This window comes from Cyprinodon tularosa, unplaced genomic scaffold, assembly GCF_016077235.1.
Source record: "Cyprinodon tularosa strain WSP-4 unplaced genomic scaffold, ASM1607723v1 ctg37, whole genome shotgun sequence".
In the NCBI taxonomy this organism is placed as follows: Eukaryota; Metazoa; Chordata; class Actinopteri; order Cyprinodontiformes; family Cyprinodontidae; genus Cyprinodon; species Cyprinodon tularosa.
The window spans coordinates 2,515,849-2,656,041 of record NW_024039085.1 but is presented as its reverse complement, the minus strand read 5'-3'; the positions used below and the strand labels follow the sequence as shown (position 1 = coordinate 2,656,041).

Below are 140,193 nucleotides of genomic sequence, written 5' to 3'. Positions count from 1 at the left end.
GATCCATTAAACGGGATTATTGATAGCTGTAAGTCCATCTTCATCCATGTCTACTGTGAAAACTAAGGACAAGATTTACAAATTAAACTGACATAACTGCATTAATAGCATTTGCGAAGTTTAAAATAACTGAAAAATTAAATAAATTTCTGGCGTCATGATCAAAAACGAACAATTGCTGTAAATAATAAAGGTTTTACAGCCAGTTATTTCAACACCAGCTTGTCGAAAATACCCCACCAAATCAAGACCAAAAACTGCTCTTATCACTTGTGATGTGGGAGGGCAGTTTGCAAAACCCAGTCCTTCAACAAAATACAATCCCTTTAAAACCTTTTGCATAAAAACGAATTAATTATATTAATTTCAAATAAATACAATTAATAAATGAAAACCATGCCTAAAAATATTTTCTGCAGCTAGATTCATATTCATTATTAATTATAAACCCCTTCAAAACATGGTATTAGCGTTTTATATACAAAGTGGCACATGATATCAAAGTGGAGGTAAAGTTATAAAAGGTTTCAGATTCTTTTTTATGAAGTTAAAAGAGATATAGCAAAGCAATGTGTTTCAATACAGCTGGAAATCTTTTAAGAGATGTGTCTACCAGCTGTGGACATTCAGAGACTCTATGTGCAGATCATTTGCTCCAGCTTAGACAGCAAAAAGAAAATCTGTGAAAATCTATTTTTTTTGGCCTTGCTGTAAATTCTGATTTCAAGTTAGACATGGCATGACTAAAACCTCTTTGATCTAAAGCATTCCACTAAAGCTATGGTTGTATGTTTTAGTTCATCCTGCAGGAACATTAGACCCCTGACCTAGGATTTTGAAGCTTATAATTTGTTTTATTTCAAGAAAATGTCCTGAAATTGGCACGCCTGCAGCCTTTTTCATGTGTCTGAGCACATATACAATCCACCTGAGGACCACTGCGAGCACCATCAAATATTTAGTTTAGCCACAAAACTTGTTATTAGCCTGGGAACATAGCAAGTTACTAGGCTTGTTAAAAGAATAACAGATTACAGCAGTTTACTTTTAATTTAGGTGATTTTGCCACCATATGATAAAAAAAATAAAAAAATAAAAATCTTTTTGTTCATGAGTTATGTTATATGCTGTATGTAAGAGTCCTGCTTGGCCATAGTGAGTGTTCTGCCCTGGAAGAAATGAGTTACAACTTTCAGACATAACTTTATGTTCACATTGGGGCGACAGTGGCGTTGGATGTAGGAGTTTGCCCTGAAATCGAAGGGTTGACGGTTCAAACCCCGACTCCGACTTTCATTGTCGTTGTGTCCTTGGGCAAGACACTGCACCTGCATTGTCTACTGATGGTGGTCAGAGGGCCCGGTGGCGCCAGTGTACGGCAGCCTCGCTTCTGTCAGTGGGCCCCAGGGCAGCTGTGGCTACAATGTAGCTTGCCACCATCAGTGTGTGCGTGAATGGGTGAATGAATGTAGTGTAAAGCGCTTTGGTCAAGTCTCTTAACTTGAATAAAGGCGCTATATAAGTACATGCCATTTACATTAAAAGACTTATATTTTGCACAATGAAATGTATGATGAAGCTTGTCATACAGTATAAATTCATAGAACTTTGTATTTCATGTTTTTTTTTTTATTTCTACCAGCCTAAATTTTACAATTGTTAAAGCATTTCATGATTAATATCCATATAAGAGATCTTAAGTAATGTCACTAAATTTAAACAAATCTGATTTAAATTATATCTTTTTTTCACGTCTGTCCTTCTCTAATGGTTCTCTATTTTTGTTTGATGCGCTGAATAAGTTCATTTGCTGAACTTATTTTAACGAACACTCCCGTTTTACTGAACATGTTCACCCAAAAACAACACTTAAATGTTGAATTTTATTTTATGCGTTATGTAGACTTCCTTAATGCGCTGAGAATGCGTGAGCAGTGCGCAATAGCTCAGCGCTCAATTCCGATTTTTTTGTGAAATCCAATTATTTTGCGGGGTCGTTCACATTTACAAATATATGCTACTTGTATGTGAATTGCATTCGAAGAACTTAAGTGTCCTGCATGTGCAGTTTAGGACGCAATGACATCACAAGCTAGCATGCTCTGTGCTTACGGAAGTAAACATGATTGGTAGTGCTGGAGCACATCTCGCATCTATCAATTTTTTCCCAGCTTCAGTTAGTGAATCAAAAAAACTATGTTTTCAAGAGGGTTGAAAATAAAACTACTTTCTGCATTATCATCCACCATGGCTGTTATATTTCTTCCCGCTTTTGAGTAGCAAGAAGCTGAATATGGACCTTTGTTGAGTATTAATGACGGTCAGGTCGGATGAATGTGACTTGGCCATTCAGACACAGGTCACATTCGAAAAGATATAGGTATTGGATTCAAGGCCACATTGGAAAAAATTGGATCTGTGTTTTTCAGACTGTCATGAAAAGATTAGACACTGGTTGGATTTGGGGCACCTCAGGCTACTGTGTGAACATAGCCTTAGAGGAAAGAGTGCTTGTCGGGAATTTCAGAAGAATCTGAATCAAAAATGCTTTGTTTCTCATCCAGCCTAAAGTAGCACTCCAGCAGGGTAAGGTTGAGTTTTATCGCAGTCCATCCAAGAAAAGATAAAGCACAGACATGAGACATGGGGGGACGGGATGTTTGAGGCCTTGCTGCTTTTAAAGTTCCTGCCCTTAGACAAGTTAAGAAAAAAAGAGAGAGGGATGAAAATGGGTAAGAGGATGAAAAACAAATCATATTTTAGACTTAATGCTTAATAGGATACAGATTGAGATTGTAAAAAAATGTAAGCAAAAAGAAGCAACACAGATGCAAAACAACATCTTGCAGGGAGGAACTGGGAAGGCGCTGTGTGGGGTATGTATGTTTACAGTATATCTATGAGCATGTGTGTGAATGTGAGTGTGTGTAAAGTAAGTCCACAAAGCACTGTCCCAGTGGTCATTATCTGAGGAGATTTTTGAAGGTATGCATATACTGTAGGTTTCAAAACAAGACAAAACAGAGCTGAAGCAGGGTGTGCAGGGGAGGTTCAAGGAGACTCAGAAACAGAGTCCTTCCTCCACCCAGCGCAAGTCAGAAAAGGAAAAGCAGATCAGAGATGAAAAACAGGAAAATATGCAGGAATCAAGGAGGAAAAAAGCATGTCTGAAGCACGATGCTACCTCCATCATTTTTTTAGCACATGGATATTTCAGAGTGATGTGAAGTTTTATGCTACGTTCAGACCGCACTCTGCAGAAGCAGCAGGTTTATGTGCAAAGTGAATGGCTGACACGCTTCAAGGTGCATCAAAAGGTCCTGCAGCGTGTCTAAAGCAGCAGGAGCAGCGCGTCCTGATCTTCTCGCATCTGAGCAGCTGAAGCAGTGAGCTTCTAAGCATCTGAGGCACACTGCACAAGCAGCAGATGCTGGAGTTGGAAAAATTGAACTCTTCCTGCTCGATGCACCACATCAACCAATCAGAGAAGCTGATCGGGGAGCTGGCAGGGAGACAAACACAGCACTGCTGATGCAGATCGCTATGATCACTCCTCTGAAACAATTTATTAACACCTAAATGAACTTAAAAAAGTTCAAAACCTGCAGGCAAAATATGTTCACTTTTATTATTCTGGTGCCTTCAATTTGGATAACATACATGAAAAACGCCTTCCAGCCACCAATTACAGTAGCGGAAAACCTCTAAGTGCTTAGTTGGCCAGAGGCTGCCATTGAAGGGGATTTACAGTGACAGAGCACTGCCGGTGAACTGAGGTTCCGTGCTCGTCCAGCAGCGAAATCATATTTGAAGGCAGGATCATAATCTTGATGAGCTGACTGCACAAATTATTTTTTCAGGTTGACTTTCTCACTTAAAAACATGTTAAAACTACTTTTTACCCATTTATAACAGCAAACATAGCAAAGCCGCTCTCTGCCATTGAACACAGGTGCAGCAGAAGCATCGGAGGCACCTGGACACAGTTTACTGGACGCGCCTCAGAAGTGTCAAAGATCACACTCAACAGTGCTACATTAATAGATAACATATTTACTAATATCTTGGATAATAATACCACAAGTGGATTAATAATTCAGCATATTAGTGATCATCTCCCAGTCTTTGTTGTCAGCGACACTTTCTATGTAAAAAAATAACGATAAAAGTAATCCACAGTTTAGAAGAGTAAGAACTGAGGAATCACTCACAGCTTTTAAAGAGGACTTATTGAAACATAACTGGGAGTCGGTTTTGTATGAAGATAATGTCGATATGGCTTATGGAAAATTTCTGAATAGTTTTAAAGTAATATATGATAAGAGCTGTCCGTTAAAACCGTTTACTCCTAAAAACAAATACTTTGGAGCTCCATGGATCACTAAGGGACTGCAAAATGCCTGCAAAAAAAAGAACAAACTTTATAGAGATTTCATAAGGTATAGATCCTTGGAGGTAGAGAATAAATATAAGAAATACAAGAATAAATTAACTGCTATTCTACGAATAGCTAAACAGGATTATTACTGTAAATTATTAGATAGAAATAAGAAAAACATTAAAGGGATTTGGAATGTATTAAATAATATTATCAAGAAAAACTCAGGAAAAATTAGTTTTCCGCAGTTTTTTATAAATAATGATGACAATTTTGAGGACAGTAATGACATTGCTCATAATTTTAATAAATTTTTTGTGAGTGTGGGTCCATCACTTGCAGAACAAATCCCAGATCCTTCAACAACTGGAGCTCTGAGTGAAAGACTAATCAGCAGAAATCCCCACTCAATTTTTCTTACTGCAGTGGGAGAAAAGGAAATCATAGATATAGTCAATAAATGTAAAAGCAAAAGGTCAACTGACTGTGATGGCATTGATATGTCAATAATTAAGAAGGTAATTGAGGAAATCATTCAGCCTCTGACTTACATCTGTAATTTGTCATTTAAATCGGGTAAATTTCCAGAAAAGATGAAAATGGCTAAAGTTATTCCACTCTATAAATCTGGGGACAGACACCATTTCACAAATTATAGGCCTGTTTCTTTACTTCCACAGTTCTCCAAAATTTTGGAGAAATTATTCGTGGGTAGATTAGATACTTTCATTAATAAACATAAACTGCTTTCCGAAAGTCAATATGGATTTAGGTCACAAAGATCTACAGCAATGGCTGTCATCGAATTGATAGAAGAAGTCACCTGTGCTTCAGATAACAAGAAATCTGCAGTAGGTGTATTCATTGATCTCAAAAAAGCTTTTGATACAATAAATCATGAAATATTACTTAAGAAATTGGATCGTTATGGCATCCGGGGAGTAGTCCTCCAGTGGATGAAAAGTTATTTAAGTAATAGGCAACAATTTGTGCAAATGGGTGACTGCCAATCATCATGCTTGGACATTGTTTGTGGTGTCCCCCAGGGGTCAGTACTGGGGCCAAAATTGTTTATTCTTTATATTAACGACATCTGTAAAGTTTCTACAATACTAAAATTTGTTTTGTTTGCAGATGATACTAATATTTTTTGTACAGGTGATAATTTGGATCAACTTGTAGCTGATATCAATTTAGAGTTATGTCAACTTAAGACATGGTTTCATATTAATAAATTATCATTAAATTTGGATAAAACCAAGTTTATGTTGTTTGGAAACTGCAAAACTAATGTACATATCCTAATAGACAACGTAACAGTTGAGAGAGTTAATGAAATTAAGTTTTTGGGAATAATGATAGACAATAAAATTTGCTGGAAACCTCACATAAAATACATTCAAACAAAATTATCCAGAAGTATTGCTGTTCTCAGCAAAACCAAACATTTTCTAAATTATGCTGCTCTTCATATTCTGTATTGCTCACTGATCTTACCTTACTTGAATTACTGTGTGGAAATATGGGGCAACACCTACAAAACCTTGCTGCGTCTGTTATGTACATTACAAAAAAGGGCCATCAGAATGGTCCATAAGGCAGGATTCCATGACCATACTAATGTACTATTTATAGAGTCCCGCCTCCTCAAACTCCCTGATCTGGTAGAATTCCAAACAGCTCAGCTTATGTATAAAGCTAGAAATAAAAAACTACCAGAGAACATTCAAAATCTGTTCACTAATAGAGTTGGGGGCTATGATTATCGGGAATACCTTAACTTCAGAACCCAGAGGGTTCGAACCACCATGAAGAGAATGTGCATTTCAGTCAGTGGTGTGAGGGTATGGAATAAACTCCAGAAAGAACTTAAGCAATGTCCAAGCATGCGTCTGTTTAAAAAAAGGCTCAAACTGTTGTTCCTCAACATGTACTGTGATGAGGAGGTGAGGTGAATGGTATCACTGCTGAGCACTGTGTGTGGGTGTGTATGCTGTGTGTATGCATGGGGGTGCTGGGCCCTCTCCTCTGCTCCTGGTCCTCTGCTCCGGCAGCCTGACGCTGCAGTTGTTGAAGAGGATGGATCTCAGTACTCAGAGTGCTGTGGAACGTGGGTGTGAATGTGGATTTAGGCCAGATGTGTGTGTAGGTAGGCATGTGTGTGTGCATATGTGTGCAGATGTAAATATTGGTATGTAAATGGGTATGTATATGTATGTATGTGGGTGTGAAAAAAAAAAAGATAAAAATAAAAAAAAAAGATAATAAAAAATTTTAAAATAACAACAAAACATAGATGTTAAACAGGAAGGTACTTTTAGGTTGCTTTCAGTGCAACTAGAGGGAGAAGGGGTATGATAGATAAGTTCTACTTCTTCATACCCCTTTTCAGACAATTTACAGTAAGTTCAAATTATTAAATCGAATCGGAACAAGAAATTTAAATTAATATTTACCATCATTTTTTTTATGTGATACACATTTGTTAGTATTTCTGAAATTGATTTAATTATTGTTATTATTTGATCATTTCTGAAATTGGAATTGTTCTATTTATTATTATTTGTTCTTTTGATTCATTTATATTATTTGTTAATTTGATTTATTTATTTTATTTTATTTTTTGTTACTAATATTATTGTCTGAAATAAATAAATATTCATTCATTCATTCATTCATTCATTCATTCATTCATTCAAAGATGCTCTTGAAGGCGCGTCTGACCTTGTATACAAGCATAAAAAATGAAGCAGCAGAAGCTTTTTTGCTGCTTCTAGCTCTTGTGGTCTGAAAGTAGCATCAGAGTTCTGCCACATACATACTATTTTTGAGCTTTTAACATCTTTGCTGTGTTTCTGATACAATTTGTGCATGATTTCTTGATATAAAGACAACAATAAGGGAGTGCAAGGCTAACCGCAAACCTTAAATGAAAAGGGATGTTTAATGGCATCAGAGTAAAGGCATGCACAGAAAATACTTTACACACTCAGGGGCAGAGCTAGATGGGAGGCCAGGGGTGGCCATGGCCACCCCTAACATTTTTTTCTCTCAAGTAGAATATTAAAAACATTTTAATTTTATATATATCAGCAATTACTTAACAAAAAAAGTGTGGTTAATTATGCACATCAATATACCAACATTACTCTTTCAGAACTATATTTTCTGATATATGCCTTAAAGAGAAGATGATGTGTCTCTGCAAGTTATCAAAGAGTCTTCAGTGAAATTATAGATACTGAAAATAACTATTTTATTAAAAACCTATTAAATTATCAATTTATGTAGATATTAGTACTCATAAATATCAATTTAATTTAGAATGATATTGATAAAAGTAGGTAAGTGATGACGATGGAAAAGATGTTCGCTCCAGAGCCCAAACCTCAAAGAATTTTATCCAATATAGCTTTTATCTAGACGGATGTTTAAATATATGCATCTATTTGTTAGAGAAGGATGTAGGAAACTATAGTTTCTCTTTATTTTGAAATAGGGACGTTGTGCTTGTTCCTGTTGGAGCAGTGTAGATTGACCCTGAAGTTTTGGTGCCTATCCACTTTTGGCCACCCTTCAATGTACATTACTTATTGCCTGCCCACCTTTATAAAAAAATTACTGGCTACGCTTCTGTACAGACTTAAAGCCATAAAATAAATAAAAAGTCTATATTTTTTCTCATACACAGTTTTGCATGACATTTTGCCAATCTAGTAATTAAAATCCCTTTAAAATATTAGAAAAATGTAAGCAGATATACACTATATTGCCAAAAGTATTTGCTCACCCATCCAAATTATTGGAATCAGGTGTTCCAATCACTTCCATGGCCACAGGTGTATAAATTCAAGCACCTAGGCATGCAGACTGTTTTTACAAACATTTGTGAAAGAATAGGTCGCTCTCAGGAGCTCAGTGAATTCCAGCGTGGAACTGTGATAGGATGCCACCTGTGCAACAAATCCAGTCGTGAAATTTCCTCGCTCCTAAATATTCCACAGTCAACTGTCAGCTGTATTATAAGAAAATGGAAGTGTTTGGGAACGACAGCAACTCAGCCACGAAGTGGTAGGCCACGTAAACTGACGGAGCGGGGTCAGCGGATGCTGACGCGCATAGTGCGAAGAGGTCGCCAACTTTCTGCAGAGTCAATCACTACAGACCTCCAAACTTCATGTGGCCTTCAGATTAGCTCAAGAACAGTGCGCAGAGAGCTTCACGGAATGGGTTTCCATGGTCGAGCAGCTGCATCCAAGCCATACATCACCAAGTGCAATGCAAAGCGTCGGATGCGGTGGTGTAAAGCACGCCGCCACTGGACTCTAGAGCAGTGGAGACGCGTTCTCTGGAGTGACGAATCGCGCTTCTCCATCTGGCAATCTGATGGACGGGTCTGGGTTTGGCGGTTGCCAGGAGAACGGTACTTGTCTGACTGCATTGTGCCAAGTGTAAAGTTTGGTGGAGGGGGGATTATGGTGTGAGGTTGTTTTTCAGGAGCTGGGCTTGGCCCCTTAGTTCCAGTGAAAGGAACTCTGAATGCTTCAGCATACCAAGACATTTTGGACAATTCCATGCTCCCAACTTTGTGGGAACAGTTTGGAGCTGGCCCCTTCCTCTTCCAACATGACTGTGCACCAGTGCACAAAGCAAGGTCCATAAAGACATGGATGACAGAGTCTGGTGTGGATGAACTTGACTGGCCTGCACAGAGTCCTGACCTCAACCCGATAGAACACCTTTGGGATGAATTAGAGCGGAGACTGAGAGCCAGGCCTTCTCGTCCAACATCAGTGTGCGACCTCACAAATGCGCTTCTGGAAGAATGGTCAAAAATTCCCATAAACACACTCCTAAACCTTGTGGACAGCCTTCCCAGAAGAGTTGAAGCTGTTCTAGCTGCAAAGGGTGGACCGACGTCATATTGAACCCTATGGATTAGGAACGGGATGTCACTTAAGCTCATATGTGAGTCAAGGCAGGTGAGCAAATACTTTTGGCAATATAGTGTATGTACGCAGCAAGTCACTGAAACTGCAGAACAATTGTAGTATTTAAATTGTCCACTAGATGGTAGTATAGTGTAAAATCTAAACTAAGAAATGGGACTATGATAAAAAAAAAAACATTAATTTTAAAGTTTTATCTTTGTTTTTACTTATTCTACTATGCTTATTATGCAAATTTCTCACCATTATTTCCTCAGTTAGGCCAAATTATAGGATAAATTTCTGCATCTTTTCCTCAGAAAAGATATTTTATATACAAGTATATTTTTATATATGTAATATATGTACAGTTCGAATGTTATGACCCTGTCCTTGTTTTACACGACAAGAAAAGAACGGCTCATTTTTTATTACTACCTCACTTTTTTATCACTTCACGTTCAAAGGTTACTTACAGTAGGATCAAAAGCAGTGAATGCAGCTGGCGCGCTCACCTATAAACACGCTGACTGCAATAAGTTGAGGTGATTAAAAGGTCTGTCATTACTCTTTCACTCGTTAAGACTGGGCTCTCGGATTTCAAGTGTCTCCTTTTACACTGCGAAGCCGCCACATTCATCACGGGACCCGGGCTGAAGTTTTACTGCAGCCGCTAGAGGAGGATGCGAAAACAAGAGCCAAGTGTGGGATGGACCCAAAGGGCAACTATAACCCCAGTTAGTCCATGAAATATATAGAACTTTGCATGTTATATACGAGCTGGGGTATGAGTTGATTTTTTTCCCTCTCTCCATATTTTTGTCACAGTTGACCACATTTCATCCACTTGTAAACGTATAATCCCCCCGACATCCTGGGCGTACCTTTCAGAGGAGTAAGGTGAGGGACGGGGTCACCGCTTCATAAATACTCTGGATAGACCTCGCATAAAAGGGCCTACTTTCAGAGAAAGTTCTCACACCCGACAGGAGATTTCCTGCAGACTAGAACCAAAATATGCTCCACAGTGAAACTTGTGGCTGCTCTTTTTTTATAGGTCTATGAATCTATATTTCATAGACTTTTGGATTTTTTCCCTTTTTTCTTTCTTAGATATTGCAATGTTATCCTCACATCCCTGAGAGAGATTTTCTGCCAGGATGACAGCGCTTTACACTCTGAACCGCGCACTTTTCGCACTTGCTTGGAGCAGTCTGAGTTTTCTCTCCTGCGCTCTCAGTAACAATCATGTGCACTCCAGCTTTATTTACAGGAGGTTGCGCAATCACGAGCGCAGGGAGATCCAGAGAGAGATCCTTTCCATCCTGGGTTTGCCTCACCGTCCGAGGCCCTTTTCTCCTGGAAAACAGGCATCTTCCGCGCCGCTTTTCATGCTCGACCTCTACAACGCCATGGCCGTAGGGGAGGAGGAGGAGGAGGGTGTTGCGGTGTTGAACCGAAGCGCAGGAAGGAGCTACAGTGCCAAGGCTCAAGGGCACTCCAAGAAAAGTTACTATAACCCGCAGCAAGCCAGCTACTCCCGTGTGCCGCAGCCCTACAGAGCGGCCCCTCTGCTGGGCCAGAGTCCTGCACTAACCACGGCGCGTGACGCACATTTCCTGAATGATGCTGACATGGTTATGAGCTTTGTCAATTTAGGTGAGTGTTTCACTACATGAGGATAATAAATGAATTAAAAACAAACATGCATTTTTCAATAAACCTAAACTTAAGTCTTTAGATTTAATATATAGGTTAAAACTAATGAAGTATTCTAATTTTTATTATTATTACTAGTAAATTATATGGTATACTGTCATTTAAAGAACTCTTAAACAAAGTGAAACCATAACAAAATCATTTCATGTACCTCTACTGTTTCAAATAGTTACCAACCATAGTGGTGAATTAATTAAAATCCTGTCTGCCAAGGCAAACTATTGTATAAACTACTTTAATTTAAAAATATGTCTCATAAATCATATAAAATATTCCTTTTTATATGTATGAACATCCATCATATAATATGAAACCATACTTCTTTAAGTTTCATAAGTTTTTCTGCATTAATGGTGCATGCCTTGAAGACAATCCAGTGTAACATTTGTGCTGTAGACCTTTTTCTTTGTGCACATCAGTGAATATAACGCTTGATTGTGTTTGTTCGGTAGCTGCTACCCCTAACCCAGCAGTTCACAGCAGCTTATCAGATGACTGTCTGACCTTGAGAAAATTGGTTTAAATTATTTCCTGTTGTTAAAAGAGAGAGAGGGGGATGATATTGATGGACGCCTCTATGTAAGGTTCTGTCATTGCAGTCTTCTACAACCATTTGTTAGATTTATTTGTTGCTGCATAAGAAGAATTGAAGCAAAATGAATTATTTAAAAGCAGCAGGTCAGAACATATAAAGAAAGAATAAAATAAATCCCTGAAAACAAAAGGAACAGCTCACTGCTTAACATACATCTTGCATCTTATAGGATAGGGCATTGTATTTTTCAAAAAGAAAGCAAAATATGAAAAATAAGAAAAAAGTAAATGTATTCAGCATTTCCTGAAATAATAATTCCTCACCTTGGTCTGTGGCCATCTGTTTCCACTTACCACTCTACCCGGGCATGTACGCTGTCAGCCTTGAAATTTCGGCTCTCATTCTGGGGGACTTTCAGTCCATTTCTCAAAGAGGCTCTTGTCTTTATTACAGTAACACAGTTGAGGTGAGTCGCTGTGTTCAGCGGCTCACCTCAACTGTTTTAAAAACATCTGGGTGCTATTTTCATGCAGTTTAATACAATGCCGCAAAACAAGACATGGGATGCTATGCACTCCTTACAAGTTATTCGTATTTACAAGAAAATAAAAAAATTATGCAAAAATAATCAACATGATTTTATTTGAAACTGAAAAAAACATTATTTCTACTTTTGCTGAAATAGTTATATTGATTGTAATGACTTAAGAAATCACATCTGTAATACAGTTTATTATTTTATTCCAATGAATAGACTTTAGCAAAACATACAGGCACATTAAATTAAAAGTAACTTTAAAATGTCGTTTTTTTCTTGCCAATCTGCGCTTAATAGTATAACAGTAAGTCTATAGAGCCACGTTTATTGGTGCCTAGCCTGCATTCAGCATCTTTACAGACATGCTGCTCGAACAACTATATATATGCAATATATATATATATATATATAAAGCAGGGTGATACATGGCACTATTTTCAACCGGTAACTGTTCCTGTGTTTTTGATGATAGACTACTCCACACAACCAAATCTGTCTTTATATTGAGTGAGAGAGAAATATTGCCTTCCTTTAGCAAGATGACCAGCATTGCACAGCAACACAGGGGATGGCAAACTAGTGCTCTCCTCAATACTAATAAGTAGCACATGCCAAACTGTAACTAAATTGATTTGATAATTACTGAGCAACCTTCACAAAGAGGGTTAAATACTGTATATGCTAGGGTGACCAAACGTCCGTATTTCCCGGGACATATCCGTATTTCACGTCCTGTCCCGGGCGTCCCGGGTTTTTTTTAGAAAGTGAGGAAATGTCCTGATTTCACTGCGCACGACGCTCCGTGTGACGTAATCCCTGAGCCGCGTCAGTGCGGGCAGCCCTGTTCTCAATCAGAGGCTCTGTTCGAAAACCTGGGCTGCATCCTCCAAGGACGCGGTCTACCTAGACTGGATCCTTCCAAGTCCTTGGAAATAAGGAGACCAGAAGAGTTTAGGCAGTAAATTCGAACAGGTCTACCCTTCAGCGGGTTTATGCTCTGTTGCTTAGCAACCGTGAAAGCTGACACACAAAGCAGGAAAAGAATGAATACAGAGGTTTTCAAAACTGTTTGTTTATTTATTTATTTTTAAAAAAGTTAAAGTGAACAAAGACTACACTCACAAGAATCCAGAGTGGAATAAAGGTTCCAACAGCCGGGAGCAGGAACAAATCAAATCAAATGTAATGATAGAAACCTTAGTCAGTTAAATAACCTGCTGCTGTCATTCTGCACATCTCTGATGTTGCTGCTATTTTCAAATATCCATTACTGTAAAAATGTCCATAGCTGCATATTGGTTATTAATTCTCCAGTTTTATATTGTTAAAACACTTTACAGAATTTTATTGTTTATATTTTAACTCTTTCCTATTATGTTATTCTTATACATTTCTCTAAGGTCCTCATTTGTGTGACCATTTTCAATAATCTTTCTGCTGCTGTAAATCAGCCCATTGTGGGACAATAAAGGGATTTTCTATTCTATAAAAGGGGTAGAAATATATAATATATAAATATATCTGCAAAATCTCTAATATTCAACAACAAAAAATACTTAGTTGAGCATATTGTGCAAAACCACAATAAAAAAATAAAACTCCTATCAGATTTATAGTCCCCACTCTGTAGATTTATTAGAATCTGTCCTTAAATTACAGCCAAACTCATTTACACAGTAACAAAATAAATCAAACATTACCGCCACATATCTGACTCTATAACCATTTAAACAACTAGTAACAAGTAACATTTCCTCTCATCACGGAGCAAATCCCGATGATGAGACATTTGTTCTGTCAATCAAACCCCCCCCCCCCCACCCCCCCCCCCCCCCCCACCCGCTCCAAGGTGTCCTGGTTTTCCCCAATGAAAATATGGTCACCCTAGTATATGCTCAAATAAGATATACTATTTTTTGTTTTGTTTTGTTTATTTTTATTAACAGGGATCAATTTGTATGCCGTTTAGACTTTGCATGGAGGGATTTATTGAAGCTTCAGACACTAAAAGTTTAAAGCTCTTTCCTACCAGTGGCAGTTCTGCTTCAGATTACAGCCTGTGGCTAATTTAGAAGAAGCCACTCAGTGGTTTAAAGTCCGACCTGACCTCTGACTTGGTTTTGCTAAGTAACCACATGCGCTCTCTCTTGATAAAATATCAAGCAAACACCCTTTGTGATATCACCACCAGTTTCAGGACGCACGCTGACCTCAACCGTGTTCCTCCTTTTTGTGTTAGGTAGGAATGTGTGAGATAGCTGAAGTCATTTTCTCACTCCAGTGTATATGTTTAATGCTGTTGCTTTGGTTTTATTCTTAAATTCGCTTTCAACAAGACTGCTTCTTTGTATTTTAAAATCATGAATGACTCCTCTGGGAATTCCAAGTAGAGGTGAACTGCAGGTCAGAAATGAGGTCAGAGCAGACACTCACATGGGCTATGAAGAATCCTGTCCTTTTCTTTCTGCTCTGCAGCAGCAGAAAGTGTTTTTAATTGAAATCAGCCTGTTTTTCTTAACTGACAGCTCATTCATCATGGTCGGAGAATGCAGTAAGGCACACAGTAGAGGGTCTGTCTGGGAACTGCTACCTGTATTCAGTTGACGGATTTAATGAATTGGAAAGTGCTTTTGTTGGTACTCAAAATGTTTAGGTAGGACCTTGAATGTAAGAGAAGATGTGATAAATATTCTTTTTTTTCTCTCCTACAATTCATGCTGGCTTTTCTCTGTCATGCAACACAAGAAGCAGTTCAGCAGTTCAGGAGGTGAACTCATATTTTCTGTTGAGATTTATTTGGCAGTAATACAGAAGTTCATCATAAAATATTTTCTTTTCCCAGTGGAGAAAGATAAAGATTTTTCTCACCAAAGAAGACACTATAAGGAGTTTCGTTTCGACCTGACTCAGATCCCAGATGGAGAGGCGGTGACCGCTGCAGAATTTAGGATCTACAAGGACCGCAGTCATGCTCGCTTCAACAATATCACCCTCAAGGTTTCCATATATCAAGTCACCAAAGAATATCAGAACAAGTAAGTATATATGAGCAGAAACACTTAAAATAAAGCCACTGTTTAACTAAAACTTTGTCTATTTACACACATGGTTTTTAAATTGACCAAAATTAATTTCTTTTTCTGCCACTACATTGATTTATTGTCGACTATTTCCAATTCAGTTGTGTCTTTCTAAGATATATTTCATTAAAATTATTTTTAAGTACAATTAAGAGGCTTAATTTACTTTATTGAAACTTATGTAGTGAATTACTGTAGTAAACACTTTGCAACATACAGCATTTTATTTTATTTGGATATTGCATTAAACACATAATACAGGGGTCTTTACATCCATTCTTTGAGGTCTGGTGTCCTGCACAAACAAATAGATGTGTTAGTAAATGAGGTGGAGACCCAGAAAAAAGTTTGGTAAGCACGGCAGTGCAGGGATGAATAGAACAAAATAAGTATTATTAGTGACACCTTCAGAGTCTGATAGACTAATATAAACAACATGCAGCACTGTGCATATAGCCTGCTGTGATATCACAGATTTACGGGTAATATAATAGATATAGATTGTTATATTCTTAAAAGTGGCTTAGCAAGATGTTTTTTCTTGATTAAACATCCTTAAGGGGAATCTGCAAGTTTGCGCTGATAATAGCTGTTTCTAAGGAACATCAAAGTTGGTAACAGATGTAACAAAAATAACTGGAAATCTGGGATATCCGCACACATATCTCTATGATTGAAAATGGACCAAAATTGTTGTGTTTAGGTACATCATCCTATATCTATATGTATCTTAATATTTAATGGATTATTTGGGGTTATTGGAATTTTGGTAGCATCAAACCTGCCTCTTCAACACTGGATCCAATTCAGCACATGCAGTAGCTCAAGGAGCCATGCTCAGCTTAATGGGCCAGAAAATCTTAGTGATGCCTTAAAACCCATTCTATCCCCATTCTACCATTTACAAGAGTCCAGCATAATTAAAGTATCCATTTCAGACCATTAAAACGGGTGTTTGAACTTTGTAAAATATTTAGAGCAATCTCTGAGAATTCCTCACACTTTGTTACATTATTACATCGGTCTGTGGTAGGACTCACCACGTTGGTTATCAAGGAGATGAAAGTGAGGTTTTTGAGTTTAAACTTAAGTTTCTTGTGAAAATCTTGTTTTTTCCAATTTGTGTGACAGGTCGTCTCAGCAGTGCCAGCATATATCACACTTCGGTTTCAAATCTGATAGAGTCGATCAAGTTTCATATTAAATAAAATTAAATGTCTGTGATGAATAATGGTGCAATTTGGCATCAGTCACCATCTGTGTTGCCAATTTCCCCTGTCTCCAATATCTGCATACCCAGTATGGTTAAGTTAACTGCTTGAGAGACCGCAGATTTTAACCTGAAGTTTTCTTTTTTATACATCACATTTGCATGGAAGTCTGTATTAAAGCGTTTCCAGCCCTGTTTGTGCACAACCTTAATACATGAGACCCCAGATCATTAGCAGTACTCTGGAGAATTTCAATACTCACCAAGGAGGTAATTTAATTATTTGATTGAGGTGTGTCGAAGCAGAAACACATCTAAAAGGTGCAGGACACTGGATGATGGACGGCGCTGCTGATGTAGCGAAATAGAAATCATTTTAAATCCATAATGTATTATATGGGACTCAGATTAGGGCATTTTGATGCAAACCCTAAAACCCTGACTCTGTTGTTCTTGAACCACTTTGTAAGTCGTTTGATACATGATATGTAACTCCGATGTTTTCAGTCTAATATCTTTTATCATGGAACTGTCTGTTTTATGAAGTGTAAAAAAAAACCACACATAACATGGTGACACACTTCATCCTTTAAATGTTTTTAAAGCAATATTATCATCAGGCTCAGTTTCATCCAACCGCAGGATATTTTATCTCTACCGCAATTTGCAAACTGAGATCCGTATATGAAGTTATGGCTTCTTCCTTTTTGCAAGCTTTTAATGGGACTTGTTACACCCGTTACATTTGCTGTAGATAATAACACAGCATAAAGTACTTCCTTTTCCTAATATAAAATCAAATATATGGATGAAAACATAACTTATAAAATACTGTTGAAACAAATGTCAAGAAAAATTGGTTAAACTCTCCCTTAAAAAGCACTTCAGGCTGCTATTTTTACATTTTGTTGCCCTCTTTTAAGATGAGGGAACTTGGACAAAACAGACAGCAGTGAAGAATCAGATATTTCCACTTATATATTTAAGTCACTATTAGAGAATAACAAAGAAGAACTAGGAGAAGAAAGTCGGATGTCATAAAATAGCATGGCTCAATTTTTGGGAACATATGTATCCTTATATATTAGAGACACTAGCAGAGCTGACAGCCCTCAACAGCAGTAAAAAATACACTCACACAGGTGAAGCAGAGCAGCAGGATCAAGTAGCAGCAGATACTATCTAGAAAACACTGCGATTTGTAATTGGTTAGAATATGTAATGACGCATTTACTTTTACATGTGTTTTAATAAAAACACATATAAAAGTAAGGCTGTTCAAAGAAAAAAATCAAAGCTGTGTTAATTTACAGTTTCCCTGCTTTACTATATTAACATCATTTTTGCATAAGCTCTTGTTTACCTGAAATGTTTATAATTTATTTCTTTAAAATGAATTATTCCATATATTTTCAAATTTTACAAAAAAAAAAAATGCCCATTTTGGGTCAAAGATATCTTCTTCGGTCACAACGGAATGTAAAAATAATTCCCAAATTTTCAATACCTATATGCTTTTTTCCCCCATTTTCTCATGACAGAAAAGAAGTCTGCTTCTTTAACTTCCATTTGAGGTATAAATATGCGCTTCTCTCACCTATACAGGTCACTTCCTTTGTTAAAACCCATCTTCTTCTTAAATATTCATAGTGTTTATTCCTTCACATTATTTTTTAACTGAGAAATGTTAAACTTTCTCTTAAAGTTCTATCTGACAGGGATTCAGACTTTTAGAGGTCTTCCTTTTCCTGATTCTGTATCCCTCTGTGATGGATATCTATTTATTGACAATTAGCAAGTGCAAATAATTTATTTGTAACCAACGTATAAAAATTTCATATGAGCTTTTATATTGTTCATGGAAGTACCCTGTCTTATCTGTATAGTTTTGCTTGGAAAAACTTGATTACCGGGACTGAAAATTACATTTATGCATTTTATAAAATAAAAGAGATATATGTGTCTTTAGGTCCTTACTAGATTTTTCTTCTGTATATGATTTTGGTTAAGTTAAAAGCACTTTTGTCAGACTTACATTAGCAATTACATCGTTCTGGTAAGAGTTTATATCTGCTCTTATCCAAAAGTTATATATCATCAGTGTTTCACTGTTAAGGAAACAATTAACGTCTTAAGCTGTTGTTCTAGCTGCTTCCAACAATCATCCTTCAACCAAAACTGTTCTTCTTCAATGGCACCGTGTCTGCCTTTATAAATATAGTTCTTGGATAAAGAGAACTCCATTAGCAAGTCAAACACTTGTATAACTTAGGTCCATCACTTATCACTCGTATTGTGTTGCCTACCGAGCTGGCTGTTTCCCAACTCGAGGCATTAGCGACCACATTAGGAGGGCGAGGGTCACTCCCTTGGGTGATGCCATTATCACTGTTTTGCCCACCACCTGCCTGTCTTAAGAATATTCCGGAAGTTTAAAGCATTACATAGCTCAATACACAAGGGTCTGCTTAAAAGTGGACCCATATTTGCTTGCCAAAAAATGTGTGAATGATTGAAGGAAAGATATGGCACTCTTGGGAGTTGAAGAGGTCCAAGTCAATGGATTCTACCGTCTTAAAGGTGAAGAGGGCTCAGTTCATGTTTATACACATGTTTTCAACAGGAATTGCTCATTCTGATTAGTGTTCACATGCATCAAGAAGACTTTAGCTATGATGAGAGCTCACAAATTTATATAAATGTAGTCCCATTTGTTTATAGATCCATATGTTTGTATCTGTATATATATGCTTCTAAGCTGATAAAGTAATTAAAACATATTTAAGAAATGTGTGCCCATTCCCTATGATTCATTTAGTTTCAATGCTAGAGATGACTGAAGCTTATATCATCTCCCATATGCAAAGGGAAAAGAACGGCATAATTTTTATTTAAATTTTGAGCTTGTTTGGCACAAAAGTGAAAAAAGTACAAATTTTTTAATATCTAATTAACCGAACTGTTACCACAATACATTGATTATAACACTCTTCTGTTGATGCTGTTGCTAGGTAAAGGACGCTTAAACCTAGATGTTTTAGATAAAGAGTAAAAAAGAGTAAAAGAAATAAATAGTAATAGAAGAAATCCCTAATTTTCTTTTGTCAAAAGTATACTGTTTATTAATTATTTGCAATATTTTGGAAATATTACTGGCATGAATTTTTTGTTTTACTTTCTTCTCTTTTAAAGACATAGTGTAACATTGCTTATACTTCAGAAAATACATAATCATTGGTCACTTAATTGTGGCAAGAAGGTAAGAAGTGATATTTCATATGTATCCTTAATTATATTTACATATAGCAGTGGTTTTAGAAAATGTGAATCATTTAAAATCAGCACTCTATGGTAGAATTAAGAGTCTGTTCAATCATAGAAGTCGACACCTTCAATCTTCCATACATTTTTCTAAACTTTGCTTATTATCACAATTGCTTGTGTAGAGAAGTTAAGTTCAGAACATGGGAAATGTTTAACTTCATTGCCATTCAAACATATTTTACTTATTCAATCTGTGTTTTTAACAACCTAGTAAGGAATGAGAAATATGGTGTCTCATAATATGGTAATTGTATCGCTAAATGTTTATCATGAGAGTTCAAATAACGGCCCAATAAAAATTATTTTTGCTGAGGAAGTTCCAAACCAAGTTCCCCAAAAAATAAGCTTAACTTTATTTTTAAATCAAAACAATTAAGACGACATGGAAAACCCAAAATGATTCCAAGCTACTCTGTAAATCCACAAAAAACTAACCGCTGCTGACTTATCCGATCTGCCACTTGAAAGGAGTTGAAGGAAAACTAGAGGTTTTCTCTAATCATAATTTTTCCAAGTATGGGCTGATTGTTGCCTTGTGTGAAGCTCATGGTAAAGCTGCACAAAAGCTTTACATGATTGATAGCCCTTCAAATTTTGTTCTTCAAATGGACTAAGTGTTGGCACATATTTAACCACATGACTGCCTTTGTTTCGGTATACAGCTTTTCAACAATAGCTGCATGTGCTTTTTGCTGGCAGGCTTTTGAAAACTAATACTTGCAGATCAAAATTCAGTTTTTTCCTAGAAGTGTTAACAGTTTTTGGTTTCATTTACAGAGATTTTTTGTTTTGCTGTTTTGTGTTTCCAGAGATGCAGAGACATTCTTGCTTGATTTCAAAAAGGTGCAGGCATCCAATGGGGGCTGGCTTGTGTTTGATATAACAGCAACCAGTAACCACTGGGTAATGAACCCGCAGCAAAATTTTGGCCTTCAGCTAGGTGTGGAAACCTTGGATGGTAAGAGAACTTTATTTATTTTCTTTAAAATATATCATACTACAGTTTAGGCTAGAAAAAAGGTTGAATTCAATCTTCTGAGAATTTTTTACTTACTTCTATTTGTTATTATAAAAAGATGTTATAATTAGGGCTGCAAATAACAATTTTGTTGTCAGTTGCCTTGTTTAATTTTCACAAAATTAAATTAGGTGAAACCAAAACTTTTCTGGATTAGGCATATTGACAGACAAACAAATCTTTTGATCTTAAATGCTAAATTTTTATATACTTTTTTTTACAGTTTTGATATGCGTACTGCTCTGACTGGATTGTACGGTTAGCTAAAAGCATGTTTTAAAGTCTCTATACTTGTTTCAGCCCTAGTTATAATAATGAAATAGTATAAAATCTCAAAGACAAAGACATAGATTCCAAATTTCAGCACCAACACCTTAAATTTAGACTGATATTTATTGAGGCCATAAAAGTAGTAATAAAATAAGCCATACATTTTAAAAGTCATGTTTTTTTGTTTTTTTTTTTATATACAGGGCGAAGTATTAACATAAAATCTGCTGGAATCATCGGGAGAAACGGGCCGCAGTCCAAACAGCCATTCGTCGTTGCCTTCTTTAAGGCCAGTGGGGTACTGCTCCGCTCAGTAAGAGCTGCTGGTGGGAAGAAAAAGAACCACAATCGCAATAAATCGACCAATCAACAGCAGTCATCAAGGATACCTAAACCTGGAGGTGTGCACTCAGCATGCACTCATTATATTTATTGCTTTTATGACTTCTGTCTTATACATATCAATTAATAACTATAAGTAAAGACATTTAAGTAGATTTAAAATAAAACAATTTTAAGTGGAATAGCATAAACTCCAACTTATAATTTTTATATTCTAAAGCTGACTGTATAAGCTTTCCACATTTAAGAGCATTTTTTCAGTAAATGAAAAAAAATCCACTTAAAGCTAATAATTAATGGAATTTACTGAAAGAAATTTAATATATTATACATAAGTAGGTTAAACTAACATGAACTAAACTGAAACTCTTTATTTTAATGTTTGTGTTCCCTTAGAAATTGCTATTTATAATTACAGACAAGTTGGTCTCATTTATGGAGGCAGACATCCTTGTTAGCACAGTGCAAAAAAACGAGTGACTGTAGAGATCATCGTTGCACTCAAATGGAGCTTGCATATGTTAGGCCTTATACTTCATCATCACTTGACAAGATAGATTACGTCGATATTGAAGAAGCAATTTTGTACCATGAAAGCTTCCGTATTTTTGAAGGGGGAGAAGCAGTGGGGGGAGAAGTTAATTTCACTGAAGTCTGACCATTAGATGTCACAAAAAGTTTAGTAAATCATACCTAAAATCATACTTTAAGTGTATCAGGGTGTCTTGGAATTTTTAATCAGTGATATATTATTTGTAGTTTCAACATTTAATAGGATGTTGAAAATTCAAGACAATCAGGTTTTAATGCAGATGTATTTATCTCCAAATGTCTGGATAGGAGTGCAAGAATACAACTACTTACTGAAAGGTGCTTATACTAAAATCTAGAACTGTTTAAAACCTCCAGTGAAAATCAAGGCTAGAACTGGACCCAGGTTTATCTTGCTAAGACAGAAAAAAAAATGGAAGAAATAAAAATCTAAAAATGTTAATGGTGCATAATTGAGGGGATATTTTTTTTAAAAGAATATGCTGCTTAAATAAAACAAACTTCTAGGCTTTTTTTTTTACAAATTTTTGTGCATTGTGCTAAAAATCTAGAGTCATCCGACTACTCAAATCAAGGCTCATAAAAAAAAAAAAATTCCAGGGAGAGGGCATTTTATTGCATTCAATTTGTGTTTTTTTTTCCAAAGAAAAGGTTTTAGTCTATGACTTTTTGTTATTTATTTATTTAATTGAAGTACTTCTTACTTTGATGCTGTGTGATACTGTTTGTGTTTGTTGAGACTGGGAGTTTTATTTTCCTTTGATGTTCTGATAGGAGGTTCTAGGGAGGATACACTAGAAATTAGATTTGGACTAGATCATTTTATTTAATTAACTCTTGTTGATCTGAACTGTGGCAAGTTAAAAATTTACCACCTGGTATTGCAGAGTGGTTGGGCCTTATGATGTTTGTGTGTAGTTCTGTGAAACTACCAAATTTTTGTCTGCTCCCGGTGCTGGAAATCTATTTAGGGTCAAAAAGGACTATATGAACAGTATAAGGATGGCTGCTTGGTGTATAAGCTTATTTTATCATAATCAAATGTTTTTTGTTTTTCCTTGTGTAGGCATATAACATGACAATGTCATTTTAACATATAAGTTCTAAAAGCATATATTTCATTTTTTCTTCACTAAGAAAAACATTAGAATGTATATTTTTTATATATACTGATAACTATTACTGTTAAGGTCGCAAAATTATAGTAGCTGATTTGTGTATGTGATGCGCTACTTTTATATAACTCATAGTGCAGCAAAAAGAGCCTTATTGCAGTAGTGCATATAGTTTTAGTTTATTGCAATTTTTTTCCGTTAAGTTCAACTCAAGGGTCTTAAATAATTTAAACTAATATTAAACTAAAAATATTATGCTTCACACAATTTGTATTTCAGTTTTTTTCCCATACTGCATTGCTTTCAGCACTTTATAGTCCATCTCATTAAAATCCTAACAATGATGGACACATAAATTTGTTTCTGGCTACACATACTTGATTTCCCTGTTGTGCAGATATATGAGTTTCATCAGTTTTACAGTTAAAACATGAAAATTAATATCTATCTATCTGTCTCCTCCTGTCAATTTGTCCTTTTACACCAAATCTGATAAGCTTTTGAAAAATAGTCATTCATAGCGTATGGAAACAAGGTATATTTTATGAAGTATGAAATCTTGTCATTTTCTATTTAGTGTCATTGCTTTTGATTATTCCCCATTTTAGGTGGAGTATTCATATTGAGATGAAGTTTGCAGAATTCTGTGTTTTCACTGCATAAGACATGGGTACATAACATTTTTAGTGATTCTCTTAGAGTGTCACTGAGTCACAAAAGTTATTACCTTAATTAATGGAAATGTAGGTCAGGGTGCCTTTAATTGGCACTAGCTTTGGTATCCTAAGGTGAGTAAATCTTCCTAAGTGCGGACAGGGCATCTGGAAATACTCCCTGTCTGCTATATTCCAGACAAAATACTCTCAATACTGTACAGCTGTCTTTGCTACAGAGTTAAATATCATTCCAAATTAAAAGCAAAATTCCTTGTAAAGACATTATTTAAAGCATGTGTCATTATAAATAGAAAAACAAACTGGAGCTAAATGGAATTTGTTTTTTTTTTTGTCTTATCTTTTCTTCCTTAGACTATAACACCAGTGAACAGAAACAAGCCTGCAAAAAGCATGAGCTTTATGTCAGCTTCCGAGATTTGGGCTGGCAGGTGAGACCAACATTTCAACTCTTGTAAAAAGAAAATATTAACCCAATCACTGCATGATCGTAACATTCATTCATATCATAGTAATAAGGACAGGCAATTCCAGGCAATAAACTAGATGAGCTAACTGTTGGATTTTTCATTTATTTTCATTTTTTTTTTTTTGCTAAGGATTGGATCATTGCACCGGAGGGCTATGCTGCTTTTTATTGTGATGGCGAATGCTCTTTTCCGCTTAATGCTCAAATGAATGCAACTAATCATGCTATAGTGCAAACCCTGGTAAGTGTTATTTAATGTGCATTCTTCATGTGTTTAGCCTCATAATACTCTTATCATTAAAAATTCTTATACTTTTCCTTTATAGGTTCATTTAATGTTTCCTGACAATGTGCCAAAACCATGCTGTGCCCCAACCAAGCTCAACGCAATATCAGTCCTTTACTTTGATGACAGCTCAAACGTTATTTTGAAAAAATATAGAAATATGGTCGTCAGATCTTGCGGTTGCCATTAATCTTGAGGCAGTTTAAATAATGGAGTCTGAAACGAGAATTGCTTAATAAACACATCTTTTGCCGGTGTGATTTGATGTAAAGTATTATGTATATAAAGTTTTATTGGTTAATTTATTTCCCTTTAAAATGATTACACTGAATGCTGTAATATTTAACCAATTAGTACGAAATGTTGATTTGACTTTACATGATTTATCATTTTACTTGTGTGTCCGCTGGCATATAATTTTATTTATATATCTTCTATGAGCAAACACTTCACTGGAGTCATTATGACAACTTTGTCTGGTTCTTTTCATTTGTGAAATTTTGCTGTAAATATTTACTTAGAAAATGTGGTTTTGCTATACGTTCTGTGCCAGATGGTTGCGGTTTGGGATGATCAATGCATGCATTAAACACACAGAACGGTGTTGCTGACATAAATCTGTTTGATAAAGGTCACAGGTCAGTATGATCCATTTTAGATAAATATCATTAACTGAACACTTTAAATGTTACTGGTTAAACGTTTTCATAGGAACTGTTCAAACCCATTGTCAAACTGTCCTGCTTGTTAGAAATCAAACTTTCTAAGTCAGATTTATCTCAACAAATTTGGCTTGTAAAAAGATTTTTTTTCTTTTATTATGATAGTATGTATATAGTTATATTCTCAATGATGTACGAGCTCATTATTTTAAACTGTTTCTGTAAACATTGTGAGTTTTCTTTTACCCTCATTGCTACAACCATCATATCTTTACATTAATTCTTGCTTGTTTTAAAGAAGGATAACTTAATGATTTAATCTTTTTTTTTTTCAAATAAATGTTCCCATAGAAACCGTTCTTCTTGTTTTTATTGATCTCAAATCTTTTCTTGCCTTAATTTATCAACCCAAAAATGAATAAAGGAAAAGCCCTCTCCACTCATTACTTCTAGACCAGATCTAACTTCTTCAAACCATTTCAATCTTACCTTGTAACTCTTTATATTCTTATTGAAGCTCTCATAGCACTCCATTGCTTACAGTAGCTATCCTCCCAGATTTATTAATGTTTCACAAGCATGATATGAAATGCTTGCATGTTATTGCAAAGTAGTCACCCTTATTGTTAAAATATATCTATTGATATCTATAGTACCTTCAAGAAATATTTATATCCTTTAAACTCTTCATTTGGCCTGACTGCAGCCTTTCAGTGTCTTTCATCATTTCATTTTTTGTTACAGACTAACACAAAGCAGTGAGAAAATGTGAACTATAAGGAAAATGACACTTGCAATGCCATTAGAAAAAAAAAATTATACAAGATTTTCAACATTTTGAATAAATATAAGTGCGATGTGCATAAAGTCACTTTGCAAAACAATCTTTTATTGCATTTTAAGCTGCAAGTGTTCGGGAATACTGTATATCTTTACCAGCTTTCGACATTTAGATTCAGTCAGATTTATTGGAGTCTATGAAGAAATATTTGGAAGTCCTTTATTGAGTATACGTTGTTTTACCAAACATATGATGTGTTCTTTTCTAATCAATTTATATCCACCATATGTTATGATTCTCCCTTTTTTGGACTTTGAGTTTTCATGTATCTATGTCATTCTGTTTTGTTGCTCTTTGGTTCATTTTGCATTTTGTGTTATATTTAAGCTGTGTTGCTTCCCTGTGCCTCCTGTGTCTCCTTTCCCCTAGCTCTCTTTTGGTCACTTCTATCCACACCTGTTCATTATCATCTCAATTGCCCATTCTTTGTTCTGTTCCCCATATATACACCTCCTCTGCAGTTCCTCATTGCTGATTTCTTGTTGTTACTTGGCACCCCATGTGTGTTTTCCCCTGACGTCTCCTGGTTTTTTCATTAACTCACCCCTCGCTCCTCTTCTCTGCATTTGGGTCCTCAACTAACTTTCCTCAAACCTGACACCCCCAGTCTCATAATAGACCTTCTTCCAAGATTTTTCTGTATTTAGCTGTATCCATTTCGCTATGATCCCTAACCAGCTGTTTTACCCTTGTGCTAGAGACCCTTTCTAATAACATAACACTGTTACCACCACGTTTAATCCTTTGGATGATATGTTCAGGATAATGAGCAATGTTAGTTTTCTAAAAGTGTGGCATTTTAAATTTTGAATAAGAAGTAAAATTTGTCCTCATCTGACCTGGACCTCTTATTTCATACAACTCTTCTTTCCTACTGTTAATAAATTATGGCAGATGACTTTAAACGGCTTCTTTATTACAAATTTTTATACTACCAAACTACGAGTGGTTCTATCAACTGATTTTCCCACATCAGCTGTGGATCTCTGCAGCTCATCTGGGGTTACCATGGACCTCCTGTTTATTTATGGTCACCCTGCAAGGCAAAACAAGTAAGAAATGTAGTTGATATTAGATAATTAATATTTCTGCTACAAAAAGTATCAATGTAATATAAAATATGCATCTCTCTGCCTGAATGTATGTATCTAAAAAATGTGTCTTTTGTATTTTTAAGTCTCTTTAAAGCTTAGACTAACCTCTCATCAAAAGTGAGGAGTGAGGGTTATTGCATTTTTCCTTTCGTTTGGGATAAGCATAAGCATAACTTCCAGAAAAATAAGCCAAGGGCTTTTTGTTTCTTCCAGCGAAGTATTCTGGTTACAGAGGGATTTCCAGTTATCCTGGAAATGCAGGGATTAGCTGAAGGTTTAATATTTATTTACACAACTGTGCTGACCTTCCCTGAGCACAGAATATGTACTGTCAATTTCTCTTTCCTTTCCACTGACATGGCAGAACATTGAGTAACTATATTTCACTTAATTAAACGCAGTAGCTGACCTGCCCAGATGTTATGTAGACTCCATCTAAAAAGAAGTGTTGACATTTGGTGAATAGAAGAGGCCACCTGCTGGCTCAAACCTTTGGCTTGAGGCATGACTTGCATTCCTGTGGCCTGTTGCCTGGCATGATTACTGCAACCACTTAACAATTCCATCTACTGTTTTAATTCATGGATTTCTTTTAATTCAGATAAATTTCTTCTGTGTCTGAAATATATGAGCTACTGTGAACGAATACCCGTTAAAGTTTACTATAACAGCAAATTATCTTTATCATTTTGACCTCCTGCTAACATTAGAAGAAAGGTTCAGTAATGCAAATACATAGAGTAAATTGATATTGTAACCCTGCTGCTCAATAACAAGCAGCAATGAAAACAGTAGTGCCTTTGCATTCATGCAGACTGTGTGTAACTCTGAACAGGCTGGAAAAGGTTATAAGGCAGCTTTTTTAAAGTGTAGAACATTTCCATTTTTATTTAACAATTTGTTTGGTTTGTAAGTTACCTTGTTAAAGTATTAATGCCCATTAAATTTATTTTGTCATCGTACAGCCATAAACTTCATATAATTATGTACATGAGATAATTTTAATCGTTTGATAATAGCTGTGATGTAATAACTTAATCAGGACTTTTTAATAGGATTATTTACTTTTTATTTGGTTATTTACTATTAGGACTATTAGGACTCTGTATAGTTTTCTAGTAGGTAATTTTTTGGTTTGTTTGAAGGCCATGGGTCATTAAACACAGCTTCTTTGTGCTCGACCTACAGTACCTCATTTAAATAAAGCTGGCAACTTTAAACATAGAAAATCCAAAACCACCATGTACATATTTCTAAGGTTCTTCCATATACTGGTGTTTTTAAACTACGCTGGCAAAATTCAGGTGTGTAAGCGTGCAGTAGCTATAGGACCTATTAAAAAGGTCATTTTATAACCTTCAATATATTTAATCTATAAATCTATATACACACTTTTAAAAAGACACACAACTGTTTCTTATCATTTCTACTTCAGATAAAAAAAATGTTTTTTCTTTTTATTGATCAATTACAATAACCAAAATTAGCCGTTGTTGCAAAATTCCAGAACAATGAGAGGGTTAGGATTACTGTGACAGTGAGACACCAGTAAGAGTGTGAAGGCAGGAAGTGAACAGCGTTGAAATAGGATAAAAGCTGCTGTACTGGAATCAGGTTTTCTCTCTGAATGTAGCGAGCCCTGACCAATAAATAGGCTGATAGGCCATTAGGTAAACTATAAGTCTGGTAAGAGACAGATGCCTGCAAACATTGGAGATCTCAGGCAAAAAACTATATTTTGATAAACTATGAAGATATTTACAAGAAACAAAAACAAATGATAAGAGTTTATTTTGTATCACAGCAATTATATTGCAAAGTCAGAAAAGTGCCACATTTAATCTATAAATCTACAAATCAATGCAGGAACTTTTAGCCAAGGTCATGGCTAAAAGTTCCTGCATACTGAAAGGAGATTCAGAACATCATCTAAATCTGTGGTTAGACAGGGAAGCAATACCAACAAGTTCAGGGGATGTAAATAATTCTATATTGCACTGCATAATGCTTCCAAAGGCCTTTGAAATTGATTTGCTATCACAAACATATCTGTTCTTCTTGAATGATTAAGAAAACAGACACATCATATCAGCAGCTTCTCATAAGATTAGTTTTTATTCAGTCTAAGTGCTCCGATTCCTCCTAGATGTGGTTCTCTGTCAAAAGCCACAACTGCTGGAAGATTCAGTTCGTTTTCAATATAATTTATCCCATATCCAGAAGCAGTTGATTGACAATATTCGGTTAATTCAATTCAAAAATGATGACATAACGGCACCTAATCTCGTCAGACCACCAACATAGACGGCATTTGTGCCTGAGGCAACTCAGAGATGTCCTTGCACGATATGAGAACCAAACATAACAAGCCAGAATGATTTTCTTCTCTTTTAAACACTATAGTAGAATAATGCATTAGTGAGTCATGCTAAAGCAAAATCCTTTAAAAGCGCACGATAATGTAAAAAGTATGGTCGGGACAGCTATGTGCTATTTTTGTTATGCATATGCCATGTATTTCTTTTTTTTACTTTAAATAGTTTTGGAAACATAATACAAACTGAGAACATTTCAATTATTTGAAGATTGTCCTGTGGTAAAAGAAGTTAACATTCAGAAATGTAACAGTTATTGTAGTAATTAATTGAGTCTTTTCAGGCACAGTTGGACTGTGTATAGATAAATATGGAATAAAAATCACATTGTTAAAGTTAATTCTTAATCTTATGATTCATTAATTTACTCATCTACTAACAGCCCGTTTCTGCAACATAAATAAATGAGATAAAGCAACATTAGACCACATTTTAGACAGAAAACTAGTTGTTTGTAATTATATTTAGTAAATACAGTGTTTAATTTGCTTTTTCTGTTAACCGAGGATCACTTTCTTCCTGTGGCTCTACGTTTATTTTCAAAGTGTCACCTTCCAGTCGATCCACATAGCAAGTGAAATTGTATCTAATAAAAATGTTGTGCAGTTTACCTAATTCATCTCACCACATATGGTTCTCCTTACTCTCCTTCTGTGGGTGGGCTATGACTTCCACACAGCTCAATCAGTGCTTGTCCAAAGGGATACCATATGGGTCACATTTTTACATGCTGTTTGGTATGACAAGGCTGCAGCAGGACAGCGAGGAATGTGTCCTCACAGGGCAGTGCAGAAACACAGAAATAATTGCTTGTTATTCATATGTGCAAGGCCAGCAGGGGTGGCGGGGTTGATGGCTCTCTATGCTGCAACAGAGTTTTTTATGAACTAAGCTGTTGGTTCCCTTTGGCCAATTCAATAAAACACAGGAATCTTATTTCAAGTCCTAAATAATATATATTCAGTTTTTGTGGTCTTACTGACCCTAATGGTTTATCTTATGGCTCCTGATATTCAATATCTATGCTCCCCCTAACTCAGATCTGCATGAACATCAAACATAATTACCATAACTATGTAGATGACACACACCTGTAGAGTATGGCACCAGATGACTATGAACCCATTCAAACACTGGATAAATCCATAGATGAAATCGATGCATTTATTTCGCAAAATATTTTAAAGATGAATCAGGACGAAAGTGAAGTGATATTCTGGACCATAAGAAGAGTGGTTAAAATCAGTAATCAGGTTCTGAGTTTGGGTGCAGTGATGAGCTCAGACCTGAACTTTGTGAGGCACATAAAGGCAAAAGCAAAGTAAGCTTTTTATCATTGAAGCTAATGTTTCAGCTGGATCTTGGAAAAATAAATGAATGCATTAATTTTGTTGTGAAATTGATTCCTGCAAGTGGAGCCTAGGCAGAAGTTCAACTGAAGAAACTCATGACTTACCTTCATCCACCTGCTACACAGCCAATCAGCTTTGAACCACACCTCCATGAAAGCCAATCGGCATCCAAAGTTCATCTTAAAAGGCCTCCGATACGCACCTTTCTGCTCCTGTGCGCAGGCGGTGGATGCGCTGTGTGACTTCATTCAGATGACACCGTTTCATTCCACCTCCAGCCCCTCCTCCACTTTTGTAGCCAAAGCTTTATCAATAGTATCATTCCTGCCGGACTCTTACTGCATTTCCTGTCTCATCTTAACTGGTCCGGCAGAAGACCACCAATGTTGAGCCTGGTTCTGCCAGAGGTTTCTTCCCATTAGGGAGTTTTTCCTCTACACTGTCGCTCCATGCTTGCTAATCATGGGCAGGTTCTCCCAACCTGTGTTATCCAACCAGACTTCCATCTTCCAGGTCCCTGAGTGAAGCTCTAGTATCAGCTCACTCAAACCACTGGATCTCCCCATAAAGCTCAGCATACCAACTCGCTAACCAGCAGTCTACAGACTGACCAACTACAGTATATCTATCTCCACTCCACCACCAGTTTCAGGCCTGGGGGGAAACAGCCCTATTCTTTGCTACTGTTCATGCATATCTATCAAAATTAAGAGCTATGTTTCCTGTCAACGTCTGAGCACCAAAGACAAAGTGATTCTATCAATAAATTACTCCTAATTGTCTTTTCTGTTCGTGTGAGTTTTTCAGATCAAACTTTCTTAACATGTCTGCCTAGAAAGTCAATCAGACAGGTGCACTGCAGTGTACTTTTTTGTTTCTAATGTAGAGCATTTTGAATTCCTTCCCCACTGAAATGTGCTCTATAGTAAAAAGAAAACACCTGAAGTCAAAATAACTTTTTATACTTAATTACTGTATAGTGCTGAAATAAACTACACTTCTAAACTCTGGGGACATCCTGGCACAATCCTAAGTAATAATACCTAAACATGCATTGAAACTCAACATTTAATAAAGGTCCTGCAACATCAACCATAAAAATCAACCTTTGATCTTTTAATTGTGAATTAAATAAATTAATCAAACTACTTGTGAACTTTTAAATCATATAGTCAATTAATAAATATGTTGACATAACCAATTTTTTTTTTTGGTATAATTTGATTATTATATGCATTAAATATTTATTAACATAAATTTGACATATACACTTAATAATGTCCTACAGTTCACTCCAAAATTGTTTAAACCTTAAATAGATTTAAGCTTAAGGTTGACTATTTTTAATATATCTATCTATCTATCTATCTATCTATCTATCTATCTATATATATATATATATATATATATATATATATATATATATATATATATATATATATATAAACCTTTTGTCTTAGACTGGAAATAATGTTAGATTTAATAGAGAATCTGTGGACAGAACTAAACTTCTTCCCTCACAGAATTATAGCTCAGATTAATCGATATCCTGCCACACAAAACGCTGTTTAGCTATTATCAGAAAGATTTGCCTTTTTTTCTTCTTAATTAAAATAATTAACTTTTTGAAAATATTACATTTATGGAATAAAAGAGCTGTGTAGAATAAATAGATTTAGATTTTATTTTTCTCTGTCTAACCTATCTAGGTAACAATCCACTCGGAGTGAAGAGGAACAATCCACTTAGGAGTCTTTGGGTTACTTCAAGCAGCCAAAAAATAAACACAGTCTAAATTTCTTCAGTTTTACTTTCAATAAAATAAAACATAAATAGAAGTTTAAATTATTATCAAGTTTTAGGTTTTATGACTGATCAGCTGTTTCTATGTTAATATAACTTTTATCAGGGTAAATATTAAACTTTAACTTTTTGAAGCGTTTTCACTACATTTCAGAGAGATGTCAAATTAATTGGTTAAATTGTTCATATATTTTAAACTTATCTTAAAGAAGGACGAAAAATGTCAACAGCTAGGATTTGACCAAGTTCACGCATAAAGCTGTTAATTTTTCAGTTAAAATAAACTTACTCCACAAAGGCCGATAACTTGGTTACAGGTGGATCTAGAAGTAAAGTCCTCTGCTATAAAGTTTAAAAGTGGTAGAAGTTTTTTTGCTTGAAAAACAAAGTATGTGACTACTTGTTGTTGCAGGCTAAACATCAACAGCCGAGAAAAACTGTTGTTACTTAATGAGACCTATAACATTATTCTTACAGTACATGCGCTTGCAAAGCAGGAGATAGTGATATAGGGCTCCTTTCTAAAGTACCCTCATATGGAAACAGCTATTGCATCAATCAGTAACCGGGATGCTCTATACTATATGATTACAACAATAATAATCTTTACTGCTGTTTCTAAGGGGAGCTTTGGAAGGCTGGTTCAGAGCTGCAGCAGTATCAAAATCTCCTTTTTGTTTATAGCCATTAGATTAATGTGTTAATCTTTTCTTTTATTTATTTATTCCATCTAGCGTTTTTTATATATGGTAATTTATATCTGGTGAATAACTGAAAACGTAACGTACATACTTATCTGAAAACATGTTACTTTTCTTATAATATGTATTTATATGTACTAGTTTCTGTTTGAGTGAAAAGCGAACTAGTTAAAACAAATCTTTTCATCTTTTCCAGAGAAAGGGTCAAAATAACTTCTTTTAGGATGATAATGATGGGCAATTCACTCGACACTAGGACTCACATGCGGTTATAGTTATGTATATCAATAGTGGTGGAAACGAAAACATATGGGAGATGAAAAATGCTCTAATCTGGCTGCCTCTACATTTTCAGTACATATCAGACCTTAAAACATCTTTATTGCTATGCCAAAATCTGCACTTCATAAAGTAATTTCTCACATCTGTTTCTTTCTTATACCGTAGCGAAACCTACAGTAAGGATATCTTTTTAACGTTGTTATTTCTTTGTTTGCGTGTTTTTTTTAAAAACATTAATATCTTTTAAAAATGACATTAATACTATTTATGGAAAAGTTTAGAGAACAAGTTACCTAAATTCTAATTTCAAGTAATCTAACAAAATAGACTTTTAGAAGTCATATTATCTGTTTCCCAGAACTATGCTTCGTAAAGTGGCAAATTGTTTTTAGTTCACATGTCAGCATAATAGTGTACTCACCTGCATTAGATTTATTCTGGAAAAGGCCTGAAGGCCATTTCTTTAAAGTGACCTTCAGCAGCCAGGTTCTGTCACAATAAATCACTATTACTTAGTTTCACTGAAATAAGAAAATCTTACATGCTACTTAAGTGATTTATTAAGTTGTTTTCACGAAAGAGTGACATTTGGAAAGCTATATATTTTCCCTAAAGTGTCCAAATATTTCTCCCAATGGCCCAGGGGATTCAGCAATACTTCCGATATTTTTAGAAACTGACATGTTTACTTTTCTAAATTCTTTCTTGATGGACTCTGTTAAAAATTATAGCTTTCTTTTAGTTTATAAAAAATGTAGAAAAAGTTGGGGAATGGTACTTTTCATAAAAGCTTTAGAATTCAACCCCTCAAAAAACCTATATACCATCGCAGTTCATGTGATTGCCTGTTTAGTTTTAGTTTAGTCTTTTACTCTTATGGTGCAATTGTTTCTTAAATTATAATTATAATAATAATTATTATTAAGATGTTCTCCCAGTCCCTAGAGAAAAAAATAAATGAACTTATTTTATTTCTCCAATTCTCACTGCATTTAAGTTTAATTCAATACGATTTCGACAAGTCAAGTTTATTTGTATAGCACCACTCAAGACAAAGACATTTCAAATTGCTGTACATGAATTAAACAATAAAATAGAAGAAAAATAAAAGCAAAATAAAAGCTCATGAAGATTAAAAGCATAATAAAGGCAAGTAAAACAAACAAAGCCGTCAGACCACAAACTTAAACTAATACCTCAGTTAAGAGTTTAATTTAAATAGTCAAAGGCAGCTTTAAACAAATGGGTTTTTAACTTTGACTTATGAGAACTCAGGCTTTCAGCACTCTTAAAGCCTTCTGGAAGTTTGTTCAAGATAAGTGGAGCAAAAGAACTAAATGTTGCTTCTCCATGTTTGGTTGTATGCTGATGAAGGTTCTCAGTCATCCAGGTCATAGTCATTCCGTAAAAATTCAAAAAATCCACTGGACTTGGTTTTCAAGATTTGAAGACGTTTCGCCACCTCTCCAGGAAGCTTTCTCAATTCAAATGTTTGGTTCTAGTTCTGGATGAACAGAGTAGTAAAAGGGTCTACCTTTATAAATCAGTTTGTTTGGATTAGTTCAAATGGAGTCAATTTCTGTTCCATATTAATTCATTTATTTGTTCATTCCGTTATCAATCATAATAAAATGTTATTTAAAGAGAGGACGGTCTTTTATTTCCGGGTGGATCATCTAAAATAGCGGTTCTCCTCATTGTCAATCATTCTGGTGTTATGTTTACATAGGGCTGTCCTACATGTTAATTCCGTTAGCTATCTTTTTATGGGCATGCGCACTTTCAGGCGTACATCTGTGGTGAGCAACAGTTTTCGCCCGGTGAAGGAGTAACACTACCAACGGGGAGCAAAGAGTAGTGATCCATCCAAACACTCAGTTTCGTAACTGAGTTTACTATAAAGTTCACTATATAGTCCCTGCTCTATATAGTGATTGAGGGATATAGGGGTTAGGGCAGACATTCGGACACGGTAAGCTTGTATGAGGTTTGAGAACAGCAACTTTTAAGCAGAGCATGCACAGAAGAAATGTGCTTGTGCACGCTTTTGAATGCATTTAATAGGCGTTCTCTCTTGGGAGTGGGTACAGGGTTGTTCATGTACATTTTTTTTTAAGTGGAGAGGGTTAGTCTAAAAAATTCATGAAAATCCTTTACAATACCTTTAAGTTTTGTGCCATCAAAGTTACATGGCACTGAATTATTTTGAATTATTTTAATCCAATTTGACTGAATTCGTTTCACTTCTTATAAGCCCATTTATTTTTATCTCACTGCAATTATCTTTATTTTCCCCCAGTTTAATTCCTTTTAAACAGTTTTCTGCTATTCCATAGCAGAAAACTCCATCTGAAAATAAATCCATTCAAAAACCAGGATCTCAGATTTGGAGGAGTTGGTTCATGGAGTCGATTTAAGAGGGATCCAACCATATCATCCACAGAAAACAGGGACGAAATCCACTAGTCCCCCAAATAGATCCCTACTGCTCCATGGCTACACCTAGAAATTCTGTCCGTAAAGGTTAGAACAGGACTGATGACAGAAGGCTGCCCTGCTGGAGACTAACATGCAATGGGAACAGGTTCAAGTTAATACCAGCAGTTGTATATATGATGTGATTATCCCTAGTAAAGGGCCCCCAATCCATACTTCTGGCATGCCCCGCATAGAGTATTACAAGGGATACAAATGCCTTTTCCAAGTCAATAAAAAAACATGTTGACCGGTTGTGTGATCTCCCATTAACTCTTGAGCCCTCTGCAGAGGGTGTAGAGCTAATCCAGTGTTCCACAGTTTCCACAGCATTCCACAGTGTTCCATAAGTTCCAGTGAAACCCGCACAGCTGCGCGGTGGGGGCAAAGGGAAGTATTGTTGCTCAGCAGCAAGAAGGTTTGGGCTTCAATACCCAGCCTTGGGTCTTTTTGCATGGAGTTTGTATGTTCTCCCTGTGCATGAGAGGGGTTCTTTCCGGGTACTCCGGCTACCTCCCACTGTCAAGAAACATGAACGTTGGGTTAATTGGCTTCTCTAAAATTGTCCTTAGGTGTAAGTTTCTGTGCATGGTTGTATGTTTTCATGTGTCTCTGTGTTGCCCTGCAACAGACTGGCAATCTGTGACCCTGATGGAATAAGTTGAAGAAGATAGATGGATGGATGGAGTCAACTAAAATGCTGCTTCCCTTTCTAAGTACAAATTAATCATATTAGAAAGGAAACTACAAATCAAAGATACACCCAGCAGCATATCTTTTGACATCACATGGGAACCAGATTGATGTCAACTAAATCTGTTGTAGCATAACAGAGAAAATGATGCTAAACAAGTAAGTTGTCGGTCAAAAAATATTGCAAATCTTAAGAAAACGTTAGCCATAGTCTGAAATTGACTAACAATATAAACAGATTTATTTTGTCAAAAGGTAAACCACGTAATATCAAGTGAATATGCAAAGCACTGTTGCATAGATATTACACTAAACACATAAAATTTAGCAACATGAGAAAATATGTTTAGATCCAACATGCAGCAAACAAACTTTAAGTTGAACTTTTTTCAGCACCCAATCGGAGACTTGATAAGTAATTATTAACAGAAGTCAGAAAGGATTTTAACATTTAGGGTTTGGCAACATATATCGCCTTTAAAACCACTCCTTTATTAAAACTGATTCCATGAATTTCCCTCCTCCCCATGAGAGAAAAGGAACAGGTCTCTCATCAGAGCGCAGTTTAGTGTGCCGAGATGGTTCATTGCAAGGGCTTCATTAAGCCTCTCTATTGTTAACATCTGTGTTTAGAAAGACCCTTTCTTTGGTATATGCTGACCTTCTTTAAAAAGGGATTTTATTACACCATGCAGTTGACATTGGCAGCAATGGCAAGTCTGGCAATGAAAGCCTTCAGTGATTTAGGTCACATGAGATCAATCTAAGCTGGCTTTTTCCCTGAAGTCTTTAGCTGCAAGTAGAACAGGGAACAGAGTGGCTCTCATCTTGTTAATTTAACATAAACACAAATCGGGTGTAAATAAGTCGACTTGTATTCAATGCTTTGAAATGGAAATCTTTAGAATTTCTTTGATCCTGTTTTTGGTTTTGTTTCTTTTTGGATTACCAAAATATTTTGAAATTTTCTTTTGTATTTCAAAAGATATTATTATAAATGATTCTAAAAGGTATTTTTTTGTATTCTCTACAGTATACCAATTTCTCTCACTCTGTTTTTTCTTATTTTGTTTTTGTCTTTAGTGTCTTTTGTATTTTTCTTCTTTCAATTTTCCTTATTGTCCAAAGATTTTGTAGCTGTTTGATTTTTCAACTAAGCTAATCTCTCATACCAGACATCCTCCCTCCCTTGCACTTTTCTTTCCCTGCCAGAGATGTGGTTGCCATGACAACTGCTGAGTCACTGTTCACCCAGTCTCCATCCTCCCTCTAATGTCATTTCCTCATGAAGCATATAGGCCTGAATTAGAACACAGTTGTAGCGTAGCAAATTTACTGCTGTATGTTTTGTTTTGTTTTTCCTGAAGAGGTGAGCTGCAGTCATTCTAATGGGTAACGTACCTACTACAGTAAAGCACTGCTTGAGCTATAAGCAAATTATCGAGGACTACCCTTGGTTGAAAAGCTGGCTAGAGGAAGAGAAGGTAGGTATTGTTATTTATCTATTTAATGTGCTACAAATAACTTGCAATGTAACTTTTTCATTACGGATAGGCATGAAGCAGCAACTCATCACTGTATATTAACCCTGTTGATGCAGAGGTTATTGCCTCTGCAACACTGCACCAGGTGTTCAAGCTCTATGTATTTGGACTTATCATTGTTTGCACTTTTCACTACTGCTGTGTTGTCAGCAAACTTCAATACTTGACAGCTGGGGTGTCTTGCAGAGCAATCACATTTTAGCAGAGGGAACATAAGGGGGCTCAGCATCTGGCCCTGGAGCGAGCAGGTGCTGAGGGTGATGGAGGAGAGATGGTGTTGGGTATCCTCAAGGTCGGAGGTTTATTAGGACTCAGTTCTCCGTGTTGGAGACCAAGTCCAAGAGTGAAGAGCTTCTGCATCAAGGTTTATGGGAAGATGATTTGAAGGCAGAGTAGAAATCCAGGAAGAGCAGGCGGATTTAAGAATTTCTGCCCCCCATGTGGGTAAGGGTTGTGTGGACCACAAATGAGATGGCGTCAGTGCTGGATTGGTTCCTTCTGTAAATGTACTGATATGGGTCCACAGTGAGATTGATGGAGTCATTAATCTGGGTCATTACTATCTTTTCCAAACACTTTACGGCTACTGATGTCAAGACTATCATTTAATAGTCATTGAGGCCTGTAACTGTGGAGCATTTCAGGACAGCTACAACAGCGGCAAACTTAAAGCATGTCGGTGACAGTGAGTTGTTAAAGGTGACTGCCAGCGAATTCACCGTCTCTTGGAACCCACCCTGGGATGTTGTCCAGGCCTGCAGCCTTACAGTACATGCAGCCTACATTAATTCTATGAAGGTTCTTCCTCATGTCTGCTGTGGTCAAACAGTGAGTTACTGTACCACGTAAAAATATCAGTCTGGTGCAGATGGGTGGTGGGATCCACAAAGCAGACATAGAACATGTTGAGTGCATCTAGCAATGAGGTGCTCCCTTGAGCATTTTGCATCTCTGATGTTGCAACCTGTGATCCATTAAAAGCGTTTTAAATAGGCAACAGGTCATTGGTGATGAAGTGACCCTGAATTTTCAGGCGATATGTGGCTTTGCTGCAATGCTTGCACTCAGCCTTTTTATTGTCTCTCAGAGATCTGATGCCTCACCTGTCCTGAATACAGCATGCCTAGCTTTCAGCAAAGCCCTAAACTTAGCATTCAACCAGGGTTTCTGTTTAGATTTCAGGTTTCTGTCCTGGTAGTAATGAGCACATTTTAGGCGGTTGCAGTGTCAGACTGTTGTGGTAAAGGGGGAGCTGAGTCAGGGGGAAATGCACTTGATTTATAGAACGATCTACGTCCCCCCCTAACTTATTGTAATGCGACCTGGGTAATGACCAAAAGGACAAGATTGCGAATACAAGTATTTTCTCTAATAAAACATACAATAAACAGAATCTTAAGAATCTGATAACATTTTTGAAAGTTCAACCCTATCTGTAAGCAAATTTGTTAAAAGCTGCTATATATTTTAGTATGGAAAAAAAAGAAAATTGTGTCAGAACAGCGATCTCTAAGTTACTTAAATAGATCAAACTCCCAATGGTGAGAAACTTGCAAGATAAGTGAGAACTTAAAAGAAGTTCATGGGAAAATCCCTGCATATCCTGGATTTTTGGTTTCAGAATGCAGGATAGTTGTTATCACAAGTCAAGTGTATACTACAAGTTACTCCTGGATGTAAATCTGGTTAGTAAGAGGATTTCTTTAAATCATTCAGTCTATCACACATTTGATATAAGATCAGACATAAAAAGCATCCAACTGTTTGACGCTCTTTGGGTTCACAGGCAGAGCTAAATCCTCGCTATGCCTCATCTTATCCTTTAGATTTAATTTGCTATCAATATTGTGGATCACAGACAGAGTTTATTACCATTTTACCCAGTATTAACCTCTATGATCACTTCCAGTCAATAGATTTCATCTCCGAAACAGCCAAATTCTGTAAAAGTTTGTCAAAGTCCTTTGTGGTAAAGGAACGCATCTCATGCTGGCATTGACTTGTCAGAAAAAAACCCATGGTGAAATCCTTTAGAAATCATACATATAATCCTCGATAGCATGAAGGAGTTTCAGTCCAACGTCAGAGTGTTGGTTACTTGAAAATTAATGATAAGCTGATAGCTTAATTTTCTTCAGCAATATTGATATTTGGTTATTTCCAAAATTAAAATCTAATCATGCTGTAATATTTCCTTATTCCAATATTTTTCTTTAAAAAAGGAATGAAAGTTAAATTCTTCCTTTCATTTTGTAGGTTTTGTGGCAACAACCTGTAAATGTTTTATCTAACACAGCAAACAAAATTAGATTGCTTTTAAAAAAAAAAGTTTTTCTAATTAAATTAAATGAACCCTGTTGCTACCATTGTAACTTTTTTTTTAACAGACCTATATCTTAGTTTGATGTACTTCTCTACTTTTTTTTTTTAGATAAAATCCATCATATTCATTAGTAACCAGACATATTTCTCAAAAAAAAAAAATATATATATATATATATATATATATATTTTTTTTTTTTTTTTTTTTTTTAAATATCCATATTTTCTTTTAAATGAAGCCCATATTCAGTCTGTTGGATTTCATTTGGTCTCAGATATTAAAGCTTAAGTGAAAATTCAACCCGGAAGACTCTTAACGAGCCTAACGTGGAACCCCTGCTGACTCACTCAAGCTTCAACCAATCAAGGAAAGACCGCCTCTTCTCCCAAGTCACTTTTTTCTCAAGACGCTCTTCATCGAGACAAAGGGCCAGCTTCCCCATTCAGCACCTCTGCCGTACTTTGACCCATCTCCACCTTATCTCCTCACTCTTAGACCCTCTCATCCTCTGGCTCATTCCAGCACTCGCGTCCTTGCCCCAGGGAAAAGACCACTCTTACCCTCTTTTTAAATCATTCATCCAGGCTCATGATGACATGCAGCATGTTTTCAGCCGGGGTCTGAGCACCAAAGAATTTATTTTCATTCATGTCGATACAATCTTTCTAATTGCTTATTTTCTCCTTTTGTCTGTCTAGGTTGAAATGCCCTAAGGCACATTGGATGAATTGATACATGTCTTATTATTGCACTAAGCTTTTGTCTTATTTCCATTTTCTACAGATCATTACCGAACATGAGTATCCAGACTTTGTGAAAATTGTTGAAGTTGGTCCAAGGGATGGACTTCAAAATGAAAAGGTGTACTTTGACATCTCTATGAGAAACCTCCTATGTATATGAGTATCACTGTTTACTACACATGGCGACTTCTCCAGAAAATAAAAAATTCTTATATACAGTACATAAAAAAATAAAGCCATGTGTAACCATTTTCAGTTGTATTATTTCCCAGGAAAATGTACCAACAAGGGTAAAAATCCAGCTGATCGACATGCTTTCAACAACAGGCCTTTCTGTGATTGAGGCCACAAGCTTTGTCTCTTCAAAGTGGGTACCGCAGGTAATTGCCCTTTTTTATTGTGTACAACAGCAAAATGTAAGGTGATTTATCAGATACTTTTTTTTCCTGCCAAGATATGTTTTTATTTGCTTACACATGAAGGGAAATGCGTTTCTATGGTTTAATCAACTGATTGTTTTCATACATTTTGGGTCTGCCTGTCCTCTTATTCCAAGAAATAAATTTACCACATTTGTTTACAAAAAATAATTTGCACCAGTTTAATTATTTTGAAACGTAAAATCTGTTGATTATGATACTTGCATATCAATCAGAAGATGTGCCACTCTGGCTATAAAAGCTAATCATACTTTAAATCTTTTTGTGCCTAAAATTAGATGGCAGACCACACAGATGTCCTCAGAGGAATCCAGAGAGCACCTCATGTTAGATACCCTGTTTTGACTCCAAACATGCAAGGTTTTCAGGATGCTGTAAGTTTAATTTGGTGATTTGTGCCAGTAATTGATAAAATGGAGTTTATGCAATCAATGTGTCATTAAATCTTTTTTTTGCCTCTATAAAAATATTACTCAAACAGTCTTTTCAAAGTCATGTTCTTTGCTGTTCAAGGTTTCAGCTGGTGCCACTGAAGTAGCTGTGTTCGGCTCTGCATCTGAAACCTTCAGCAGAAAAAATATCAACTGTTCCATTGCTGAAAGCATGTTGCGGTTTGAGGAGGTCATTAGTGCTGCCAAAGATCGACAAATCCCTGTTCGTGGGTTTGTAATCCAAATATTTTATATCAGTTACCACAAAGACAAATTAAGGATCTCACTATCCCTGTAATGCCATGAATTTACAATGGTCAAAAACACTATTTTTTCAAAGAAGAAAAAACAAACCAGAGAGCATAATTCCATATGGTAGCCAGATTATTTTGAATTATCCCAAACTCACAAGTCCAAATTGGCCTAGAGTGTCTCCCAGCAAAGACAGCTGTCTTTGAAACCAAAAGAAAAAAAGAAAAAGAAAACATGTTTTCTTACCTCAATTGTAGTATTTTAGACAGTTTAGGCTTAAATAAGTACTAATAAGTACTACTAATAACTTTTTTTCTCTATTTCAGATACGTTTCTTGTGCCCTCGGGTGCCCCTATGAGGGAAACATTGATCCCTCAAAGGTTGCTGAGGTAAAACTGTATTTACATTATTATTTTCTTTCACATATACTTGTCTAATGAAATCCATTTATGAGATAAACGCTGCTACTTTAAACTACCTACTTGTATGTTAGCATGTCACATCTTGTTGCTGGAGTATTTATTGAATATACATTTAGTAACCCTAGTATGTAGCTCCTTTAGGTATTTTGAAACTACAGACTGAAAATGAACTAAAACATACTTTACATATTGCTCGTTGAATCACTGATTTTTCAGTGCAATTATCTCATTGTAAAAAGACATTAACACAATTTTTTCCTTCTTTAGGTAGCAAAAGGGTTATATGAAATGGGTTGTTATGAGATTTCGTTGGGAGATACTATTGGCGTTGGTACACCTGGCTCCATGTTCAAGATGCTGCAGAAGGTGATGAAAGATGTGCCAATTAAATCTCTTGCAGTTCACTGCCATGACACCTATGGTCAAGCACTTCCCAACATTCTTACTGCTCTTCAGGTAAGGTCTGCTGATGCACAACATGGAGAGAAATATCATAGAAGTACTATATCTAGGTGTAGCCCACCTATACCCCATTGAAGTAGGTAAGGGCCCCTGAGTTCGTAAAAAACCCCTTAAACTCTATTTACTTTTTTGACTTGAGTTTGACTTACCTCTGAGGACAGTAACAACTTTAAACACAACCTAAGGAAATCAGAATCAGGGTTATAATCCAGTCTTAAATCTGCTTATTTCTTATCTAATGATTTGAAATAACCAAACAACTCACAACACTTTATGAACTTTGAACTTATATTGAGCAAAACAAACAAACAAACAATTGAGATGTTTTCAAAAAATAAAATAAAAATAAATTTCTCTCTGTAATAAAGTTTCAGTTTCAATTGTCCAACTTAATTAAAATATGTGGGCCCACACTTCCTAACTCACATCTAAGCCGGCATAAAGTTAAAAATAAACCAAAATTCCCCCGTTGCAGGCCTGATATGATGTGGAACAGTTGGAGTGTGGTACCTCTCCCAAAAGTTTGGATCCGTCTGGTAATGAACCTGTCCTTTGGTCCCGGCTGATAAAGGAAGATGGATGCAGGATGTTGATCACTCTTCACCAGTCTCTCGGTCCCCAGCAACTCAGCATGCAGCAGAAAAGTCCAGTGAAGATGCAGTCCTCCGAATCAGATCCATAGAAATCAGTATTGCTCACCTCTCTGCACAGTGCTTGACTCTCCCAGCTTCCACGCCGGAAACTTTACTAGAGTCTCTGTTAGCTGAGCTAGCTCCCAGTACTGAAAATGCATTCACTTTGCTGGTGAATGCTAATGCATTAGCGAGCACTGAAACAATACTCACAGCTACTATACAGCAAATTTCGGGTTGAAACAATACTAGTAGTTGCAGACAACGATGTAGAGCTGATATTTTAAAATGACTGTCGAGTTGAAAGTCCACAAACATCAACAAAACTCCGTTTTTTAGCAAACTTCGGCACGTTTTTTCTCCGTGGTCAAGCTACAACACTCTCCTGCCACTTCCTGTCTCCCTGTTGCACCTCCCACTTCCTGTATATGGACCAATGAGAAACCAGTAAAATCCTTCTGCTCTACACTACTTCCTTTATGCAACACGAGACATTTCAAAATAAAACAAGATGTGAAGATTCTTTCTAACAAACGTTTTTTAACCAAACATTAGATTTATTCATATTTTTAAGATATACTGTTCTGCATAAACAACGGTTTTAACTTATTTATTACAACTTTAACACATTAAATGTTGAACACTTAAAATAAATGCATGAATTCAAAACAACACAACCCGTGACCATTTCAAAGAGGGTTACATAGGTCTGTAATGGTTTCTTTTAAACTTGAAGTTTCATGGTTTTAATTAAAGCCTACATATCACTTTGCAGCATTATACAGTAAACTGGGAATTTTTGGTTAAAGATGCTCTGATGTTTTGATACCAATGCAGATATCTAAATTGCTCAAATAAATAAAGGGAGCACATATAGGACACAATATGACTTCAATCAAATCAAACATCTGTAAAAGCGAACTGTACACTTAGGAATCAACATTGATTGACAATCAGTGGCACATGCTATTATCCAAATAGAATAGACAACTGGTGGAAATTATTGGTAATTAGCAATAAACACTCAATAAAAGAGTGATTCTGCAGGTTGGGATCACAGATTACTTCTCAGCACATATTCTTTCTGGCCAATGTTTTGATCACTTTTGAATATTGATGGTACTTTTTTGCCAGAGAACACCGGGAAAAATTCGCCACTGGTGTCCTGTGCTCTTTCATGATGAAAGCAGGTTCATATTAAGCCATGTGACAGACATGACAGAGTCTGGAGACTGTGGAGAGCGATCTGTTGCCTGGAACATCCTTCAGAATGACCAGTTTGGCAGTAATGATGTCGGATGGCATTTCTTTGGAGGGCCACACGCAACCTTCCATGTGCTCACCATAAGTACCATGACTGACCTTACAGGAGATACCAATTCAATTCAATTCAGTTTATTTATATAGCGCTAATTTACAACACATGTCATCTCAAGACACTTTACAGTTCACCAGATCATACAGTCAGATTGACTTTAAGTTTTCTATCTAAAGAAAACCAGTTGATTGCATCGACTCATTGATTGGAATGCAATCCCTCACACTAAGCATGCTTGTAGCGACAGTGGAGAGAAAAAAACTCCCTTTTAAGAGGAAGAAACCTCCAGTAGAACCAAGCTCAGTGTGAGCAGCCATCTGCCGAGGCCGACTGGGGTTCAAGGAGACAGAACCAGAGATACAAAAAAACAACTGTAAAAGGAGGCCCCGTTCAGGAAAACACACAGTCAGGCAGACGAGCTCTGAGCCAACTCCCATGTCAGAGGATGAAGAGAGCACACCCAGCCAGTCACAGTCAGAGAAACAGGACTACACTGGCAAAACAGGCAGATCTCCAACATCTATAAACAAAGTTGTATTGGCAGCAGCACAGCTGATATTTCTTCTACCGAGATGAGATCCTCAGAACCCTTGTGAGACCATATGCTGGTGCAGTTGTCCCTGAGTTCCTCCTAATGCAGAACAATGCTAGACCTCATGTGGCTGGAGTGGGTTAGCAGTTCCTACAGGATGAAGGCACTGAAGCTACGGACTGGTCTTCCCGTTCCCCAGACCTTAATTTGATATGGAAGATCATTTCTTGATCTATCAACCATGGACTAACATTACATTGTGGCACAGACTATCCAGGAGTTGGCAGATGCTTTAGTCCAGGTCTGGGAGGAGATCCCTCAGAAGACCATCCGCCCGCTGGAAGCGATGTGGCTAAGCTATTTTGCACTTCCAACCAGCGTTGTGAAAATAAAAAAAACACGTCGAAAGGGCTGTTTGTAATCATATAGCGGCTTATGGATTGAACTTTCATTGAAATTATGTCTTTGTTAAATCCAGCACTGTGGGGCACCATAAATAACACAGAGGGTATTAGCACCATTTGAACCAAATGCATGTGAACAAAAATTACAAATTATCGGATACATATCACAAAATGTATTCCCAACAATTATGTATAAGCATTTTTTACTTAACCAAACATCTATAGAATTATATACAATTATATACATTACATCTATAGAATTATACAACTACAATTATACAATTAAAATATCAGAATATTTTTCTTATTCACTTTGTGAAAAGAACCTAGCTTATAAAAGGCACCCTCAAACACAGGTGTGTCAGATATGGTCTGTCCCTTTATAGGGCAGGTTCTGGATGAGGGACCTGAATTTTAGGTAGAGCACAATAACCTGTTTTTTTCAGGGATGAACATCAACCTTTTGTCTTCCCTGATACTTATCTGCATGAATGTTAGCACGTCTTTAGAGAAGGGTTAATTTACTTGACTGCCTTAATTGGACCCAAAGAACAGCTCAACTTGCTCTACAGTAACTCTTACCCAGACATTTCTCTGCAAGTAGTGTAAATTCAGAGAATGGTCATCCTGTTTTTTGTTTTATTTATTTATTTATTTATTTTGCAGCTGCAATTCAATTTATACCATTAGATGTGTTCATACAGATATAGTTAAATTTGAAAAGTGTAAGTGCCTAAATCTTTTCTTTGCCTTGATGAACTAGAGACAGTGTGATTAGTCAGAGCTTAAAATGTTGAATAAGGTTGTGTAATTGGTTTACACCTGTTGCCAGCTGAGTACATCACTGCTGATGTTACTAATAAAGTTAATTGTGGAAGAAAGTGTACATTTCATTGACTGCAAAATTTTGTCCTTTTTTTTGGAAATGCAAGATTTTTGTTTTAATAAATATGAATTAAAAGAAGAAAATCAATTATACTTTCGGCAAAAGGCTAGGGCTAACATTTATGTAAAATTTTGTCAAAAATGACACTGATTAAAGCCATTTGATTTCCATATGTCTCTTAAACTAATTTCTATTTACTCACACATTTAATTTATCAGAAACACTCTGACATCCCCCTCTCCTAGTTCTGTTGGTTGCAACAGTATTTCCCTTTTTTAAATTAGAAATTTGAAATCTTGACAGGCTTCTACTACTGATCATGTGTGCGATTACAAGTAGAGGGCAGATTCCATCTTGATTTCTCCTTGAACTCCATGATCAGCTGCACAGCCTCTTATGCACTGGATATCACTTATTGCTTGACCCTCTCTTGCATTAGTGAAACTTTGGTGAAACGCAGTAATCATGCCTACACCTGTTTTGCCTAAATTAAGTCAGGATAGGGCGCCCCCAACTTGTCATTGATTTAATGTTTGAATTGATTCTTGACCAAGTGTCAATATTTAATGAGTTGGAAGCAAGAATTTGTTTTCTAGCATGGCTATTCTAAGTGAATTTAATTTATAATGCATAATTTCCACAAATTAACTGAATGTTTAAAATCAAGCAAAGAAAGCTTTTAAAACACAATTTAAGAAGAAGAGTAAACACAGAAAAGTAACACTACTCCCGCAATAATCACAATGAAAAATACAGTATCTTAAACAAATGTTTAGAATTTTTTTCAGTAAACCATACCTTCAAAGTTAAATTTAGAGGACTCTCATTGATGTGCCTCATAATAACCCACAAAAGCATAATTTGGGTGTTTTTCAACGCTTTGCCTGCGGCAAGTGCAAACCTGACATATATACAGACATAAAACAGAGGTAACTAAGATATGGCTGTATCAGTTCTCTGAAGCACATTGTCATTGCACATGAGGAAGCCCATTGGGGGCTGGGTGGGTCAGCAGATGTGAGGGGGTCAGGACAAAGGCTCACCTATTCGGTGTCTGTAGGACAAAGCAACTGGGAGAGAGGTGGATGGAAGGACCCTGGGGGGCTCCTAACTCGTCTGTCGCTTGGCTGTTGAACTCCCTGACAATGCTGTGCTTAAAGCCACCGGAAAATGATCCTTTCAGGTTACTCTGTGCTGAGAATGTAGTGAATAGTACTGAAGCCTTGAATAATAAAGTTTTTAAACTACCTTCTTTGTTGGAGGTTGTGCACACAAAATTTATTTTGGCTGCAATATAAAATGCATAAATGTTGAAGTACAATATTCAATTTACAACTAATGTTGCTGTCAAAATTGATTGCAAGTTAGGCTTGAGAAAGACTCCACATTGTTAGTTTTAAATGGCAATGTTTCCAGGGGTTCTAAAGCTGTAACGTTATACAGTGGGATAAAGGGAACACTGTACATCTGTAAAATTATTCTGCACATCATATATGATTCATCACAGCTGTGGCATACTCAGAGAAAATAATAGCAGCCGAGAATACTTAGCTTGCCATTTGCTCACCTATAAACAAGAAGGAAATGAAAGATTTTATCATAGTTTTTCATTACCGTGTGCCAGAACTCCACACCACCAACAGAGAGAGAAATGAATTCCCCCAGTGCTGTCAGCCCTGAGTCACCTCTTTTGTTCCCGATAAAGACATTCCTCTGTCTTTGTAACTTTTTTTTTTTTTCCAGGAGGTTGGGGGAGCTTTGTCTGAAACCTACTGTGGTAGGTCACACAAAGATAATGTATGTGCTTAGATTTCACAGGCCTGGCATGGAAATTCTTTTTGGTTTCCTGCAATATTTGTGTAGATTGTACTACTGCATCTGGGGTATTTCGAATATGGCTTACGTACGACAGTAACATGCAATTATAGGAATTTCTTGTTGGATTCATTTGTTGATAACGTAATCTTTAATATTAATCAGAGAAAGACATTGTAATTAGTGTTGGTTAGTGCCGCATTTCATGGGAAAACTATTTAAAGGAATTTTTCCTAATGTTTTTTATTTGGAAATCACATTCCAATATTCTCTGGCTCAAAGAAAAATTACAAAGTTTAGACAACTGATACATTCTTTCAAACCCAATTGATCAAAACATCTAAAGTAGCTACTGAACCTAACATTTGCTTCTAATCATTTAAATATGATGGAATGACATGCTTGGATCACTGGTACAATTCAGGTTAGAGTTAAATGATTCTATAGTTTGGGATCAAATGTTTTATCCATCAAAATTCTCGAACTAAAACAGGCAACAGTTTTTAATATATAAATAATGCATTTTATTTATCAGAAAATTTCTTTACAGTAAAACAAGGAGATTTGTTCCTCAATTCTAAAACTATTTGCTCATCAGTCTTACACATAAAAACATGAGTTACGGTACATCCCCTTCTTAATCCACATAATGTAATATTTTCCCACCATATATTAAACTGTTTAAATATTTTTTACTCTAGTGTGAAGGTTTCAACTAGATTTACGATTATACTTATATATAAATTATAACCAATGTTCCAAAAGAGCTCTAATGGAGAGGTTTCATCTTTTGAAAACAGATATGTTCTTACACAACTTGCGTTAAAAATATAATGGATCTTTGAGAGTTTATTCAATAGACATGAGGGGCTAAATTTTATAAACTTATAAACAGCCCACCACAATCCATTCACAAACAATTAAATTCAAATAAAAACATGAATTAAATTACGGCTGCAGTTGTATTTTACATTGCTTCCTCTAATGCTTTGCATTTTACTCTATAATGTAAGCATATTAGTTATGATGGAGCTGTTTGACTATGGAACCCCATTGCATGAACCGTTGATATTAGTTTAGCAAGCAGCGCCTAATCCACTGCAGCATCAGTTTTGCCTGCTGTAAAATGTCAAGTGGCATTTGAATTTGTGGCTGTGTTGCAGTTGTTCAAAAAATCTTCCACTTCTGCAGTGCATGTGCAATAATAAAAAAAAGTCAACTACTGCCTAGCCTTTCCCTTTCCCTCTCTTTCCCTTACCTCTTTACTGTGCAGATATTTTATATCTAAAGGAAACATACTCTGGGACATTACAACTTTTCTTATGCTATTTTGTACTATATACCCTCTTTATAATTCCTGCTGTATTTCTATCTTTAGTGGCATCTTGCTTTAACTCTGTTCTTTGTTCTCCATATAAGCTACTGGAACCAGAATTTCTCTGAAAGAGTAATCCCAAGGGATAAATAAAGCTGAGTCTAAGTCTAAGTTATATTACCAATAACAATGAATGTATTTATTTATAGTGTTTAGTAATTAAGAAAATACATAATTGGGCATCATGGTGTCATCCTCTGAACTACCCATTCGTCCAACAAATATCTGTAGAATCAATCTGTACGATTCGATAAAAGCTAGACATAAAATTGATCAGAACTCCAAGATGAAATAATATTAAGGGATAGATTCTGAGTATTTGTCTGATTTATTAAAGATCAGGACATTAATGTCATATCCATGTATGTGCTGCTTTAAAGGCGAGTAAATTAACCTGTTATGTTTCAGGAGTATTATACCTGTTTTCACTCACTGATGACTAACTTATGATGCTGCAGTTTCCACTATGCTCTTTTTTCATCACTACAGATAGGATTAGTGTTATTTCAACCGAAGGTTCAGCTGTTCATGTATGATATTCTGCTCTAAGGCAGTAAAAACAAGAAAAAAGCCATAATATGCTAATAACATGTCACCTGAAACATGCATAGCTTAACTTGATATACTACACACATAGTTTAAGTCCTGCTCTAGCTGATAGTGCTTACAGGCTTATAATTACAATTAAGCTAACAATAGGTTGTCTATAAATACATACAGCAAACATGTAAACTGCCACAGTTAGTTCCCAAACTGTGTACCGTAATTAGGCTGGAATGCTGCATTTAAATGGTACCACTGAATTATTTTACACATATAATTTTTATAGAATACGCATTATTGTTTTAAATAATAAAACTGAATAAAAAAAGAAAATCAGCTCCATAACTTTTCTAATGAATTTTGTAAGTGTTTTAAAGTGCCTAGAATATTACCAAAGACTGACTGTATTTGGATTTATGAGATTAACCCACTAATCCATAAAATGGTTTACATGGAATAGAAATTGACTAAATTTGTAAATTTCTTTTATGAATACGGATATTAAAAAGTACAATTCTAAATAATAAAGTACAGTTCTATCCTGTGGGCATCTTTGGCATATCATATTTTTTCCTGATGCAAGCCTTTTCTTTATTCCTGGAAATGGTGGTTATATACGTCTTTGTCTGATATCTGTCATTTCAGTTTCAGTTGCTTATATATACACAGTATCTCCTTTGACAGCCTTTATTGGGAGCTTGTCCATCTCACACCTTCATCCAATTGTAGTTTAGAATGTCTACAAACTTTCCCTGCATCATTAGAGTTTGAAAAGGCATATTGTCTTTATCCAGGAATGCATTGTTTTTTTCATAGCCACCTCCTAGTGAATATGGCTTTTTAATGTGGATCAAACATCTGGTTTCTGGGTACTGTAAATCTAACTGAGGGGTTTAGAGCTTAAGCACTGACCACCAGTTCCTGGATGATTAGAGGTACGGATAATGCTGCTGAAGGGGTACGTTCATGCTGAAGGCTTGTGACCTTTCAGTGGTGGCAGCTTAGAGGAGGACGATTGGCATGAAAGATGTGTTTATACTACAAAGAAAAAAAATAAGACCTGCCTTGAAAAGTATCCTCCTCTGGCTTCCACCAAGGTCTGGAAATCTGGTGCACGGGTAACGTACACCTCCTCCCCTCTCTTTGCCAACACAAACAGCAATTACTGCTGGCTCAGACAAACCCTGAAAGAGGCAGGTTCTTGTCTGCAGGAAAAACAGCCAATTAGCTGCATTGTTCCAAAATAGCTGTAGAGGTCCTTTTTAATTTAAGTTCCCTGGTCGTGCTCTGCGGGATGGAAGCTCAACATGATCCGACTGCCATTGAGAGGAGCACTGTTAATTTAGTCTCACTGTAGGATCCTCTGACATCTGGCTCTGACACAGAAGCTGGAAAACAACTTTAATATTCTCATGACAGTCCCAGAGACATATGGAAAACATCCTGAGACTGACTGAAAACAGAAGGTCTGGCTTCAATGTATTTTGGGGTGAAAACAAGCAGTATACTTGTGGTGGCTTGTAAGATTTGCATAGAAAAAACATAATTCTTTTGTCTATTATATGAATGTTTTTAGTTGAAATACTGATTGCATTTAAGGATAATTATATTTTTCCTTTACTTGACAAGAAACAAACTGAAGCAAAGAATCAGCAGTGTGATTTTTCAGGCACTATTTAAAAACATTAGATTGGGTGTCAGCCAAAAAAAAACCCAACTAAAAATGTACTATTCCTCTTTGTGTGATTATAATTTACATATAAAGAGCAAAAAACATATCCACTCTTACTTGAAACAAAATTTTGGTAAACAAACATGTTTGTGATACAAAAGACTTTAGGTCCTACAGGACTTTTTATATCCTTTGAAATATCTGTTTTTTTTTTTTTTTTTTTTTTACATCAAACCACTTCTACATATTGGATAGGATTTTCAGTCATAGTAGTATATATATGATTGTGACGCATACATTAAAACAAGAGAAGTAGATATAAAATAATTTTGAAAAAGCAAAATTTGAAAATCTGGTTGAATATGTTTACCCATGGACTTTAAACTGAATGCCAAAATTAAAATCCAGAACAACCCACTGCCTCCATAGGGTCCACTTGTGTGGAGTTTAATCCCATATAAAAAAAAAGCTTGTTGATGAGGGCCTTGGTTTCCCTCATCATTTCATCATTTTTTGCCAACATACCAGCTCTAAATTTGGTATGGCTCAGGATTGGCTTATATGATTGGCTCAGGAACCAGGAAGTAATCAGAAGCCACACACTGATCCCAAGTACTGTAGTTCCATACAGCATCTCCAGCTTTGAAAAGAGCAAAACTTTACTAAATCATTGTTAATGGAGAGGACCTATTCTAGTGAATGTTACTTCCATCCCTGATAAAAGGTAAAAATGATTTGGTTTTACTGAAAATTTCTTACCTACAGTTTGTTAACAAAGCAGATGGAAGGTGCTATGGTCAAGGGAGATAAAAGTTTAAATTGTCACAACATTATCCTGATCCTACCCTTAGTTGAACATGGTGGTGATATAATCATGCTGTGGGGCTGGTTTTCTTCAGCAAAAAAGGGGAGCTGATGGTTTGATGGATTGAGATTAAAAAAGGATAATTCTGGAAAAGAAATTATGCAAAAATGTGTTCAGGATTACATGTTAACATCAAAGACTGTTCAAAATTTCAATTAGGAGACCAGATAAAGAACAAATTGAAGATTACAACCCCATACCTTATTTCTTACACATTTTTTCACCATCTTTGATTTTATTTTCACTTCCCAATTATGCATCTCTTTATGCTTGTATATTACATAACAATTAGACCAAATGCAGTGCAGTATTTCTAATTATTTAAGTAATTATTCTTATGGCTGTACTGTAACAATTTTTTAAGGTATAAATTCTTTTTTAAATAACTTTACCTTAACAGGAACATTATAAAATGCAACAGTTATTGGTTTTCTTGAAGTTTTCATTCACAGAGAAGTGTCACATTGACAAGTCTGGAGATCAGGAGGGTTTAAGAAGAAATAACATTCTCCCTGCTGTGGCAAGAAGAGAATCCCTGTGGTTAAGGGCAGAATCGACTTGTAAAAACATGAAAAATCAGGAGGATCAGTAACACATAAAATGCTCTGTTCAGTATTTATAATATTCCTCTCTTAGGAAAAAAAAATCATAATTATGCGGTGCTGGCATAGGGGATGACTAAGCCATAATGTGGGGACTTTTCTTTGCCCTCTCATCTTCAGCATTGCAGCCCACAGTTCTCTGAAATAGCTGTAAAACATGACCACAGGCTTGGCAAGGTGCAGGGCAGCAGACAGAACAATCAAATAGAACAAGGTTGTTCCTGGATTTAATATGATGTGGAGTTTTCTTGGACGTGCTGAATGTCCCTGTTGTCTGTCCTTGCAGATGGGAGTCTCAGTGGTGGATTCAGCAGTGGCAGGCCTTGGTGGATGCCCCTATGCACAGGGTTCATCTGGCAATGTTTCAACAGAGGATGTTCTTTACATGCTCCATGGCATGGGCATTGAAACTGTAAGTTTCCTTTTACAGTTCACTTTGGCAGGACTGCCATATTTCTTGTCTCAGTAATCCCCCCAAAACCCAAACTCATACAACCTTTCAGACCATATTTACATGAACTGATTGCTCTGCAAATATGCTGCTCTGTAAAAGTTTATTTTTCTAATATCAATGGCTTTACACAACTTGCACGAGAAAGGCCCTGCACACCTGAATGCTCCAACTCTTTTACAATCCCTACCCCTGCTGGTGGAATATTTTTATTGCAGTTTAATTCTTTGGTAAAACTGACTGGGATTTATTTGCAAAATAACCTGTTTGTATTTACCTAAATTTGATCATGCCTTGAGTTTTAAAAAGTTTAAAACATATTTAATGAATGTGGCATCTGTTTCACAGGGAGTGAACCTTGACAGAGTCATAGAAGCTGGTGACTTTATATGCAACGCTTTAGATCGCAGAACAAACTCCAAGGTGGCTCAGGCAAGAAGCAGGACACTTTGAGGATGCCATACTAGCTAATGAGTTAAAACTGTTACTTTCTAAAGTTCTTTTTCTGAAATCCATCTATTTGGAATGGAGGTTTTCTTGCTTTTTAATCTAAAAAGATCACCAAGCACCCACTGTAAGTTTACTTTTTGAATTGAATCTGAATTTCTGAATTTAATTGAATACCTGGTCGTTTATTTATTCCTTATTTATCACAGTTCCGTAACCAGTGGGAAAGTGATTTAATTGAAGTAATACCTCATTACATCTAAAATATGTATTTCTTTCCTGAGTTGTTAATAAAAATACTATAATTTATAATATTTTTTTTCAACTTTTTCTGTTGTATTTATAAGGTAGATACACACAGAATGGCTGTATGCACTTATTGGGCCTTTATAATTGGAAAATAAAAAGAATTTTCAGATAGCAGGCACCCTGAACAGGTAGCAATCCCCACCTAGGATGACAAAGACTAATTAAAAAAACAAATAAAAAAATTTCAACTTTGTTTAACTGCAGGAGAAAGCCAGTTTCAAGAGAACTACTAAATGCACCATAAAAACTTCTTACAAGGCAACAGTGCTACCTGTTACTTGTGCCCAGAATTGTAATACTTTAGGTTCATATTGTCCAAAGATTGATAGGGGTGCCTTCTGTACATTTTAAACTGTCCTCTGGACCAATTTGTCATGACTCTGCACTTTTTGATTCTGTTTATTTTTGTTTTTTTTGTTTTGCATTTTCAGTTACACTTTGATTCATGTCTTTCTGTGTTTTCTTGTTTATTGGTTTCATTTCCATTTTGTGTTCTACTAGTTATTTATTTTATTTTATTTGGGTTCTTAGGTATTTCTTGTTTGCCCTCTGTTGCCCTCTTGTGTCTCTTTTTCCCTAGTTCCCTTGGAGATTCCTCTCTCCACACCTGCTCCCAATCTGCTGATTAACCTGCTCTCCCACCTCATGTTCAGTTACTGTTGCCTGGTTTCTTGTCATTTCCTGGCTCCCCAGGTGTGTTTTATTGGACGTCTCCTAGATTTTGGTTTTCTGTATTTGTTATTTTGGGATTTTTGCTGCAATCGCTTCATTTTTTGGACATTAAACCTACAACAGCTTATCTCTGCCTCCCTCATCAGTGCATTTGTGTCCTCCAAAACCTCCACTCAACCTGACACAACTGTCCTTTACATGTTAATAGTTTTGCAGCCTACACTAAAATAGATTCTTAACAGCCCTTTGCAGCATTACATGATTGCTGAGCAAAGCAATGAAATAACGAATGTGTAGTGTAGTGGGACATTTTTTGAACTGTGGGTCCAGTACCAGGGTTGAAAACCACTGCTTTCATCAACTAAGGACTGTCTGATGGAATTTATAAAAAAAAAAATTGTATAAAAATGTATTTTTGCTCTAAAACAGATAATAAATTCAGTATATATTGAAAATGTACATCTATTGCTCTAGTTAATGTTTTTATTTTACATACAATGGATGAACATTACTTTTTTGGCATACAAGTTAAATTTGGTAAAATTGCAATCAAATCTAACCATGATATGGTGGCAAAGAGCTGGCAGTTGTGGTGTTCAGTTGTATGCATAATGCTAACATTATTTTGAAAAGTTTTTTTTTTTTTTTTTTTTTTTTTTTTACAATTAATGGCAATAGTAAGTCATAGGTTAGAGTATTGTTTCTACAAGTAAAATCTTAAGAACCTGAATTTGGAATAAGAGCTCCTTAAATGTTGATGTATTCAACCTTTTTAAACCCTGGTTAAAATGGTTGCCATCGTGTTACTGATTAAAGTTGATTATTGCTTATTGTTGCCGTCATCCATACTCACTATTACTGTACTGTATTTTTAAAATAGTATTAAAAATATATATAAAAAAGTGGTTCTGAATTTTAATTCTTCTGTGTTTATGACAAAATACTAGGATGGATGAGTGCACTATTCTGACTTCTTTAAATACCACATGTATTTGAACTCTTCTGTCTTCAAGCCTGAAGGATAAAGTGCACGATAAAAAACATTTTTAAGTAAAAGATAAAAATGAAAACAGGAAAGAGAGTTTTTCTTTGCCAATCTTGGTATAAATTAGAGCACCTTTTCATCGCATCACACCTCAAACTTAACCTTCTTTGCATCCTTATATTTTATGGAACTAAACAACAATGGGTCTGTAATAATTGTAAGGTAAGTGATACATAGTTTTGAATTTTCTTTTTTTTTTTACCTTTATTTTTGAAACATTTACATGTACCAGTTTTACATAATGATATGGTCATTAACAGACTCTGACCAAAGTCAAATGTCTCTGTTACCTTATGTTTTAAAAAGACATCACAAAAAATACATGACCAAAAGACAAAGTTTTTAAATAGATACTATTCTCATATTCATTTTGAATATTTTTGATTCATAAATCACCCATATCACTGACTGTAGAGGAGCTGAGCAGCTCCTTTAGTCAGAGACTTAGACACCCTGTCTGTAAGAAGGAGCGCTACCGCAGGTCATTAATTCCTGCTGCCACCAGACTCTATAATAATGTACTATAACCACAATAACTCCTGTAAAAACCACTGTGCAGCTACATTATAGTTTTTTATTTATTGACTGTGCAATATCCTGTGCAATATGCTAAATGTGCAATATTTCTCCACCTGTATATAAGCCATCCGGATTGTACATATTTTTATTTCTTATTATTTTTTTTTTTTTTATATTTTTTTATTTCTTATTTTTATCTTGTTTTTCATTGTGTGCAATACATGTACACTTGCACCTTAATCCTATTTATCTTGATATACTGTATATACCTGGATATACTGTATATATATTGCTTATTCTTAATGCACCTTTTTCCTCCCTGTTTGCACCTTCTGTAACTTCTATGCCAATATGTGACAAGTGAATTTCTCCGCTGTGAGATCAATAAAGCTCATCTAATCTAATCTAATATTTCCCATGTTTAATTTTAGTTTTTTTTTTACAAAAACAAATATACATGAATACTTAACTATCAGACTGGGCGCTGTTCAATTCCTCATCTGAAAATGGATGCCATAACTACTGACATGGTCATTCATCAAAACCAACAGACCTCACAAGCAGAAGATTGAGGGAATTTTAACAGATTTTTAAAAAATCTTATTTTATCTGGTTAAAAAAATGTGTTAAAAAATATTAATGAGTTCGCTCATGAATGACATAATAACAGAACACCATGGATGCTATAAGGCACCAGGGGATGTATTGATAATCATAAACAGATATTCTAAAGCCAATTTAACTCCATGCTACATTAAAATCAGTTTGCAACTAAAGCAAATTCATTTAGATATGCTTATTTTTATTGAATATGCCCATATTTCTCAATAGTGGGACATCCATTCCTGTCGGCTCTCTAAATGCTTACTGTGTCTCTTTTTTAATGACCAGCCCCGGCAACTTCAGATTAAACAAAGAACATTTGATGTCACACTCTGATTTATTTCTTGTATAAGGTAAACTACCGGTATATTTATTTAATGAATTGAATTTCTAAGTAACAATGACACAGCACATCTACTTCTTATTTCTCAAAAAACACACACACAAGGAAACAGTCATGATCAGAATATATAACGAGAACAATGTTTAAGAACTGAAAAAACAGATTATTTTTTTTCACTTTGTTGTTGGGTCTCTGAAATTCATGTATTTGTTCTCAATAATCAATTAGATTGTGCCCAACCAGTTTCCCAGTCTTTGTGTTGTAAAAAAAAATTGTTGGATTTCCATCCCAACCATCACATCTAAATTTTCATGCTTTTAATGTTTCTTAACAAGGCAGAGGAGTTCATGAAAAATAGCTATCCATTGATTTTTTTCTGTAACGCTTTATCCCTGCTGGGGTCGTGAGGGTTGTTGCCTATCTCCAGCTGTCTACGAACAAGATGCGGGGTACACCCTGAGCAGGTCGCCAGTAAATTGCAGGGCAACACAGAGACAAACAGGACAAACAACCATGCACACTCACACCTAAGGAGAATTTGGAGAAGCCAATCAACCTTACAGTCATGTTTTTGGAGTGCGGGAAGATACCGGAGAGAACCCACACATGCACAGGGAGAACATGCAAACTGCATGCAGAAAGACCCCAGGCCAGGAATCAAACCCGGGAATCGAACCCAACTTTCTTGTTGCAAGGCAGCAGTGCTACCTACTGTTCTGCTAAGCAGCCCTAGAAAATAGCCAATACAAGAACAAACCTGTAAGAGGCTGAGAAATTCATCTTTGAGCAAGACGACAGAATTAAACACAGCAAATTGAGATCATTCTAATGATAAATTTAATTGTGCATCAATTGCAAAGTTGGCATGCACAGATCTTCTTTAGTCAGTCCTCTACAATACCTATAGGTGTCTGCTTTGCCTGAACAACAAAACAGCATGAAAAGCCAGTTCATCCAATCTACAGCGATCATCCGAGTCTTTTGGCCAGTAATTCTGACAATACCATAAACCATTTTCCTTCCTCTTCATAATTATGCATGACCTGCCTTGCTAAACATGGAACAATCCATAACATATATTGCAAATTTCATGTGAACATAAAAAAGTATGGAGGGTTTCAATACTTTTTAATGGCAAAAAAGGTAGAGAATGTATTCTGCAACATGACAAGCAGCTCACTCCAGATCAGGCGCGCTGGAAGCTGTTTCAAGCGAGGGGGGCTGATGGCAGGGTTGGAAAACACATGACGTCATTATGTTGAGGGCTGTGGCTGATGTTTTTAACATAATATTGTAGGCCTACATCTGTCGCCAAAAACTGCCATTTAAAATGCATCGGAACAAAGCATGAACATTTTAAACTTTATTTCTTCTCTTTTAATCATTCAAAACAAACAACAGCTCCCAATCAACAGGATCAGGAATACTTGAATGAAACATGGCCTAAATATCGCCTAAACTGAGCATTGAACGTCTTGAAAGTCCATTCGACTATGGATATGGGGAATGATTTCATATCTGAAACAAAAAACACACACAAAAAAAATAATTTCATATTTTATCACTAAATAGCTTAATACAGACATAAAATTTAGTGATATGCAGCCTTATTCTAGCGTAGACTTCTTTAGCTACAGGACTAAGACGAATAGGCACATAAATAACGTTAAATCTGGCAGTATAGGGGAATTAAAACCATTTCTTACCTCGAAATAGTCAGAAATACGTTTCTGCTGCCTATTGCTAGCCATGCCTAAACGAATGTGAGGTGGCGGAAGCTTCTGGGGGAGTAGCCTAGTTTTTTATGAAATATTAAAATAATGAATCATTAGTTTATATCTTATACACAGCCCATCATTTTAATCCCATATCAAACATAGTCTTTAAAAAAAAAATACATAAATAATTTCATGTTTTTAAGTACAATATTATGTTACTCCACAGCCCCCCACCATGGGGGGCTGATGCTATGACGAGGGAGGCTGCAGCCCCCGCAGCACCCCCCTTCCCGTGCCACTGCTCCAGATACAGTCTACTTAAAGTTGAAAGGATTCTGGTGAAAGATGCAGCACTCTACACCACTGGTTTTTAAACATTGTCTCAGCTGTCCTTTTTGTTTTATGTGTTTCCCTGCCTCCATACACCTGACTTAAATCAGTGGGTGATTAGCAGGCCTATGCAGCCCCTGGTGGCTGCTGAGAAGGGAATGCAATCATTTGATGCAGGTGTGCAGGAGCAGAGACAAATGTAAAACACACAAGACAGTGCATCCTTAGGGTAGAGTTTGAAAACCACTGCTCTACACATCCCCCAGCCAAAAACTACAAAGTGATGTAGATAGCTTCAAATAATATAAAGGCTTTTCTTATTCCAATACAACTTAAATGCTACATCAAATCAGACATTTTATATGCATAGAACATCCAAACTTTGTTCCATTAATCATCACAAAAGTACAAAACATAGGAGTGAATAACAGCTGTTTGATAAACTGAGCCATATTATATATCAAGATATACAGAAACAAAACACCATGGATATATATATAACATTATAAAACACAATGGTTTGCTTTTTTTGGATGATTAAGTTCCTTTTTATTCCTCCTTTTCAACCTAAAAGTCAAAATAATGAAAATTATTTTTTGTTGATGCAACATCAGAGAAACATCAGATTTTTTCCTTAATGACATAGAAAAATAGGACATACCAAATCTTACTGACAAAAACCAGAGAGGAAAATATGACTACTCCAGCAAGAAACAGAGCTGAAAAAAGATTCACAAGGAAACCTAAAAGAAAACAAACCTATATGAAAACTTCCTAATATTTAGTCTTCTAAATATTTTGTATGCAGAATTATTAAAGATGAGAGAATAGCTAAAAGGGACTTACCATATGACCACATATGAACTTGCTCAGACTCATTGATTTCGGGTGATTTCGAAGTACAATTGCTGCTTTCCTCTAATTTTACTGGAAAACAAAGAATATATATTAAAATTCCTCTAATTATCTGAAACTATTATTTGAATGGCTTCTAAGAAGTTAAAACCCTGCTTACTGAAGTGCAGTCTGTTATGAAATACTTCAAGAATCATGTTGCACATCTGAAGATGATCATTGTGGACTCCTTTGCATGTGCAAGGGTGGTGAAGCACTGTGCCCAGGGTAGCCAAGAAGGCTCTTTTACACTCAGAGTTTGCACCGAGGATAAGAGCTGGATCCTTTAGAGTGAAGCATTCATTTTCTTGGAGATTTCTTTCATTGCATAGTGTTTCATCGTGGTTCCAGCATTTAACTTGGAGAGTTTTTAAGAGGTTTCTGAGGAATCAGAGAGAAAAGAAAAGTCATACAGCTATTAAATGTTAGCAGTGATTCTACACTCTTAACTGTTATTCTGCTCCAAGAAATTAGTCAAGCTTAATTAAAAAACATTTTCTCTCCTTGAAGAACACAGAACATTGCTGCAGACTCATTCTTGTATCATTCACTTCTCCTTGAAGATTGAAATAATAACTTAAACTAAAAAAAAAGTTTAGTAATTCATTTTCTATACATGCTTTACCTTGGAGCTGCATGGTCACAGGTGGCTAGGGTCAATTCCACTTATTACCACGGAAGTTATCTTCAAAGCAGGAGCAATTTGTTATAGGCCTACACCGAGCGAAACTGCACAGTTTTTTGCATGTGTGCCTTCATTAAAATGCAGAACAAATTGTGACCATACCTCACAAATGTATGGGTGGATGATTTGCAAATGTAAATTCTTGCCACATGAAAAGCAATTTATAAATCATTAACGGATTGCGGGCTAAGTTTTTGTTTCTATTTTCTGTACTTTTGAAAGTCAGGGGAAACTTTTACATAAAACCTGCAGTCCTTGTGGCAATAAGGAGGCATTGGTACAATGATTGAGTGAGTAAGGTTAAGTGGCATCTCTTAATTACCTAGGTGTGAGACTGCCGGTGTGTGCATGGTTGTATGTCTCTGTGACCTGCGACAGACCTGCAACCTGTCATGGTGTACCCCACCTTCGCTCATAGACTGCTGGAGAAAGGCACCAGCCGCATCGCGACCCTGACAGATAATTGGGAAAATATGGGTGGATGGATATTTCTTGAGGCTAGAGATCGACATTTGAAAGAAAGAAATACTATCACAGATCTAAAACTATTTTTATTGTTAAATATGGATCTACTTCAATATGTCATCAAATATGTAAAAAGTGCTTTGCTTGAATCTGAATCACGAAATAAAATTAACATCTTGGTTAACCAGATGAAATGTCTGGCTCCCCTGCTATGTATGTCAACATCAAAAAAGAAAAATACATGATTGTAAAGTGAGAATATTCTCATCAGTGCAGAAAGTTAACTGCATAGCATAAGCTTTGATTTAGTAATATTATCAGGCAATGTCTACACTTTATATTGTTACTCTTAGTTCTGACAGCCAGGCAATAAAAAGTATCAAGATCTAATTCAGACCACAAAAATTCAAAGCATGCAAAAAATAGACGGACAGATAAAATAAGGAAGATCTTTGTTAGAAGCATGATGAAGTATTGTCTTAAAATTTTAACAATTTACCTAACAACAGTAAATGAATGTCTTACTTAATTGAGATATTACTATATTACACCACCAATTATACCAATGTTGCAGGTAAATAAAAAATCCATATATATGTATATATATATATATATATATATATATATATATATATATATATATATATATATATATATATATATATATATATATATATGTATGTATATATATGTATATATATATAGATATATATGTATGTATATATATGTATGGATGGATTTTAAATTTACCCACAAATTGACAACATCAAAGCAGTACAGTACAAAGCAGAATACAATCATCTGACTTAATGGAAGCATTAAAGCTCAGGTTGCCTCTAGTGATCTGACCAAAAAAGCTGAACATTTTGATGTCATGTCACTGCCATATACTTGTGAAAAGAGGACTAAACAGCAACGTGAAAAGGGGACATGCATGTGTGCTACTCAAGCACTGTGAGAAGCTGAACAGAAAGTGCCCACTTTCCTCCAGAATTGCACAAAGGAGCTAATAATCCTCTTCTCCTGTTACAGATAGCCGGTTGTCAAATCAACCACTACACTTTATCTCCCTGATTTTCTTCTTCAAACAATCATGACTGTCACTTCCTAGTTTGAAATATTGCTATTAAAAGCCCATTTTCCTTTCAGATTTAAAGATATGAAAGAAATCCTGAAAGAGATAAAAACCAAAATGGCATCTTTAAAAGGTTTTTAACAATAATAGTCATCTTGGCTTTCTGAAAAGACAAACAGGGATCTCTGATTGGTTTTATCATTTTCACAGTCAAAGGGATATCTAAGAGAGATGCTATGTATCACAGTAGTTAACCTCTCCTTTTCATGTGTACTCCCTCACTTATTTGAGAGCCTTTTACCGGCCTGTCAGCCTGAGTGAACGAACCTATTGTCTTCAGACACTGAAACCAAAAGTTTCCCTTAGATTTCTTCCTGATCGTGGTTGACTGGCTTCCTTTTAAATCTCTTCTACTTTAATCTCTGCTGCCAGATCTTCATTACCTTACTGCTGGCCTCCTTAGTTGGTAATGAGTGGATCCACAAAATCCTGCTGAAAGATCTATTAGGTCTTGACAGGTAATTGCCAATATCAGATTGAGTTTTTCCCACTAGCTTTAGTCCATGCATAAATGTTTCAGTTTATCAATATTATTATAGACACTTTTTACTGTAGAACTGAGAACAGCCTACCTGCACTTACTGTCCTGAGCACACTGAGTGAGCCTTTCTTGGCAGATTCTTGTCTCTGCTCCACATGCCCCACTCTGGAGACCGGTTTTCATGAGCAGACAACTCTGATCTGAATCATCACATTCGCACATCACCAGCATCTCTGCACACTGTAGGGGCATGCCTCCATAGAACTGCTGAATTTCCTGCCGACATCTTCCACTGTCGCACCGATCAGTCATGCATGCCTGAAGAACAGGTGTGAGGTGCCTGTTGCAGACAGACTCACTCACACAAAGACCAATTCGGTCCACACAGGATCCAGAACGATCATATGCTGCAAGAAAAAAATTATGTGCAATTAATGTACAGCAAGGGAAATAAGTGATGGATGTGAAATTATATTTCCAGAAGACTGACATATCTGATGTCAATATCAAATTGACACCAGATCTCTGTACTCATCCAAGTATACAAAAAACACCAACCGAAATCAGCCCATGCTTCATATGACATAAAAGGACAAATGTATTTCTAAATATTGAGCTTTGAATGGAATGGAAATGCATTATTGATTATAAAGACCACCTGCAGAGTACTTTATAAAGTCCTAGAAATAGCAGGAAATGTTGTCAGCCAAAATTATGAGCAATGCAATCAACAACACTGACTTTTATCATTTTTCACAGTATAAGACTCCACAGATGGGAAAAAAAAAGCTAGTTGACTGTAGTTTACTATAGAATATATAGACAAAGTTCAGAGTGGACATAATTAAACTCAACTGATGTCAATAAAGATAGGATTAGAGGGAAATATAGTAAATTACCTGAAAAACAGTATATGAACATAAAGCTTGGGGTGGGGACATGATGTATAGTATAAAGCCCCAGCATACTTTGTATAGTTAAGGAAAGGAAAAACAAAAAAAATGAACTGGGGAATTATTTAGAATCTTAAGAATTTAAAATAATAAAATAAAGATACTTATACATGTTGAACAATCCTATCTTCTAATCACAAATGAGAAGTATTGTCACTATCCAAACAAATGTTTGATAAATATCAGCAGTATCAAAAATTGACCATTTTTCTTTAGGTGCCAAATATTCAGACAACTATTGTTAAGTTCATATCGCTGAGCCTGAAAGATATAAATCCACTGCAAATTTCCACTAATTTATTAAGTTAAAATCAAATGAATAATTTTCACCGTTGTCCACTAAAGTACTTGATTTCCAGTCAATCACTGGGATCCTCCTCTGCTGATTTCCTGTTTAAAAAAAGAACAAAGGATTGGTTTGCAATCAACACTTAAATCTTGCCCTTTTAGATGAATTCAACAATAAATCAACCCGTTTTTATATACATTGCTCAAAAAATAAAGGGAACATCTAAACAACACAAAATAACTACAATTAAATTAAACTTCTGTGAAATCAAACTGTCCACTTAGGAAGCAACACTGATTGTCAATACATTTCATAGGCTGTTGTGCAAGTGGAATAGACAACATTTGGATATTATTGGCAATTAGCAAGTCACACTAAATAAAGGAAAGGTTCCGCAGGTGGAAACTAGCCTGATAAACCAGACTAAATGTGAGATTAAATGTGTAATTTAGTCTTGTGCCAATGAATGAGACATTGGAAGATTGTTGATGAGAACAACCCGTTGTCTTTCAAACCATGTCTGTGCCTATTGGCCAACGCTCTGACCATTGAGCGCAACTGACTGTGACATAGTAAGCGCGACAGAAAGCTGGTGGGGGAGTGTAAACAAACAGCCTGTTGGTAAAACAGTGAATGTGTCTTTCTTAAAAATTAATGAGCATAGAGCCTTTCCTGCTCACGTTTCAACGAAAACCCTTCCAAAACTGATCCCAAAGCGGAGTCTGTTCAATAGTTGTTGCCATCTTCCTTGTTGTGCTTTCTCCAGCGTCGGGCAGCTTTGCGTCCCGCCCTCAAAAACCTGCCCGTTATGCATCCAAAAATTGAAAACACATCTCTGCTTTGTGATTGGCCTGGCAGTTCTAGGGCCTGGGGCATTGATCTAGACTAGACCAAACTCGCAGGCAAAGATGTTTCTGGCTGCTGGCGGGTGGGGCTAGTTTACTAGGCTAGGTGGGAACCACAGACAACTTCTCAGTACCTATGTTTTCTCGATATTTTGGGTCACTTTTCAATGCTGGTGGTGCTTTCCCACTAGTGGTAGCATGAGACGGACTCTACAACCCACAGAAGGTAGTGCAGCTCATCCAGGATGACACATCAATGCGAGCTGTGGCAAGAAGGTTTGCTGTGTCAGTCAACGTAGTGTCCAGAGGCTGGACACTCTACCAGGACACAGGCCAATACACCAGGAGACATGGAGGAGGTCGTAGGAAGGCAACAACCAAACAGCACGACTGCTACCTTCGCCTTTGTGAAAGGACGAAGAGGAGGAGCACTGCCAGATCCCTGAAAAATGACCTCCAGCAGGCCACAAATGTGCATGTGGATGGCATTAGGAGCCAAAGGTCCAGAGATGGGGGTTTTGCTCAAGCTCATGTCTCGATCCATCCACTATTGTCACCAAAGACTATCCAGGAGTTGGCGAAAGCTTTAGTCCATGTCTAAGAGGAGATCCCTAAGGAGACCATTCCCCACTCATCAGGAGCATTCCCAGGTGTTGTAGAGAGGTCATACAGGCACATAGAGGCCATACACAATACTGAGCCAGACTTTTGACCTGTTGTAAGGACACTAGATCAAAGTTGAATCAGCCTGTAGTGTGTTCTTCCACTTTAATTGCGTGTGTGTGACTCTAAATCCACGCCTCCATCAATAATAAATTTGAATTGCATTGATCATTTTTGTTAAATTTTGCTGTCAACACATTCAGCTTTGTACAGAACAAAGTATTCAAAGAACATATCTCATTCAATCTAGGATGTATTATTTGAGCGTTCCCTTTATTTTCTTAACAGTGTATTTAAACAGCCTTCGTAAACAAAACCATAATTTCAGACAATATTTAACCAAAGTACTAATGAGAACTCAGCACCTGGCTTTTGGAGGCATTGTGTGGCCAGTTCTTGTATGGAGTCACAGAGCTCCACCTCCCATGTACACACACACCCTTGCAGTGATGGAAATTGGTCCAGTACAGTCTGGATGGTCAAGTTACAGCCCCCTGAGCCCTTTATTTGGCACCTGTCACCTTGAATATCACAAACAGCAGAGTAAAGCAGATAAACAGGGTTTTCATAAGCTGGTGCAACAGGTGTTTTTACCTCATCTTCCAGCTGCTTTACACTTGTGCAAGTTTTAGGGGTTTATCATACCGTTTAAATGGATCTTTATAAGGATCTAACATTATTCAGAACTAATGTCAACTAGAAAAAAGCTAAAGGAGATCTTTTATTTCCTGTAAACATTACATCATATTTAGAAACTAGAAACTATGGTTGAAAGTTGAAACTATAACAAATCGTAAGATTATTGAGATAAACATGCATCCAGTAGTGTTATAATAAAAAAATGAAAAAATAAAACAGCTGTAACGCTGATATTAAAATTTTCAACTCTATATACCACAAAAAGACCTGAATTTTATATAAACCTAGAGTATTTTTACCACCAAAGATCAAGTGTTAAATGAAGGCATATTTTGGAATTTACAACTATGCAAACAAAAAATATTCTACCCACGTCTCCTATTTAAAGCCACAGTCAGTACATTTTAGTCAGATCTTAAACTTATAGCTGATAGGTTTTAAGAAAGTCTATTTTTATAAAGAAGAAAGTCAGCATGGCAGACATGCTGCAATATACCTTCCTGCAAAGACGCAAAATGAGAGTAGCCATAAGTATATTGAATTACGAGATTCAGAGACCATACTTTTAAGCTGATTAAACGTCTTACAGCATCTTTTTTTGCTAGTAAAAGCAAAACACTCTGAACTAATCAAATAAATTGTAATTAAAGTTTAATAATTTAATAAAAGTCTTTAATAAAGTTTATGTTATAAAAACTGCTTTTCCTAAACAGTCTCTTATTCTATTCTTTGGCGCTTATATATCTTATGTTTCTGTGTATCTGTATTGTTAATTTCCTGGTCACTTTACTACTTCAACAATAACTTTGCTAATCTTATTTTGATTATCTATTAAAAATTACTGGCTACAACAACATCAGGTTTTTGATTCTTAAAATTCAAATTCATTGTCTTAACCTTAAGATTAAAAGTACAGTGTATGATTCACAGCTGCTGAACATGTTTGCTGTGCAAATATAGCTGCAAACCCATTACTACTTTTATTTTGAAAATAATTTTTACCCTCACAGTTGCCAGCAATATATGCCCGCTCACAGCTGCATAAATCTGACATGCAGGTCTCGACTGAAGCCAAACATCCAGAAGCTTGAGTGGAAATCCTTACACTCTGTATCTGAAGTAAAACAATTCCTGCAATACACATTGCATCAAACATTTTAGTTTTAGTTTCAATAAGGAGTCTAATAATAGATTTATCAAAAACTTAATGCTGGTTTAGTAAACAAGTTGTACTGTTATTAATAGACATATTTGTTCACATATAAATATATATTTTCATATAATATAATACAAACCAAAGTTCATTTTTCAAAAATTTCCAAATATCTTGTTGAAATGTACTCACCTAAAACAACTGCAAACTCAGGATGCATCAGCTGCATGTTGGCTGCTCTGAAGGCAAATGATTCCTCCACCTGATCCCTCCCTATCTGCAGGGTGGCAGCTTAAACAGTGATTCACCACCCAGAGTCAACAGGATGTAACACAAATATTATTATGTGGATTCTACAGTATTGGGAGCTTTGAGGATGATCAGTTTATGACTTGGTGCTTTACTACATGCACATTTTTTACACTTTGCTTCTTTCTCATCTTCTAACTTTCACTCTCAAGACTTTTGGCACCTTGCAAGGACATTTTCCCAGTTATTTTTTTTATTTTAGTTATCCTTTGGGTACTTTTAATAGTTTATATTTCTCTATAATCTTCAGAATCAATGATTCTGTCAGTATTTTATCTTTTTTTTTTAAAGCTGTCTCTGTGTTGTTTCTGCTAATCTCATTTTATTCATTACATCAATCGGTTTGATGTAATGAAGCCATAAAAATGTAATTGCCCATGAAAACTACTTATACTACTCAAACCTTTTTACATTTTGCTAGATTGAAAAACAAAATAGTTATTCGAATCTTCTAAAAGGCTTGTTCTGACATCTATTTATTGTCTCAAGACCAGAGTCCATGCCTCCTCTGAAGGAAATGCACTATATGCTCCCATCAACATATTTAACAATGGAGAACCCATCTTTCTGTCACAGACTGGTGACAGAAAACTTAGTGTTTTATGTCTTTGAAACAACTAAGCTCCCCTTTCCAGGTTTTATCTATCCGTTAAGGAAACTGTAAATGGGAAGTGACCATGATTCTTTCCATAATGGCTTTTTTGCTGAGAACTTCTTTGTGGATGCCAAATCTGAAATGTGCAAAACTTACATTCCTTCTGTAGACTGAGTCATCTATCGGAGTTCCAGATCTCCACTGATTCTGCAGTAAAATGTGATGGAGCGCCGCTAAACGTCCATCCCTTGTTTTTGTTTTCTCGCTTCACTGTAAATATTGTCACTGTTTCACTGTTTCCACCTGGGGAGCAATAAAAGAAAAGCACAAACGATATTTTTCGGCTGGGCCATCATTTTGTTTTTATTTTTTGGAACGAAAAAAACAACATAAAATGAGCCTCTAATCTGGTTCTCTACATGCCTAATCTGTCACTTTAATTGGATTGCTAAATCTTTATAGGTTGGTAATTGTGCAATACTCTTTCCGATCTTTGATGATGGATTAAGCAGTGCTTCATGATGAGATGTCTAAAGCTTGGATTCTTTACCGGTGTTCCCTATTGAACATCTCAGACCTTTACAGAATGGCTGTATTATTGCTGAAAATATAGTAAAAAATGTATTCTGAAGCTTGTTCTTAGCTTTGGGTAAAATATCTTTATGATTGTTACATAAAAACATGAAGAAAACATAGAGACATGAGTATTTTCTTACATTTGAAATTTAAATCTCTATAAACATAAAGGTCTATGTTGTAGTTTGTGGGGTTAATTGCAGCCAGGACAAATGATCTTACATTGTACTGATTAAATGAGAATCTAAGAATGTACTGATCAAATGTTAATGTATTCACCATAAAGCACAGAAAAACAATGACATCTAAGACACACATCAAATTCTGCAGCTGGTACCATGCAGTGGCCATGCTGTGCAAGCAAACAGAATGATTATGAAGGATTCTGCAAAAACACGAGTCATTGATTGAAAGAACATTCTAATTACAACGTAAATCACCTTAATGAAACTACCAGTAAGGTGCAGTTTATGGGCTGCATCAATGTGTGATTTTCTGTCTGGTTACTCTGAAAGTTTCTTAAGTTTTCTTATTTTATTATCTTATTCCGTTAAAACAATTAACTGTAGTTAGAATATTATGGTTATAAAGTTGTATGCATTTACTATAATTTCAACTCCCGCATTTCGGTTGTTAGTTTGGTCATTCTCTCTGCCTATAATGATTTTTTTATTTATTTCTATTTTTGTCCACTAGGACATCTACTGATACTTTTCTTTGCCAGATCACCCTTGTAAAAAAAACTGAAACACTATTGTTTGACATATATTCTACAGGATCAGCTGGAACAATAGAAAGACAAAATGAGAGTCAACCCTAAACTGATTTGACAGGAATATTACACACTGAAAAATTTTTTATTGTCCAAGCACATTACATTTAAGATCCTCACAATGTTAGACTTCCATGAAAAATAGATAAAAAGTCATAAAGCAAATTAACAATCACTTCAGCGCTGTATAAATCACACACAATAGGAGAAAATGAAAAACACAACACAACTTTTTAGATTTATTACAAAACTGCACTTGCAGGAATGAGGCAGGAAAGTTGTGACTTAAAGAAATCAAGCTAAAATATTAAAACACCTCACATTAATGTCAAAATTTAAAACAGTGATGAAAATCCAGACAGTTTTCAACACGATCATTAAAATCTTCATAAAAAAAATAAAAAATTCACAGCTTTAACATTGCAAAATCAAAAACCACAATAAATATACATATATAAAAAGCTAATAAAATTTCAATCATCTTCACAGTTGATTTTTATCAAAGAAAACCTCAAAGGCTTTAATACGCTGATGGGAAACACCTTTCAATAAACAGAAATCATGCAAGACCTCTGAAGAAGCTAATTTTCCTCTTTGTTTTCTTTGATTACATGACTTGATTTGGTTTTTCTTTCAGTATAATTCCCTATTGTAGAGAAATTAATTTCCCATTTTTTTACTTTTTTGTTTCACAGATGCAGTGATTGCTTTACAAAACAACGTTGATTATGCAATACTTGATTTAATTTCTATTCAGGTTGTTTTCTTAAATTATTTTGTCAAGTTTTTGTTAAACAAGTTGTATTTGAATACATCATTCATCAGTTTTTTATTTTTATTTTTTTAAACTTATTATTTCCAGACAAATATCTTCTTATGCCTGGTAATTATACAAAGACAGGTTTCAAGTAGGTGGTAGAATTGTTGTCCTTAAAACACAATGCTATACCCAGTCTGTGGAATGTCTATTATTATTTTTGAAATCTAGGATTTTACTTACTGCCATACTCTCCGGCCTTTTCAGATCCTTTTGACAATTAGCAGTTTTCCTCAAGGCTTTCTTTTTGTTTCAACCTAGATTTAATGTTTACTCAGATTTTCTCTATGTTTTTATTCCTCGTTTTTGCTTCAGTTCTTTAAAAAAAAAAAAACTATTTCCTTACCTATCATTTGGAAACCGACCCTTCCAAGCTCAACTGCAGTATTTTGAGTTGGAATGATTGGAAGATGGAATGGTGTTTTCATGATTATTTCCAATATTAGTTTGCTATCATATTTTACATGTATGCCTAAAAATGAAAGCCTGACCAAAACACTTCAGTTGACTGGTTGTAGATGACAGGCGAAGGATTTTTTCCTTTAGTAATGGCTTTCAAACCTAATCTTGCATTAAGCATTTACACATTCATGCAGTATCGATAACTTGTTTTCTGAGGGCCTTTGTATTGATAATGCTTGTGATGACTTTACAGATATCCCCTTATTTAAGCGAGAATAAATTGGACACATGTAGACACGACATAGAATAAAGTGATTTTTAAAGGGACAGTGTGTAACATTTTTATTTTTCAATTGCAAAAATCAGGTATTTATTTAATAAATACATATTCTGCAAAAATGACACCGACCCCACAGCAACCCTGACGGAATAAGCGGGAGAACATAGATTGATACAAAAGTTTAATAGCAGCCACAAAAATGAAATTGGTCTCATTACAGAATGACTAGTTCATAAACACATAGGGCGTGTGGGAGATTTGATGTGGTGTTGCTAATTCTGATCAGGGTAGCCGTAAAAGGGGAATAATTCGTCAGCATTACAGGTTTGACCTGTATCTGAAAACATATCATTGATGAGTTTAAATCAAGCAAAAACAACCATAGATCATTCTACCTTCCACTTTCTGTTGCAGTGGACGATTACCCGTTCTCTTTTTTCAGCAAATAATAAGAAAGGTAAACAAGTCTAAATTAGAGCAGTTTTTCCAGGCTGGAGACAATTTAAGATTGAGTGGGAAATTAAAATGGATGCAGAGGTTGCAGACTGGATGGGTAAGGTAATGTAATATAACAGAGACATTTTTTCTAAAATTATGTAAAAAAAAAAAAAAAAAAAAGGACAGGGCAGTCCTGCAGCAAGTCTATGCACCCAGTGGAGACGGCTCGTTTAATTGTTTTGGTGCACTGAATGAGCTCAGATGCTACAGTTATCAGTTGCTATTTTTCACATAAGTCATACCAGCTAAAGAGTGTTTGCTTTTTTCATTCTTGTTTTTTATTGAAATTTTCCACGTGTTTCATAATTTATGATGAAGATTGATGTGTTACATCAATTCAGATAGAGTACAATGTCCATAGTTAGTCTAATATGCTTTATGGGGAGGCAGAAGCTTATCATTTGTAATTAATTAGGGCACCACGAGATGGAGGTAAATTATACTCGCTGTCTCTTTAAGGAAATTAGTTGTACTGGATGTTATTCAAGAGTAAAAAGATCATGGGGGCAGAAAACAGCTGCATGTCACAACTTACAATGTTTAATTGTACTGTGAGTTTGTCTAAAACTTAAATTTCCAATAAAATAAATTGAGCTTTGTGGTATCAAAGGGATCAAGTGTAAAAGTTCAATGGGTGTAAATACTTAAAATTAAATACTCATGCAACAAAGTATTTCTGTCTTGTATTCTCTTATTCATTTGAAAAAATGTTTCTTTGTTTAGCAGCAAAAAATGTACTATCTGCAGGTCACTTTCGTATGGTCACTCATTATGTCAGTAAAACTCCACCAACATAACTTAAATCATTGAAATTAGATTTTCCATAATATAGTTTAGAGCAGTTTAAAAGGCGCACTTTAGTGGTATTAGTAAACACATAGCATGTGGAAGTTAAATTTTTCACTCCCACTTATACTGCTGATCTTTTACCCTGACACCATTTCTCAAATTCATTTTGATCTTACTACTTATAAATGGTTTTACGGGTAAAATTCATAAAGATTCCCTGAGCAACAAGAGACTTATACTTTTCAGAAGCAACTTCTCCACCACTGTAGAAACAGATAAATACATTAATTGCTGTAAACAAATATATATCTGTACAGCGAAAATGGTTTTAACACACAAAGAGAAGAGAACTCTTCTTTTTATACTAAAATACATAAACATTGAATGACTTCTGTATGATTTATGGCAGATAGATTTTTTTTCAAGGAAAATGATTTTATCACAAACTTTGAGAAGGTTCATAACATCTGATTTTTTTTTTTTTGTGTGTGCAAAATCTCATCTTTTGTAGCAGCAAGTCCTTTAGAAAAAAAATACAAGTTTGCACATTCCATATGGTGAGTGTTAATGAACCCCGTTTCCTTGCAGGGATGGGATAAAAGTTCTCTGACCGTAGAGGACTACACAATCTGATCCGATAACCGTGACAAGTTGTCCACATTAACTTGAGTTGACATGGATTTTCGGCTATCTCTATTTGCTCTGGTCCTTATCCTCATATTGTCGTCCTGCTGTTGCCCACAACAAGTGCAAGAAAATGCAGATTTAAACTCCTCACGGAACTTCCCTGGAAAAAAAGAAAAAAATATTTTTATGTTTTCTTCTTTAGATCATGAAATTACATCAATGGGAAAACTATAATATCCACACAGTATGTATGTAGCTCATTGAGAGTGATACTTTTAGATAGGATCCTGTGAAACTATTGCTAGGTTGGTATTTAGTAGCTGCATCCTCCAAAGGCCAGATTCGTTGTCTGATTACATCACAGCGCAGCGCCATGGCCTGTACGATTGGAAGACTTCTCGTTATGCGGACAAATGCAGCTTTTTTCTTGCCCATTTTGAGGGATAGGTCAGTGTATCCTACGTAGCCTTGGATATCCCGTGATTCATTGTGAGTCCAAGCAAGCGGGCTACTCCATGTTCAGAGTAAAAAGGCAAATGGCGGTAAACAGTGGTGCATATTGTAGGTGCAGTTTAATATAATGCAAGTATGTGAATAGTTCAATCTGAAATTAATGAAAATAGTTGTTTTAAATGGATATTGAGTCAGATATGTGGCGGGTAATGTTTGGTTTATTGAAAGGTTTTTATCTGTCCCAGTGCAAATGGGTTTAGCTGACATTAAAGCACATTTTCCAATATCTCTGCAGTGAGGGAACTACAATCTGATGTCTGTGACAAAAGTACTGCTGCTCAAGCTCCTCAACCATAATTAGCACACACAACAGTAGTAAGAAGTTTGGCATCCATATCCCAGCTTGTGTGTCGACTATCATGGTTGCTAGGTAACCGAGCGTACGCTGAGTGAAGGGTGATAAAAGCCGGATAAAGCTGGACCTTGTTGAATCCATAGCTAAACTCTTCCGGCCAACCTTATTTTCATGGACCTTAGCCACTGAAATCTAAAACACCCTATCTCTCCTCATATGTCACTTAAATAGGTTAATAATGTGTAAAAAAATATATATATATGTACAAATACAGCCATTCTCCTGGATTTGTTTCTGTTTAAGATGTGGAGTCTCATTCAGCAGGTTTAATCTACAAAACCAAAACATAAGCTTTTAAACATCAGACTGGCCAATAATTAATTGATCATCAGAAAAGGTAAAGAGTATGATACAATTGTTAACCAGTCAAGATATTGTCATTGACCTAAACTGGAAAGCCAGATAATGACTGCATTGATTGAAGACCACAATTGGAACTTGAAGAAGCAATAGAGACCCAACATCTTATGAGGGAAACCATTTCAACTCATTAAAGAGCTTTAAAGAAAATACATGCTCTGGGTTGTTTTTACACTGAAAGAGGTCTCTAAAACAAAGCTTAATATTTATGCAAGCCTTTTTATATTTCTGTACTAAAAGAGCATAAAAGAGCAATCCCATAGTTAATTGAAATTATTACTGCCACATATCAAGTGTGAAAGCCACAATCTACAGGCTGGCCTCACCTTGACTACTCAACCCTGATGACATTTTTTTTTTTTTGTTTAAACACAGGTCTAATCTATAGAAACTTACATTTCTTAAAGCCATAGTGATTTATTTTTGGCAACATAATCAATAGTATTCTGGTTGCAAAAAAAAAGTGATGCCCAGGACAGAATTAATAGAAGAACTGCCACTATGTTGGCTGTTAAGATATCATGTTAAAATGGTTTGAGCTAAATAGAAGAAAAACAGCAATAAGCTACAAAAGAATTGAATCATTTTGTGCTACAAATAATCATCACATCTATGTTAGAATGTATACTGTAGATATAGCTATATGTACGGATACACTGCACATAGCACACACACATAAACAACACAGTATAACTTCTATCTAATCAAGCTTCTGTAAAATCAAACTGGCCACCTATGAAGCAACACTGATTGACAATCAGTTTCACAGGTGGAAATTATTGGCAATTAGCAGGACAGAAAATAGGTAAAAGAGAAAAAAAGAATGGTTCTGTGGGTTGGAACCACAGGCCACTTCTCAGTACTATGCTTTCTGGCTGATATTTTCTGACACTTTGAAAGTTGCTGGTGCTTTCACACTTCTGGTAGCCACACAAGTGGCTGAGGTAGTGCAGTTCATTCAGGTGACAAGAAGGTTTGCTGTTTCTATCAGTGTAGTGTCCAGAGGCTGAAGGCGCTACCAGGAGAAAGGTCAGTACACCAGGGGACATGGGAGGCCTTAGGAGGGCAACAACCCGGGAGCAGAACTGTTACATCCACCTTTGTGCAAGAAGGAACACGAGAAACACTGCCAGATGCCTGGAGTTTTTTTGTTTTTTATTTAAGTTAGACTTTTTTTTTGTGATTTTTATTTTAAATTTTTTTTGTCAGCAAAACCAAGTATTCAATAAGAGTATTTCATTCAGATATAGGATGTGTTATTGAGTGTTCCCTCTATTTTTGAGCAGTGTATAATGTCAAATATTACTTAGCAATATTTGTTTTTAAGAATATGTGATTATTGTAACAGATCTTAATTCTTATTGAGCTGGAGCTATTTTGTAAAACAGATTTGGCAAAAAATATTGATCTCTAAATGTGCAAAGATGATGTGAACATAAAGACAGAAACAACACAAAGAATAGATAACTTTATAAATCATTTAGGAGGCGCTCTATATATATATATAGCTTTTGCTGATAATGTGAACAAATCTGTGAACAAATGTTTAATGGTTTTGTCACTCTAACTTTATATCCCACTCAATATTTTATGTATGTTTCTACATTCCTAATAGATAAAAGCCATGTTGGTACAGGGGATATGGCATTCAACTTAATGAGAAAATAAAGATGATTAAATACAGCATTAAGTACAATTGTGCTTACTCTGTAAATATTAGTATTATTGATATTAAACACTAGAGGGCAGTATCAAACCTGCTCTTTCGTGAATGCATTGTAAGAGATATGGGAGACTAAAAAACTTACCACTCAGAAAATTGTAGATGATGGGATTTGCTGCACTGTTGGCGTATATTAACCAGTGTGAAAAAGTAAACCATGCATATATTGTTTCTCTGTCACTTGTGTTCTTAAAGGTCCCAAAAACCCTGGAGGTAAAGAAGTAAGGATTAAAATATGCATAGTAAATATTTTTGCATGCATTAAATTGTAAAAAAGGCCATCTTTCTTGTATTCAAACAACTGCATCAGAAACACAAATTAGACAAGAAATTTACATAACAGCAATGGAGATGGATAACATCCCTTTACTTTGGTTCACTCCTCAGTTACGCAGGCTTTTGATGCTGTAAATTAAAGAGCTGGAGAGATTATTACCTTTTCATGATATTGAGGACGCTGATCGGTAAGTAGCAGAGAGCAAACACAAAGAGCACTACCATCAGCATGCGAGCTGTTTTGCGTCTGGCTCTGATTTGTTTGATCTCAGCGGAAACTGTGCTTGTCCTCACCCTTGCAGATTCTTCAGATCCTGAACCCGGAGTCGAGCATCTAAATGTTCTCCAGTTTCTCTGTACCACTGATGTGTTTCCAGGAATCTGTTTATGAAATATTAGACTTTTAACTACTAATATGAATACATACACATATATATGATTTGAATCACATCTTGACATTGTGACATTAGCACATCAACCTCAGTTGTTAACGAGATTTCATCCTGTCAGAGAAGTCTGTGCTGCTGCCTGCCTGAGACACCTGGAAGCCTGACTTTAGAAGTATGCTTATTCAGGGTGAGCTTACCATGCAGAGTAGGTGCTTTAGTTCATGGAAATCAGAAATTTTAGAAATGAGAAGCTGCACTTTGTCTATTTTGCTTTTCAGTGAGTAGACAAAAGGCAGGTGAATTGTAAGTATACAGTGTCTATTTTCCTGACACAACATAACGTACCCGCTCATAAATCCTGGATACCTGTTTACCTTCTGTGCATCGCAAAACAAGTTTTTCAGTGGAGTTTGGGACAATGAAAAGAGGATAAAAGCACTAAGAAAGAACTCTTATTTTAAGAATCCCCTTTCAGTGAAGGTAACCAAAGAATGGTTGCAAGGAGCAGAATAAACACAAGTAAAGGAAAACTCAAGTTTGTGAAAGCAAGCATAATCCAGCAGGTTTAGAGTGCAGGTAGAAAGCTATTTTTTTTTACAAGCTCTGCTTTTGTTAAAGTGGCCTTAGATGTGATACTTCAGGTGCAGATTTTTTTCAAACTGTCATGAAATACTCACCTGCTGGCACCACAACTTGTGAAAAATCTGAATATAAGCAAGGACCATCAGGCATAATGGAGCAAAATATGTGACGATGAAGAAGCCAGTGTGGTAGACTTTTGGGTATATCTCAGCTGAAAAAAGGCAAAAATGATCAGTAAGAAAGATATTGTAACACAAAGTATCTTACCCTGCTAAATAAATACGCTAAAAACAATATTAAAGACATCTAGATAGCAGATATGGGTTTACTGTGGTGGAACAAAGCTATTAGATGACCCTCACTCTGTTTCTTTTTAATACATTTTTCATGATTCTATCATCCAATACAAAAAAAGAAACTACTTGTGTTCAGATAAATATCAAATGAGTTTACAAATCATGTTTTCTTGCTAAAATACAGTAATTAAACATAAAATAAATGAAGTTTGGACTTAATTTGGTATTTCTGAAAAAGAACTCTGGTTTTTGCTCCTCAGTTGAAAAAACATACAAAGGAAATACTATCCTTGTGTATCTTTTGTCGTTGATTGGTTTAAAAACCTTTTCTTTCCTTCGGGGCTTTTTTTTTTCTCTTACAGAAGCAGTTGGGCCTGATCATCCTAAAATTCATATTTTTTTCTTATGAACTCTACACATATCTGTAACAGCATAAACTATTTTGTAACAGTTGATTGTTATTTAATTTTACTGAAATATTTTGCCACATTTAGCTTCTGTTTCATGCAAAAAAAACGGAAGGACTAACCAAATGTTTTTACATGTTCACTGGTTATCTGTAAAGAAAGAAAAAACTAACCTCCCCAGTGTTCATCACACACTGTGAACAGGCTGGTCTTGTTTGTGAGCTCAGGCAGCAGACTGCTGCACTCCATCACAATGGCCTGAGGTATCATGATTATGCACGATACCACCCAGATGGCAATAATACTTTTGCGCGCCCTCTTGGCCGTGCTCTTAAACATGAGCGGGTGACAGATAGCATACCAACGGTCTTGAGCAATACAGCTTAGAGTCAAAACTGATACAGATACAGAGATGGTCTGTGGGAAAAAAAAGAATAAAGTTAGAAACTAAAACGTTTCATAATTTAAATATTGTACATTCTAATTATAAAGATGGTAAATTATATCTTTGCTGGAAATCATAATACTTTAACTTTCATTGGCACAACTGTAGACCCAAAAACTCCAAATAAGTAGTAGATCTGTAATGCATTTCTGATATAGTGATATCAGTTGGTTGTTTTGTCAATTCACAATCTTGCATGACTGTTAAAGATTTTCACTTTCCAGCTTTTTTAATTGTCATTACACTGTCACAAGTACAGAGCAACGAAAGAAACTCTTTGCATTTAACCCATCTACTTGGGGAACAGTGGGCTGCCATAGTGCAGCGCCAGGGGAGCAGTGTGGAGTTAAGGGTCTTTGCTCTGGGACCCAGAGTGGCAGTCTGAGGGAGTGGGGCTCGAACTCAGAACCTCATTCCAAGCCCTATGCCCAAACCACAAGGCCACCACTCGCCCTGATTCCCTTCACTTTCAATCCCTTTTATGTCACAGAACACAGCATGCTTCAGGGTTTAAAGCTCAATTTCACACAACTACTTAACACATTTATCTTACTGATACAAATTCATCATCAATTCAAAATGACAGAAATAAAGGATACTTTCTTGGAATTATTTCTAAATCTAATTTGGTTTTATATAAACCACACCAAAACATATTTGATTAAACTTGTGTTGAAATATTATGACTATACATTGAATTTCTGAATTAATCAGATAAAGTGATTTAATTGCCTCCTCTTTAACTATGTAGTGTAAGATTTATGTTTTGAAAGTCGGCCTCGGCAGATGGCCGCTCACACTGAGCCTGGTTCTGCTGGAGGTTTCTTCCTGTTAAAAGGGAGTTTTTCCTCTCCACTGTCGCTACAAGCATGCTTAGTGTGAGGGATTGTATTTGAGTCAATGAGTCAATGCAATCAACTGGTTTTCCTTAGATCGAAAACTTTGTATCAATTTGACTGTATGATCTGGTTGAACTGTAAAGTGCCTTGAGATGACATGTGTTGTGAATTTGGCGCTATATAAATAAACTGAATTGAAACTGAATTGAATTGAAAGCCTTTCTGTTCCGAATTGAAGTTTTTAAAATATTTAACAAAACCATGGGATGTTGGATAAACAAAATCTGAAAAAAATATGAAATTTGAAAAACTAGACTGAAAAATAAATATGCAAAGAATGCTTATAAAAGATAGCAGTAGGAGATAACAAGGAAGACTTATAAAAAAAAAAAAATGTTAATGATATAGATCATGACAACACAGGATAACTGTGAACCCAAACTGAAAACTTAAACAGAACCAAAACATCCAGTACAGCAGATCATAACACTTGTCATTTAAATCTAATTATGCACATTGTTAAAAAAATTCATATGCTTGAGGTTTTGCTAAATAGTTGGCCTGAGTTCACTTTACCAGGCTTGTCTTTCTGACAAGACCATTTTCCCCCCTTGTTTGTCTGATAGAAAACCATTGCTTCCACCACTATTTAAATTACCTGCTTTGGTGTATAATGCACTTAGGAGAATGCCAATCAGGAAAACTGGACACATCCAGGACTTGCTGTTGCTCTGGAACCAAATGAGCCTGAAAGTGCACTTCTCCAATTTGCTAGGAGCTCTAGGCAGCATGAATTCCAATGAGTCTGTACAAAACTGTACTAGCAGTTTCAAACACAATTCAAAAATGGATCACTGCATGTGGAAAATAAATGTTCAGCTCAGTTCTCTCAAAACAGACAGCATTACGATGAACGATGCATACCCAATCACCTTTGATGGCAATTTTTTTAAGTTTTAAATAAAATATATAATAACAACAATATTAAATACAAGAAAATAAAAAATATATATATTCTTTCCTGTAATACACCCCACATTTTTTTTCTGGATGATTATTTTATGTTAGTAAATTTTCTTTTCCAAAATCCTTTATATTAATCCCAGAAGACATTGTGACAGCATAAAAAATTAATTGTTGTACACATCTAAGTTTAATCTCATGTGGATGCAATGGCAAATGCAGGTCTGACATTACAGTAACAAAACTGAGATAATGTCTCCAAGGAAATTAACCATACATTTGGCTGGAAATCAAATCAGAATGTAAGAGTTTTAAGTCAGGAAACATCATATCATTGAAAAACAGAAATCTGTCAAAGGCAAGCAAACAATCATAATGTAATTATCCAAAATGGCTGCACAGTGAATAAAATGTGTTTACTCTATCATCTACCTTTGTCCAACAAGTAGTTTTGGCTTTGATAGAATAAAATCATGAAAAGGCATGTAATTACTTTGTATTGAAAATAAAGTCAGCTACAGTTGTGTGTTTTCTGATGCAGGCAGGACATATGTGAGGTGGAAAATGTTATAAAATATGTTATAACTAACTGGATGGAAATGTACAGAGAGTAACAGGTGGAAATGTTAAAAACTGAAATCAAACCAGATGTACAGGTGCTGGTCATAAAATTAGAATATCATGAAAAAGTAGATTGATTTCAGTAATTCCATTTAAAAAGTGAAACTTGTATATTATATTCATACATTACATACAAACTCATATATTTCAGATGTTTATTTTGTTTAATTTTGATGATTACAAATGACAACAAATGAAAATCTCAAATTCATCATATCAGAAAATTAGAATATTACTGAAGACCAATAAAAACAAAGGATTTATAGAAATGTTGGCCAACTGAAAAGTATGAACATGAAAACACAGCATGCTTCAGGGTTTAAAGCTCAATTTCACACAACTACTTAACACATTTATCTTACTGATACAAATTCATCATCAATTCAAAATGACAGAAATAAAGGATACTTTCTTGGAATTATTTCTAAATCTAATTTGGTTTTATATAAACCACACCAAAACATATTTGATTAAACTTGTGTTGAAATATTATGACTATACATTGAATTTCTGAATTAATCAGATAAAGTGATTTAATTGCCTCCTCTTTAACTATGTAGTGTAAGATTTATGTTTTGAAAGTCGGCCTCGGCAGATGGCCGCTCACACTGAGCCTGGTTCTGCTGGAGGTTTCTTCCTGTTAAAAGGGAGTTTTTCCTCTCCACTGTCGCTACAAGCATGCTTAGTGTGAGGGATTGTATTTGAGTCAATGAGTCAATGCAATCAACTGGTTTTCCTTAGATCGAAAACTTTGTATCAATTTGACTGTATGATCTGGTTGAACTGTAAAGTGCCTTGAGATGACATGTGTTGTGAATTTGGCGCTATATAAATAAACTGAATTGAAACTGAATTGAATTGAAAGCCTTTCTGTTCCGAATTGAAGTTTTTAAAATATTTAACAAAACCATGGGATGTTGGATAAACAAAATCTGAAAAAAATATGAAATTTGAAAAACTAGACTGAAAAATAAATATGCAAAGAATGCTTATAAAAGATAGCAGTAGGAGATAACAAGGAAGACTTATAAAAAAAAAAAAAATGTTAATGATATAGATCATGACAACACAGGATAACTGTGAACCCAAACTGAAAACTTAAACAGAACCAAAACATCCAGTACAGCAGATCATAACACTTGTCATTTAAATCTAATTATGCACATTGTTAAAAAAATTCATATGCTTGAGGTTTTGCTAAATAGTTGGCCTGAGTTCACTTTACCAGGCTTGTCTTTCTGACAAGACCATTTTCCCCCCTTGTTTGTCTGATAGAAAACCATTGCTTCCACCACTATTTAAATTACCTGCTTTGGTGTATAATGCACTTAGGAGAATGCCAATCAGGAAAACTGGACACATCCAGGACTTGCTGTTGCTCTGGAACCAAATGAGCCTGAAAGTGCACTTCTCCAATTTGCTAGGAGCTCTAGGCAGCATGAATTCCAATGAGTCTGTACAAAACTGTACTAGCAGTTTCAAACACAATTCAAAAATGGATCACTGCATGTGGAAAATAAATGTTCAGCTCAGTTCTCTCAAAACAGACAGCATTACGATGAACGATGCATACCCAATCACCTTTGATGGCAATTTTTTTAAGTTTTAAATAAAATATATAATAACAACAATATTAAATACAAGAAAATAAAAAATATATATATTCTTTCCTGTAATACACCCCACATTTTTTTTCTGGATGATTATTTTATGTTAGTAAATTTTCTTTTCCAAAATCCTTTATATTAATCCCAGAAGACATTGTGACAGCATAAAAAATTAATTGTTGTACACATCTAAGTTTAATCTCATGTGGATGCAATGGCAAATGCAGGTCTGACATTACAGTAACAAAACTGAGATAATGTCTCCAAGGAAATTAACCATACATTTGGCTGGAAATCAAATCAGAATGTAAGAGTTTTAAGTCAGGAAACATCATATCATTGAAAAACAGAAATCTGTCAAAGGCAAGCAAACAATCATAATGTAATTATCCAAAATGGCTGCACAGTGAATAAAATGTGTTTACTCTATCATCTACCTTTGTCCAACAAGTAGTTTTGGCTTTGATAGAATAAAATCATGAAAAGGCATGTAATTACTTTGTATTGAAAATAAAGTCAGCTACAGTTGTGTGTTTTCTGATGCAGGCAGGACATATGTGAGGTGGAAAATGTTATAAAATATGTTATAACTAACTGGATGGAAATGTACAGAGAGTAACAGGTGGAAATGTTAAAAACTGAAATCAAACCAGATGTACAGGTGCTGGTCATAAAATTAGAATATCATGAAAAAGTAGATTGATTTCAGTAATTCCATTTAAAAAGTGAAACTTGTATATTATATTCATACATTACATACAAACTCATATATTTCAGATGTTTATTTTGTTTAATTTTGATGATTACAAATGACAACAAATGAAAATCTCAAATTCATCATATCAGAAAATTAGAATATTACTGAAGACCAATAAAAACAAAGGATTTATAGAAATGTTGGCCAACTGAAAAGTATGAACATGAAAAGTATGAGCATGTACAGCACTCAGTATTTAGTTGGGCCTCCTTTGGCCTGTATTACTGCAGCAATGCGGCGTGGCATGGAGTCGATCAGTCTGTGGCACTGCTCAGGTGTTATGATAGCCCAGGTTGCTCTAATAGTGGCTTTTAGCTCTTCTGAATTGTTGGGTCTGGTGTATTGCATCTTCTTCTTCACAATACCCCATAGATTTTCTATGGGGTTAAGGTCAGGAGAGTTTGCTGGCCAATTAAGAACAGGGATACCATGGTCCTTCAACCAGGTACTGGTAGCTTTGGCACTGTGTGCAGGTGCCAAGTCCTGTTGGAAAATGAAATCTGCATCTCCAAAAAGTTGGTCAGCTGCAGGAAGCATGAAGTGCTCTAAAACTTCCTGGTATGTGGCTGCGTTGACCCTGGACCTCAGAAAACACAATGGACCAACACCAGCAGATGACATGGCACCCCAAACCATCACTGACTGTGGAAACTTTACACTGGACTTCAAGCAACGTGGATGAAGTGCCTCTCTTCTTTTCCTCCAGACTCTGGGACCTTGATTTCCAAAGGAAATGCAAAATTTACTTTCATCAGAGAACATGACTTTGGACCACTCACCAGCAGTCCAGTCCTGTTTCTCTTTAGCCCAGGCAAGACGCTTCTGACGCTGTCTGTGGTTCAAGAGTGGCTTGACACAAGGAATGTGACAGCAGAAACCCATGTCTTTCATACGTCTGTGTGTGGTGGTTCTTGAAGCACTCACTCCAGCTGCAGTCCACTCTTTGTGAATCTCCCCCACATTTTTGAATGGGTTTTGTTTCACAATCCTCTCCAGGGTGCGGTTATCTCTCTTGCTTGTACACTTTTTTCGACCACATCTTTTCCTTCCCTTCGCCTCTCTATTAATGTGCTTGGACACTGAGCTCTGTGAACAGCCAGCCTCTTTAGCGATGACCTTTTGTGTCTTGCCCTCCTTGTGCAAGGTGTCGATGGTCGTCTTTTGGACAACTGTCAAGTCAGCAGTCTTCCCCATGATTGTGTAGCCTATAGAACTAGACTGAAAGACCATTTAAAGGCTTTTGCAGGTGGTTTGAGTTAATTAGCTGATTAGAGTGTGGCACCAGGGGCCATCAATTTTGAACCTTTTCACAATATTCTAATTTTCTGATATGATGAATTTGAGATTTTCATTTGTTGTCATTTGTAATCATCAAAATTAAACAAAATAAACATCTGAAATATATGAGTTTGTATGTAATGTATGAATATAATCTACAAGTTTCACTTTTTAAATGGAATTACTGAAATCAATCTACTTTTTCATGATATTCTAATTTTATGACCAGCACCTGTATATGGAGCAGAATAACGGTTGGGGCAATCAACATACACTTACGCAGAAGTACCAACTCTGTTGGGGGAACAAAGCTACTGTTGGAATATGGCTATTTATGTTGTTACATGAAAATATTGTTTTCATTATTTTCTGTGTATTTATTTTGGTTGTTGCAATATATTTTTATTGTTTCTTTTCCAGTCTTGCTTTTCTTTATGTTCAAGAATGAGGCAAGAGCATTTCCCGCTCATCTCAAGCCCGAGATATTATGGTTCTCCCCTTTTGGGACTTTGAGCTTTTAGTTTTCAGTTATCAATAATTCTATTTTGTTGATATTTGGTTTATTTTCCATTTTGTAGTATGTCTAAGCAGTCTTTAGTTACTCTCTGTTGCCCCCTTGTGCCTCTCTCCTAGTGACTTCCATCTACAGTACACCTGCTCCATATCAGCTGATTACCCCAGTCTTAGTTCTTTCTCCCATATATACTCCCCCTGTGCAGTTCTTCAGTGTTGGTTCCTTGTTTCTTGGCTCCCCATGTGTGTTTTCTCCTGACATCTCCAGGTGTTTTGGCTTTTATTCCTGGATTTTATTTGTTACCGGTTACTCCATTAAACCTACAATAACTCATCTCTGCCTCCCTCATCTCTGCATCTCTCAACCAACCTCCACCCTCAAGTTGACACAAGACACCACTTGCCATCACACAGTGGTGTTCTCAATCAACGGCAAGGGCATGAGTGTGGAACTATAAATAAAAAAAGGTAGTGGACAGGAAGGATGCCGCCACTGCCAATGGGTTAGCCACTATACTGATGATGTTTTAAATTATAAAAGGCATTACAGGTGTAGTGATCCAGTGTCGCTGATATAACTGGAACTACTCCCCTCGGAATATACACCCATCCGGCGGAGGTTTTAAAAGGGCCAGCTTCCCCATTCAACATCCTATTTTGCCAATGGCTCTGCGTTATTATTGCAAATCTCTTTGAGTTGCTGTTGGATGAACAAACTGGACCGAAGACGGGCCCAGCAGAACACCGGACTGAGCCGAAGGCCTCTACTCCACCGAACAAAAACAGTAACCCCCCCTTTTTATCTGATGCTTAACAAGTTCTCTGCTTGGGTGAACTATGTAGGGTAGTCATGTTTGTGTTTTATTTGAAATTAGCTTTCTGATTCAACTGCTGATGGCTAATCCATTTCCACCCCATCGTAGTTTAATGCATTCCTGAGACATTATTAATTTTTCACCATAAACTGAATGAAACTTGACTGTTTTGACTGCAGTTAACATCTCTGCGTCAGGGTTTATTCACATTTGATCTGCTGCTCTTATAAAGGACATTTTCAAATGCATTAAGCCTTAAACTTCGAACATCCCTCAGACTTTGAACGGACTCTTAAACCCCACCTCCCCTTTTATTTCTTTGGTTTTGCTTATTTTCAATAGTTTAGTGTTTGGTTAATTATTAGGTATAATACTCTGTGATTGTAGCTAATAAAGGTATCATTGTATTTTAACCCATAGTCTTTTGTGTTCATTTTACACAGTGAATGATTTATCACTCAGGCTGGATTCTATCTTTCAGTAGCATCCGAATGAACAGAGACACATTTATTTGGTTGGTAGTTAATAACGTTGCTGATAGCCATAGTCTAAATTACTACATTGGTAAAAGACCACTGAATTTTTAACCGCCAGATTCAGGACTCCAACCTTTTAGGTAAGAGGCTAAAACCCTGGTCAGTAGACCAATTAAAGTTATATTCACACAATTGATAATAATTAATTAGTTGTACCCTTGATTTGAATTACCTATTAATTAACTATAACTTCTAATTCTGGTTATTTACTATATTCATAATCTCCTGGTAAAGTCTCACAACACAGGAGAAATGTGCACAAGTACTATGTAATAATTGGCTACAATGAGCACACACTGTTAACAATGATGATGCATGTTATACTATTAAAAGTGGGTTTCTTTAAAGGAAAACAGACATAACTATATACAAAACAAAGGAAAAGGGAGTGTATCCTTCCGCTGGCTGCTGATGGGCCGTCTATATGATTTTGGTTCATAGGAACTTCTGCATCCATACTGCAAAGTGATAGTGACCAAAAAATAGACCTAATTGATATCAAGGTCTGACATATCTCTGGGGTGTTTTAAAATTGTTCAAATAGTCTAACAAAACCAAAGCATACCTTTTCTAGCTTAAAAAAACCTTTGATAATCTGTGCCTTTGTACTACACCAGAGCTACTTTTTCTCCAGGACATTACCAGCCCTTTCTCAGAGGAAGAGGCTCGGAAACGTGTGGTACACTGTTGCATCTAAGCTGCAGAAAGTGAACATTTCAACATCATGTCCAAAAACCTGAACTATCCCTCTAAGTCATTTGCTCTGATGCTGTTACCCAACTGATTACATTCTCGACAACAGATTGATAGAAGATATACAGGATCTTGCTACAAGCACTATAGTTTCTAATTGTCCTTAAATGTATAGTCTGCTCTGTCCTTTCTCTTAGATAACTTCACTGTTGCATCTCCAGTTAAGTCTGTTGTCCAAGTGAGCACAAGGGTTATTAATACTTCACCTCAACTTCTTCTCCCATGAGGTAATGTCATTTGGTTTCCTTTTTGTTATTTTTCCTAAAATTAACCATAATCTCCCTTGTTTTGTTCACATTGAGAGTCAGATTACTGTTTCCACACCATGCCACAAAGCAGTTCACTACAGTAGCTCCCTGAGCTAAGATTTTTGTCCACCTATGATGCACCAGACAACTGTAGTCATCTAGAGTAGTTCTGCAGATGGCAGGAATCTGTGTTTACTAGAAAACCGAGCTATGCAGGGTAAAAAGGAATGGTGAGCAGACTCTCCCCTGTAGTGCTCCAGTGCGCTTCAGTCTCCCAAACTGTGGTCTGTTAGTCAGGTAGTCTTTGATCCAAGGGATTGTTAAGTCCTCCAAAGCAGGAGGCCTTCCACAACACTGGAACTACCTCCTTGGTCAGGCTAAGGTTTAAGAAGTGTTGTAGAGTTCGGCAGAGCTGCTCTGAATGGATGTTCAAGACTCAGAGGCTAACACTATCTGGACCTGCTGCCTTATCTGGATTCAATCCCTCCGGTTGACTCTTCAATTAACTTCTAGAGACAGACAGGTGGAAGAAGGAGGCAAACAGAGAAACATTATTGTTTAATTTGGTTGAGAAAAAACTCCTAGAAGCAAGATGGTCCTTTTGAAGAATGTCTTCAGCTCATTCTTTGTCCAGACTTCTGTGTTTCTTATCCTTCTCCTAGTTAAAGCCTGTGACTTTCTTCTTTCTTCTTTCCAAACAACTCTGATACTGTTCTGCTCCAGTTTGTTTTCTACTTTTTTCTGTAAGACGCTTTCTTTTGTCATTTACTGTATCATGTAATGTGTTTTCAGTAGCAAATAACTGAGACCAATCATTATATTAAAAGTGATGGAATTATTTTTTCTTTAAACAAGCATACTTTTCATTCAAATGCTGTCTGCAACCCTGTCAGAAGCCCTTTAAACTGTTCTTAGAAAATATACTTGGCCTCCAGCCCCCCACCCCCAGTTTAGTCTCCATAGCTTACATCAAATTCAAATTCACAAAATGTGTAGAGGAAAGATAATTACACCCTGAAAACATTCACCTATAGAAAGCTTTTTAAAAAAGCTGGGGGAGGGGTTAGTTTGTTGGAAAATCTTTCATGTTTCAGTAACTGGCATTCCAACTACATTTAAATACAGTAGCCAAAAGGTGAAAGGGTCAGGCAGCAACAAAGACATAATTTATTTTTGTTTCAGTTGCTTAAGGTCTTTTCCATTTAAAAAAACCTGATAGGCATGGTAAATGTAATGCAGCCCTTTCAAACAAAGGGGCAGCACAGCATGTGAAAGATGAAATAAATGTCACAGAAAATTTATTGACAATTTTAAACCTCTTGGGTTTATTAAAGCAGCAGGGGGCTAACAGAATAGTAGTAATGACCACAAAGGCCTTTAAAATTGCTTCAATTAAAAAAATATACACTTTCTATGTATATTTTAACCCATTTCCAGAATACCCAAACTGTTTTGCTTGAACATACATGACCTCACACTGACGTCCTCATTTTGGTGTAAAGGGTTGTTCAAAATTTTATCATAAAATACAGTTCGGTTGTGTATGTGTAGGATAGAATAAAATAAATAGTTGAAAAAAAAGGTAATCAGTTCTTAAAATTGTAATTATGTAGCAGCAAAATACTAATGTAAAAAACAAATACATTCTTGCTTATGGTAGACACTTATTTGGGGTAGATTTATATTTATAATAACCTGTTTCCGGTGCATGTTGGACTCAAAGAGGTCTTTCCTCTGCCACCGGTCCTTTTCATAACCTTTATGGATTTCTGGATGCAGCCAAGGGATGAATGGGTCTGGGTTTGGGGACCAGCGGATTTCGTCTGCTTGTTGCTAATGATATAGTTCTGCTTGCTCCCTCCTGCCAAAACGTACAGCATGCACTGGGGAGGTTTGCAGCCGCGTGTGAGAGCCAGCTGGATGTTAACCCGAATCCGAGGCTGTGGTTCTTGACCAGAAAAAGGTGGCTTGTCCCCTTGAGGTGGGAGGAGAGTTCCTGCCTCAAGTGGAGAAGTTCAAGTATCTTGGCGTGCTGTTTCTAAGTAATGGAAAAATGGAGCAAGAGTTCAATAGATGGATCGGTGAAGCTGATGCTATAATGTAGACCCTGCTACTTTTGTTGTGGTAAAGAGAGAGCTGAGTGTAAAAGCAAAGCTCCCAATTTACCAGTTCCTACCTTCTCCTATGGTCATGAAATCTGGATCATGAATTAAAGAACTAAATCCTTGATACAAGCGGCTGAAATTAGCTTCCTTTACCATATCAACAATTTAATGTTTCAGTTAGTGAATGCTTGTTGCTATGATGTGTCTTTGCTCAGCAGCTTCGTTTGTTGTAAGCCAACCAGTCAGCACACACCTCATCTAAATATTCATGAGCATACCATAAAAGGAAGGAAATCTGTAGTTTCACTGTAGGGCTTTAAACCAGGCTTGCATTAAGGCTCATAGAACAGCAAATATGCCATTTTGAGCCCAACCAATGTTACACACCCTAATCAGAGACCTTAAGGACCAGCACCGAATACCCTATATAATCATTCTATGACCCATTTAAAGAGACCAGTCATCATGTTCCCTTTGCAGAAAAACAGCCCCTAAACATGATGTTTACGTCCCCATGCTTCAAAGTAGTTATGGTGATCTTGTGATGCAATTCAGTATTCTACTTCTAGCAAAATTACTGAGTTGAGTTTTTACCTCAAAGTTTGTTTTGGTTTCATCCAACCACATAATATTATCCCAATCCTCTTCTGCATCATCCATATACTGTCTGGCAAACAACGGAAAGGCCTGGACATTTACTGGCAGGGGGAAAGGTGGGGGACACACTTGGCACTGCAGGATGTGAGTGTATCTAAGCCTAGTGTTTTAATGATAGTAGCCTTTGTAACTGAGGTCTCAGCTCATTGCAGATCATTCATCATCAGTCCCCTTGGTGTAGTCCGGAAAATTTTGCTCACCTTTCTAATGATAATTTTGACTCCACTGGATGAGATCTTGAATCAGATCAAGGGAGATTATTGGTGGTCTTATATGTCTATTACATTTGCACCCAAAGTTGATTTCCCAGCCTGGTGCAGATCATTCATCATCAGTCCCCTTGGTGTAGTCCGGAAAATTTTGCTCACCTTTCTAATTATAATTTTGACTCCACTGGATGAGATCTTGAATCAGATCAAGGGAGATTATTGGTGGTCTTATATGTCTATTACATTTGCACCCAAAGTTGATTTCCCAGCCTGGTGCAGGTCTACAGTTTCCTTACTGATGTCCTTTGACAGTTCTTTGGTATTTTCTATGATCACATTTTGAGTCTGACAGTTTGAGACTATGGGCTGGTGTCCTTCAAGGCCAGAACACACCAAATCCGATTTTGTGTCCGATCCAACAGAAAAGCGTGTTGGACAAGGTTTTGGCTTTTAGCGCTCATTAAAAGTCAATGGGGATGATCACACTGAAACGATTTTACGTAAGGGCGCTTGCGTAGGTCTGACTGAGATAGACCCCAGGTATATTTTAGTAAGACTACACAGCAATTCACTGGCAATTTCATGGATCTGAGAGGAACATAGTTACAAAGTAAAACACATCCGCTTTCTGGGAAAATCCAAAATAAAATTTGTTATTTGCACGAGGAAAGAGTCAGTTTTGGAGTCGCATACTGTAGAGCATGCATAGAGCATGCACAGCAAGCGGGACAGACTTGTGTAAAAACAATCAATGAAACATTAAATAATATAATATTTAACCCACGATAGGAGTTCAGAGGGACAGAAAACAAATACATTTGTGATCCTCTTTTAGCCTTGCAAAAACAATGGACAGTAAGCACAGTTTATCAATCTTATCAATCTTTTTTTTTTATATGACTTTTTATAATTTGTCCAAGTCAAATGTTGAAAATAGATTTAATTCATATCACATAGAGACAGAACTGAGAAATATCTGTGCAGATCTGCCCACTTCCTGGTCGTAGCCACCCTATACGCAGTCAGTGTGACTTGGAAAAAAAAATCGGATCAGAGATTTAAAAGTCGTACGCAACCGGTGTGTTCTGTCCTTAGTACAGATAATACGTTCGAACAAGTGACAATAATACAGGTAACAAGCGGAAGACCAAAAGAGCTTCTTAATAAAGTTGTTACAGGTCTTTGAGAGCCAGAAATCTTGCTTGTCTGTAGGTGACGGAATATTTTTAACCATAATTCACAGATAAATTATTTATTTATTTATTGTTCTGTTTCTTTTTTTGTCTGTGATAGCTAAAGCCAACCTACAGTATGACGAAAATTACAGACCATCTTTAATCATTTTATGTATAAGAGCTTGGACAGTCAGTGGCTGACATTTTTTTAGACCCACTGTTTCACTTAAAGTACAATTCATGTTGCTCCATAACATTATATTTGGACAAAATATTTGTAAAATGCTCAAAGGAAAAGGGTGCCTTGTGGACCAGCGTTAATGTGAGGCGCTGGGGGGCTGATTTCACCAATGACTGAAAGCAACACAGTGACAATTACACTAAAACAAACATACTTAGTAAGCAAAGCAATCCAAGCAATGATAGCTTTGTGATAGAGTGGTTGTATGAGGTTGAGGATTTATCCCCACTGTCTTCATCAGAAACAGAGGAAATAGTTGCTTCAGAGATGCTGTGTCCCTGTCCCCGTTATTGTAGATCCAATTTATTTCAGATGGCAACAGAAGCACAAATCCAGGAACAAAAAAACAAAACAAAACAGGAGACATCAGGGTGAAACACATGAGGAGTGAAGCAATGAAGAGAATCCAGCAATGAAGAGAATCCAGCAATGAGGAACTGCACAGACGGTGTACATATGGGGGACAGAACAAAGAATGGGGTAATCCGCTAATATGGAACAGGTGTGGATGGAAGTAACTAGAAGGGAGCAAGAGGAACGGAGACTGGCACAAGGGGGCAAAAGAGAGTGACTCATAAAATACAACACTGCCAAGAAGAAAGAAACCAATAACCAACAAAACAGAATGAGATAGAAACTGAAAAGTCAAAAAGAAACTCAAAGAGAAGTCCACAAAGTGCAGAACCATGACACCCTCCTTACTTGATGGGGGACATTACGTTTTGTGACCAATTCAAGAAAAAATAATGTAATAAATTAGAATACATTTTTCAGCTGATAGTCAATGAACTCTCATTTTTGTCTCATTTTAATGAATAATTTACATTAATAGAACAAATGCATTTTTTGTTTTTAAAAAGCACTATTCAATTTAATAGATATATATGGTGTGGCATAGGTGGCAATTTTAAGAAAGTTATGCAACAAAGATATTGGCATGTGGCTTAAAAAAACTGTATTGGCTGATGGCTAGTAGGAGGATTAAGCCGCAGAGAGTGACTTCTCAAGGTGCAGGGTTTTCCTGGGTTATGCCACATTCTGGTGAAGCCAATAGCAAAAATCATATGCTGTCACCCTTTTTAGGACAGCACCATACTGATGGTTTTAGATACAAAAGCAGGATTTCAAAAATCTGCCACAATATAAGTCTCCCACAAAAGAATCCAATACTTAATGACCATGGGGACTGCTAAGAATATGTATTGTTTGACAGTTCTTATTGACATGCACTGTTCTGTCAAGCTGCCGGGTAGCCCCTCCTCCCCTCCCATCAGCAGGGAGGCACCAGGTGGAACTAATCCCCCAGCAATTTGGGCGTGCCAGGGACCTCTAAAGAAAAGGACCAAGAACTGCTGCATGGCAGAAATGTAAGCAGCTCATGTTTGGAGACAGCCAAAATTCAGCTCCATTGTGACTGTGCAAACAAGTCCTTCTACAAAAACTCTGAAAGACAACCGGTAAGACTCTTAATGCTCTTGATTCTCTGGCTGGACTTTCAAATCAAAGAACTTTATTAAGGTTAATACGGACTGTGGTTGGAATGTTGTTGGTTATTATTATTTGTGTAAATGTTTATGTTGGTATGTTAACAAATTGATTTAAAGAAAAAATGGTTTAAAAGTTGCATTTGTTTGTAGAAGTACATTTTGTTTTCTTAATTTGTATAGGATAACATTAAAAACTTTTGAAAATGTAGAAGTTAAAAACTATAGTTTGTTAAAATATTTAAATTAGCTAAAAAATATACTGTTTAATTTATTGGCTAAAATTTAAGATTTAATTAATTTGGCTAAAATTTATCAACTTAATTTGGCTAATAAATAAATAAAAAATAAGTTACTTTAAATTGTTGATGTATTAAAAAAAATATGTTTGTTTTTTTTAGAACATGGTGGGAAATATTTTATTTAAAAAGGGCTAAAATGCTTAAATTAATGATGGGTACAATTTTGTATTATCTTAAATGACTAATTGTTTTGTGTTACCTTCTCTTTTTGAGGTTTTTCACCTGCCTACTGCCAATTTTCAATAAATAAATAATGAAATGACTATCAAATGGCTGTTCATTGAGTGAAATCCAGTTGGAATGTAGAGGACTATCCTTTTTAAGTGGGGAATTGCACAAGAAACCACATTAATACTTGACAGTGAAAAACCGTCTTATAAAGACTGGAGGACCAAGTAAAGTGACCAGCATATCCAGAGACTGTTTCCTGCCCTGCTGCTGGACAAAAATGGCTGGTTCAGTAATGCTGGAGCAATTTAAAGCCACGAGAACATCAGCAAAGCGTCAATTTTCCCGTCTAGCCAATAATGTGCTACGAATGCACACAGTGATGTCTGAGGAGGAGCTCAGAGACAGTTTTGTAAAGCTCACAGCAGAAGCTGGCAGAGTTCTTGAGGCCAATGATGATGTTGAGGGACAATATACTGCAGAAAATGCAGATGAAGAGGCCTTAAGTGAGCACCAAAGGTCTGACTTGGACAAAACAGCCACGGAGTGTGAGAGAAAACTGCAAGAGTTAAAAGACCTCCTACAAAAGACATTGTGGGCAAACTATGGGGAATATGAACTAACACAGGCAATTACAAATGCTGAGGATCAAGCAGATCATGTGGGAACTGTGGACCTAAGTAAAAACACAGAAGCTTATGACTTCATGATAGGACAACTGGACAAACTTGTGAAGTCAGCGAAGGCGATGCATAGACATTGGAAGTGCTGGGCCCCCCTTGCAGAGCAAGAACAGTTCCAGAGTCGTATTAAAGGCCTTGAAACCATATTACCAAGTCTGACTTTAAGAAAAGCTGACTTTATAGAAGCACAGGCCAGAGAAGAGCCCAGCAGATTAAGCACTGCTTCATTCAGTTATTCAGCGGCACCTGTCATTAAACTAAAGCCGGCTGCCCTCCCAAAGTTTACTGGTATCCGACGAGAGTTTCACCGGTGGAAAAAGGATTGGGAAGCGCTCCAGATGCAGGGAGAACCCACTGGATCCAAAGAAATAAAAAAAATTCCAGCTACTTGACAGTTTAGATGAAAGGACCATACGGGACCTTCGTCTTACATCTCACACAACAGCTGAAGAAATTTTCCGGGTCCTAGAGAACCGCTTTGGAAATAAAACCACAATTGCCCTTGAAATAGTGGAGGAGCTCCAGAGACTCCAAGCTGTTAAAGGCCAGCAGCCCAGGAAGATTGTTGAGCTCATACAATCAGTAGAGAAGGCTCTAATTGACCTGAGTGAGCTTGGTAAGACCGGCGCCATAAAAAACCCTCTTGTAACAAGAACAATAGAGTAAACTTCCAGATGGCCTAAAAAAGGAGTGGCTTCTCCATGTATCCGGCAAAGATGATGAAGCAGGATAAGACAAACGTTTTGACTACCTCTTGGCATTCCTACAAAGTCAAGAAGCCATCTATGAAAAGCTGGACCAGTTGAAGGAGGAGGAGTCAAAACCAAAATCTGAACCACGGCTAGCCCGGACTAGAACCTCCACTCAACCAAGCAATCAGGCTCAAGGATGTGTGGTCTGTGGTGATGTGAAGCACAAGAGAAGATTATACTTCTGCCAAAAGTTTCGCACGCTCAAACTATCAGAGAGGAGAGATGCTGTCAAAAAACTGGGTGCATGCAAAAAATGTCTGGAGATTCACCATGACAGTGAATACTGTAAACCAGAGTTCCTGTGCAAAAGGCCAGACTGCAGGGAACAACGCACTGCTGAACACCATTATTACCTCTGTGCGTGAGCTGAAGTGTGCAGGGGAAATGTTGCCCAAAGACCCAAAGACAGTACAGTGGGAGGACGTTACACCCAAGCCCAAGAAGATTTCATTAAGAGCCTGTCACCTGAACTTGCAGAAAAGTGCCGTCATGTCTTTTGCAACAGTGTGGCCAAAACCTCTCTCATGTCTAATCAGCCTGGTCTTCTGTTAGAAAATGGATTAATGGAATGGCCTGTCATCATGATGATATTAAGAGTCACAGCCAATGCAGGACAAAAAGTTGGGACACTAATCGATCTAGCATCGGATACAAACTACATAACTCATGATGCAGCTGATCGATTGAATCTTAGAAGTGAAGCTATAACCCTTGTCGTCCATGGTGTGGGAGGAATGAAAGTACAAGTTACAACAAAACGATACCTCCTAAAGATCCGTGTCCGTACAGAAAAGGGCAACTTCAAATCCCACCAACTCCTCTGTTATGGCTTGGACAGCATTGCGGACATCCACAAACATGTGACAGCCAAAAGACTCCAAAAGTTTTTTTCCAGACGTCCCTCTCAAAGAACTGGAGAGGCCGAAGGAAAAAAATCTTTTAATAAGCCACAAGGAAGGGCGGCTTGTCCCACAGAAGATACGTACTGTTGGAGATCTTGTATTATGGGATTGACCATTGGGAAAAACAGTTGCCGGGCACACCCTGGTCTGTTTGAAAGGGCCACCATTACAGCGCACCAGTCCAGAACGCACTTTGCCAGGTCCATGAGAACAGCTGCGATGAAGTACAAAGAACATGTCTGTGTCTTACCTGCTGTCAAGCATTCGTGCTCCGTGGCCGCCGCTCGCGAGTTTCTTGAGTGGTGGAGGTGGGATAGCATCGGCGCTGCCTGCACCCCAAGATGTGGAGGCTGCCGCTGCGGCAATTGCCAGCCTGGAGGCAAAGAAATGACCTTGGCTGAAGAACGAGAGTTAGAGGTGGTGAAGAGTGTCCTGACATATGCTGGTGCAGACAAACACAGTAATAGCACTCACTGGCATGCAAGATACCCATGGCTCATAGATCCATCGACATTGCCAAACAATATAAAAGCAGTGGAGGCAACCTTTCTCAGAACTGAGAGACAACTAGCCAAAAACCCACGATGGAAAAAGGCCTATAGTGCTCAAGTGCACGAGATGGTTGACCGCCGGGCTGCAAAAAAGTTGACTGAGGAGGATCTACTTACCTGGAAGGGACCAGTTTGGTACATAAGTCATCTCATTGCCCCTAACCCCCACTCAGTTACAACTCCAGTGAGACTCGTCTGGAACAGCAGTCAAAAATACCAAGGCCAGAGTCTAAACGATCTCCTGATGAAAGGTCCAGACATCCTCAATTCAATCCGGGCTGTCCTCCTCAAATTTCGCCAAGGCTCCTTTGCTGCCTTAGGAGACATCAGGAAAATGTACAATTCTGTCTGGCTTGAGGAAAAAGAAGTCCATCTGCACCGATTCTTGTGGCGTGATTCGGAGGATGAGGAGCTTGAACAGTACGCAATTACAAGAGTGAATATTGGTGACAAGCCAGCAGGGTGCATAGCACAACTCGCCATGAGAGAGACAGCAAACCTGCCTCAGTTCAGTCATCTAAAGGACGAGCGCCAGGTATTACATGAACACAGTTATGTCGACGACATCTTGACATCCCACAACTGCCGTGAAAGACTTGAGGTCATCACCAATAACGTGGAGCTGATCCTAGCGGCAGGAGGGTTCGCTTTAAAGCCATGGGTCTTTTCTGGGCAAAGTAAAGGACAGAAAGAAGAGGCCTCACCAAATATTGTTGTCCTGCCAAATCAACTAAAGGAAGAAGATAACAAGGCACTTGGTCTCGGCTACATTGTGGATGAGGACAAGTTGCATGTCATGGTGAGAGTCAACTTCTCCAGATGAAAAAAGAAAATAAGGCTTGGTCAAGATCTGTTGCTGGAAGAAATTCGAGCTAGGACACCAAATCCACTGACAAGACGTGATTTGCTAAGTCAAGTTGCTGGCTTGTACGACCCAATAGGCCTGACCACACCAGCAAAACAAAAAGGGGCCATCTTGGTCCGAAGAGCATTCCAAGAGGCAAAACCAAAGTGCAATATTGTCAAAGATACATGGGACCTTGCCTTGTCTGATGAGCTCTGCAGAGATGCAGTTTATCTTTTTGAGGAGTTTGTCCAGTTAAGTAAAGTCAAGTTTCCAAGAGCCCTCACTCCACCAGATGCAGCATCAGATCCAATCGCAGTCACCTTTTCAGATGGTAGTGAAAGCTCTTACGGTGCTGTCCTCTACCTACGATGGAACTGTCAAGAACAAACAATAGTTCGACTAGTGGAGTCAAAAGCAAAGCTAACGCCCCTAGACCACAACGGGGACGCAGTCAAAGCGGAGCTTTGTGGTGCTGTCTTTGCAAGCCGCCTGAAGAAGTACTTTGAACAACACAGCCAGATCAAAATCAAGCAGTGGTTCCATTTATTGGACAGCCAGACAGTTCTTGGAGCTATCTAGCGTGAGAGCTACGGGTTTCAGACTTTCTTCGCTAATAGGATCAGAGAGATTCAAAGTAACACAAGGCTAGAGGACTGGTGGTGGATCCCTGGATCATACAACATAGCTGACATCATCACTCGAGGAGCTGGGCCAACAGACCTTGATGTCAATTCAGAGTGGCAGCAAGGGCCAAAGTTTCTCTGCCTCCCCGAGAAAGAGTGGCCAGTTATGTCAGCAAGGGATGTGTCTGAAGCTGCTCGAGAAAGCATTAGCAAAATGCAAAAGAAGTTGTTCGTTGCAGCACTCACCAGAGCCCAAGTAAAAAGAAATAGACAAAGTCCTGAGCGAAGACCTCCCGCTGGTACAGCTGTACAAAACTTACTGGATGGAAGACGCTTCAGTAGCCTAAAAAGCCTAGTCAAGACCGTTGCCATTCTCTGGAGAGCTGCTAAAAAATTTTTTACCAGCAAGCAAGTCCGTGACAACCCTAAAGTGGGAGGCGGTTCCAACTGAAGGAGTCATCACTGCCATAGAACGTCAGGATGCACTCAGAGACATCTTCCTTGCTGCTCAAGCGGGAATGACCTTCCCAGCTACCACAACAGACCGTTTGGTTGTGTACAGAGAGCCAGAGACAGGATTACTAGTCTGTGGTGGGAGAATTCATGGCTTCAAGGAAGATGGCATGGCAGTTCCCCTCCTACCCTCCAATGCATGGGTCTCCACTTTGTTGGCACAAGAGGCACACAATGAGGGTCATAAAGGTGTGGCTGCTACCCTGCTAAAAATGAGAAAGAAAGCTTGGGTCATCCAAGGACGGAGAATTGCCCAGAAAGTAATGGAACACTGCCTTTTCTGCAAAAAGTCCAAGGCAAAGAGATGCCAACAAGTGATGGGTGACCTGCCTCCTGAAAGAAGCAGCCCAGCAGCTCCATTTGAGTTCACCGCAGTTGATCTATTTGGACCTTACCTTGTCAAAGATGACATAAAGAAACGAGTCTCAATGAAGGTGTGGGGTGTCGTTTTCAGCTGTATGGCCAGCAGAGCAATTCACGTGGACCTGGTCAACACAATGTCCACAGAAAGCTTCTTAATGGCATATCAACAATTTACTGCAATTAGAGGGCACCCAAGGAAGATCTGGTCCGATCCAGGGACAAACTTTATCGGCACCAAACCTGTCCTTAGAGAGTTGTACCAGTTCCTGGATTCTCAAGATAAAGCTGCAATAGAGGAACGGGTCGTGAGTGTCAACCCTGATGCTAAAGGCATTGTTCGGGATGTACACGTTAAAGTAGTTCAAAGCTCCAATCTTTCTGCAACAGGACCCACATTGAGCCAACCATCAAGAGTCCTGAAAGAAACTGCCCAAACCACAGTCCTGCATAGAGATGTCCGACGCCTAGTTGTTCTGCTGCCAGTTGAGGAACAAGCCTCCGACTGGAGAAGGTCTTGACCGTCAGTTTGCAGTTGCTGATGCTGCGATCTCTCCATCGTTTCCGTGGAGAAACGATGGAGAGATCAAACAAATTGATTTAAAGAAAAAATGGTTTAAAAGTTGCATTTGTTTGTAGAAGTACATTTTGTTTTCTTAATTTGTATAGGATAACATTAAAAACTTTTGAAAATGTAGAAGTTAAAAACTATAGTTTGCTAAAATATTTAAATTAGCTAAAAAATATACTGTTTAATTTATTGGCTAAAATTTAAGATTTAATTAATTTGGCTAAAATTTATCAACTTAATTTGGCTAAGAAAAAAAAAAAATAAGTTACTTTAAATTGTTGATGTATTTAAAAAATATGTTTTTTTTTAGAACATGGTGGGAAATATTTTATTTAAAAAGGGCTAAAATGCTTAAATTAATGATGGGTACAATTTTCTATTATCTTAAATGACTAATTGTTTTGTGTTACCTTCTCTTTTTGAGGTTTTTCACCTACCTACTGCCAATTTTCAATAAATAAATAATGAAATGACTATCAAAGGGCTGTTCATTGAATGAAATCCAGTTGGAATGTAGAGGACTATCCTTTTCAAGTGGGGAATTGCACAAGAAACCACATTAATACTTGACATGCACTGTGAATATAACAAAACCTCAGCCATGTGATTCCAATGACTCATTTATAAGTTAAACAGGCGTTGTAATGCATTGGACTTTGGTTTATTGTTTCATGCAGCTAAAAAATTTATTATTTATTAGTCTCTTACCTGAAGATAGGGGACGATTTTGCAAAGAGTCTCTCCAAAAAACCAGGTCTCTGTGATGTCAACCACAAGACTCGCGGGCAGACATATGATGGTGACCAGAACATCAGCCAGGGAGAGGTTTACTATGAAGTAGTTGGTCACTGTCCGCATGTGACGATTTTTCCACACTGCAAAACAAACTGAGAGGGATGCACCATCAAAAAGGAATCACAACCCCAAGAAATGCTATGTATTTATCAGTGGAGTGCAAAATAAAAGTCTATCATGGCCACAAGATATGCTGTCAATCAAAGTGTTTATACTGCATGTTTGCTTATATAGACGCAGAATGTTTATAGATGGAAAATAAACCTAAAGAAAGTATGATGCTTGGGATCATGTCGAACATTGTTCGTAAATCACAAAAAAATATGTTGTATGAAATATTGAAAAAAATATATTAAATAAAAAAGGAATCATTTTGCATTGATCACAATGAATATACATAGTTAATAACTATACCAGGAAATTATAATTCATAATTTATGATCCCACAAATAGAGGCAATGGCTTCTCAATCGGACTAGCATATACTAGGAGTTAATTTTTGTCTCCCTCAGAGCAGCTGTGCAGCTGCAAAAGAGACCATATGGTGAGCTCATCCCCTTTTCTAACCTACTGTGTGATGTCAGAGCTGCAACGCTTGGTGGGAGTGGTAGTTACAGTTAGATTTAGACATGATGGCCTGTTAAATGTGTGAAGGATAAAGGATGTGTAAAGGACTGTGGAAAAAAAACAGAGCAGCTGAGAGGGAAACAGTGTAGAAATCTGAAGCTGAAGAGACTGTCAGATAAAAAGCAGTGATGCCATGATTAAGCATTCTTTAACAATATTAAACATTTCTGCTTTTGTCCGGTCTATTTAACTGCTATCTATAAAATAGCTACCAGTCAAGAAGCAGTGAGCGAAAATTGTTCCTTTGATATAGACCTTGGAACTGTGTATTCAGAAGGAATTTGTTAAATTTCCATTCCTCCTGCTGAGAAGACTTTCCTAACAGATACAGTATTAGGAAAGTTAACTTAGACCTGATGTTTGCAGCTTTAAGAATAATCAGTTTTGTCTCTTAATCTTGTTACCAGTTTGTCAGATTTATTAGGCTGTTATAGAGGCCAAGGTTTTGATTATACTCAAAGTAACAGCCAAAAGGACTTTGAGCTTTATTCCAGAAACAGCTTGGAACTAAGCTTTTCTCCAGAGTTTCAATTAACTAAGACAGCATCCAACATATGAGGCTTAAGAAATTTAGCAGTACTTTACAATTAACATAGTTCTAGTTAATTGAATTGGCTGACACGACTGATCGTATTGCATAGTCAGGTTTCCTAAAGTACACACCTCTCTCCTCTCTTAAAACTTTTTGTAATGCTTATTTCCTGAGATGAATAATGTAGTCAAAAAAGTAGATATAAATATTGTGAAAACCTAATGACTTCAATGGTTTTAACAGGGATACCATTTGAGGCTTTGGAGCAATGGCATCCTTCATCTAACCACTTCATGCATCTTGAAAATGAAAATATCTAACTAATCTAACAGCACACCTTCTCCTCACAATGTTCTTTCTCTGCTCCAGGTTAGTGTATGTTTTGGTGACTTGACTTTTCTGCTATAAATGTGAATTAGACAACAAAAAAACAGAATTTCATTATTTAGATTATGTTATTATATCTAACCTCAAGTCGATATTACAAATAACTCAGCCTGATCAGTTAGACATGCAAGTCAACTGCACTAGAACAAAATAAGCCGATACTCTTCAATCCCAAATTTTCCAAAAACAAAAATGTTTAGTAACAAAGATAATAAATGAAATTGTTCCATTTAGATAAATACATTTAATCAGTCCTTAATGTCTTTTTTAAGTAAACAAAAAATCTGAGCAAAGTGTCCATTTAAAAATCTGAGCAAAGTGTCCTTTAACACGTTCCTCTTTATTCCCTCAACATCGGTTGTCCTTTTCTCTAAGCTTAGCTCCACCGCAGCTCTCTCTGCTCACAAGTGGAGATTCTTGGCTCCTAGCTCTGTCTGCGTACCTTCCCTCTGTCTCTGCTCAGTTTGGCCCAGAGATGGCTGACCCAGATCCACCCCTTGCAAAACATACATTCCAAACCACGCACACCTTTCTCCCAGAAGTCGTTTCGAAATTTCTATATGTTATTTGTTAATCTAATCTCATTTATCCTTCCCTTGCCCAAGGCCATCCAGCGTGTCACCTCAGCCAATAGCTTCACAGCAATTTAAACCTTTGATCTTTCTATTGGTGAATTCTCAGCAGCTTCAGTGTTTAGAGACTTCCTTCGTTCTGTTTTCCCATAACATAGAGTAAAGTTTGACACCTTTGATTCATCACTGCTGATCTCCATATAAAACACGTTCAACCCCTTTCTTTGAGTAATAAGGAATAATTATCCAAAGTAGCGTCTGCTCCTTTACAATGTTGTGTAGGCTACGCCTTGACCAATTATTCTGGTAACAGAAATCCTTGTCATGCTCTCACACAAGCAGTGTTTTACAGCTCCTGTGGTATGGCGAGTCATGTGAACTACAGTAGCTTTGCACAACAATTAAATTTAAAAAAAGTCACGGCTCCAGAAATTGATTTCCTTTCTTTTCTCTACAACCCAATCTATACACTGATAACACCAAACCAAAACTCTGCATATTTGCACCATACATATTTGGAAAGGAAATATTCTGAAACATATACAAAATGAAATGAAACCATTTGTATACAAAATGACAATAAAAGTTGTCTAAGTTCTAATTCCAGATTGGCTGTCATCCCTTTATGCATCCAGATCACACCAATGCTGAAATGGTTTTGAAACTTTCATTATAAATGGTATTTGAGACGGTTTTATTCTGGGTTTTTGTTGTTGTTGAATTTTTGAAGTTGCCGCACAGTTGAGTATTTATCTGGATATCAATTTTTCTGGTTGCTTGGTGTCTGCTAAGGTTGCAAGGGGTGCTGGTACCTATCTCCAGCTGTCTACGGGTGAGAGGCGGGGTACACCCCAGACAGGTCGCCAGTCCATCGCAGGGCAGCACAGAAGTAAACAGGAAAAACAACCATTCATGCACACACACACTCACACCTAAGGAGAATTTAGAGAAACCAATTAACCTAACAGTCATGTTTTGGACTGTGGGAGTAAGCCAGAGTACCCGGAGAGAACCTACGCATGCTCAGGGAGAACATGCAAACTCCATGCAGAAAGACCTCTGGCCAAGAATCCGGCAGCAGTGCTACCCACTGCCCCGCTGAGCAGCCCTATCTGGATATCATATATATCTGTCTACCTAACTATCAGTCTAGTTTTATGACTACCACAAAAAAATCAGCAAAAATATGTTAATGTGCATTTTTTTCTTTTTGTAATAGCTATAGCTTTTTGGCAATGGACTGGAAATGTTTGGATTCAAAATTCAGTTTATTCATATAGCGCCAATTCACGCAATTCAACCAAATCACACAGTCCGACTGGTTAAAAGTTTTCTATATAAGGAAAACCAGCTGATTGCATTGACTCATTGACTTGACAGCAATCCCTCACATGCTGGTAGCGACAGTGGAGAGGAAAACTCCCTTATAACAAGAAGAAAGTTAGTCCCCTGTCAGAACGTAGTGACTAAGGTGCCTATTTGGGTCAGTGGGGAAGCTGGCTCCCTGGGAGAACCTGTTTTCCAGTTATGTGCTTCCCATCTCCGATGCTTCCCCTCACCTGCTTTGGCTGGCATTGCTTGAGAGGATGTCCCTCCTGGGGTTGGTTCTGGGATTGTGTTTGGGGCGAGACGTGGGATACACTGCTGCTCTCCTCCCTTTGCTGGTGCCCCTTTTCAGACCATTTTTCTAATAAATATATTTTTTTCTTTTCTTTAGAGATTAAGTCTTTCCACACTGGGGTGTCTGGGGATTTTCTCTTGGGTCTATGTACCTGTTTCCCCTATGGAGATTGGCCCCTAGACCTAGAAGGATTGTGTATGTATGAGGAGTGTAAGAATATGTTTAGTGTCCGCCCCTGTATACGTCTCAGTTGAGTGGTTGTATATGTTCGTATGGGTGTAAGGGTGAGATAGTGTGAATATATCTAAATCAAACTAAATTTGTCTTTGTCTACTTGTCACTTAGTGTACCGGCCTCAGACCCCTAGGCTTTTATCTTTTCCACCTTGAACTTCACCGGCCATGGGCAGATCCCATTGACTCACTGCCGGGGCCCCGTGCGACCTCGGTACTAGGGACCTGTGAGGTTTGGCAACTCATGGGCCCCAATTGGGTTTGCCACCTTGGGGCAAACCCAATTGGCATACACTGTATGATTTTCTCAATCGTTGCATGCAGCTAAAGCTCACACTGTATAGCGAAACCACGGGGTCTAAAAGTTCACAGCTCATGCAAGCTACCGGCTCTCACTGTACGTATAAAAATCATCTCAGACTCAACTCCGCAGTGAGATGGCACTACTCGGACTCGTCTATTCAGAAACCCAATCGAGTAGAAGAGGAATATGAAGCTCACTAGAGTGAAATCCGTTGCCTTGGCAATTTGTGCAATTTTTTGTGCTGAAAGTCCTAAAAAGAAAAAGCAACAACGTATTTGGACAAGGACATAGCTGAGCAAACTTGGCTACTATGGTATGTCAATTTTACAGAAAGAACTCCATTTCACTGGCCCCCTCACCATGCTTCTGTATTATTGTCTGAGAAGAAGAAGAATAAGAATCATTGTTTGAGCATGCGCACTGAACAAGTTACTCACGACCACTTTACGACAGCCAACTGAGTTTCAAACATGTTTGATTACTGACCTTACAATTCCTGATCGGGAGGTGGTCGTGAGAGGCTGATTGCACCACGTTACCCCCTGTACACTACACTACGCACGATCAGGCAGAAAGTTGGCTCAATGGAAAAATTCTCTCATGACTGGAAAATCGGCCCGAGAAGGCCAAAAATCGTGCAGTGTATGCCCGGCTTAAGCTGCAGCTACAGATACATACCACCCTGAATAATATTGTGTAATCAACATAGGTTTTGTCTTAATATGTTAATATTTTTAGATGAATCACATTTTTGCAATGAAAAAAATATGTTATATCTGTCATGGTTTGATGTCTGCTTTTTGCCCTGGCATTCCCACCTCCTTTGCTCTGATATGGTTAATTTGTTTCACATGTGATGGGCTCTTTTTAAATGCTCTGTACCTTTTAAGGACCACATTATCAACATTTCTTTGGAGATTTCAGGTGTTGTCCCTTGCCAACAGTTTATTCTCCTTGTTATGACCCAGGTTTTGTTCTGTCCTAAGATAATTAATGTGATCTCCGACCCTTCATGTGTGACTTTTGCTTCTCCCCTGTATTACCCTCTAGACCAGAAGTCACAAATTAACGGACCTTGGTCCGGATCCACCGGCTGACTAATCCGGACCCAGCCTGATTTAAAACATTTATAAATTACTGCATGTTGTCCGACAACAGTTTCTAAATTCACTTGCGCCACTTCTCCTGTTAATATGGTAAAGACCTCCGGAGCTCCAGGACCAGGCTACACGTGATACAAATTAGCCAATAAGCTGTCAGTCAGGGTCGCTGCTGTGAGCCACTTTTAGAAACACCAGGCAAATCTGTGGCAAGCCGGGCGATGGGAAAAAAGGAGAAGACGATGAGAAAAAGAAAGCAGAGAAAGTGTGGACTGCTGGAAGAACTATCGGGAACTGGTGACAGAAAAGTGAAATGGCATGCTTAGAGATGACCCTGCACATTTTGAGTATGTTTGGCTCAACCTACTGCTGTGAAGCAGGATTCCCCACCATGAATATAATCAAAGATAAATATTGATCCAAGCTCAAAATGAGCGCATGATACGTGCTTGAGAATGATTTTGTCGCCAATCAAACCCAGTTTTAAAAGCCTTGTAGGTCAGCATAAAGCCCAGTTCTCTCATTAAGCCATAAAAAAAGGTCAGTTCAGGTGATTTCGAAAATATGTGAATCAGATCTCTGGACCTTTACTGGTTGATGATTTTCTTTATTCGGACCTCGCTGATTTTTAATTGGTTACCCTGCTATAGACTCTGAATTCATTACTTATTTTTTCAGACTCTCATTTTTTCAGAGTATTTTCAATGTATTTTTTTCACTACCATCTCTCCTACATGCCATTCCCTCCTTTATTTCTGGAGAAGCAAGTGTTAAACCACTGTTTCCTAGAGTGAAGATAAATTGTCAGCTGTACTGTAACATCTTTTTGAAATCCCAAAGCAGACCTATTCCTGGAGGAGTATCCTGCCTGGATCAAACCTTTCATACCTATCTCGAAAAGGTCAGTGGCTTTCATTTTGCATCCTTTTGGAGTTGCTGACTCTTTAATAGCAATGTTTTAATTCAGACACTATTTCTGGCTTGCTCCTTTAGAAGTTTACTCTGTTGGCATTTTCAGGCTAACAATTAACCATTGTTAGCCATGCTCTGTGGCTGAACTTTTGGGGTCTTTTGTCTGATTCATACAGTATCATAGTGTTTAGATTCAGCAGCCCTTCATCAGCTCCATCTGTGAAGTTGCTGCTTTTCATATTTGCCTGAAAAACCCTATTATAGCTATTCATCCACTTTAATGAAAATCTTCAACCAAAAAAGATCAAACCAAAATTAGGACTTTCTTTAAAAGGTAAGAGTTCTTTGGATCCTTCTTATGGCTTTCCTGAGTGTAAATCACCTTTTTTTTCTCCTTCCTACATTTGGACTTTCAAAACAATGCTCAAAAAATGTAACCAGAATTATTTGCTTAGCTGAAGACATTGTTTATATCATAACTATTGTTACTCCACATTTATTTCCATAAACATTATACAGCATAGAAGCAGCCTCGGGAGGAATCAGAGGTTTATTGTTCCAACTTTTCCGACAGATCTCACCGCTAAGCATAAACTCCTGTCTGCACATGCAAAAAATAATAAGTTTGCATAGAGAAGCTTTCTCAAATGCTTTTTATACATGCATTCTGTTCTCCTCACAAGGTAAATCCGAAATAATGGAGGAGAAACAACTGGAAGACTCTTAATCTTACAATAATTTATAAACACAACTATGGGTACTATTTATGTTTGGCTCCATTTTTCCATGTATAAAATAAATATCAATGCTATTACAGTACTTATATTGTTTTGGTAACATTGTAGTAAGTTTAAACCTCCCAAAAATAAAAATGTTTAGAGGAAAATGGGAAAACATGTTTATCTAAATTTTGAATGAGTTTGGAAAAACATATGATGATAGATGTGGGAAACACATTTTATGTGGGAGGACTAATCCTGATTGGAGAAGAGAAATATTAGCGCTAACCTTATGATATTTTTCTATAAGCATTGATACATTTTAGATCTGTTAAAATGTTATTGTTTTTTTCATTAAAAATTTTCCAAACAATGTCCTGCTGTGTGTGGGGAAACATTTTACAGCTTTAGGTATAGACAAATCACTCCCAATGTTGAGCTCTATTTTAGTGCAGAAACAGGTGGCCTGAGCTTATCCAGAAAAGTCATCATATAGTCACAAAGATTTTTCTAACTAATAATTTTCATTTGTGAGAGATGTAACCTAGTGGGGACAGATAAGGTCATAGTAGATATTAACAGCCTAGTAATGTCATTTTTTGGAATTCTTTTGAGTCTTTTGATTTACTTTTAGATGTTAGCTCTCTCTTATGTTTACTTATTTATTAGTTTTTTACAGATATCTCTAGTCTCTTAGTCTTGCTTATTTTCTAATGTTTCAAGCTTGTTTTGTCTTGTTTTGTCAAACATGACAGTCTTAAATTGGTGATTATTTTAATCTTCTTGGAAAGGTTTGCCCTTTTGTGTTTCACTGTTAACTCCTGTTTAAATGTTTGTCCGTCAGCCAGAGCTTTCATTAATTGCTCGATTTAATTCAGCTATGTTCCTTTATTTTCCTGCACCTTTGTTCTTCTCTATCTAAGCTGCCATTACCCTTTTTGTTTTCCAGGATCCTCTGTGTTGTTCCCCACATAGGTCCACATCTACACCCTGACAGACATGATATAGAGAATAAATGAAGAATTAAGAAAATTTAAGAAAATGTATTTCCTTTAATACAATACATTTTGGATAGAATTACTAAGAGGGAACATTTTTGGTGGCTGCAAAGTCTTGTAGAGATGCTTTTTGGAGCAGGGACAGAGTTGCAGTTGGTTGCAGTTCAGACCAACCAGAGGACTTGACTGCAAACAAAATGAGGTTCTTCTCCCAGCAAGAAAAGGGCCTAAACCTGTAGCCAGAGCAACAACGGCTAAATTTTAACCACAGCATGTTTAACAATGTGCATTTAAAGTAATTAACTCAAATCAATCTGAAGTTTGTTCTTAAAAGTTGCTTTCTGCTTTAAAATTAATTGCTCTTCATTTTATTTTCAGTTTTAAATATATCTGTTCATTTCTCCGTCTTTCTACTTTCTGTGTAAGTCACCCAAATGGACATTCTAGCATATGACAAACATATGAGGACTATTAGAGAGGCTCTAGCTTCACCTTATATGGTAATCCTGTGGCACTGTGTGCGAAGGGCTGGATGCTGACTTGGGGCTTTGGGATAAACTGAAAAGTATGTAGAAGCTCTCTGCCACTTTGCTGGATCCTCAGCTAGTGGTCAAGATGAAAAAAGGCCGAATATAAAAGAGATTTTCTTTTGCAACTTATATCAAGGACTTTTTATAATCATGACTGGAATAAGCTCTGTTAATGCTTAAACATTTTTCCTTTTTTTGGAAACTGTCTGAGAAACATCCCTTTTCGGAGAGAACCGGGGGGGTGAAGCTATTTCACAAAGACTAGAGCCCTGGGGCCGTATTTATGAAGCATCTTATGGTGCATTGAGGCTGAATACTGTGTCTGTGGGGATTTCTCTCAGAACCGGGTGGAGTTAACACTTTGCATTTTAGATCCAGAGTTTAATCAGAATGATCTACTTTTTTAGTGCTACTTGATTTGTGCACGTAAAACTGTTGTTTTTGCTAAGTTGGTTTTTAAGATAGAACGATTTTTTATTTCAGCCGATATTGTGTCCATCCCTTCAGACATTAGTGCCTTGCTCGTTTTAGAATATATAATTATTGTATTTAATAAAATATTGTGTGTAATATAAAATTTTTACCTTATATAGTGGATAGAGTTACTTTTTATGTTGGGATCTGGAGGCTTTGTCCACTTTCTCCACCAGAGGGCGCACAAGATCTCCTAGGGGCATGAGCTGACTGCAACACCTGTCCTCCATCTGCTCATCAGGTAGCCCTATTTAAGGAAGAGGAGGCTAACCCCCGGCTCACACCGACTCCGGTCTTACCGTTGCGGTGCGGTGGGTGTGGCGCCGCAGTGATTCCAAGTCATTAAAAAGACGCAAACCTCTCTCACCGGGTGCTGAGCTGTCCGGCTGCGGTTACCGAGACACTCTGGCGCTGCAGAAAATTCTGCAAGAAAGCTATCCTTGCGGCGTGCCGGAGCCCTCCGCAACAGGCTCTCGCAAATATCCTCATTTGGGCCGCGTTATCGCGTGGAGTTACGTGAACTCAAGTGAACTTCTGTTCTCGCGAGTTAAATCTCCGGACCTGTTGCGGGAGCCGCACCGCACCGTAGTCAAAAGGGCGGTGTGAGAGGGGGTATGCGGGAGTTGCGGTCTCCGTCGGCTCGGTAACCGCACCGGAGCCAGTGTGAGCAAGGGGTAATACTTCCCTGCCAGAGTGTTTGCCAGTAATGGTAGAGCTAGACCTGAGCCAAACAACCAGATCTGAATCTCTGACTTTGTGAACCTGCCTGACCCTGTTTCTCTTGGCCTCACAGATTGAGTCCTGTCTGAAGACCTGAAATCCTGGAGAGTGATCTCTGTCTGGAATCTGCCAGCCTGCACTCAGTGAAATCCTGGAGAGTAATCTCTGTCCGGAATCTGCCTGCCTGCACTCAGTTAAGCCTCTGCCCTCAGCCCTCTGCCTGCCGACTAGCCTCTGGACCCTCAAGGTTCCCCCCCTGCAGCTCCGTTCAACCCTTGAGCAGGTATTAACTCCAACATCAGAAAGCCTGCAGTTAACCTGGATCAACACTAACCTCTCTGTCCTCCTCAGTGGTGTTCCCCTCGTGACCTGTCTGCCGAACCAAGGACCAGTTCATACTCATTGTATATTTTGTAAATAAACCTTTGAACTTTTTCCCTGTCTCACGAGTGTTTCTGCATGTGGGTTAGACACCTTGAACCCAACATGACAGTTTAATATCTAGTTATTCACAAGTATACCCTTTTCTTTTAGTTTGGACCTTCCGTTACCCTTGGCAACCACATGGTATATCCAGCCACAATCTTGCTGTTGGTATTTCATAATAAAAGCACAGGAGGAACTTAACTTCACATACTGCTGCCCAATGTTTCTCTATGCACAGCTTTTGAATCAGCTTGGAGGTACCATCAAGTTTTGAAAAAGCCCCGTAAGAACTGAAAAGAAGATTGTACTTTGGCTCATCCAGAGACTTGTCTGGATGACAGTCGAATTCAGTGGTACTTCCTTGTAAATCTACCTACAAAGGAAGCACCAATGCTGGGGAGTCGGCATGACAGCCCGGGATCTGAACTGGAGGTAAGGGAGGATAAGTAACAGTCCTTCTAGGGCTAAATTAAAATCATTTATTTTTTATTCACCAAAAAACCTCTTGAGGGCATTCTTTATTTGTACATTTGAAATTATTTTCTCTGTACTCCATTTTAACTGAAAAATGCTTTGCCTACGATGGGCTCCTGATTGGTTGCCGTGTCGCGATTTCATGGAAAAGTTCAGCTTTTGCAACTTCAGTGGTCTCCCCATGTGGTGCCTTGTTTGAGAGCAGTCAATGTGCTCGGTTTGAATGTTCCTCTAGAGTGCTATTTTAGTCCTCAGAATTTGTAGAATACTCTCTTAAACTAAACAATAAAATCTATTTATCAAGAAGAAAGGCAATTTTTACACAACCACTCCTACTCTTTCAAATATTTAAGAAACCTTCAGAGGTGTCTGAAGTAGGTTGAAGTGGCCACAAGACAATGATATTGAGGGACTGAAGACATTTTGGGTTTGATGACACACAGCTGCTCAAACTGTATTGTTTGGGCAGGGCGGATGTAATTTGTGTTTGACCTAATCTCACCAGTAACCACATCCAGCAGAGCTTCATGTTGGAATTAAAAGCAATTACAATGCTCTAACAGGAAATAGAACATGAACAGCATTCCCATTACATTTTTTCATAATAAAAATGTCTGATAACATCTGTTAAGCTAAAAAAAAATTGGGTGGCCACAAGTTTAGCCTGTAGCTATGCATCAATGAGTGATGGACATAGGATAACCAAGTTGTGGCCTTGCGTTACAAAAGCCAGGAATAGACATACAAAACTTGAGGCCAGTCAGTACTTATGCAAGAACTTACAGCATGTCCACATGATGTCCAAAGTAACCTTCCTTTAAGCTCATTTTTGGATTTTTATTTTTATTATTACTACTCCATGAGAGTGGTAAAACTTCTCTGATCACTCCGATTCCAAAATGTGAGAACTTAAATAAATAAATAAAATAATAAATAACCTTCAAGTCCAGCTTTTAACTTAGAGACCATTCTTAAGAATGTTCATAGGGATAATTCTAAAAAGTTTAATAAATATGGCCCTAGATCTTCAGAAGGTTTGCGGGTCTTAAACACACACATACAGTATGTGTTTGTATGTATTGGATTGGATCTTTAAAGTAATTTGTCATTGCAATCCAGCAGACAGTAAGAAGAATCCTTTTTTTGCATGTTTCCCTCAATCAATATGCAGAAAATATGAAAAAAAAAATTCTTATGACCAAATTGCAAAAAGTCATGGGTGGATGATATATAGAAATGTAAACATTTAGGACATGTAAAGCAAATTTCCATATGAGGAACTCAACTGCAGCTGCAGTTTTGTGGGGTCTAAAACTAGGTGAAAACTGCCACACAAAAATATCTGCAGTCATTTTTGCAACAAAGAAGGTAATGGTACAATATCAGAAAATGAAAAGAGATTATGTGCACATGCAAACATATTTAAGCTCCACAAATAACCATAATAGATTGATATTAATAAAGAAAACATGGGCGCAAATTAATCCAGCACGAGAGGCGATAATTTTAACATAATTAAACCAAAAAGAAAAAAAAAATTACTGTAGCATGTTTAAAATAATATAGATATCAAAAGAACCTATAAGGAAACATGATGGGGAGGTTGAAATTGCACAGTTGAAATTTAAGTTGCAACAGGAAATTTTTTTTCTAACTTGATTCAATAAAACATATTTATGTACATGGTTAGTCAGATACAGTATACGTTGATAAAAAATCCAGTTTCAAGCATAAATGACATCAAAACTTTTTTTTTTAAATGTGTCCGCAAAGGAAATTAATCCCACACCACAATCATTAGGCCTAAGATCACATCTGCTCAAAGTCGTCCCTCGAAGGCCAGTGTCCTGCAGGTTTTTTAAATTCACCAGCCTCGGAGAAACTAAAAACAAAATGCCCATACAGTGCAGCTGTGTTTATTTATTTATTTTTTTGTTTTTTTTTGTCTTCCTTCTGTCAGGGGCGCCGCCAGGAATTTGGGGCCCCATGAAAGACATTGATATTGGGCCCCCCGACCCAAAAAAGATGTATACCAGTTTTAAAACTGTTATAAACATGCACTAAAGAGTATCATTTACATTGTTAATGTAACTTTTATCGTAATATTTCTACAAAGGAAAATTATCATAAAGTGAATAAGTTAAGTATAGATTAGCTTGAAACTATACATTTACATCCTATTAAAATAATAACAGCTTATTTAAAACAAAAGGCACAGCTGAGTCTATGTACACATGAATAGGAAAAAGTTTTTGGATTGTGAAAAAATATGCCTATTAGGTTTCACTATAACTTTATTAAAGGACAGGTTAATTTTATTAGGTTGTTGGCCCTGAGTACTCATTTTTCATTCGTGTAGAGATGTAATGACAAAACATGTATTTTTGGTGTGGATAAAAAATATTTTAATGGTATAAAAATGTATTCATATATTCAATATATTCATGCTTTGTTTCACTGCTTCACTTTCTGTTTCACTTAATTTATTTCACTCCCCGATTATTTTTTTCAGCAATGAAGCTTTTCTCTCACAGTAGAAAGTTTATTAAGTATGAGCAAGCCAAAACTTCTCAAGAGTCAGCATGGGATTTTTCTTTTTGATGTAACTTTTAAATTCGACTGAAGCTAATTGTTGAAGTTTAGTGTGTAAATGGCTTCCCCAGTGAGGAAGATGAGCACAATCAGGCAGCTGCTGATTAGCAACTAATCTTTGCTAACCTTTAGAAGTTGACTGTCTCAAATGGCTCTGCAGCAAACCACTTAATGTTTGGGCAAAAATGCACTGCTGCTGCTGCCATGTTTAAGTGTGGTTTCCTCATAAAAATAAGAAGACCATAGTTTGCAGAATTTATTAAATATTTAAGACAATGAAAAAGATAATTAAGTAAAGATACAAAACATACAAACTGTGGCAGAATGGCTGAAAAGATAAATCCTGTGGCTCGGAATAAAATACCTGTCATTTGCTGGTGAGAATGGGCACAGATAAGGGATAAAAGACAGTTCAACTACCTGGAATCATCTGAAGCACCACCACATTTAGGATTATATCGACATATAAAAATCGACATATAAAAATGGAAGATCAAGCAGCTGCTTCTTTTGAAGGCAGTTCAACACAGCCCACCGTCACGAAGATGTTTGATGCTTAAAAAGTATGGGCCAATTCTGTCTGAGCAGAAGAACCGGTACTTTAGGGAACCACTAATTGACAGACAGGTCCGCCAGTGCAATGGTGAAAACAAAACACATTGTCAGGCTCAAAACTGAAGGATTCAGTTTTCAAGGTGGAAAAACAGATTTCTTGGTACATTTATTGGCAACAGAATCAGAGTAAGCGTCGTCTAAGGAAGGAACCTCTGGTTAAATAGCTCAGTCTGAATCCACAGTTAGAGGATGGTTCCAGGCAGCTGGGTGCCAATGTGGCATAGCGGTCACCGCACAGAGAGTCCCAGATGTTGATGTATCAGTGGTCGGAGTACAGTCAGGAATCAGAACCGAGCAGAAAAATGTAGGCAGGATGATCCAGAGAGTGAAGCCAAAGCTGCTGTTGGTGATGTGGCCAGTGGTCAGAGCCAGGAGTACACAAACAGGCAGGATTCAGAAGACAGGTCAGGCAAACACATCAGACAGGAACACGCAGGCTCAGAGGTTGAGAGGCACAACAGGTCAGCATCAGGTTGTCAGAACAGAACAACACTACAATAAATCTCACCAACAGCTTGAAATAATTTGGTGCTGATGACTGGTCTGAAGACTGGTAAAATAGTCACTAGTGCAGGTGGATGAGATGAGTGTATAATGAGAATTGAGCGGAGCTAAGCAGGCGTGAAATGAGTGATCAGACCAGGCATCGGTGTTGAGATCATGACACACACACCCCCTTTACCTTCTCGCACCAATGGGAACAAAGTATATTTCTCCACCTCGCTCCTCCTCGGCAAGTAGATAAAAGATTTGACTCTTCCTTATCAATACATGAATGGTCTGTCCATTCATCCCTCCATAGTCATCCTATTCCTGGTCATGGGGGCAGTGCCTATCTCCAACAACCTAAGGGAAAGCTCATCCAGGACAGGTTAAATTAAAAAAATAATTTCTGTCTTTTTTGTGCTTTTGGACCAAATATCTCTGCAATGGTTTCATATGAATGGAAAGGGTTAAAAGAGGTTTTCTATTTGTATCCAACAAATTTGCCTCCAAAAGACACCTGTTTCAATTACTTAAAATTAGAGTTGTTTTTATTTTTATTACATGGTACGCTAAAGGTAGAAATTTACCTTTTGGGGTGGAGCGGTAGAGCAAGCAAGCTACCTATGTACAGCCTTGGTCCTTGATGCGGCTTTTACAAGTTTGAGTTATACTTTGCTGCATGTCTTCCTCCTCTCTGTGTGGACATTTCCTGTCTGCCCACATAAAAAATTGAATAAAGGCCATTAGAGCCTGAAAAATTACTTGTAAGGGATTTAGTTTTCAATTTTTAACACAAATTTTCACACTCAAATCACACTCTGTGCAGCTCCTTTCTTCGGGTGCCTGAATGCTGTCACACCAAGAGACAGCTAAAGCCAATAATGTTCCAGAACTTATGTCTGAAAAGGTTTTTTGTGTAAGGAAATAAAAGCCTGGGATACAAAACATGTCACTAAAACATGTCACTAAAACCGTAAAACGCAAGTGCATTAAATGATTTTTAAGAAGCCTTTTCAACAAGTGGGATATATCCAAAGCATGTTATTAACAAAGTTTGGAGGTTTTTATAAAGAAGAATAAATACATTGCAATATTATTAAAAAAGTTAATTTAAATAACATTATTAACATAGCAAACCACAGACTTATTATGTACAGAGTAACGTTTCAAGCCTTATTTCAATTATGTTTATCACCTGCACATAATAAAAACATTATTTATGATAAGAATATTATAAGACCAACACAAAAAGTTTAATACAGGAAAGTGGCATCAATGAAAAGTATGTTTAATTCCTGGATGAAGGCTTTACATTTTCAAAGTTACTTTGAAACTAACCTAGGAGCCTCATTGTTCAGAAGGATTTTCAAAAGACTGGTCTGTTAATTTAAACCAGCCAATAGTCAAATTAATTTAAAAGAGAAAATACAGAGGGCGAGCTAAGTTGGCAAAAATGCTAAAAAGAAGGGAGAAAGAGATGGACAAGAAAAACAATAAAGATTTTTTTATTGTTTCTCTTTACTGATGTTATGTCTTCATCCTCCATCTGGTTGGGTTCCAACAACAAGGAGGGCATTAAGCCAAAATGCAAAACAAAATCACCAGTAACTGTCAAGGAGTTGCATGGTTCAGCAGCAGAGAGTGTAGTATCTGTTCATAACACCACAATAAACTCCATAAAACTTCTTTATTGAAGAGTGACCAGAAAAAACCCTAAGGGATCTTTTATTAGCAGCAGGAACTACAGAAGTGGTCCAACTCCGAGGTTGGTGATAAATACAGGGACATTCTTAAGAAAAACCTGAGTCTACCTGTGGTCTAAGATTATTGGAGGTTTACACTCCAGCAGGACAATAAGCTGAACCATACTGTTAAGAAAAAACTTAAGTGATTTAAGGGGAAACACTTAAAGGTGCTGGACCTGATTAAAATGCCTAGACCTTAATCCAATGGAGGATCTGTGGTTACATTTGGGGATAACCATTCAAAGGTAAAAATTCCCCCAACATAAAAAAATTAACACTTATGTATATGGCAAAAATCCCGGATGCAATATGTTTTAGGTTCTTAGAGACCTATCTAAATCAACTTGCAACTAAAATTGTCGAAGACAGAGGCTCTGCAGTTAATTGACTTTGGGAGAGTTAAGATTAATGGATGCTGAATGTTTCTAGTATTTTTGCTTTTGTTTTTAAGAGGTGCACCAATTGCAGATTGCTGGCCAACAGTATGAGAAACGTAGAGAGGGAAATGAATAACTTAGCTGAGTTGTCAGTGATTTATCAGTCTGGCAACAACAGGTTTTTCAGACGTGATATAAATTTGGTTTGCCCGGTGGAGGAAGATCCTTATCATTTAAATTACTAATTTCCAATAAACTTGGCAGTTCAGGGCAAGCCAATTAAACTGTAATTGTATGTCTCATCTGTGTTTATATACTGTATCCATCCATTCATATTGTCCTGCTTATTCTGTCAGGGTTATGGTGGAGCCAGTGCCTATCTCCAGCAGTCTATGGGCGAGAAGTGGGATACACAGGTTGGCGGTCTGTCAAAAGGATTTATATTTGTAGGGGGGGTGTGTATGCGTGTGTGTGTGTGTAGAAATGTATCATTTCAGCTGTTCATATCTAACAGCATAGTGTGGTGTGATAATCAAACAAATTGGCTACAGTGAAAAACCATGGTACATGCATTTACATTGTTGCATCATAACTTAAGACCTACTCCATGGGTTGATGGGGACATTAGTTAAGGTCCTAGGTAATGGCATTTAAAGATAACCCCTTTAAACTACTTCTGTGTGGTCTATGCATTTCAGCCAGTGATGTCAAAGCTTTTGTCAAAGCAACTGTTAACCTAGTTGATAGATGATTTCTACTAGGAAAATCTCCTTTTAAAGATACAACCTAGTTTAAAACCAGTAGAGCGTTTAAAGGTTCAACAAAAACGTTTCCTTCCATCTGGTTCTAATGCCCCCTTTAGTTTCTTTTGTTTTCTAAAAATCATTTGCACTCTGTCTAGTTTGATAAATATTAGTTCTTCAAACCAGCTACAAAATGACATTGTTGCCAATTTATTGCTTTGTCAATTAACTTATAATGTAAGACATAAAAGGCTAGTAAATACAAATTGAAATTAGGATGTATGTATTTGCAATTAAGCTGTTTAATTTCCATCTTTACTCCGTGTATATGTAAAAAAAAAAACTGGCTATTTGTCTGGGTATTTACTAAAAAATCTGAAACACTGTTTCTAAATCAAATACCTATATAACATATAAAAGCAAGACCTGTGCATTCTTGCAACATTATAGTTGAGGCAAAAGCTGATTTATTTACTGCTACTGCTAATAATATGAAAATTACAAAGGTTAAACTAAAAAGATTAAAAACTAGTCATAAAACCTGGAAAAGCTGACTTTGTCTGCTCCTCACCCTGATGACCCCCTAAGAGAGAAGGAGCCACAGTCAGATTTACAGCTAAATCAAGCCATGTAGCTCCATGATAATTTCATACAACATCACTATACTGTACTTCCTGGGATGCCTTTAAGGAATAATTGAGAGAGAGAAAAAAATCCCTCTAACCACAAGTTAGAGATGTTCACTTTCAGGCCCCCATATCTGGTGAAGTGAAGTGAATAATTTGGAAGAAGTACAACTTGTAATAATGGGAATCTAGTCCATGAATTTGTTACCTCAAGGCTGGATTGCAGGATTTTGTTACTATCTTGAAGCCCACAAACTGTAATTCAAAGCCTTTGGCTGATCCAAAATGCTGCAGCCATTTTTAGCTTGTATTTTAGCTTCAATTCATTGGCTTCCTATTAAATCCAATAAAGAATTTAAATCCTCCTTCACAAGTTTTTACCCCATACTGTACATAACCAAGCTCCACATCTTATAACAGAGATATGATTGCTCCTCCTGTTCCTAACATGGTTTAGTAGTGTTTCCTAGAATTTCCAAAAGTACTTTAGAATGGAAAGTGGATCTTTTAGTTATTAAGTGGAAAAATATTCCAGTTTAAGATCGCAAGGTCAATACCCTGTCAAAATTTAAGACTAGGCTTAAAAATGTGCTTTCCTTAAAAGATTTATTGTTAAACTGGCTCATGTTATTTTGAGTGATCTTTAGTTATGTTGCTATAGGTTTAACCTGCTGGAGACCATAGGGACCACTTTTCATTTTTCTGCTGATGATATGAGCAAAACACCTTATTATGTATTTCGTAATTTTGGTCGATATGATATTCTGATATTGATATAAACCATAAAAAAGCCACAGGAAAACTGCCAAATGCCCACAACCAAATCCAAGTCCATAAAACTCCTCATAAATAATATTTTACAAACTATTGTTTGAGAAAAAAAACATAAAAGCTCAACAGATTAAATCAATATTAAATGCTCAACTGAGAAACTCCAAAGGTCTGTTGTACCCAGAATTATGAATCTCTACAATGCATCACAAGGGAGGGGGGAAAAGGGGAGATGAACAGAGGGCAGTCTTTCATTTATAGGATGTTAAATGCAGTTGGTTTTTTTTTTATTTAATGATGATTTTTATATTGCAGTGTTGTTTATTCTTTATATATTTATCTTTATTATCTTTTATTATCTTACTTTTCGTTGCTGTGACTGGTGTGTATGTCAGCGAGCAGCTGAAGAATTTAATTTCCCGTTGGGATGAATAAAAAATATCTATCAGTCTATTAAACCATTCTCTTGTTCCATAATAATTGTTGCCTCTTTCAATTTCTTTGCCAGTGCCCCCTTTATTTTTTGTATGATTGACTGTGCTATGTTCAAGACAAACACGCATAAGCCTGAAATGCTATGTTCATAAATCATTAAATAAATTATCACAACAACTAATAACTCGCTCTGAAATTACAATCTAAAGAGTCCAAATTAAATCTCATATATAATCCTGTTCCCCTTGGTGTATTGTTGATTTATGGTCTGTTTTTCTTATGTTTTTGGTTTTTTAAATAAAGCTTAATTTTTTTTTTTTTTTAGACCTATTCTTTTTCTTTTACTTGGCCCAGCGAGTGTTGACAAGCAACAGTAACCTTTGAACTAAACCTTTATCTCTGAAGGATGTATGGATCAATGCTTCTATGTTCCATTTGTGTGTCTGTTTCTGTCTCCTTGAACCCCCGGTATTCCACAGCAGAAGGACACTCTCACTGAACCTGGTTCTGGTGCAGGTTTCTTCAGGTTATAAGGGAATTTTTCCTCTCCACTTTCCCTGCCTACACGCTCTGTGTGAGAGGTTGCAGTAGAATCAATGACGCATTGCAAGCAAATACTCTCCCAGCATGCTTATCCAGAAGGAGCTGATCCTCAAAAGTCAATGACTCGATGCATCAGCAGGGTTTCCTTAGATAAAAAACTTTTATCTAATCTGGCTGTATATTCTGATTGATTTGTCTCTGTAAAAAACCTTGATATGGCATGTGTTGTGAATTGGTGCTCTATAAATAAAGTGAATTGAATGAACCACCACAGGAGATACCTCTACAGCCTTTTATCTGCCCGTGGTGTCTAATTATTTTCAAAAATTTTATCAGCCTCAGAAAATGGTTATTTGGCATGATGCCAAATGAGAAAAGGCTATTGTATGGATTTCACTTTAAGTAAAGCTTCTTGCTGGTCTGTCAGTAGTCACATCAAACATTTTTTTCTCTCCTAAAAACAATAGTTGCCATGAAACCTGAATTTATTCAGCATTAGGAGGAGTGTGTTTTTTTTTTCTTTTTCTTGGCATATGTTGGGGTGTATGAAGTGGAAATCTTGAGTAATTGATGCTAGTATTCAAATGTATCCTAAACATAGGTCTCTTCGTATGCAACCAAATTAGTGGCCCCACTCTCATTTGTAAGTAAAATACCTGCTGTCATTCTCTAAGGTTTCTGTAAATAAAAAAGTTAACATAACAGATGTCAAAGCTAAAAAAAATTCCTTAATGATGCTCTCTTTACCTCATGCTGTAAATATCTTAAGACACCCTGCAGTTCTCCAGTTTACATCTACCACAGCTTTCTTAGAAAAACTGTCAATTATATTTTTTCTCTTTGTTGTGGCACAATGATTTTAGGCCATGTAGTGATTGGGGATTTTGTTTTGTTTTTCACCCACATTTTGGTATTTATGAAGAGACTTTTAATATTAAAATCTGGGCAGTGTGGTTGTTGTCTGTTTTATCTTTCACATTAAGAAAATCTCTACATTCTAATTTATTTACACTTTTTTAAGCCTGGCTGACTGGTTTTCTTTGTGTTATTTTTTCTTGTTAAGGACTTCCAAAGATAATGTCACCAGCCCACCAGCTGTGGTTTGCAATCCATTACCTTGTATTTTGCTTTTGGCTCAACAGTGCTAAGAAACCACATGTGGAGAGTAGGACCCACATTGGCAAAAAGGGCTGTCCTCAGACATAATTTGAAATTTGTTGAACTTTGTGGAAACAAGGCTCCTTCACAACCTTAACTCCTCCTTCATCTCAATATATCAGGTTCCGTTTTTTTTTTTTTTGTTGATTTATTATCTTAACATTTTGAGTTGTCTGATGTGGATGAACAGAGCAAAGTGTCATGAGGGCCACCACACAACTGCCATGACATAGCAAATGCCTTATTAGTGTCACCTGGTGATCAGGAACAATCCCTAAGTAACGTTCAAAAGTCTGTGTGCTTTTAGAGACACGGAAGCTCTGCTTGTTTTATAGTTACCTTCAAAGGCACATAATCCAACTGAGTTACTAACCTTCAAGAGGGGAGGAAACTAACCACCTTTTTTGAATACTTACCTTTATCTACCACCTCACCCATCACCACCCTAACTAGGGATATTTTTTTTCTATATCTTTATGAAACATTTCTTATATCAAAGCAAATTTGCCTTTCAGACAAAAAAATTGTTTCAAAGACAGTTATGTATTAGAAGCACAAAAGCAAAAATATTAGTTGCAAGTAAAATTAAAAAGTAATCAGACCACAATCGGCTGATGCAAATTCCGGTTTTGAATAATGCTCTGATGTCCAGGGCAAAATGTGAATTACCATACATGAGTCATTGTGTTGATTAGAAATTAACATCTTGCTCCTGTTTACTTTTTTTTTTTCTTAAAATGCAATTTGATTTCGAACCAAGAACAAATCCCCACAGAGCAAAGTAATCAGATTTTAATTCAGATTCAAATTCACAGCACGTCATCTCAAGGCATTACAAATAACTACACATAGAGATTATACTAAGGTTAAAGGTAGGTAATGGACTCATCCCAGTATTGCCTCTTACTGGCAGCAGCTGCACTGTAGAAAAGGATAAATGTGCAACATTTAAAATGTTAATGCAACAAGCTTCAACATTTTTTTTTTTTTTTTGGAATTTACCTAAATCATGTAGGTTCCTCTCTTAAGTTTCCAAAACTTTAATATGATTTTATTTATTTTTTTATTTTTTTTTAAATTGTGTGAAAGTAGTGGTGACTTAGAAAACCAAATCAATGAACAAATCTTAACATTTTTTCTAATCTCTAACCTTTACAGTTGCTCAAAGAAGCAAATGCTCTGGGTCACTCTACTGTATGGCAGTTCCAATGTCCAATTACTGGTAACTTTGCCAAAGGTAAACTTTAAGCTTAAATAAGAATAAAAAAAACAATTTTTTTTCATTATAAAGAAGATACACTGTTATTTTGATTGGCAGCATCTCTTTAGCAGCAATTTGTATGATTTTCTGACATTTCAGAAAAAAAAACACTAAAGCTAGTTGAATTTTCACCTATTAAAATGACCAGAAACAAGAGAAAGTATTTGTAACTTACTCTATAAAGTTCAAGATTACAACTACTTTGGTTTTCTGAAGTGACTTAGATTTTTGTTGTTTATATTATATGTTTATATTAAACACTAGATTTTTAGTTGTATGCCTCTGAAAATAAGAGATGCACCAGTCCAGTTTTCTTCAAATTCAATCTGATACATATACCTGGGCTGAGCGAATTGGCCAAAATCCGATACTGATCCGATTCATCTGTTAAGTAAATGAACCATATGTTTTGCCATTCGAGTGATGGCTTTGGCCTTGATATAAACATTGTTAAGAAAAGGTAACAAGTTAACACAGATACAAATATACCTTACAGTATGTGTTAGCAAATAAGTAGGAGAAGAAAATATAGATAGCAGTTTCATAGAAAGTGCACTGGATTGGAATTCCAATATCTGATATCAGATTGCAGATATTCGGTCCAGCTAATTAGTCAATATCGGAGCCGATATCTGATCCCTGCATCGTGCGATGCATCTCTAGTGAAAGTAGTTTTTATTTTTAAAAAAGAGTGATTTAACATTTAGTTGTTGAAATGACTAATTGAATTGATTACAGTGATAAAAATCTAAATTTCTCTTAACTGAGAAAATACTCACACTTTTTGTTATTAATTCATATCATGTCAAACATCCAAATAAATGTTAATTACGGGAATATGTTTGAAATTTGATTAGTATGTACTTCAGGCATCGGAGGTGTGGGATGGGGATTATAGAATTCAAGGCATATCTATCTTTATTATAAGACCCTTTTGAGACAAGGCACTGGCCTTTTCCATCATAGCATTAAGAATTAATCTTTATAAAGGCACTTGACAGGAGCTGAATGTGAAAACCTGAAACCTTATGCACCTAAACGACCAAAGACATCCTAAAGACTTCTGCTGTTTTGTCCAATAAAATTTTGTTCCTTTAGGTTATTGACCCCCAGGGGCTAAAAAAGAAATGCATGGAAATGTTACCAGATTTATTTTTCTTGTACTTATAAGACAATCTAAAACCAATAGTAATTTTCCGTCACTCTACAATTGTGCATAAATATATAGCATCATTTAACATAAAATCCACAAATATATTAAAGTTTATTGTTGTATGACAAAATGTAATAAAGTTAAAGTAATTTAAATACCATTGCAAAGCTCAATGTTTTTGTGCAGTGTTCCATGTGCATATGGCTTATTATTCTCTCATTATGCCCCCCTTCTGAGCCCCCCTCACCCGCCTGAGACGTTGATGGATGGATGGTTGGATGGTTTTCCTTTCATCCAAGCCTCCTCACTGTTCTGCTCTCAAGCCGTCAAGATAACTCAGAGCTACCATGCTCTGAGAAACCCTGTCAATCTTTCCAGCTAATTATTAATCTGTTTTTGCAAACATTTATCTCTAGAAAATTTCTAGAAAACTTTTGTCCTCAAAACAAGTTAATAGGTCTGTGGCAGAGGTGGCCATCACTTTCAGAACCCTTGCTGTGGAATCAGGATGGAATGAACCTGCCTTAAAATGAGCGTTCACAAATTCATTAACTTATTCTCTTGAAGATGAAATGGCATCCACAGGTTGCCTACTTTGCTGGATGGTTTAATTCTAGAGGAAAGAAACTATTGGCTTAACCTTTGGTTGTTGTTTTTATTGTGCTTCACCTAATCACTTCCTCTCAGTTTGCCCAATTCACCGAAAAGCCATGCCCTGCAAGTAAAGTTTGCGATCCTGACGGATTCTACTACAATATGTTAAGGCCCAAGATTAACTATCCCTCCATTCTAACTGCTGACTGTCCGTCTCTTCCCTTGCTATCATTTGTCGACAGTGGTTCAGAACTAAGCCTTAACCACCCGAAATTTGTTAAACAGTTAAATATCCTCAGTTCTCAACTTTCTGTCATTCAAGTTACGCCTTAGCAGGAAATTCTAGTTGTCAGACTGCTCCCCTCCATTTCACCGTCTATGGAACTCATCAGGAGCTGATCTCCTTTCTAGTTTTACATACTACAAACACTGAAATAGTTATATAGTAACTTATTCTACAATAGCAACTTTTTGCATGCGGCCAAATCCTTTCAAATGCCCCAGCTTCTCTCTACTCCTGAACCTCCTGAACCCTCTAATGTCCCTGAAATATATCATGACCTACAACAACTTTTCAGTAAAGATCTTGCCAATCCTTATCCTGGAAAGTGTAAATTGCATGTCTCTTCTATCATTTTCCTTGGTTATGTCTTTGAGGGTGGACAGGTGAGAACAGACCCAGAGAAGACTAGTGTTGAAGGATTGGCCCACCCCTCAGACAAGACAATGACTGTAACGCTTCCTGGGCTTTGCAAATTTTTACCATCACTTCATTAAAGTCTACTGTCTCATTGCCACTCCTCTCAATTCTCTCACCTCAACCAAAACTTCAGTCTTCTGATAGAGAGGTATGTCCAAGCATCTGTTCTGATCCATCCTGACCCCACAATTCAGTCCACCCTTGAAGTCAATTAGGGTTGCAACTAACAACTATTTTGCAAATCGATCTAGATAATTTCTGTCAATTATCTTCCTGATTAATCAATTAATAATCAGGTAGCCAAAGATTCTGTGAAGAAGAGGTTTAAGAAATGAAAACAGGTGAAACAAAAACTTCTGGATAGCAGGTAATGACAGAGAAGTTTTTCTTTATCTTAAATACAAAATGTTTATACATTTTTTGCGATCTTGGCATAATTACTTATCTCAGCTACAGGTGTCATGAATTTGGCACCTCTAGGCTATGTTTTACATCTTTTTACTCTCATCTGCTTCGCTCCAACTGTGCTCATTATCTGTCATCAGATCCACCTGTTCCTGCTGCTATTTAAGCCCCCAGATCCCAGCCATTGGTGCCAGATTATTTGAGCTTCAAGCGAGACTAACTCTAGCATTCCTTGTGTTTAGTTATGCCTGTTCCTGACCTGTTTCTGCCTACGGACCTCTCCGGACGGAGTTTTGGCCACCCCTGTTCTGCTCTGTTTTGCCTTTCCTGTGTTTCCGATCTGTTACCTGGATTCTTCCTGTTGTCGACCTTGGACCTTTTTCTGACCAGGGATTGGATTTACCCGACTGGATCCGGCGGTTCCTCTGCATGCTCTGGCTGCTGCAAGACGCTGCTCCTCTTCTCTCATGGATCTCTGGTACTGGCTCAGTAACAAGTTATGGAGTTCCGCTCCTCTAGACTTCCCTCCTTCTTCTAGGCTCAGACTAAACTTTGCCAGGTTGGTGGCTTTCATGTCCATTGTCGTTCTCTGTTTGAGTTTTGAAATGACTGATCTGAGTCTCTATTCCTGCAGACAATCCAGTGAGCCCGTCTCAACTGACGAGCAGACCAAAAACGCCAAACCACTACATTTAGATAAGATATGACTACCTTGACCAAAACATGATTTTTTTTCATGACTCGTGTTTGCAAAAACATTATTTGGTTTTTGACCCACAAAGAGAGTTTAAGCCATTGGGAAGATCCAACTCAAAATACCAGCTTCTTTGAGGGCAAGATTCATCCAACTTTTAGACAATTCAAAGATCCATCAGAGGTCCATCTGAGATGACAAGTTTGAAATTCACATTTGTGCAGCTTACTTTTACATTTTAAAAATAAATTTAAGGTGCGTGAAAATAAATGCGGCTGCCCAGAAGCCACGCCAAGGAAAGGACTAAAACTAGCTAAGCCCTACATACTGCATTTCTGTTCTGCATATTTGTGCTTTCATTACAGGTGCAAAATAATTTTTCGCAACATTAAACGTCTAATTTTGTAACAGCGTCAGAAAATGCATGTTGAAAGAGACAATGTGCTTTATGTGCCCTGGCACACATCATGCTGTAAGCTGTGTTGCCAAGCAACAGACAGCAATAGGGTGATACTTTGGTACAATATTCACTATTGCTACAAGCCCTGCTACAGTGGCTCGTTTAGTCCAAAAAGACATATGTTTCTTGCTGTTTAATTAGACAAGAACATTTGAGCAATTAAGGTTTATATCATGCTTATTAAATGCATCCCTTAATTATGATCAATTACATTTTCTTCCAGCTCCCAAAAAAACAAACACAGATAGCACTTTGATCAAATAAGAACAGGAACCTATGTTGATGTGTTATGTTTTTTTGTTTGTTATTTTTACTTAAAGATACATCACAAACCTGGATTCCCACAACCAGTTTTAGCACTCAAAAAAGAGGAAAGCTCAAAAAAGTATAAAATACTGCAAGGCACAGTATATCCCATTATTTTTGGAGTGTAAACATTAAAACCTCTCCAATCTTTAGTTAGTGCTCCTGTCTTCTTATTTACAATATTATGCCACTTATTTCATAACCTTAAAGACTTAGTCCTTACAAAGGGTCCAAAACAAAGATGAGCAAGTGCAGTTGCCCAGGACATAAAGAAGTAAATTAATATGCATATATTAATTTCCAAAGTATTGAAAAGCATATTGAGTTATTTTATTTTTCAAAACCCCCCAAGGATCAGAGCACACCACTTGAACTTACGCAGATACACCTTAAGAAGCACTAAGATAGGCAGTAAGAGAAAAGGAAGACAAGCATGTTAATGAAAAAACAGCTAGTAAGGGCCAGCCATTTCTTTTTATGGTAGTATGGTGACATATTCAATACATCTCACTTGCCATCCAAAAGCAGATTTGGAATATCTCAGATCATTTTAATGGAATTAATGATAAAACTGTTTTCCACCATCCTGTTTAAATGTAGAGTCATTGTGCATTGTTTTTGCACTATTATGATTCTCTCTGCCTCATAACAAACTGCAAGATTCACATATATTTGTACAGTATTAGCGAAAAACTAGTATCAGATTTTATAACCTGTAATCTATAATGTCCAATATTTTCATGATGATAGAAACACTCCGCTTCTGTTAAAGGTCTCAGTTAATTTAACATTGGTCAATCGTTTTCATACTTTTTTGTTGTCGACTTCTGTTCCCTGTTTAAGTAATATTACTTGATCAAGCTTTTTCCAGTGGTGTCAAAAGTACACACATTTGTTACTTGAGTAGAAGTATAGATACTGCAGTGTAAGAACACTCAAGTACAAACTTGACCTCTTTACTCTAGTAAAAGTGAAAAAGTATGTGTTTTAAAAATTACTTAAAGTATAAAAGTATAAAGTAACCTTTAAAAAAGCAGCCAGATGCCACTATATGAATTGAAAGCTCAATTTTTCTGACTATTTCGAAAAATTATTTGAAAAAGGGCCAAGGATGAGGGAGGGCTTTTTGGTCTCCATCTCCCGATACGCTGTCGCCTGTGTCCGACCTTTCAGACATTTCAACACCTTTTTCTGAATCCCACATTGTAGCATGGCATAGACAATTCGCGTTTGTAGTTTGAAGAACACCTGCTTGCTTTGGCGTCAGCACAAATCTGACAAATAGCCAACCAATGACTGTTTGCGTTATACGACTCATCCACTTAGACTAGTTTTCACTAGATGTGGATGGTGCCAATGATCTGCATTGGAAGGAACACATGATGTGAAAGAAGAGAACAACAATCTTTCAGTTTGGTATACAGACAATTTCCTGATTCACATATTTTATAAAACACCTGAACTGACTGCTTCGTTTTGTTTATTTGTTTTTTTTCTTTCTTTTTTCTGACCTAATGAGAGCAGTAGGCTTTAGGCTGCCCTGCAACACTTCAAAACTGGGTTTGAATGGAGACAAAGCCATTCTCAAGCACATATCAAAGTGCTCATTTTGAGCCTGGATCCATATTTATTTTTTATTCTGTTCATGGTGGAGAATCCTGCTTCACAGCAGCAGGTTGAGCCATACATACTCTAAATGTTCAGGCTCCGCTCTGGTCGGCCAGGTCAAGATCCGCTATTGCAATCGCTCCAATGAGGAAAAAGAACGGCGAGAAGATCCGGTTTGTCAAATTAAACTATAGTAACAACAGATCGGTAACTACAAACGAGAGCATAATTCTTATATATTTCAAAAAACTAACACCATTTATTTAAAAGATTGGATGCAAACTATTGGTAGTTCAACAGGCTAGGAAGCAGTTTTTTCATCTTCATCAAAAACCTCACATATGCTGGATGGTGATGGGGAATTTTTTGATATGTTATATTAAATTAAGTGTTAATTTCTGCATGTTTTGCTCCTACGAATATAATGATAATATCGCGCATGCTCTCCTCGAGCTCCGAGGTCTGAGTCAGAGCGCAGCAATACAGGAGAAACAGCGGGGGCTGTAGGCTTTGCTTTGCGCTGGAGGCATGCAGCGCTGCGGAGCGCAGACGGAGGATGTGGGACTTTGGGGTAACAGAAGAAGCGGCGGAAGTGACGTTTAGACACTGTGTCAGACAACATGTGGTACTGTAATTTATACATTTTTAAAATCAGGTTGGGTCCGGATTAGCCAGCAGGGGGGTCCGGATCTGGACAGGGGATCGCTAATCCGCGACCTCTGCATTAAACCGAAGCCAAGAGTAACGTAAAAAACTTTTGTTTTAAAATGGAAGGAATAGAAAGTACAGATACTTGTGTGAAAAATTAATGATAAGAAGTCAGAAGTAGGAAGAAAAATAAGTAATGGAGTAAAGTATAGATACCTAAAACGTGTACTTAAGTACAGTAACAAAGTATTTGTACTTGTTACTTGAAACCTCTGGCTTTTTCTTACATACTACAGCAGGAAATAAGTAATAAAAGCTGATATGCATCATGCTAATATGAAGTCAGGTCAATATCTGCATCAGCCATTTTTCAAAAACTGCAATATCAGCATCATATTGGGAATGGAAAGTTGTATCTGGGCACCCTTAATATGTGCATGTTGGAAAGGTTTCTGCAACTCCACCATCAGTTTCTGTGTTATGCAAAAAACAAAACAATTTTGTTATTAGTTGCACCAGAGGATGAAGATCAGCCTTTCTTTGCACATCAGATAGCTCTGAAGACAAAATCAGTAAATTGATAATCGTGCCAAACAACTAAAGGGGATTTTTATTAGTTTCAAAGGAACTTTTACAAAATTATATTATAACCCATGTGCATCAATAGGCAAAGTTTTGCTCCCCTATAAATCTAATATGGCTGTTATTTTTGATATGCTAAATGGTACGCGTTTATGGAGGATTTTTACTGCCAAAACCCAAGAGCACAAAATTTCAATTTGAGAAAAGAATTTAATCTTTTTGCGCTGAAAACGTGTAATGCTCAAACTCAAAACAAATGCTTTCTCTCAAATAAATTCTTTCTCAAATTGAAATTTTGTTCTCTTGGGTTTTGGCAGTAAAAATCCTCCATACTGGTTGAATTGAACTTGCTACCAGGTTAACTCCTAGATTCCCCTCAGCCTAACAGCAACCAGCAATCAGCTAAACTTTAGCTGGATAGAAGAATATCCCTCAGGGATAACTACTTACAGTAGCTACAGCTCAGAACCTAGGTCATTTAAATTTTAAAGTCAAAGAGGCCTGATTGAGGTGCTGCATTTGGTGAATTGGTGAGCACTGATTTTCCATTCCTGGTGCCTAGTGAAATCCTTAAGGCTAAAACCAGACTAGTGTTGGAGCTGATGCATTACAGGTGCTGGTCATAAAATTAGAATATCATGAAAAAGTAGATTGATTTCAGTAATTCCATTTAAAAAGTGAAACTTGTATATTATATTCATACATTACATACAAACTCATATATTTCAGATGTTTATTTTGTTTAATTTTGATGATTACAAATGACAACAAATGAAAATCTCAAATTCATCATATCAGAAAATTAGAATATTACTGAAGACCAATAAAAACAAAGGATTTATAGAAATGTTGGCCAACTGAAAAGTATGAACATGAAAAGTATGAGCATGTACAGCACTCAGTATTTAGTTGGGCCTCCTTTGGCCTGTATTACTGCAGCAATGCGGCGTGGCATGGAGTCGATCAGTCTGTGGCACTGCTCAGGTGTTATGATAGCCCAGGTTGCTCTAATAGTGGCTTTTAGCTCTTCTGAATTGTTGGGTCTGGTGTATTGCATCTTCTTCTTCACAATACCCCATAGATTTTCTATGGGGTTAAGGTCAGGAGAGTTTGCTGGCCAATTAAGAACAGGGATACCATGGTCCTTCAACCAGGTACTGGTAGCTTTGGCACTGTGTGCAGGTGCCAAGTCCTGTTGGAAAATGAAATCTGCATCTCCAAAAAGTTGGTCAGCTGCAGGAAGCATGAAGTGCTCTAAAACTTCCTGGTATGTGGCTGCGTTGACCCTGGACCTCAGAAAACACAATGGACCAACACCAGCAGATGACATGGCACCCCAAACCATCACTGACTGTGGAAACTTTACACTGGACTTCAAGCAACGTGGATGAAGTGCCTCTCTTCTTTTCCTCCAGACTCTGGGACCTTGATTTCCAAAGGAAATGCAAAATTTACTTTCATCAGAGAACATGACTTTGGACCACTCACCAGCAGTCCAGTCCTGTTTCTCTTTAGCCCAGGCAAGACGCTTCTGACGCTGTCTGTGGTTCAAGAGTGGCTTGACACAAGGAATGCGACAGCAGAAACCCATGTCTTTCATACGTCTGTGTGTGGTGGTTCTTGAAGCACTCACTCCAGCTGCAGTCCACTCTTTGTGAATCTCCCCCACATTTTTGAATGGGTTTTGTTTCACAATCCTCTCCAGGGTGCGGTTATCTCTCTTGCTTGTACACTTTTTTCGACCACATCTTTTCCTTCCCTTCGCCTCTCTATTAATGTGCTTGGACACTGAGCTCTGTGAACAGCCAGCCTCTTTAGCGATGACCTTTTGTGTCTTGCCCTCCTTGTGCAAGGTGTCGATGGTCGTCTTTTGGACAACTGTCAAGTCAGCAGTCTTCCCCATGATTGTGTAGCCTATAGAACTAGACTGAAAGACCATTTAAAGGCTTTTGCAGGTGGTTTGAGTTAATTAGCTGATTAGAGTGTGGCACCAGGGGCCATCAATTTTGAACCTTTTCACAATATTCTAATTTTCTGATATGATGAATTTGAGATTTTCATTTGTTGTCATTTGTAATCATCAAAATTAAACAAAATAAACATCTGAAATATATGAGTTTGTATGTAATGTATGAATATAATATACAAGTTCCACTTTTTAAATGGAATTACTGAAATCAATCAACTTTTTCATGATATTCTAATTTTATGACCAGCACCTGTATAGTGTCAGCTCCTTATGCAGATGGCATGCTTTTCAGTCATGTCATTGAGCATGCTTGCTCTACAATGACCAGTTGATTTTTATTAGATATTATACTAAATTGTCTCTGATGCCTATTTTTAAGTCATATTTCTTTTTTGTTTACATTACATTTGGTGTTCTTATTTTATTGCACTTATGGTGCAATGATAATTAAGGCATTTAACTCAATTCTCTTGTGTTTTTAGCATAATAAATTATTGGAATGGAACATTTGCATTTTTGGTGGGATGAGTATGTAACTTTGGTCTTCTGCATGCAATAATTTTGCAACTGCTCCTGTACAGCACACAACAGTTATTTACTTTAGCATTTAAAAAAATGTTTTACATGGTTGAAGGGTTAAAAATACATCCTGGTCTCTTTTGTTTCATAGACAGGAGAAACTGAACTCTTTAACACAATATTCACTTAGCAGAATTAATGTGCTCATGCACAGATTAAGAGATACTGACCATTTTAAAAAGCACAGAGGTAGTTTTAAAATTCAAAGTCACTAGAAGCAACTTTTGAACCTTGCTATGTGTCCATATAAACATTTAAGTCTCAGCCATTCTTAAAATATGTTTTCTGGAGGTGCTTTTCGTGCAGTCTTCTCATTCATGTGCCTGTTGCTGAGTTTTGAAGGACTTACAGACCACTAGGGCACTGCAGTGCAGTAACACTGATTACAGCCTTTCAACTAATGAGTTGTTCATACAGACGACAACTGAAGCTTTGTCATGTAGATGTATTTACAGAATGGGGAAAAACATGTCTTTCAATGAAATGTGTCATGTGTAGAATGATTTTTGGAATAAGGTAGGAGCAGAGTGTTGTGTCAAACCTACCCTCACCTCCACAAAACGGACATGCCACCAGTGCCGTACAATGCCCTCCCACACCCTACCTGAGACCCAGATTCTATTAAAATCTTCACATGCTAAAATGTTTGATGGGGAAGCTAATGTGCACACCGGGGGTTGTAGAAATGTGAAATGACACTTCATACACATATGAACCTTCAACACTGGACGTTGACCATTGTGACTGGTCATTCAAAAGTGCTTTATCAAACTATCCACACACCAATCACACCCATATATTATATAACTATTATATTCTAGCTCTATTGGACATACATCTGTAGAAGGAGCCAGGTGTGCTGCAAAAACTGATCTTATGCAGTCTTCTGTTGCTGGTGAGATGATTTAATAAAGATTCAAATACGCTTTGTTGAATGACATTTGTCTTCTTTTCCATCTCACTATTGTTTACTGGCTGATGATATAGTAACAGCTTTTAATTGAATAATATGATAGTTTTTTGTTTTTTTAAACTTACCGAACTGTGGTACAAAGAGATCATATACTCCTAAAGCTCTATGTTGGTTGACAGTGGTGTCACTATGTCTATTTTAGAGGGGGTGAAGCCTCCCCTAAATGTTCTCAAGTCCCCCTGATTAGTTTGGTGTTTTTTAATCAAATAAATAATCATATGTCCTGTTATTATTAACCCAACTATGATCATATATCTCAGTTTTCCCTTACTGCCTAATGTGAGGAAGAGAGCCCCATCAGTTAGTTCATTTCACTAATTCATATAGAGTTGGCCCTCTTCATTTAAAATCCCCTTTACGTTTTCCTGCCACCTTGCTTGCAGTCCAGCTCACAACCCAGTCGACTGCAGCGGCAAGAATATTCAAAGAGAAGGACTTGATAAGAGACAATGAGGATATATAAATGTTTTTAAGATGGCAAGTATTAATCATCAGTGCTGATAGTCCAAATTAGTTACCTGCATTCAGTAAAGCTTAAAGTCTCGTAATAAATGAACCACGTTGTCACTGTTTACCGAAAAAGACATGGGCATACACTACTATGAGAGAGTTGTGTTCCAGCTCTATAGAACTTAGATACTGTTTTTTCCTAAATCATTATGAAGGTTGTTTCAGTTTTTTAAAGAGCTAGAGTGTGTAGTGTTTTTATCATCTTTGGGTGGACTTTCTTCTGAAGTATCAGTTATTTCTCATTTTGGATGGTTGGATGGACCATGAAAACAGGAGATCATTCACATCAGAGTATTTTTAAAGGATGATAATGACAGTAGTAATGATAATTTACAAATAATCTGGATATATTAACATTGCTTAAAGCCAAACCTCGCAGTTATTAACAAAGAATAATAAAGTAATTCATAAAGAAAACAATAAATTTGCCTCAAGTAGCCCTTTGTGTCACTCCGTGCCCCAGCCTTATGCAGCCCACAAGGTAATAGAGCATAAAGACCCCTGGTCCAGAGTTCACAGTACAGAGGAATTTGTGATAAAGATAGTCTTGGAATTTTATGAAACTTCATATGAATATGAAATATCAAGCATGTTGTCAAAGGGCACCATATTATATTTATAAACCATGAGCTTCTCTTTGGGGAAGAAAAATGGAGATAACCGAGAGATAAAATGTCAAAATATGTTTGGCCTTTTCTTGATTTTCTGTTTTTTTCCATTTTCGTCAGTGCTAAATGTTTCAAAACACCAAACTAAATAAAACATTAGTCAAAGACAACAGCAGTATACATAACTTTTTTTTTTCAATTATTGTGTTTTTATTAAGGGAGAAACAAAACTTGGTTTATCTCAATACATTTTAAACTGTTATTTCAGTTTATTTCAAACCATTTTATGTATAAGCCAAATTAACCAAAATCAAATATTCTTAAAGTAGCTAATTATTGTTCTAATTCAAGTTACTTAATAGCACCTTTCAGGGCTTAATGATACCACTTGGTTCCCAAATGTAATCCGTGTAACTTCAAAATATTTGGAAGAAAATAATTAGTGTGGTGTTGGTGGAAGTCATGTCATTATCCTTTATGTTAATTAGTTAGTAATCTAATTTATAGAGTTTCAAAATATTGTGAAGTGACTGGCCAAAAGAGATGCTGATGATCAAACAGATCAACATGAATACTTTGTGTTTTTTGGTTTGCCCTACTGATAAGCTTATGGAGGGCCTGCAACTACCTGGGGCGCCATCTGCTGGACAGGGTGCAGAATAGCAGAATGCAAAAAAAAAAGTAACGTATGCATAGGTATATGTATTATAAAACCATAGATTCCCTTTGCTGCTAGGAGGTCCAGATGAACTAAGTGTTGGAAGTGTGAACTCCTCTTCTATCAATTTATATTTAAATCGATAACACTTAAATCTGCTAAAAAAATATGTAACATAAGAAATACAATTTAACTTGTGTGGCTTGAAGTTATATTGTAAATTGCGTATCTTTTATATTTTAGATCATATTTTATATTTTGTTTTGTGTTTGGAGAAAGGGCCACATATTAAAATCTTTGTCTTCTTTGTGCTTCTTTTTCACTCATGTAAACAACATACAATGTGAAGCTTTTCATGAAACAATGTTAAAAAAAGCAAATGACATGACTGAAAAAGATTAATTAAATTTAGTTTTAGGGACGGTTGGGTGTTCTTTTTTCCTTTAGGTGAGATCTGTGTGCTCCTCAATTGTTTAAGATTGCTTGTTTTTGTTTTTAAGTGTTATTTATAACTATGTTGACTGAAATGGAAGGTAGAAATTTCTTTACAATAACACTTTGATCATTTTAAGTTTTCCTTTTGAGTGCTCAGCTTTATGCTGGTTTTAAATTCGTACTTCATCTGCATTACATGTGAAAAAAATTTGGTTATTGTAGTATTCTCAAGAAACTTATATCTGAAGTTTAATTTTTACCCTTTAGAGTGTTGACTATCAAAGTTTTCTTAACCATGATAGGACATTTTGAGTTGTTAGTTATAACAATATTCTCAGGTTGCTCATCTTTCAAAATAACACATATTCTTTTTGGCTGTTTATATTTGAGTTTAATTATACAATTTTATGTTTTAGATTTTGCATCCATCACATTTGCAAACAATTTCCCTTAAACTTAGATTTACTCTTTAGGCTATTGGCTTTAAAAAGTGTTTGCGTGATCCATAAAAGTGAGTAATTATGGAATAACTGTGGAGTTGCTTTTCAGGAAGAATGCAAGCTTAGCACTGGACCCTCTCGCCTTGGGCATCAAAGAACCTAGAGCCGGCCCTGGTCTTATGGTTGCTTAAAACATTTACACAGTAAGTCATTTCTGTTAAATCTGTTCTGGAAAAGAAACTTCACCATTTTTGTTAGCTGTTTGAAAAAGAATTGCCATTGTCATAAAACCTAGTGACACCTTTTCCTGTTGATATATGTAAACATGATTGAATGATCCCTTTACAAAATAAATTAGGTTAAAATGAAGTCCAAGCAAAGCCACCAATTAATCTTCTATGCATGTAGAGTAGAGGAGAAGAAATTGAGCAAAATTATATTTCTAGCACACACCAAAGATACATGATTCATATATAACAGGAAAAAAATTCACATGTAACAGAAAGAAAAAAAAAAACACTGACTCTCCTATTTTTTTTTTTTTGGAAAAAGGGGGTGCATATCAGCTGAAATTAATGTAGGCGTAAATAAAATAATCATAATGTTAAGACTCAAAGGTGCATATCAATAAATGCATTTGCAAATGCCACAAAATGCATTGAACATACAACTCAAATCTAACTTGCTTCTTTTCATTTCACACAGTAATTACGTGTGATGCTGAACTTTTCGAGAGAAGATAAGGGCAAAGCGCTAGAGGGTAAAGTGATGTTATAATTTTATCAAATTGAAATAAATTGATGTTCAAACTAGAACGAAAGCCGTGTTACATCTTTTGAGACGGATATGAGTGATGTTATGAGAAACCCTTGCTCTATAAGGAAGCAAATTAATTTAATTTAAAGCTGCTGCTCTGCGCCCTGTGCTTCCTATACTCTGCATCGCCAGACGCGCAGCTGAGACTGATCAAAGAAACTGACACTCTTTAAGAATTCATCAGTATGTGTTGAAAGTTTACTCGCCTTTTGGTTATACTTTTAATTTTATAACTGAAGTGTTTAAAGTGTGCCTTTGCGCGTCCTAACATGCCTTACGCATGAATGGAGTGCTGGATCAAGCAGGTATTTTCACTTACCAAGCGAGTTTCCGATCAGTGAGACAAAGAAAACAACTATGTAAGCCACTATTAGAACCCACTCGTACTCCTTAGGGTGTAAATATTCTGTCCAGATGTATCTCAGAAGTTCCTCGTCCTCATCCATAGTGGAGTGCACGCGCGTCCTGGTGCCGTTACTCCCGTGGTTGGGATAGTTACACTCGTCACAATCCAAGTTCTCCTTGATTCCGGACATCCTTGAAACGATCTAAGCAATAAAATACGGCGAGAATACCATACGTCTGCACTGGTCGCTGTCTAAGGTGCTGACTGGCAACGAGGACGCGTCTCAGCCAATCTAGTCAGGATGACGAGGGTGAATCCGCCTGATTCTCTATACATTTCAGAGCCACACAAACCATTTAGGTAGCAGAATCTGGAAAGCTTTAAATAATATTGGAAAACAGCGGAAAAATTTAAAGAGGTCATTACATGCGTGTTTAATTACATATTTTTTTATATATATAAGATAACAAAATGAAGCCGAACAGGATGAGGCCAATTTATTTCAAAAGCGTCAAAAAATACAATGTTAATATCAAAACCAAATGGACGATGTACAAAGCGAGAAACATTTACATTAATTCAGTTCCATTTATCAGAATCAGAATTATATAGGGCCAATTCACAACACATGTAATCACAAGGCACTATAAAAAGACAATTTAACCAGATCATATAAAAAAAATATTTTATAGTGAAAACCAACTGATTGCATCTACTCACTGACTTGACAGCAATCTCCCACACAAAGAATGCATGCAGCGACAGCGGAAAGAAAAAACTCCTTTCTGCAGGAAGAATCCTGCAGCTAAATATATATATATATATATATATATATATATATATATATATATATATATATATATATATATATATATATATATATATATATATATATATATATATATATATATATATATACAATGGCATGACTGCAGTTGCTTAGGGGCCCCCGACTTCTTAGGTGCCCCGTCACCAACGCAATTGTGGACTAGGACGTCTCTTTGCAAATGTAATGGTGTAAAAAAATCTGTCTTACACCCACCGGATACACATCGGATTAACTGACTGGATCTTATTTATACCCCAACACATGGCAGATTTCAACATGATGGTGAGCCGTTTACACACAACACCAATAGCAAAGCAGACAGTGGTACTTTTAATAACTATGTTAATAGCTGTGTAAAGTTCTTTAGACGCTTGGTAAAAAATACACTTGTATAATATGTTTCAAAGCACAATAAAGATCTTAAAAGAACAATGTATTTGAGTATTTTATGTTTTACAATACGACTTGGAATCATGGGTAATCCAGAGCTTAGATTTAAACCATAACCGTTGCATACAATGTGTTAGCGACGATGGATACCCATAAAGAGCTACTTAAGCAGTTTCCAGAAAAGAAAAAGCAAAGAAGAGCTACTGGAAGAACGGCCTGTTGTACTTCATATGTGTCGTTACACCATTGTGTATATATATATATATATATATATATATATATATATATATATATATATATATATATTTTTTTTTTTTTTTTTTTTTTTTTTTTTTTTTATTGTGCCTCCTAGCCACCATTAGGACTCAGTAGTTTTTATCACTGAGTGAATCCTAAAGTAACACCTTTTTGTCCTGGTGAATAAATTTATCTATTTATGTGTAATCTGAAAATAATTTCGGTAGTTATTAATTTACTGTTAAAATAATTAAATAAATTGATCTGCATGTCGCTCATATTAAACAAATAAATCTCATATCCTGTCAACTGAGTTGCAGAATCCTCTCTCTGTAAATTATAATTCTCTGTGAAATAATGCTGATAATTCTTTAATAACATCCTTATGAAAAGGATATTCAATGTTTGTTTTTAAAACTTACGTTTCTAAAGGACCTAGTAAATTATTTTCTTTTTTTATGCACAAAACTATGAAAAAAAATCTTCTGACTAAATGAAAAAATAAAACAATGTGATAGGCTTTAAAAAGAGTGGAGACAGGGGACACAGAGTTTACTGAACAAACTCTCTGCTCCCGACCAGTTTAGCTCTGAGGAGAATGTTACTACTGTGAGTGAAACAGAGGTTGACTCAACTCTCTTTATGAAACAGAAAACTCAATATTAGAAAACTTAGAGGCCTCAGAAATCCTGCTTATTGAAAAGGACCCCAGATTTTATTGCTTTTATTGTGACCCTGTGTATATTATTCTTTTTCACTTGTTCAATTTGTAGAGC

At 36.7% G+C, this 140,193-nt stretch overlaps 4 protein-coding genes across 6 annotated transcripts; 2 read left to right on the top strand and 2 right to left on the bottom strand.

The window, feature by feature from the left end:
- Positions 1-10,077: 10,077 nt before the first annotated feature.
- Positions 10,078-25,467, top strand: bmp5 (bone morphogenetic protein 5). Its single transcript, XM_038296303.1, has 7 exons — positions 10,078-10,965; positions 14,941-15,133; positions 20,522-20,670; positions 21,204-21,401; positions 24,038-24,114; positions 24,283-24,393; positions 24,479-25,467. Exons 1-7 carry the CDS (start codon positions 10,467-10,469, stop codon positions 24,626-24,628), a joined length of 1,377 nt encoding a protein of 458 aa, XP_038152231.1. The 5' UTR covers positions 10,078-10,466; the 3' UTR covers positions 24,629-25,467.
- A 12,288-nt stretch (positions 25,468-37,755) lies between these two features.
- Positions 37,756-55,559, top strand: hmgcll1 (3-hydroxymethyl-3-methylglutaryl-CoA lyase-like 1). The gene is made up of 9 exons (XM_038296333.1): positions 37,756-38,200; positions 41,367-41,444; positions 41,599-41,706; positions 42,045-42,140; positions 42,280-42,428; positions 42,776-42,839; positions 43,140-43,328; positions 54,265-54,390; positions 54,778-55,559. The coding sequence occupies exons 1-9, from the start codon at positions 38,105-38,107 to the stop codon at positions 54,880-54,882; spliced, it is 1,011 nt and encodes a 336-aa protein (XP_038152261.1). The 5' UTR covers positions 37,756-38,104; the 3' UTR covers positions 54,883-55,559.
- Positions 55,560-60,394: 4,835 nt separating this feature from the next.
- Positions 60,395-68,934, bottom strand: gfral (GDNF family receptor alpha like). 3 transcript variants are annotated; one of them, XM_038296310.1, is made up of 9 exons: positions 68,810-68,934; positions 68,467-68,595; positions 67,191-67,346; positions 65,359-65,418; positions 64,167-64,482; positions 61,431-61,690; positions 61,262-61,342; positions 61,077-61,158; positions 60,395-60,982 (listed from the first exon to the last, which is right to left on the bottom strand). In XM_038296310.1, the coding sequence occupies exons 1-9, from the start codon at positions 68,844-68,846 to the stop codon at positions 60,919-60,921; spliced, it is 1,185 nt and encodes a 394-aa protein (XP_038152238.1). In that variant the 5' UTR covers positions 68,847-68,934; the 3' UTR covers positions 60,395-60,918. The 3 variants fall into 3 exon arrangements, with proteins under 3 accessions (XP_038152238.1, XP_038152240.1, XP_038152239.1); XM_038296312.1 differs by having other exon boundaries at positions 61,077-61,134; XM_038296311.1 differs by having other exon boundaries at positions 68,473-68,595.
- A 1,964-nt stretch (positions 68,935-70,898) lies between these two features.
- On the bottom strand, positions 70,899-138,218 carry hcrtr2 (hypocretin (orexin) receptor 2). The gene is made up of 7 exons (XM_038296309.1): positions 137,935-138,218; positions 101,410-101,588; positions 79,357-79,600; positions 78,576-78,691; positions 77,670-77,890; positions 77,319-77,440; positions 70,899-74,442 (listed from the first exon to the last, which is right to left on the bottom strand). Exons 1-7 carry the CDS (start codon positions 138,149-138,151, stop codon positions 74,276-74,278), a joined length of 1,266 nt encoding a protein of 421 aa, XP_038152237.1. The 5' UTR covers positions 138,152-138,218; the 3' UTR covers positions 70,899-74,275.
- Between the last annotated feature and the right edge of the window lie 1,975 nt (positions 138,219-140,193).

What these genes read in the sequence shown, in the direction of transcription:
- bmp5 (XM_038296303.1), top strand. Translation starts at nt 10,467, where the DNA reads ATGACAGCGCTTTACACTCTGAACCGCGCACTTTTCGCACTTGCTTGG. An exon ending in ACCAAAGAATATCAGAACAA is followed by an intron (nt 15,134 to 20,521) that starts GTAAGTATATAT and finishes TTGTGTTTCCAG; the next exon opens with AGATGCAGAGACATTCTTGC. An exon ending in AGGTGTGGAAACCTTGGATG is followed by an intron (nt 20,671 to 21,203) that starts GTAAGAGAACTT and finishes TTTTATATACAG; the next exon opens with GGCGAAGTATTAACATAAAA.
- hmgcll1 (XM_038296333.1), top strand. Translation starts at nt 38,105, where the DNA reads ATGGGTAACGTACCTACTACAGTAAAGCACTGCTTGAGCTATAAGCAA. An exon ending in CGACAAATCCCTGTTCGTGG is followed by an intron (nt 42,429 to 42,775) that starts GTTTGTAATCCA and finishes TCTCTATTTCAG; the next exon opens with ATACGTTTCTTGTGCCCTCG. An exon ending in ATGGCATGGGCATTGAAACT is followed by an intron (nt 54,391 to 54,777) that starts GTAAGTTTCCTT and finishes TCTGTTTCACAG; the next exon opens with GGAGTGAACCTTGACAGAGT.
- gfral (XM_038296310.1), bottom strand. Translation starts at nt 68,846, where the DNA reads ATGCAGCTGATGCATCCTGAGTTTGCAGTTGTTTTAG. An exon ending in TATTGCTGGCAACTGTGAGG is followed by an intron (nt 67,347 to 68,466) that starts GTAAAAATTATT and finishes GTGATATTCAAG; the next exon opens with GTGACAGGTGCCAAATAAAG. An exon ending in GCTCAGGACAGTAAGTGCAG is followed by an intron (nt 61,691 to 64,166) that starts GTAGGCTGTTCT and finishes CTGATTCCTCAG; the next exon opens with AAACCTCTTAAAAACTCTCC.
- hcrtr2 (XM_038296309.1), bottom strand. Translation starts at nt 138,151, where the DNA reads ATGTCCGGAATCAAGGAGAACTTGGATTGTGACGAGTGTAACTATCCC. An exon ending in AAATCGTCCCCTATCTTCAG is followed by an intron (nt 79,601 to 101,409) that starts GTAAGAGACTAA and finishes TTTTTCCCACAG; the next exon opens with ACCATCTCTGTATCTGTATC. An exon ending in CATCTACAATTTTCTGAGTG is followed by an intron (nt 74,443 to 77,318) that starts GTAAGTTTTTTA and finishes CTTTTTTTCCAG; the next exon opens with GGAAGTTCCGTGAGGAGTTT.